The sequence below is a fragment of the Ptychodera flava genome, chromosome 11, assembly GCF_041260155.1.
Source record: "Ptychodera flava strain L36383 chromosome 11, AS_Pfla_20210202, whole genome shotgun sequence".
NCBI lineage: Eukaryota > Metazoa > Hemichordata > Enteropneusta > Ptychoderidae > Ptychodera > Ptychodera flava.
In genome coordinates this window covers 18,877,772-19,021,950 of record NC_091938.1, presented here as the reverse complement: position 1 = coordinate 19,021,950, position 144,179 = coordinate 18,877,772, and the positions used below count along the sequence as shown (strand labels likewise).

Genomic DNA, 144,179 nt, shown 5'->3' with positions numbered 1-144,179 from the left:
ACGAGGGGGGAACCCCCTCTCGTGCTCTCCCCCTTGGGGTATTCTAACAGTTTCACTTAGTAAACAAATTAAAAAACCTCTCAGATTGCACCAGACTGCACCATTGCACACATCAATATCTTAACAATTTCCATGCAAGATAGGGGAAAGCCCCTGTGACACTTTCCCCCTAAGCCTCTCTCATGTTCTCCCCCTGTACTTTCAAATTCTGCCCGGTCAGATATCCTAGTGAAAACCCTGTCATAATATCCATCCAAATTAAACAATATACTATATGATTAGATACTGCGTGATGTTTTATATCTTTATTTTATTGTGACTTTGAATTTCATTTTGATGTGTTCACCTTTTTTGAACCATCATGAGATAACTGATGATAGTCTAGCAGGGCACATCAGGATTTGAAGGGTCTTTACTGTTGCTGTATTTTGTAAATTTTACAATTACATGTATTGGTATTTAACTTTTCTAAGGGGGGAATGGTCAAAATTTCAGAGTTAGAGAGGAAGGTTACTCAAATTCATCATGGTTGGTGAAGGGGGGAGGGTCACTCGAAATTTCGGAGTTTCAGGCCGTCAATAATGACGGCTCCCTTATATACAACGCATTACAAACTTGATGACCAATAAAAAAAAATTGCACTGCTACTCCATTTGGAAAAAAAAATTGATGCAGGTCTGACAGTAGAAAAAAAAAATTGCTGTCACTCTGACAGGAAAAAAAATTTGCTCCCATACCCTCTTCCTCCATACCCCCCCCCCCGAAATCAAATGGTTCTCCCCTAACCTTGTTTGATTGTTTCTTGGGTATAGCACCGAGGCTGCTTATAATGTGCGGTTTACTGTTCGTGATCTTGTAATTTCCTGCTGATATCTCGTGTAAAATTTGTTGTTCGACCGCCTGGCAGTAAGCTGGATCAGTGCATGATGCATAGTTCGATCGTTCCACTTTTTGAAGGGGGGTGCCAGGGTCGATGATGTCGAAACCGTATTTTATGCCGTTTAGAATGAAGTCGCGATCCATGTCGTATTTGAGTTCGTTTTCCCATTTTTCCAGGCAATCAGTCAGAGGGCTAGCTACCTTATGCTAGGCTTGACCACCCAGTTCTTGGCTGAGCAGCGAATTGTGGCGGTGTTATGGGTGGTCTTTGCAGCAGCCTTCCTCTATGCACACGTGCGCGAAACGGCAGGAAGTGCGGTTGCAGCCGGTTGGTTTTTGGAAATCAAAGCAGATTTCGGTTTCTCGTGTGACAAAGTTGCGGCGCGCAGTGTCCTTCGTAGTGTTTTTCTTCGGCGTATTTCCGTTTGCCTGTCATTTATCAAGGTGATACAGTGATAAATGGAGGTCCCGGAACCCCATGTGATCGGAGTCCGTCGCCTGTTTCTTGCGATACTCGTGATCATACGATAAAACTGATGATTTCGTAAAAGATTGTGCGTAATCCCCGATGTTAATTGTGTGATCGAGGTACGCAAATGTGTCTTTCGTGGACATGCCGCGGTTAATCAATGTCTTTAAAATTCGGGCGTTGGCTGATATCCACTGAGGAAGGGAAACTTGGTCAGGTTTCGGTCTACGCTTGGCGGTCCGCATAACTAGCTTCATGTCCCCTTCCGCTGCTAGTTCCGTCTCGTCGGAAGAGTCCAGCGAAGCAGCCTTTGTGGTTATATGGTCCGGAATCAGTAATGGTTTACGCTCATCCTTCACTAGATTTTGGGATGTGATGCGCTGGTCCGATACAATGTCTTTTAGCGCGTCGTTGCTGAAAGCTTCGAGGAGTTTGTTCAGCTCTTCATCTTTGGCAAGGGACTTTGTAGTCGCCCCTGATGTTTCTGTCCCGTGTGTAGGTTGGTCTTGAGGTGCCTGTTGTTTTGCCGGTTTTGCGTCTAAGTTGTTCCATGCCCAGCGGAGCAGTCTGCGTTGGCCTATAGGCAGAATAAGTCCGATGATGTCTTGATTGTTGAGACGCTTCAGGACATCGGTTGATGGGATGCCTTGTGTAGTTAGCACGTCATGTGTATCCTCCGTTAGGCCTGCTGCCTCACACCATTCGCGGAAACTTTGTGCTTTGTCTGACATTGTTGCTATTCGTTGGCGGGAACAATAGCTTTGTGGACAAACGTTAAAAATTCAATTGCAAGCTAGTAGGATAGGGAGGAGGGTGGGGGAACGCTCTGAGGTCGAAGCCAATATAGTCCGTGGGCTGGAGGGGCCCACCGTGCACCCCCCCCATAAACCTACTACATGGGTATTTTTTTGTTCTTTGGGATCTGCTGAACTAGAAAAAAGATGTTAACATTGGTATTTTGGGATGCACTACCTGTCTGCACTGGTTTTTGATTTGTATGTACCGCAAAAAATGGCGAAAAATGGGTAGGGGTAGGGGGTACTATATCCTCCTCTAATTGAGTAAACTAGCATGAAATAGCACAAACCTTACATTTTGGAAAGCTCAGATACTGCTCTTCTGAGGAATACCAACTTTAGCAAAATTAATTTGTGTACATAGAGTAGGACGACTTTAAATTGAATTTTTTTGACAATTTTGAAATTTTTTACCCAAAATACCATGTAACAATTGTGATTTACTTTTATTAAGCAAATTTTCACAACTTTTTGGTGTTTAAATTATTCATTCCGACATATTAACAAGAAAAAAAGTGTTAACATCAGATATCTAACTATACACTACTTCTCTGGCGTCAATTTTAATTGCGTGTATCTGTATGGGGTGTACAAAAGCTGGCGGTAGGGGTACAACATTCTTTCCTTGATGAAGTAAACTGGCTTGAAATGCCATATATCTTATAGTTTTAGAAAGCTTAGATACTGGGCTTTCTAAAATGCATAAGTTTTTAGTAAAAAAATATGACGTCATAGAATTGGATAACTTTAAATCGCTTTTTTCTGGTAATTCAGCAATTTTAACTGGAAGAAAATATGATAACTATTGTTTCCTCCCAATGAAGCAAATCAAACAGATTTATGGATGTTATTTACTATTTGTAATGTGCTGAAGAAGAAAATAAATGTCAAAATTGGGTATTTACAATGAATTATTGTCTCTACTCACTAAAATTGCAAGTTTTGCTACATTGGTATATCGCGAATGGGCATTTTATTGTTATGCAATGAACTAATGCACAGGCTGAAAAAGAAGACTTTAAAACGCACACACATAGTCATATTGCCATTTTCTCCTAAAGTAAATAGATTTTGATGACTGTCTATTTTTATAATTTACTTTTTAAATATTTTTTTATAAAATAATTTTGATAAGACATATTTGGAAAATTGTCTATGCCTCCTTGTCTTACTTATACAGCAAGCATTACTAACAATCTATTAGGCCGTGGGCTAAAGGGGCATCTACGTGCACCTCCCCCCCCCCCCAACCGCACAGGATAACAAACCTGTATTTTTCAGAAGCCTTGGGATCCCTAGAATAAGAAATAGGATTTTAACAGACAAAATATAGGGACTCAATAGCTGTTACGGTCATGTTTTGAAGGGTACCGCAAAATCACGATTTTGTGACCCACATGGATTTTTGTCAAACCTGTCTTCATGTACGTCATCTGCTGAGCTTACTGTTTAATATGACCTGGCTTATGGGGTATCATTAGAAAGGTGATTTATTCTTCTTGAAAATAGTATATAGCAATATGCAATATCTTCTATAGTTTTTATGAAGTAGGGCCATAATTTACCCCATACCCCAAAGTTTATGTCGCAAATTACTGTCAAAACTAATCTAAATTCTACCAATTATTTACCTAGACATAATACAAAGGGCAATGGTGTGTCTTAACTTTGTGTTATTTGCTACAGGTACATGTTAGAAACCTGAAATAAACTTTTGACAGAAAAAAATATTGGGATCCTGTAGCTGTAATAGTCATATTTTGAAGGGTTCCGCAAAATCACAGTATTACTGAATCACATTCGTTTTTGTTAAACCTGTCTTCTTGTAAGTCTTCTGCTGAGCTTATTTTGAACATAAAGAGGCATATGCGGTATCATTTGAAAGTTAATTTACTTTTCTTTAAAATGATATATTGCAATATGCAATATCTTCTACAGTTTTCATGAAATGAGACCAAAACTTACCCTATACCCCAAAGTTTTATGTCGCAAGTTACAGTAAAAAATGTCAAATTCTACCAATTATTTTCCTAGACACTTTACAAAAGGCAATGCTTTGTATAAAATATATTTTATTTGGTACAGGGACATGTCAAAAATATGAGTTAGACGTTTAACAGACAAAATATTGGGATTGAATGACTGTTACTTGCATGTTTTGAAGGGTACCGTGAAGTCAGAGTATTACTGACTCGCATATGTTTTTGTTAAATTTGTCGTCTTGTAAGTCATCTGCTCAGCTTACTTTCTTGCATAACCTAGCTTATGGGCTGCCATTAGAAAGACAATTTATTTGGCTTTAAAATGACATATTGTAATATACAATATCTTCTATAGTTTTCATGAAATAGGACCAAATCTTACCCCATTCCCCAAAATTTTATGTCGTAAATTACTGTCAAAACTAGCATTTAATTTTGAAAAATTCTATAAAAAAGACAAACTTTGTATGAAACCTATTTTATTTGTTACAGGGACATTTTCAACTATGAAAGATACCATTAACAGGATAATTATTGCGATTTAATAGCTGTTAGCATCATATTTTGAAGGATAGCAGGATATATTGCTGAAACCCGTGAAATTTTATTAAACACTTCCATGAAATTTATCTGCCAACCTTTATTTTGTCCATAACCCAGATTGTAGGGTATCATTACAAAGATTTTATCACTCTTATTTTAGCATATCATAAAGTGCATTATCATCTTAAGTTGTAATGAAATAGCCAAAACCTCATCACTCCAGCCCTTAGTTTGATTTGCAAACTACATCTGTTCTAAAACTTTGCAGTTTGCGAATTTGGGATATGGGGTAAGTTTTGGTCCTATTTCATGAAAACTATTGAAGATATTAAATATTACATTATGTCAGTCGCTTTTTGGCAAAAATTGTCTTTCAAATGATAGCCCATAAGATTAGAGTTAGAGATAAGGTTAGAGTAAAAAGTAAGCTCAGCAGATGACTTACAAGATGACACATTTAACAAAAACACATACGAGTGGGCAAGACTGTGACTTTACGGTACCCTTCAAAACATGACAGCAGCAACCATTCAATCCCAGTATTTTGTCTGTTAAAAGTCTATCTCATATTTGTGACATGTCTCTGTAGCAAATAAAACAGATTTCATACAAATCATTGTCTTTTGTAATATGTCTAGGTAAAAGTTTGGTAGAATTTGAAATCAGTAGTGACAGTAATTTGCAATATAAACTTAGGGGTATGGGATAAGTTTTGGTCTTATTTCCTGAACACTAAAGAAGATATTGTATTTTACAATATGTTATATCAAAGGAAAAAAACTTTTTAATGGTACCCCAATAGCCAACTTATGTTAAAAAAATAAGCTCAGCAGATGACTTACAAAAAGACAGGTTAAACAAAAACGTATGTGAGTTGGCAATACCATGATTTTGTGGTACCCTTCAAAATATTACTGTTACAGCTACAGCATCACAATATTTTTTCTGTTAAAAGTTCGTTTCAAGTTTCTAACATGAGCCTGTAGCAAATAAACTAAATTTAATACAAATCATTGCCCTTTGTATTATATCCCGGTAAATAGTAGGGCAGAATTTGAGATTAGTTTGACTGTAATTTGGAACATAAAACTTAGGGGTATGGGGTAAGTTGTGGTCCTATTTCATGAAAAGTATAAAAGATATTGCATATTGCATATATCATTTTAGAGAAGAGTAAATTAACTTTCTAATGATGCCCAACTTGCTACGTTATAATAAAAAATAAGCTCAGTAGGCGACTTACAAGAAGACAGGTTTAACGAAAATGTACGCGAGTTGGCAATACTGTGATTTTGCAGTACCATTCAAAATATGAATATTACAGCTACAGCATCCGGATATTTTTGGGTTAAAAGTTTATTTCGAGTTTCTAACATGTACCTGTATCAAATAAAACAATTTGATACAAAGCATTGCCCTTTGTATAATGTCTAGGTAAATAGTCGGTAGAATTTAAGATTAGTTTTGGCAGTAATTTACGACATAAAACTTTGGGGTATGGGGTAAAATTTGGTCCTATTTCATGAAAACTATAGAAGATATTGCATATTACAATATGTCATTTGAAAGCCAAATAAATTGTCTTTCTAATGACAGCCCATAAGCTGGGTTATACAAAAAAGTAAGCTGAGGAGATGACTTACAAGACGACAAATTTAACAAAAACATATGCGAGTCGGTAATACGCTGACTTCACGGTACCCTTCAAAACATGCAAGTAACAGTCATTCAATCCCAATATTTTGTCTGTTAAACGTCAAACTCATATTTTTGACATGTCCCTGTACCAAATAAACTATATTTTATACAAAGCATTGCCTTTTGTAAAGTGTCTAGGAAAATAATTGGTAGAATTTGACATTAGTTTTGACTGTACTTGCAACATAAAACTTTGGAGTATGGGGTAAGTTTGGTCTCATTTCATGAAAACTATAGAAGATATTGCATATTGCAATATATCATTTTAAAGAAAAGTAAATTAACTTTCAAATGATACCGCATATGTCTCTTTATGTTCAAAATAAGCTCAGCAGAAGACTTACAAGAAGACAGGTTTAACAAAAACGAATGTGATTCAGTAATACTGTGATTTTGCGGAACCCTTCAAAATATGACTATTACAGCTACAGGATCCCAATATTTTTTCTGTCAAAAGTTTATTTCAGGTTTCTAACATGTACCTGTAGCAAATAACACAAAGTTAAGACACACCATTGCCCTTTGTATTATGTCTAGGTAAATAATTGGTAGAATTTAGATTAGTTTTGACAGTAATTTGCGACATAAACTTTGGGGTATGGGGTAAATTATGGCCCTACTTCATAAAAACTATAGAAGATATTGCATATTGCTATATACCATTTTCAAGAAGAATAAATCACCTTTTTAATGATACCCCATAAGCCAGGTCATGTTGAACAGTAAGCTCAGCAGATGACGTACATGAAGACAGGTTTGACAAAAATCCATGTGGGTCACAAAATCGTGATTTTGCGGTACCCTTCAAAACATGACCGTAACAGCTATTGAGTCCCTATATTTTGTCTGTTAAAATCCTATTTCTTATTCTAGGGATCCCAAGGCTTCTGAAAAATACAGGTTTGTTATCCTGTGCGGTTGGGGGGGGGAGGTGCACGTAGATGCCCCTTTAGCCCACGGCCTAATAGATTGTTAGTAATGCTTGCTGTATAAGTAAGACAAGGAGGCATAGACAATTTTCCAAATACGTCTTATCAAAATTATTTTATAAAAAAATATTTAAAAAGTAAATTATAAAAATAGACAGTCATCAAAAATCTATTTACTTTAGGAGAAAATGGCAATATGACTATGTGTCTTCTTGTGCCTGTGCATTAGTTCATTGCATAACAATAAAATGCCCATTCGCGATATACCAATGTAGCAAAACTTGCAATTTTAGTGAGTAGAGACAATAATTCATTGTAAATACCCAATTTTGACATTTATTTTCTTCTTCAGCACATTACAATTAGTAAATAACATCCATAAATCTGTTTGATTTGCTTCATTGGGAGGAAACAATAGTTATCATATTTTCTTCCAGTTAAAATTGCTGAATTACCAGAAAAAATCGATTTAAAGTTATCCAATTCTATGACGTCATATTTTTTTACTAAAAACTTATGCATTTTAGAAAGCCCAGTATCTAAGCTTTCTAAAACTATAAGATATATGGCATTTCAAGCCAGTTTACTTCATCAAGGAAAGAATGTTGTACCCCTACCCCCAGCTTTTGTACACCCCATACAGATACACGCAATTTAAAATTGACGCCAGAGAAGTAGTGTATAGTTAGATATCTGATGTTAACACTTTTTTTCTTGTTTAATATGTCGGAATGAATAATTTAAACACAAAAAGTTGTGAAAATTTTGCTTAATAAAAAGTAAATCACAATTGTTACATGGTATTTTGGGTAAAAAATTTCAAAATTGTCAAAAAAATTCAATTTAAAGTCGTCCTACTCTATGTACACAAATTAATTTTGCTAAAGTTGGTATTCCTCAGAAAGAGCAGTATCTGAGCTTTCCAAAAATGTAAGGTTTGTGCTATTTCATGCTAGTTTACTCAATTTAGGGGAGGATATAGTACCCCCTACCCCTACCCATTTTTCGCCATTTTTTGCGGTACATACAAATCAAAAACCAGTGCAGACAGGTAGTGCATCCCAAAATATCCAATGTTAACATCTTTTTTCTAGTTCAGCAGATCCCAAAGAACAAAAAAATACCCATGTAGTAGGTTATGGGGGGGGTGCACGGTGGGCCCCTCCAGCCCACGGACTAATACTGATTAACTATTAAGTGGCCTCGTCCGGAGACCGTCCCACTCACAGCCTCAAACCCGGCCCATTTAAACTACAATAAAACAAGTATTATTGTTCACGATAAATCAATGCAATAAATACATTTAGTCAATTTAATTATTTTCATATCACTTTCAGCCTAAATGACAAATTTAAGGAAGCTATTAAAACTTAAAACAAAAAGGATTAAAAGCCTTCTTTTCCTTGAAGGCATAGTTAGAAACAAATTTTAATGTGATTTTACCCTTAATGTTTAGAATGTTCTCTCTACGATACTGATAGACTCAGAAACACATTTTAATAAGGTCAAATCTACAATTACAAAATCTAATGCATTTCATTCGAGTAGTAGATTCCCCACATTACTGAACAAAGATAGGCAATAACTCATGTCGTCCAATTTCGAAAAGAAGTCTGTAGATGAGACAGCAACACCCATGTAGTCTGCAAAATCATCTTTCTTTCGTCCTTTTTACACTGCGATTTTCTTGCAGTATTTAGACAGCATATGCTTTTTATAAACTTTTTAATTCTAGTCATTTTAATAGCAGCTGAAATCATTGAGTGTTGGAAAAATATTCATTTTAAAAAGTCGAAACAATTTTTATCTTGTACGACACTCTTTATGCATTTTGTGTATATATATTCAGCTCAACTTGTAAATGAAAACACCTTTGCGACGTGTCCGTTTGATCAACACGTGTACTAGTGAGAACGAAGAATAGCTTTCAGCCAGTTAGGTAGCCCCAATAAAATGACGCCGTTGGCACCAATTAAGATGAACATTATGGCTTGTACTTGTCGATATTACTATTTGTTGTTGAACCCAGTGGTAACCAATCTATTAATCTTAATATAACGAACGCAAGTCTGAAATTACCTGTGCAAGAGTCATGATTCGGGTACATGTCTCCGTCCATGCAGGTAGCAGTGAAGTGAGTCAACGAGGAGTGGGCAAATTCAAATCCAGGTCGGCAGATGAATAATAAACGTGACGAATGGGGGATGTTGATAACTTCCCCTCTTTTAGAACTGGTGTAGCGGAATGAGCATGATTCTATAGGCGAAGTATATGTTTTGATAGCAGTCGAGATGGCACCATCTGCAACTGTTGTTTTTTCGGCATTTTCACTGGTTAGCGATGTCGTGTCTGTCTCAACTGTTGTGGGCAGGTCACACATGCAAACACTTTGGTTTTGGAAGTTAGCTGAAATATAAATTTCTTCATGAAATGTTCCATTTAAGAATGAGGTTGAGGATGAGATACTGGTGCAATATAATTGCTAGTAAATCACCATATCGTACAAGGATATTCATTATGTTGTATTGTACATGTATCATACCAGTAAATTCATTTAATTTAATTTATCATTTACAATAGATATGGTTACCGAAGCAAAAACTATTAACTCCTTATGTAAATACTCTAGAACACGGTAAAATAATGTAAGTTTGCCCTATCTCACAGTACAGCATTTTAACTATAAGAAGTGTCTGTGTTGACATCGGAAATCAGAACAAATAGAAACATCATTAGAATCCTTTTGAGAGATTTCAAGTCAAAGTAGTAAATCTTAACTTCCTAACATTGTTATTTTGGAGTTGTTGAATCCGAAAGTTTGCCATTTAATCTGATCTGGATATAAACTTTAGACATACAAAGATAACTAGCATTATTACTTTATTAGTGTACCTTTTGGAAATATAGTAATTGGCGTCCTTACTTTCAACCATTGTCACGATCTGCGTTCACCATTATTACTTTACAGGGAGAAACTTTTTATTTGCCATACATTAAGACTTACTGATTTGGGAAAAACAATGTCATACAAAAAATTGAAACTATCTGGACGGAAACTGCCAGTTCGCTATAATACCACCATCTATTTTTCAGAATGTGCTCTTCCGAAGACCTTACTAAAACAGCTGAGCAGACACCTTTTTATTTCACAGGGCTATGGCATTCTTTTTGTGAATTCATGTGCATTAAGCATTTAAGCTTTTCTATCTACGGATCCCGACGAATGCTAACGACAATTGCAGGTATTCATGAACAAACTTGGTAAAATATCGGATTCTGAAAAGAGTCAAGGTTGATTTTTCAGATTCAGGGAAAACATTCGTTTCTACGCACTATCTCTGTATTATTTAGTGCGATGATTAAAAACTTTGTTTTAATAAGGCATTCTTATCAAATTCACGTACTTATCCTATACACATTGTTTGCGCCGTGTCCACCTTCGCCGTCTCCTTTACAGGCATCAGATGGTCCGTATTTCATGTAGGTGTATTCAGCATTTGAACTTGATGCACACCAACCTCCATTTTGTACAGCAAACACAGTGTAACATCTGCACATGGCAGCTTCTTTGCATTTTCTGATTGGGTCAACACGGCTCTGATACTGACCATCTAGTCTACCGTCTTGTTGCTCCAAAGTCGGAATCGCTCTATTTCGTCCATAGTCCTTCCAACACCCTAGACTTTCTAAGTAAACTTGCGGTACTGATCAGAAAAATACAAGACCTCCGTTTTTAATTTCCGCAACAATTTAATTTACAATAAGAGATGATCATTCATACCTTAGAACTGGAGAATCAATTGACAAAGAGATAATAAACCAATCATATCAAGCTCAACTTCTCTCGCTTAATCATCTCTTGATTACTATTTCCTGTAATATACACATTATCTCATGAATTGGCCAGTATCACCACTGTGTGACGTACACCAGCACAGATAAGAACTCCTTATTACCCCTGTTGTACGGCATCAACCAGAACTTTTTCCTGCAATAGTACCGTTCATACATGCACGCCGCGACACAGACTGTTTTGTCGTGATCGATGCCGTGCTGTCATGGCATTTTACAAAAAGGTTATTTGACCAAAAATTGCAAAAATTGCCCCCAAAATACAAAATTGTTGATTTCATCCTAGTTTTAATATATCACATTTCGCTCATACCTATAAACCTGTATACCAAATATCAAAGCTGTCAGACAAGTGGTTAGGATGAAACAAATTTTTTGACAAAAAATGAAAAAAATTGTCTTAAAATAGAAATTTGCATATTTCTGCACAATTTGAACAAATCTGAAATAGATCATCCCTAGGGACCTATGTACCAAATATCAAAACTATCTGACCTGTAGTTTTGAAGAAGATTTTTAAAGATTTTTGGACCAAAACTAACAAAAGTTGCCTTAAAAATACAAATATATGAATTTCACCACGATTTGAACAAATCTAACCGAAGTAACCAAAAGTAATTGCATATCAAATTTTAAAGCAATTGGACATGCCGTTTCAGAGAAGAAGATTTTTTTACCAAAGACAGCAAATAATGCCCAAAAAATACAAATATGCAAATTTCACCAACATTTGAACAAACTTAAGTGAGGTCACCCCAAGTGATCTGCATATCAAATTTCAAAGCAATCGGACTTGCGGTTTCAGAGGAGAAGGCAATGGTTGATGGACGACGGACGGACGACGACGACGGAAAGTCAGCCTATTTGATAAGCTCCGCATCTCTGACAGCGGCGCTAATAAGCAGCTTTTCAGCATGTCAATCATTTCCATTCATCAAGTCACAGATGCGACGTTCATATTACGTAGTAGTAGATCACGCAGCATTATACAATGAGCTAATGTACGTTGGCACTCTCAATGTTAAATCTACTGTATCAGAAAGAGTGTGTGAGTCGACAAAGGACAAAGCTGACAACTTCACGTGTCATAATAAAGCCATGTTCACCACTCAATTGATGATCTGGCGACATATTTCAGAGGCGAACTAGGAGTAAACAGTCTAAAAAGTATTATATTATTTTCGTCATTATTAAAACTAAAATCATTATTATGAATATAGATATCAATAAAACCGTGCTAAGCATTTCATCACTGTTGAGCTTCCTTTATGCTGAGCAGCACTCGATAAAATAACTTAACGTGTATTGAATTATGTGTAATATAGGCCGGAGCGTCTTATATATAGTAGAAGTATACTTGTGCATTTGACGCGCCGGCCTATGTCATATAAAATTCATACACGTTTAGTGATTTTATCGGCTGCTGCTAAGCAGAAAGGAAGCTCAACCCGAATGAAATACTAACACGGTTATTGATATCAATATATTACATTAATATAAATTCATGTTTTACGAAAATGTAGACTAAGTACTCCTAGTTCGCCTGTGTATATTTGAGATTTGCCGAATCTCAAGTTGCTCATTATAGCTGACACTTTGAGCTTCTGCTGAAGCCAAACTAGCGTAACTGGTGAAATTGTTGACATAGTGCTTTAATCGGCATCTATGAGTCGGGGATTCTTCTGTATTTGATTTGTGATGAGGGCCTTCATAACGGGACGATTAGTTTGTTTTTCTTTTGTCGTTTGTGTCCTGAATTTCATCTGAGGGCTCTGACGGAGTTGATACACAGTAGCTGATTCTTTCACAAGATGTTGCCGCATACTTTGTGATTTATGGTAGGATAAACTAGACTACTTACAGCAAGCATTCCATCAGGACGCATTTCAATGAATTTCTTGAAAACTTGGAAGGGCACCGTTCGGGATCTGCTTAAGTTTGGTACACTCTGCGCGTACGTTTTCTCGGTGTAACGTTGTTTTCAACTGGCCTTTTTGCTCACGTGTGAACACGTGAGCATATGTCGCAGCGATGTCTGTCTGTCTGTCTGTCTGTGTGTCTGTCTGTGTGTCTGTCTGTCTGTCTGTCTGTCTGTCTGTCTGTTGGTCCATTTTCTCAAAAACGGCTGAACGTATTTCAGTCAAATTGGTAGACATCTTCAGAATTCAAATGGCTAGAACTGAAAAGGTTTTGGTGGGCGTGGCTTGGATATTAATGAAGTTATGAAAGTTTTAATTTTCTGTTACGCCGCGTATGACAAGTGAAAACAATCGACTGTTTGAGGGCGCTGTGAAATGTGCTTGTCCAGGTTGGCTACAGCTGGATAGCTCTGGTTTCAACCACGGTCCCTCCGTGTTTCAACCTCGTATTGAACATTAAAAATATGATGTTTTATTACTCATTCAACTCACTATTCAAGATAAAATATCGTTTAGCAAATTAGCTTTATCCTTGGTAATTGATTGTTTCCCTCGCTGCTCGATCGCCAGAAATGAGTACATACGTTCTCTACCTAGCCTCATGGCATGGAAGTGCTGATGAATAATAACTTTGGGTCAAAGGTATTGAAGTGTCCAATCAGGTTCGTGCACAGAGTCCAAGGCCATGACCTACTTCATGTACTTCTGCACTGTTTTGATTTTGCTTCGCCAAGAAACGTGTTCGTCATTGTCCATAGAAGTATGTTTGCTCTCCTTTGAGGTTGTTTGTGAAACAAATTCCGGGATAGGCCTTGGAATGCATACGATCGGCATCGCGGCAGTGCATGTAGCTAGCCCTACGAGTATGACGAGAGTGTCCGGCTTTGGCTACGCCGCCTCCCACCTCCGGTAGGCGGCGTAGCCAAAGCCGGACACTGTCGCCATACTCGTAGGGCTATGCATGTAGCGTACCATGCTTGTGTAACTGCCGAGCTCAACGTGCATTCACGGTTGATACTCGTGTACAATCATGATGTGTTCAATTCTGATGAAGATTCATAAGTCTTACTTTTGCAGTCTTTTTCCGTACGATAATCCCGACAATACGTGTTACTGTTGGCAATGGGATATACTTCCCAAGATATGTCGGATTATTGAAATACACCTGCAGACTGATTATACAGCCAATGTTTACAATATCGCGCAACGCATGTTGATGTCGCCGAACACCAGCAATACAAATGCAAAAAATGAACAAATTATGTATGCATTCAAAAATCGAAAACCCACAATGGCAGCATATTATCTCCAGATAATATGTGTAATTTTTTATTTACATAGTGGCAGCAATAAGCATAAATAGGCGAGCGATGTAAATGGGGTCGGTAAAGCATTGCAGCCGGTGAAAACGCCGTTGTTATCTATAGGGTATTCTGCATGTAAGGCGCTGAATTACTTGCGTCTGTAACAATGTAAACTTTAAAAAATTAAAGCAAAACTTCAAAAATCTTAAACCATACAATTGAAGTGCACAACATCAAGATTATTTGTGTATTTTTTAAAGTCAATAGCTGAAGGAATAATAATCTCCAAGCGAGCGATTGATTCGGGACCGGTGAATAATCACAGCCGGTAAATATTTTGTATGGGCTTGGGAGTAATAAATTACGTCGCCGAATCACGACAGTAAAATGTAAATTTAAATAAAACCAACGCAACAGCAAAACATCGAAAATAATACCCTTGTAGGACAGTATCTTAAGACTATAGATTTAGATTTTTACAGTCATAGCTGAAGAAATAAGTATCTTGAGGCAAGCGATCGGCACGGTAGCGGCGAAGAATTTACAGCCGATAATACTGGGTGCGGGAGGGAGGGAGTAACGTATACGCGCGTACGTCGCCAAATCACGAGAGTAAAATAGTAAATTTACACGAAACTAACGGAATATCCAAACATCGAAAATAACACCCTTGTAGTACAGTATCTCAAGATTATAGATTTAGATTTTTACATTCAAAGCGGGTGAAATAATTATTTTGAAACAAGCGATCGGCACGATAGCAGCAAAGCTGGTAGATCATCAGCGCCCATTGTTTTCTATGGGGCGCGAGTATGTGCGTTGCCGAACAACAGAAGGCGGTAAAAATGTAAAAATACAATAATTTAAGCCAATATTTAAAAATCGAAAACGATACAATTGTAGAACGACATCTAAAGATTACGGATTTAGATTTTTACATTCGTAGCTGATGAAATAAATATATTGAAGCAAGTGATCGGCACGATAGCGGCCATGAATTTGCAGATAGTAGACGCCATTGTTTTCCTATGAGGCGCGGGCAATGTGTTTTTTGTCGAACTACAGACGGCGGTTCAAGTGTAAAATCACAAGAATTTAAGCATATATTTAAAAATCGAAAACGATACGATTGTAGTACGGCATCTCAAGGTCTCAGGTGTGAATTTTTGTATTTATGAATGAAACACTAAAAAAATTGAAGCAAGCGATCCACAAGGTACCGACGACGGCGCAAAAACCATTGTTTACTATGGGAATTTTTCGTATCATTCATCCACACTTGCAATACCTAAAACTCGCCGGTTCAATTTTTTCATTTTTCGCACGAAATGAAAGAAAAGACACAGTCCTTCGGATGTTCATCGTAACAAAATCGTATCGTTTTCGATTTTAAATTACGCCTACTTTTCTTGTACGAATTGGTTTCAGGGCTTAATTAGCAGTGGTGCTGTACGCGATTCGGACATAACCGCTTGTCTGTGTCAGCATAATTTTGGCAGAATTTTCGTAATTTATTTTATATGTAAGTAAAATACTTACATATACGTTTTCATGTATATGTATACTATATATTTAGAGAATCTTTAGGACAATGCTAGCGTGAAACGGCGGCAATAGCGTTATATATTTCTGACGGGCGTCAACGTCCATGAGACAGCGTGTCGCTGCCGTAGTGGGTCATGAATAATTCATTAGGACGACTACGCGTGAAACAAATTGGCTGCCAAAAAACCCGTAGTGTGTAGGCAAAAGTGTGACGGGGTCGAAGTGACTTGGGTACCTGGGGCCGACCAAACCAGTGTGAATTACTGGGGTCAAAGCGGACAGCGGCCGGGATGACGTGTTCCCCAAGCGAGCTACCTTCAGAAGTCTGTTTCATCGCAAAAAACGTCAACTTTTAAAACCCGTCATTTATTTACTGATGTTATTCTCAGCATCACAAACATATACGCCTCTGCTATGTATCACAGCAAATAGTTATATTTGAGCGCCCCGTAAATGGGATCCTCGTTTTTTTGCGAACCCGGAAGTGTGTCTTGCTCAATGCATTTCCTACCCATAGCGAGGGAAACTGCCCGCGTTCCCATGCTCCCATGCACCCTTTTTCAATGCCAGTGCAACGCCATCTGTGCAAAATTTGTGGTGGTATGCTCCCGTGTGATGGAAAACCTCTCTTATTCTAACAATGACGTAGTTGACTTTGGACTTCGATTTCGTAAATGTGATGTCCATGCAGTGAGTTTGGGTTGGCGCGCTTATAATGCAATCTTCGCCCGCCTGCGGTCCGATATCCCGCATTTATTAGCGATATTTATCTGTTTTGACTTGACCAAAGTTGGCAAAACTTGCTATGTACATTAAAGATACTATGATACAAGATTATTGAAAGTCATTTGACATTTTTTTCAGCCAATTCCCAATATGCATATTTAATGAACCTTCCAAATTAGGGATATATACTGGCATTTACTTGATAAAATTTGGCGAAACATGCTGTGTACATTGATCATTATACCAGGTTATAACAGTATTGAAAGTCATTTTGCATTTTCATGTCAGCTAATTCATAATTTGCATAAATAGCTAACAAGCTTTCACGGTTTGGCATATAGAGCTTGAAGGACTTGACCAAAGGTAATTACACATGCTATATTGTGATACAATGACAGTACTCAAAGAAATTAGTTATTTTTATTTCAGCTAATTACATATTTGAATACTTAATGACCTTTAGAATTGATCTGTGGTGAAATTCATTGTGTTGATCATAACACTTTAAATGTAGCAAAGCATGTAGCAAAGGTTCAAACTTGCACATAAATGCAATATATAATGAAACACGTGAGCATTTTCAGTTCATATCTGGTTTTCTTTGTATTTGTTATTCGATCTTGTTCTGTATATATTTTAAATGTCGCCTGTTACCTCACTTACCAAATTTGATACTTAAGAATCATCACACTCTGTTTTCAAGAGCTGATTGGCAATGCATTCGAACTAGCCCGTCTTCACGTTCAGTTCATCTGATTTCGACGTTAGTTATTCGCTTTTGATTCGACGCGCTTCCCTTACCAACGGCTTTTAGGCTGCCATTTAGCGTCAAATACCAGCTCTGTGAAACGGGGATCAGTTTTTACAATCTGCAGACTTCCGTTTTCAAGCCAAACACGTTCAATAAAATTCAGAAAACTTCAAAGTTATCTGCTAATATCCATTAATACGTATAACTCTTTTCAATGAAAAGAAAATGCTCAATAGTCGGTCAAGTTCATAAGTTGGGATGAAATGGCTTTTCATTTTTTTTTGTAACACACCTCATCCGCAGTCTGTATTCTAATTCGCCAGTTGATAGTCACGTGGGATGCATTCTTTTTGTGCTGATCCACGTAAACGACGTCATCAGGCATCATTTGTTGGAACTGTTGCCTGCCAGGCATCAGTTCCGAAAAATGATGCCCGCTGACGTCAAAAACGATATTGACGCTTGCGCGGACCGGAATGTAAACAAATATGTCGTTTGCGGCCGATCGAAACGATAGTCGAGAATTTTCTCGGTTTATCCTACTTTCTGGAGAAGAATTGAATGCTTTGGTTTCCAACAAGGACTCGAAACGGACGAAAACTATAATCAAAGGTGCATTGAACGTTTTGCAGAAGTATTGCGAAACTGTTAGGAAAAACGTTTTCTTACTGAACCACTCCAACATATTACATCATAGGCCTACATGAGACAAGTTTTGTGTATAGTACGTTCTTATGCATGGCTACGGATGAGATGTGTTACAAAACATATATTGACTGGCCATGAGGGCAACAGCATACGTCTTTTACCCCTCGGGCCTGTAAGTCACCCCCCAAAAAATTACTGTTTCCCTCGGCCTACGGCCTCGGGAAACAGTCTGTTTTTAGGGGTGACTCACAGTCCCTCGGGGTACAGACGTATGCTGTTGCCCTCATGGCCAGTCAATATGTGTATACTATAACACACCTCATCCGCAGTCTGTGTTCTAATTCGCCAATTGATAGTCACGTGGGATGCGTTCTTTTTGTGCTGATCCACGTAAACGACGTCATCGGCCATCATTTGTCGGAACTGTTGCCTGCCAGGCATCAGTTCCGAAATGATGCCCGCTAACGTCAAAAATACATTGGCGCATGCGCGAACTGGAATGTAAATAAAGATGTCGTCTGCGGACGAGCGAAACGATAGTCGAGAATTTTCTCGGTTTATCCGACTTTCTAAAGAAGAACTGAATGCTCTGGTTTCCAACAAGGACTCGAAACGAACGGAAACGATAATCAAAGGTGCATTGAACGTTTTGCAGAAGTATTGCGACCCTGTCGGGAAAAACGTTTTTTGCCGAACCACTTCAACATATTACATCATTCATGCGACAAGTTTTGTGTATAGTACGTTCTTATGCATGGCTACGGATGAGGTGTGTTATAAAACACATATTGACTGGCCATTTAACAGCATACGTCTTTAACCCCTCGGGCCTGTGAGTCACCCCCCAAAACAGACTTTCCCTCGGCCTATGGCCTCGGGACACAGTCTGTTTTTGGGGGTGACTCACAGTCCCTCGGGGTACAGACGTATGCTGTTGCCCTCCTGGCCAGTCAATATGTGTATACTGTTTGACGTCATCCAGTTCGAGTGTTTTTTCGAGGAGCTGTATAACTTTGAGCCGGAAGCGAGAAGTTATGTGCGAAAAACACCAGTATACGATGACGTCAAACACAAGAACATTCTTTAGGATTATATTCTTATGACATGAAGTTTTCTTTGTTTTCGTTTGATTTGGATGGATCAAAATTATTGTCATCAAAATATTGTCGCAATAGGTGTTTTATTTCCCTGATTACTTTCATTTAACGAGTAAACGGCATATTTCCTAGGAGTTATGCAAATGATTTACAGGGTAAAATTCATTCAAAAATCCGATAAAGTCGAAATGTTGATACGCCAATTGGCATCTTCACAAGTCAGATATACAACAGACAAATAGAAAGAAAGACTAGCAACGAGGCCGTTTGATTCATGGTCGTCTTGATAAACTATGGCCTTTTCATATTAAAATGAGCTTCACAGGTGTCTTTGTTTTGACAAGGCGACACGTCGATGGCGTCGTGCTGCCTGTCGCGTAGCAACCATGTTTGTGTGCTCTTAGGGCAGAAATACTGCTTCACGCCGATCAAAACATGATACGCCAGCAGTTGCATAAACTCTCCCTCCTTACGAACTTCCAAAAGACGATATGACTGACCGTAAACCATTGAGTAAAATTTGACAGTATCGATAAAAGACTTTCAAATTAGGTTCAAACACACTCATTATATATTCATTAAAATGTAAGAGTAGTTTATAAAATGGTAAAACTCACCTCCCCGAAGCTCAAAACTTTCCCGTTTTCGCCGGTATGCCCAATTCCGCTCAGCACCACACGACAACAACAACAAGAACATACTTTGGCTTAAAAATTGGCGAACTACCGAAGGATGCATGGTCGGCACTCTTCGGAAAACAGAGTCGAGAGCTACCTGAGGCGAGGCGTACATGGAAGGGTTACGTTACCGCTTTACACCTTGAACAATACCCGTTGCTAGTCTGTCTTTCTATTTTTCTGTGGATATACATATTCAGTCACGTGAACTTTGAACTTGAAATAATTTTCTCGCAATGTCATAACACAAAATCAAGTCGGCCATCGGCAGTCAGAGAGGTTTCACATATATACTTTGATGTTTGCAGTGACATATATCTCACCCGTAGATACATCCTAATTTCACTTGACGGAAACTCTGTTTTGAGTGTTGTCTGAGTCAACTTTCGAAGCACATCGGGATTCCACAGCACTGCACTGCACAACTCAACAGCTGATGTCTTCGCTACAGCCTTACGCCGTTTGATTCCGAGGTTTGATTCCGAGCGAGAATTTACGGAATTTTTGTATGATGAAGGAAATTTATCGTTGTTAGTCGAATGACTTTATGCTTATGCCTCCTATGTCGCTTTCCCGAAGATAATACTGTACTTATTTATTCAGTTGAACTTCCGTTGAGGTGTAGATTTCAGGTTTATTGCCAACCGGGATCGCCAGGTACGACGTCCATATTGAGCCTTACGACGCGACTCGACTGGCGCTGCGACGTTACTAAGCTAAGCCATGAAAATAAAACGATCGGCGGTATTCCCATTCGATTCTCGGGAACAGCTATAGTTTTAGCGACTCGAAATTTCGCTGGATATGCCTTCTATGTTTCCATGTGTGGATTTATCGGGTCACCTTTCTGTGAAAATGTCATGAGAGCAAGGCATCGATCACGACAAATCGGTCTACATGCGACCCGCATGTATGAACGGTACGGTACCATGGCCATGCAAGAAAAAAGTTCCGGTTGATGACGTACAACAGGGGTAATTCGGATTTCTTATCCGTCCTGTTCTACGTCACACAGGTGGGAATTCGGGCCAGTTCATGTGATAAATATATATATATATATATATATATATATATATATGTGTGTGTGTGTGTGTGTGTGTGTGTGTGTGTGTGTGTGTGTGTGTGTGTGTGTGCTTTGAAAGCAAAACTTTTGTTTTAGAACCAGTAGCTTTGTTATAAGAAAAAAGCAAGGTTCTGCAATACTTTAGTGGACATAATATTCACTGTGCCAGACAGTTATTAAATATCAATTATGGAGATTTCTTTGCTTTACTCGTATTTGAGATGAGCACTTACAATTGCCGCTTTTAATTTGCAACGTTTGAGCACATGTCTATAGTTTGAAAATATCATTCTTTTGGAAGGCAATCATGTATTATTCACTATCATTTATGAACCTGAACGGCATACCTTTGATGAGCGAACTCTGTATGAATTATTTAACATGTGTCTGGGTAATTGCGTTGCACTTAACATAATAACCGTTGGTGTCATGGCAACTATACTGATCTGATACAGACGCGGAATCTAAGATCTCTTGATATTGTGTGGTTTAGTCCATCGGTATAAGAAAGAGAGCCACCATAGAATTTAAAGTATTGGCTTAGGCCGCAGCAAAGAAATTTTTTGCATACATTTTACTCAAAATTTTGAAAATGAGCAGTTAAAAACACATAAAGAAAATTTTACGCACACACGTTTTATATTTACTTAATTACTTCCACGAAATGTTTGCGCAGCTTTTTAGTCCCGGCTCAAAAACAAGCCAGATGCATCAAAGTGTTAAGACGATTATGAGGTGTTTCTGTCTTTGTTTTGTATTGAAATTGCAACCGTTATACAAATATGTTGCTCAATTTTCTTAACAGGGGCTTAAGAATCAAAGCGGAAACTTCATTTCAATCTTCATAATTTGAAGCACAATGTGAAATTTTGCGAGCATATACATTATAGTATATTTTACTAAATTTGTAAACAAAGATTTGCATCGGAAAAGCTACTCGGTATAGTCTTTTCCACATTCATTTATTTTATTTGTTCATTTGTTTCCTTCGCGCGCGAGGACGCGAAACAAATAATTTCTTTACTTCGGCCTTTTTGAAAGTGAAACAAGACGACTGGAAATAAATTAGTTACCAGTTAATGAAGAAGGTAAACGTTCTGAAGTCCTTGTTATTGTCCTTTTTATATACCTACAATCATAAACGCTTTCATAAGCTATAAAATCAACCAAAAACAACAACGAAAACCGAAGCAAATAAATTAGTTTCCTCACTTTCCAACTATTATATTGTATCTAATAATAAAACAAGTATTGAAGCCATGTTTTTCATTAACACACACCATTAAGAGTGCAGGAAAAGAAAGCAAAAAAAATATCCATTAAGTGATTAGTGTCAAATTTATATTTATATTCATTATCATGCATCAGAGAAATTCCATTTCTAATTTTACTAATGGTGGTTTACAACGCAGCAAAGACACCGCAACAAAAGCCCCATTGAACAAATTTCTTTGAATGTATTACTAATCTTGTTGTCATCTCTTCAAAGACAATGAAATTACACTTCCTTGTTTCCTTCGCTAAATATATCGAACGTATCGCGCTCCGTTGTTCCGAATGGAAGCTAGACCATTTCGAAGTAGGCCTAATCGCTTTTCCGAACCTGTTCCCGTACTAATTTCAATATTTAGGTTGACGAGAAATCAAATCCAACTAAATTCGTTCATCAATCCTGAAACTTACGGCATGTTCAAATGTATTGATGCCAAAAAAAAGGTCGTGAAAAAGTTCAATGTAATTCATTGATGTGTCTGCGTTCCGTAATATTGAATTTAATTTAAGTCAAATTCAAAACAACAATATAGCTTGTTTGACAATGTGCTCACATTTGATCCGCTGTGGTAGTTCAAAACGAACGACTGCCAGCTATAGCGTTGGGTTGTTCATGGTAAATGTAAGTATCAGTTTCCTTATTCATGATGCACATTCTGGAAGTGCTAACAATGCTGCCACATTTACATGGCAAGCTGCCTCCAAATCATTTAACAAGGATGGCAGTGGCATAGTCAGTTTGGAATTGTCCGACACAAACCGTACATCTACCAAGGAGTCTTAAGCAATAGATATGTGCATGTATTTAAGAACCGTGCAAACAACTTTTAAAAGAATCAAGAGATGTGTAGGCATTATTCGAGCTACAATGACAAAGATTTCCATAAAAACGCATTATTACAATGAAAACAAAATTTCAAAGCGATTTGAGCTATTGTTTTCGGAACATCATTGATAGATATAAGATTGATAATTGTCCTGAATATTCGTATTTCAAATCTGCATCATACAAACAATAACTCACCTTGAGATGCAACCTCTACTGAGACATAAGAGAGTAACAGCCACAGGTACGTTCTTCTTCGTCGCATGGAGTACCGTTCAGTCGCCATGACTAGTAACGTCTACAGAATTGTTAAGGATGACCATTTAATACGTCATCTGGCGAGTGTTGTCACGTGACCAAATGTAGGAGGAGTGATGATTATTTAGAAGCTTTATAATTCCGGCTATTAGAGTTAGTTTGTAATGGTTTTCCTTGCTTAAGGTAGGTGGCCAACCAATCCTGAATTTGGCGACCAACTTGTCTTTCAAGGGGTATCATTTTGTTTGAGATAACTAGACACGGTGGAATGATCTGCAGATTACATCAAGTGTACACGACTTTGAATACTCGTCTCTCGGGAAAAACAAATCTCACGCCTTTGACTTTTGAAGCTTTGTATCGGATGATGTGTACGCTCGCTCCGATCCTACCTTATTCATAAGCTACCTTCATCCTATGTACACGCTGCACATCCAGAGTCCCCGACAACCAAAAAACACGACACAAACAAAAAGTAAAAGCACGATAGAGTATGATGCGCGGTTATAACTCCCAGAACATCAGTGTCTAAAATTTAATTAAGGCACATTTCCTACTCTTCGGAAAAAATAGGCACTTATTTATCACTAGACTCAAATATGGTTTCGTCTCGTTTCCTTTAAAGGAAACCTTGTACCTTTCAACCATTATAGTATTGTGACTGCCCCTTATAGACAACCATCACAAACATCGCCATCAATTGCTAACATATTAAATTATTGCGGTCATTACAAGTATGTACATGAGGTATTCAATCGGCAATACAAGCCAGAAAATTGTCATTTTTTCAGATGTACTCGTGTAATTATGTAACAGTTTGATTCTATTGGGATGATTAGGTGTTTTAATATATATAATTTTAAGCCTTTGTCAAGCACGCAGTTTTCAATGTTTGTGAGTTTGTGTGTTGCTAAGGTTTTTATGAATCTCTCATTGTTGAATAGTTTTAACTTGTAGGTAATGTTGCATTTTGTTGTTTTGGTCATATTATTACTTTTTGGTTCCATGTTTTTATTAGCTTTGTTGTGTTTGTTGTATTTTGGCTGTTATGTATGATGATTTCTTCCCTATCATCTAGGGGGATCTATCATCTAGGTAATCTACTACTCGTCCATAATGAGGATGTTTAGTCTAAATTAAAAACTAAAAATCTTGTACACGTCTTTTTAAAACATTTAACATTACAGACACACACACACGCACACACACACACACGCACACACACAAATTACAACTAATGCCATACACAGATGAGTTCAATATTACACACAGGAAGAGAATATATGATTTAGAAGACTAACAATCTTTAACAGTTATCATATATAGAAAAATCACAATGTAATTAAATTGTTTGACTTTCTGGCATCTTGATAGTAAAAGCTTTTCAACATATACTTACTTTAATCCGTTTGTAAGTCACATATGTTAGTCTTGACCCTAAGGAAACATTAACCCTAGAGAGTTTCCCTAAAGTCTATGGTTTTCCAGATCAAGTTTAATATTCTTTAAAAAATGGAGTATATTTATGGAGTATTTTAACACATTGAGGTTCCATACATACTTTTTAGAATAAACTTTCTTTCTTAAATAGACCGTTATGATAAATACGTCTATACCATATTTTCCATATTTCTGAAAGCAAATGTCCAAGGACTTCACATTTTCGTTTTGATAGGTTCCTAGTGCTGACAATATATCAGAACCTTGTTTATATTAGAAGCTATTGATCAGTAGCTCCCTAATGAAAGACTTTCTTTCTACCTCCATGTTCTACCAACTTAATTAGCACACGGATCAGTTCCAGTGGTCGACGTGCGCTGTCCTGTTGGCACAGTTCCCTGGCTAGGACGGTGTTTTACTGCACAAGTATTGTGATATGATACGAGCCTAGGGGAGACAGGCAGGTGGAGAACTGAGAAGACAATGCTTTGGGTATAGACGGGTAACTCGAGCCCAGGGGATCATGGTGATATGATGCGACCTTGGGATCAGACAGGTAGGAACAGAACCGACGACTTAGCATATGTGGGCTATGACATGGGACGGGCCCTGGGGATCATCGTTATATGACACGGGCCTGGGAAGAGTCAGACAGGTGGAGAATGGAACAAAAATGAAGCATGCGTGACTCAAAACCTGGGGGATAATTGTGATCTGATACGAGCGTAGGGGAACCAGATAGGTGAAGATTGGAGCAGACAATGAATATGCAAGTGTATAGACGGGTGACTTTATTGGCGGCTCCAATGAAACCCTTTAGTGGGACATATTTCAATACATATGATGTCCTATGGTGAAAAATGACAATTTTTGCATACTCTGTCACTCCCTGCATAATTTGAAAATATGGAGGAATATGAAAACTACACCTGAGCGGCAATATTGGACTCAACCAAGAATAGGGGTATGGCATAGCTATTTGTCAATTACATTGTCAAACAAGTATTTTTTTTTGCTAGATTAACAATATATGGCTTTTATATCAAAAGTTCGTGCAAATACATCCGTAAAGTTTTTTCTACAGAAAAATTTATTACTCAAAATTTCTGTAAAACGTTGATGAAAATAGGCTTAACACCCTGAAACCAGGGTCTAATTTTGAGGAGAAATTGCTGTTTGTTAAAAAAACATTACTTTTATGGGAAGTGAACTATTAAGCAATCGCAAAGTGTTTTGATATGAATGTTTGACACTCAAGATGTTTTTGCCAGGAGTGTGTCTTTACGTCATATGGCTTGGTACAAAGGTGACGCACATGCTGCCACTGGGCCCAAGGGCGTACGTCTGTCGGCAGGTGTAGCAATGGAAGTGTCAGGCTAAATTCTGTTTTATTTTAGCATTTTAGTCAGATGCACCAGTACTTTAATTGGTATTAAAATGATGCACATTTGTCAATTTAAGATTCACTATATTGGCTCAAGATCACAAAAAGACTTCCGGGTTTGATACCCACAAAGATAGTTCGGGTGGAAAATAGTGCGGATTTTAAGTTTTGATACCTGAATAGATGGTTGTTTAGTTTGAACTTTAATTTGAACTATTTTGTGAGTGTGTTTTTCTGCTTGAATAATAATGCAGACTGTTCTTAATTATTGTTGTAGCATTCTGTGGTAATATCAGGAGTTATAAGGCCCATAGAAATCATAACAATGTTGAATTTATCAAAAACACCACGGAGGGCGCTATTTTCATCGCTAATACTCGTGTTGTTGACCGAGCCAGAATGGTGGCTCCTCCATTGCACTGCCAGACCACAGAAAAAAACGAGCCAACGACACGAAGTCAGTACATTGTTATGTAAAATGATGTTGCTCAGCTCATAAGTATTAAAATCAGCCAGCTTTCCATGGCATCTCAACTAAACTTTTTAGCGGTGTAACTGCTTTTTTGTAGTTAAAGGTTAGTTATTTGCAAAGGAATGTCTAACATTAACACATGACCAAATATGCGGACGTATCATAAAAATGGTCAGAGCAGCCACTTTGACCAACCAAGTACAATTCCGGGCAAGGTGTCAAAAACATTTGTGGGAAAATGTCGAGAATAGCAGAATTAGTGGAAGTGTCATAATCCCAACCAGGCCAGTTTATTTGTGAGGAAAAGTTCGAGTTCGTGTTTTCATTTCGTCCATTCTCCTGAAGACTACTTTGCTGGTTGACATGAGTTAGTTCAAGTCGGCTGACGCGCGCTGTCCTTGTAGTAAATACACTAGGACAATAAAACAACGCACGTCAGTCAACTTGATCGGGCTACCAGCTCAGCGGAGCATTCGAACTGAATTCGAAAGACGTGGCTTCAAATCCTTCATGGGCCATTTTTTCAAGCCCCCACAAAGTGTACGATGTAGAAACGATCTGATGTAGTTGTGCGATTTTTCTCCACAGAGTATTCGGCCTAAAGGTAACCACAACCAACCCCCACGCAGACACACGCGGGCGCACAAACACTCACAGACACGCAGATAAGATGAGATCACGATCTCCTAAAACCAGTAACTTAGCAACACTAGTGTCCGTTAACGTTGTTTGCGGTTGTTGCTGATGGAAGCAAATGTCATCGTCGAGTATTTTTGCCTGATCTGGGTCACTATTTACAGATGCTATATTTAGATTTCACGCGAACACGGCTCTTAAACAAATATTCGGCATTTGTTAGCGTTTAAGGTAGAACGCGCCTCGGGGACACTTATTCGGACTCTCAAACTCTTTTCTGATCTACCACTTGTGGGAGCTCATTTTAAAACTCTTCGAGAAAGAAAAAGTTTCACCGTCTTTGTTTTTAGAAAATCCAAAATTTAATTTTTTCCCCATAGCGTTAACACAGGGGAATAGTGGCCATTTTGAATTACAAATATCACTAAAAGTTGAGTTATTTGTTTCGCTAGTTTCAAATTTTGCACGGTGACCCCTAATTTTTATTGCTGAATCATTAAGAGAACGGTTGAAAGTTTCATTCAGGAAAGTTTAAGCAAAAGTTTTTCTTTCACTTTCTAGGCACATACGACCTTAAGAAGTACGGTTACTAGGTAACAAGGTTACGAACTTGATTAAGCGCATTTGTCAACTTAGAGGGTAACAAGGAAGGGTCACGAACAAATGCTGGAGAAGTGGCTGATTTCGAAAAAAAAATAACGAAATAATTTTTCGTAACTGCACCCGACAATTACAAGCTTATAACTCAAATATTTTGGCATAAAATCTCAGCAACCTCTATAAATCGTTTGATTAATGTACCCCCGGGTGCAAATTTAGTTCAGTCAATATCTTTATTATAGGTGTGCAATTTAGATACCTGCATAACTTTGTTACCCAGATATAACAAAAGAGGAGGCATACAGTGTACCAATAGCGTGATTTATTTTAAATTACGAATTCGTATACACTGTATGTAAACATGTACAAATCCCTGTATAATTCAATATTTTAAATGGAGGTCGGCATGTCTTTAGAACTAGATTTTGACTCATAATTTGATTGTGTCCTTAGCAGAGCAGTATCGATAGAAATCGAAAGCGACGGGTTGACATCGCCTCGCTAACAAGCAGAAGGCACATTCAAAGTAAAATGAAGAAAATATATGCACATATATTGTTTAAAAAATACACTATTTTGCAAAACAATAGTGTTAGTATAGATTTAAGTTAGTATTTGCAATAAAATCAGAGATTTATAACCACTAGTAACCTTTTTTCTATAAAATTTGTGTTATTGTATGGTCACAGACGCGCACCGTATTAACATTGGGGCCGCTTGTTCATCTCAATAGCAGTCTAACCCATGTATTAATGACAAGGCTCTATGCATTCATCAAATCTCTCAAAGCAATAGGTTGTTTATGGTTGTCACTGAATAGAGTGACCGTCATTGTTGCGTTGTCAGGATTCTATTCTAGATCCAGTCTTATCAGTAGTTTGTCACGACTTGTAAACACGGAACTAAGGCAATACATAGCATTGGCACTATTTTTGCCGATGTGTCAGATAAAACACTCATTTTATCTCTTGACGCAGGAAGAGGACGTATGACCCATTATGGGGACTTTTCAGCTCAGACACTACCTAAATTCTGTATATCTCCTCGTATTCCCCTTGTTCCCTTTTGTAACAGGTGAGTCCTTCACTTTTGTTTTAGCCTCATGAACAATGTTCGTTTTTGCTCCAATACAAGCTCGACATAAACCAACTCTGCTTAGATATAATCCGACTCAACGCAATTTGAACGTCATTCAAATAGAAAGAAACGGTAGTTTAAAATCTGTACTAAACTACGAGAAATGGGAAATAAATGATACACAGCAGAGATAATATGTGGTATGCGGTGGTATATTGCGTACCACCACGTTTACTACATAAACCCTCCTACAACGTTTTGAAGGGTGAAGGCAAACAAATACGGTTTAACCACCGTCAAGGTATTTTTCACAATGCTTCTAAATGAATTTTGAAATTCTAGAGACTATATTGATAGTAATAGAATATGTAACAGTTATAGTAAACACTGGCATATAGCTTGTCAGTGTTCAAGAAACCTTTAGGGTCGCACCGTACTAAATTGTCAGACAATTCGACCGTTTGTGGGATGTCATTTATCGGAGGTGAGAAGCCACCATTTTCCGATAAAGATTGTATTTCAAGGAGAATGAATGCTCTTGAAGAAAATTTAATTCCTGTTTCTGTCTGGGACAAAAAGGTTAATTCTTTGATAGATACAGGGGCTCATATTAGAGTAGCTCATATTCGATTGCTTAATATGATTCTTGGCTTACTGAAATATCCGATTTTTACATCAAGATATATCATAGTTGAGTACAAACAGCGGGCAAAGGAAAATTGAATGTTATTGAGTTTCTGAAGATACATCCGTATGTTAATGTAACGCTATTTAATTTTGGGCTTGATTTTTTAAAGCATTATAGAGCTGTTATTAATTTTACTGCAAATAGTGTTTAGTTAAAATCTGATGCACCATTGAGAACCACAGTCGATGTTATAATTCCCCAAGGGCGTGAAATGATAATTCCTGTTAAGGTGTCGTATAAATAATCTGATGGCGTGTTAGGGTTTGTGATAAACGTGTCTGTTGACGTCTGGTGTTTTAGTGGCAAGTGGTTTGTCTATTCGAATTGTGAATAGATTAGATATCGATATTAGGATCAAGAAAAACAATACTGTTGAAGTACTAGTATTTTCGCCACTACATTTATCCAGTGACATTATTCCCCTGGTCGAACTCATGATTAATAGCGTTGCCAGCAGTCATGATCAATCACAATCGGAGAGAACACGATCGGAGAGAGATCGTTTGCTAAGTCAATTAAAACTTGGTGAATAAGACAACTGATATTCAGCGCAGCAAACTAAAAAATGTTTTACTGCGTAATGCATATGATTTTGTCGATTCTAGTGGTAAACTGGGCCATTTTGATTTGATTAAGCCTAAGATTGAAATGCAAAAGGGTGCAGTTCCGTTTTGCAGAGCCCTTAGAGGGTGACTCGTGATAAATGGCAGGAAAAAGAACGACAAATTGACAAGTTGTTATCGTCGAACCATATACTTCTCCTTTAGCTAGCCTAGTGGTTTTGGCCGAAAAGCCTGTCAAGTCTTGGCGATTTCGTTACTGATTTTCGTCATATGAACGGAATAACTATACCTGATTCCTTCTCCTTGCCAAGAACAGGTGAATCTTTAGAAATTCTTGGTAATAACAATCCCAAGTATTTCTCGACTTTAGAATTGCAATCTGGCTTTTTCAGTTAGAATTGGATGAAGAAAGTAGGCCAAAAACAGCTTTTGTCACACATCAAGGGTTTATTCCAATATCGGACACTGCCTCAGCAGTTGCGAAATAGTCCCAGTTATTTTTAACGTATGTACCATGCACTATATGTCTTACGTATAATCGATTGGCAGTGCAGTATGTTTAGTGTTATATTGACGACATTATTATTTTTAGTAACACCTTCGAGGAGTACCTAGAGCATATTGACACGGTTTTTACGAGAAAACATGAAGCAGGATTGAAATTAAAACCTAGCAATTGACATTTTATGAAACGTCACGTAGCGTGAATTTTTTAGGACATCAGTCAATGGAATTACCGTCGATCAGAAGCTGTTAAGAATTATCCCCGCCCTCACACAGTCACGTGATTGAAGTCATTTTTGGAATGCCAATTATTATCGGAAATATATTAAGAATTTTCAATCATTGCTAGACCCTTACAATGTTGAAAAATTATGTAAAATTTGAGTGGACTGATAAATACGAAGAAGCATTTCAGAAATTAAAAGAGATACTATGCAAAGCACCAATTTTGGTGTACCCAGATATAAACAAAGAGTTAATCATATTTACTAAATGTTCAATATATGCTCTCGGATTTGTTTTAGCTCAACAGAAAGCTTTTTTAAGATAGTGTCGAGGGTGTAAGGCCCTTGCCGTTATACATGCTATTGAATATTGCAGTCCGTATGTAAGGAGCAACAACATTTTTATTGTAACTGATCATTACAATCTAATGTTGCATGTTTCAACAAAAGATACCGAAAGATCAAATTCGTCGTAATGACATTGCAACAGTAAACAACATTATGATTATGATCATTACAACAGTATGATTATGAGACTGTTTACATACCTAGAAAGAAACACATGAACGCCGACGGGTTGTCAAGGCGACAATATCGCCAGTGTGGAGGTTTTCCTTCCGACCTTACTGACCCCGAAAACGTTCCAGGAATAAATTATCGGCCGAGTCCCTGCCCAACATTGGTTGATAAAGCAGTCAATACAGACCTTAAGGTAAAGGGCGACGAATTCGGACGCGCACACGCTTTAGAACGTTTCTGCGCAGATTTAACTCCAGCCTGCCGCAAATGGGTTATTTTGTAGCGCATGTATTTAACATCACCTGTCATTGTTGAAATTGCGCTTTTACCTAATTTTTTTTACCCAGTGTCTTAGAAATACATGTGACCTATAACCTTGTCAAATTTTGACCCCCTAGGAAGCTGGTTTTTATTCAATATGAGCGAAAAATCAACATTTCTCTCCCATGTACATGGCGCATATTATCCATTCACCTGGAGATATTGTAAAAAGTAGCGTGGTGACACCCATTTATTAAAAGTGTAAACTAAATGGTATTATGTCAGGATTTTATTCGCCAAGTTTGGTCAAAATGACACCATTCAAAGCGACAGGAAGAAAGTTCGAAAATTATGTTGTGATATAATTTCGATATCGTCATTTTGTAATCGATACTTATGTTAAAATTTCTTCACAAACATCATGAAAACTATACATTCGATAGATATGGATCTTAAGTCTTGGTATTTATTAAAATTAACTCGTTTGCTAAGCATTTTATAATTGCTTTCTTTAGTTTAAGTGAATTATATCATTTTTATTCATTTCTAACGACGCCATTTTAACGTCCGTTTCCATGGAAACGAGCGTGGTGACCCCCATTTTTTATTTCATTTTTGCACTTGCACAACTTCCAAGAATATTTGTGCAAAGTTTCAAGAAAATGACACCACAACTTAATTTTGACGTAATTCGTAGTACTTCACCTTAATTCAACCTCCTACTATATCTAGTCTCATAGATAAGGCAATGAAAGCTTTACATCAGGTTATGCTAGAGCCCAAGACCAGGAAAACCATACCGACATGGCAGATAATAAATTTGTCGAAGAGGTCGTAGGACAGTTTCATAAAGAACAGAGAAATGATTCGTATTTACTCAACCTTTCAATTATATTGAGAGAGGTGAATTGCCTGAAAAGGAGCAGCCTGCCTAGAAATTAATAAACATGGCCCAAATTATGATACCGTTGACGGGGCTTTACATTATGATGCAAATCACTGGCAAAGCTTCCGGGAAGACTGATTGTATTAGACAGGTAACTATCACAAAATAAATGAGGAATTATATGTTGAAAAGGGCCATTATTGTGTCTTGGTTGGTCATCGTGGTTATTCTAAAACGTTGGGAGTTTTGAGACAAAGGTAATTTTCGGATGTGATATAATTGTTCTGGTACTTATGGTCTTTGTCATTTATATAGTAGGTAGCTTAGCCATAAATACGTCATATCAGGGTCCGGAGAGACATTATGGCAAGTTTGCATTTCAATCGTTTGAAAATAACCAGATTTTATATGGTAGGTGTCTTTACAAACACAAGCATTCAAGAGAAGGGACAATGCCTGGCAGGATGTAACATCTTTGTATAAGAAATAAAGGGTGTTACCTGACCCAATTTTCTCGAGCAGCGCAGCCAGCGATAGAAATGAGACAGGTGTCCAGACTAATAGAAGTATTGTTCCTATTAAAGTGGCACTCCCACTTTGTAACATTTATAAAACACATTTTTTAATGCCAACGGTCGATATTTGCCGTGGCAACTGTGCGCGGATCGCGAGATATCGATAAAAACAAGTCATTTCCCGAGCGTATTTTTCAAATCCGGAAGTGTTACGATCGTTTCTGATTATGACCCGAAATCCCCCGAGGTTTGTTGTTATGCTGGTTGACAATATTATAGGGAGTCCATCATAAGTTCAAACGACGCAATTAATTTACTCCCACTGCGAAGACTTTATATACAGCAATATGCCTTTACCTCGGGTAAGTTTTTTAAAAACTTCTCCTTAGTTTTTGTCGTTTTCATAAGTTCTCAATCAGCTGTATTATATTTTAACCAATACCACATAGATATCATTTTTACGTGTAAAATATTAGCCGCCTCTGATGACTACATTTTGTTGTCTGCCACATAGTTACGTGTGGTTCGATACATAGCGGCCGCCGCGTGGTATGCGTCTATGCATACCACGCGGCGGCCGCTATGTATCAACCGCACGTAACTGTGCTAGTCACGTCACCTATGCGAATTCTGGTGGAATCAGCAAACTTTGTTTTTCGTTTTTTCGCCGAGTCAGTAAGACTCGGCTTTCTCCCATGGGGCATGACCGATCACCGACGCGAGTGGTACTGTGGCGTACAGCAGCGTCAGCGTAAACTCGTACTCCATAGCTTAGTTGACAATGGCCCAAGTGCCGAACGTTCAATGTTCGGAAGTTTAATTTAGGTGGGCCACCGGAATTCAAACTTTTACTTTTTTGAGGACATGTTTTTATCGATATCGCGTGATCCGCGTGCAGTCACCACGTCAAATATCTACCGTTGGCATTGCAAAATATGTTTTAAAAATGTTACCGAGTGGGAGTGCCACTTTAATGAAAATACCACCGAAACCTGAATTTATGCTAACCTTCGAAATGCATATCATTGTTTACGCTGTTAGCATAATTGAGCAAACGAATATGTACAATTGTGTAGTCAAACCCACCAAATATGTGATGCAAACCTGCCACGACATCGATTGAAACTCTATATACAATCAAAATTAACCCTATATATGATACTCAAAATGTATGTAACAGACGGTTAATATGTTTGAAACATTTGTCGCGCCGTTACGATTTCAAGCAGTGTCATGGGGATGCCAACAATGCTAGCTACTTATGATTTAATGCATTTGAATATGAATGATAAAAGTTCTGAAAGTCAAGAATTCTTATTAGGCATTATGCTCCAGTGTGACAACAGGCAATTGCTTGGACTTCCCTCGTAACAATCTCTTGTACTGAAATAATGAACACGTACCAGTTTTCACTAGTGAAAAGTCGCACGTGGCATTTATAATCTCCTACAAAATATAATTTTTTTATGATCGTTTTCCAAAGTATAGATAATAAAACTAGAATATGCAGACACAAGGATACCGGCTACAGATACCAAGAGATTCTTTAAAGAAATAGTGATTTACGTGTTTCTTCTACAAAAATGTGCAAATCGATTCAGAATTTAAACTCATCTCTTTTGGGTTACATTCAGGTTATATGGACAATACTTACTCTTAACTCCTCTCACACAAAACTGTTTATGTACTAGCAAATGTGCCACTACCACGGCCGTCATTCACTAGTGGATGGTTACCAATCCAGTCTCAAGCTGGTGACAACTCGTTCATGTCAATACCTCACTACCTGAAGGAGTTGCCAGTGTTTGTCCAAGTAAGTGCATATATTATTTTTGGCCAACAAAGCTACAGTGTCTGTGGCTAGTAAAATTACGCCAATTTTAAGATCAAGTGGAACAAGGGTGCCTCATTTCAAATTAATTATATTTCGTCATTTAGACCAGACTTTGCGGTTACTGTTACTGTTACAACCATCATTGTTTTAAACATTTTCATGTGTGTACATTGGTTGTATTGAAAATCAATATTTACTCAAAGGCGACAACACAAGAATAAATCGTTAGATTTTCTAGAAGACTCCAGAAATTCTCAGCAAGGAAGCCGTATAACATGGCCCTCTTACGTTAAACATCATTTTTGTAGAAATTAACAGTGCAAGGTAGAATGCGCCTTGGGGATAGATATCCGGACTTTCAAACTTTTACAAGTCTCTTCTGAGTTGCCACTATCATGGACTCATTTTTAAAATTTCAGCGTTTGAGTTTCTTGAATATCGGAAAATTTATTTTTCTGATGGGGTTAATACAGGGATTGCAGTTTTTCCTATTTCAGATATCGATAAAGTTAAGGTTATTTGTTGTTTAGTCATTTTTATTCTTAGCTTGGTGAGAAAAAAAGTTGACAGTTTCATTGAGGAAGGTTTTACCAAAGTTTAGGTCTTTCACTTTCGAGGCGCATACTACCTTAAGACATTGAATTCAAGAATATCAAAAACACTTAATCTTTTTGAATGACAAGTTTCTGAAGGATAAGATTCTCCATAGTTACAGAAGAAGACAAAATGTGCTACGTATGTCTTTTGCTATATAATGAGTTAGGAATACCAAAAGTTATCCTTATTTCTTTGTGAAGTCGCGTTCATTGATTACATATTTGAAATTAAACAAAGAAACTCAATCTCTCAGTGTATCATAGTGCAAAAGTGAATAAAGCTTTCTCCAACCGGGAGTATGTTCATGCTAATACTTGTTTTGCATCGTCTGTTATTTCTGTTGCATGATCTCTTAAACATTCAATTGCGACGATAAAATTTTATACTCTCAGATTGCTGCATTTAACATTTCATTCAAGGTTCTTGCTCGCGCTGTTGACGGACCAAATGCTGGTTTCTTGTTTCATGGAGTGGGCTCAGCCCAAATTGACGATGATCATAGCGTAGACTACGGCGGTATAGTTTACACTTACAATGAACAAACGGTTAGATTGTGGGTGCCGACTATGAGCAACAACCACAACCGAGGCTGTGTCATTAATACAGGTAAAGTAAAAGGCAATAAAACTCTCTCTCTCTCTCTCTCTCTCTCTCTCTCTCTCTCTCTCTCTCTCTGATAATTTCTGTCTTAACGACTTATTCAGAAATCTTAATTTTCTCTCGCGCTTATTTATGTTTTATCGGCCTTTGGTATGACATTACAGCATCGATGTTTGTGTATGTCCGCAACACTGATACGATAGGTAGAACATTGTGTGACACACCGTAAAAGATCAAAGTGAATGGTCAGTATGTGCCGCTGGTGGAGACGACGATAGTCATTGAACGGTGTGCGTTGTTTGCCTGTCACTTGTAACAATGTAGATCGGAAATTGAAAGCGTCCATTGCTATATGAAAAGTGGGCCGCTACACTGTACGGAACAGTACCACTAGGTTAGAATGGCGCTTTGTCACATAACGTTAAACGCGGATGTAAATTCTATGTTATATTAACACGATTGGAACTAATTTTGGATAATTGCATAGTGAACTAATGTCGGTTTAATCTGCAAATGTAAGCTCATCTGCTTTTCCCTTTAAGCAGTGCACTTTTTTTTGATGAGTAATTTGCAATATTTGCAACATTCAGCTCTATGGCACCCAACGCTTTTGATAAATATGAAGATTCAATTAGTTCCAATCGTGTTCATTATTGTATATATGCATCATGTAATTTTCATCTTTACTTGAATCTTCCCAAGTTATTTATTTAACCTTTATTTACGAGTATCGTAATGCAATCAAAGAAGTTGCAATAAGAATATAAGACGTTGTAAACTATACTAAATGACTGCGGTGAAGAATCCGCAGGAAATTAAAAGCCCTTTGAATTTCAAACCAACTCTTCTATTATGTCATCAGAAATATGGCCCACACTGTTTCAAGACCGAGGTGTAAATTTTAACCATTCTGCTCGATGTGAATTTTAGAACTCAAATGTATGTAATAGTAGTTCGATTTGAGATCAATATGACATGTTCGGTCTTCTTAAGTGTGTTTAATATACATGCAGGTGGTTCTTTATGGGGTACACCCCATTACCAAGTTAGTCACAGTGCTGAAGTCAAAGTAGACGCCTGGTTAAATGACAGTTTTCCGGAACCAGACTATTCATCTGAATGGTTTCAATTCAGTGCGAACAACGGTGTGCATTCGTTCAAGGAAATACGCCACAGTCTTGCTGAAAGACCGTCTTTTGTTAGAGTTCAATACAAGGACATTAACCCTACAGATGACTTTCTGGGATACATGTATGATGCTTACGGTGAGTTTCATGCAAGGTTATTCCATATATAATTTATCAAAGCACAAAGTGCTAGGCAGCCTTCTTTTTATATCATCCTCATATCGAATTACGTCGAAATCTTTAGTGCAAATAAATGCACATATACTCATATCAGTCATGTTTTTAAATGTCTTTTTGAAATCGATCACGTACGTTAATGAAATCGCTGTTGCTATACAACGTTTAATGGAGTATTGCTTTATGATAACAGTTATTGTTGAAAGGTCTTACTCAAACGTCGTTATGTAAATACTACTCGTAATTGTTCCATTACAAAAGTAAGATCTTACGTAATTGTGGTTCGGTATTATAGTCATTTCAGACTTGAAACACAATTAGTCAGACACACCTTTCACGAAGATTCTTATTCATCTATGTTTATGTTTTATATTTTTACTTAACGGCTTGTTACAAACATGAAATATGGAGCAGTTCATTGTTCATACCAAAATTATAGAGAGGGTGCGTTTTTTCGACTTTTCACTGCATTCGCAGGCTTCAAAAGACACGTTATTCTGTCGTTGTAAAGCTCTGGTCAAAAATGGAGTTTACACAATACAAACTCTATACTACTGTTCATAGTATAGTACGTATAATACAGTGGGTTTCCTATTACCTCCACAAGTTACCGTGGTAGATGTGCTTGCTGTATGTGCAATATAGAGAATGTAGGTATCATAACGCATTTCAAAGTCACTGCCTCATTAACTTATTACAGTAAACAAGCATGAGGTAAGATTGTCTATCCAGATGGCTGATAAGCTGATAAGTTGATGCACTTGATCGAAATGTGTAGCATTGTACAGCTTTAGCTTAGAGCAAAATCTATCACCCTTAAGCTGTTACTATAAAAACATGAAGAAAAATTGCAATTAACTGATCAGCTATCTGCCAGGCAGACTTGCCCCATTTGCTGTAATCAATATATGGGTCAGTGACTCTGAAATATGTTGACATACTCAAACTAATATAGAAATAACGGAGTCTGTTATTTCCATTATATTATCAACGAACCCAAGAAAACCGTCAAAATTTACGAAAATTTCCCACGCGAAAGACATCGAGCCCAGACCTTGTCAGTTAGCGCGACGCACTGTCATGCAGGCTGTAAAAAATTTTGCAAATCCGGAGATTTTTTGGAAAAAAGTGACTAAACTTGGCCCACAAATGCTTCATTTTAATATTTGATCTATTATGATCTTTGTACAAATCAAAATTTACGTTTTAGCTGTAAAAGCTACGATGTTTACAATATTATTCATATTCACGAGCATTTAAACAAACCAATACATTTGTGGCCAGTTGCTTGGTTCAGCTCGACCAATTAAAATGCGACTGACAGGGCATGGTAATATAATGGTTTATATCGTGTATACAGTGTGTTTGTCTCACACAGGTAATCGTTGAGGTAAGAGTAATTGCACTATAAGTTTACGTCTGCATCTTTTCTAGGTGCTGCCCAGTCAGATGACGACACGGCGTGGAGAAGTCATCATGGAATAGTTTTCTCATTTAACGGCAACTTCGTCCGGTAATGGGCTCCTGATAGAAACAACAACAATGACCCCAGTACTTATTTTAGTTAGTATGGTTTTGCATTTATTGAGATATACTTCCATCGGAAGAAGAAAATGGAAACATTTCGATAAAAGTCTGATCGGGTTCAGCTAGTTTTAACAGGCCTTGTTTGTAAAGTTTTACTTTGTAGATTGGTCAGACAAATAGTTGGAACTCTTACGTTCAAGTTTTTTTGTATTCATGTGAGAGCGAGTAATAGAATGAAAAGGGTAAAGAATATGAAGTAGCATTCACTACTAATTACACGATTGTGATCACAAGGAGAAGGAACTTTCTTGTACGGCAGTGAATGGTTGCCCTTGCCGATATCGCGAACCGTTATTCCAAACTTATATTCCGTGATGAAATGTAGGTGTCTGAAGAACTGATTTCGCTAACTGACAATTATTTCCATATCTTATGTACATGAACCTTGCAGGTGGCGCTGGATGTGTTACGGATGGTTGGGGTAATGGTCTCTTCAACACCGTGTTTGATGACGCCATAGTTAAGGTGTCTGTCTGGGGGAACAGTTTCCCTACACCGGACTTTGAGACGAACGGCGGCCTTCAGATGGGAAACGGAAACGGTTTGGACAAATATAAAGAAATCGCAATACCAAGTGAAATAACACCAGAGCTGGTGTATGTACAGGTACACACATTTCAATATTGCTCAAATATCTATCAAATTACTGTTCATTATGGTAAAATTTTGAATACTGACAGATTTATTATCACGACGTTATGGAAGGGAGTCTGGTTTTTCGATGAACTGAAGTACCTTTCATCAGGTTCATTTAGTTCCTCGTTGCATTAGGTAGATGATAGGTCTGAATTTGACATCGAAAGACCAACGTACCCTGCAGTGTGCCCGAACCGATCTCGAATACAAGTTATTGGATAACGGCGAATAGAAATGTGTCTCTTTTCTGTTAACAATCTCCGTATAAAACATTCTTGAATTTCTTGACTTTAACTGGTCGCAAACCGTTCATTCAGGTTACAGCAATTGACGGGCCTAACAACGAGTTCTCTTTTTACGGAATGGGTGTGCAACAAGCACTGCCTGGCACCAACAACTATGGAGGTCTGATCTATGGTTACAGTGACAGTGAGGTACGGATGTGGTCACCGGATACATCGTACGGTGGTATAATAAATGTTATCGATGGATGGGGAGGAGAGATAAATGTCCAGACTTCTCAAATCGCCAACGTCACTGTCAAGATATGGCAAACCGCTGCCAGTGGTGTGTAATAGCTGTTTCTATAATACTGACCTATAAGTAAATATCTTCAAATGATAGAAATTGAATGTCTTCAAATGACTTGGTAGCATAACATATTACGAGACCAAACAGTGTAGGCAACCTGTAATACACATTAATTTGTTCTATAAAGTTTCTCATAAGGTCAATTATAGCATCATTCGTCTACGTTTTGGTTGCTGTGCCGCTGTATTGACACCTAAAGTAAAAGTCTGGTAGTTTGTTGATAGAATCACTTATCCTTTCATCACTCAATGCTTCACGCAGACCCTTGTCACGAAGACAACTACGAAGAGATTGACAATCGATACAGAAGTTCAGCATTTAGCTCAAGCCACTTCTCCAACATATCGGACTTGATATGTGACAGGGACATTTCTGTGGCGTGGTATCGCTTCACAAGTGACGCTGGGGGTGAAATCCCGACATCTTGTATCAACGTAGGAATGTGTGGAACTCAGTATCCTGTATGGATTAACGGAGACATTCCTGATGGTGTAGGTATTAAAACTGTAGAGGCATGTGTTAACAAGGGTAAGCACACATTTCTGATATCAATAATTGCAAATAATGTAAAGATCTTCTCCCCGACAAGCAAACATCTTTGGTGATTATTTTACATTATCATGCACCTAAATTATAATGTTATGCATAATGCTAGAGAGGCACATAGATTAGTAGAGCGTTGTCCGTGGATTTAGAGTTTTCATATGCATTGTATCATATTGTAGATTACGTTGCGAAGTGATGTGGACAAGGTCCTGCATAGAACATATCCTCTTGTCGTTCCGTGTCTTCAGTTGAGAGATTTCTACATGTATGCGTTCACAACAAGTTTAATGCAAAGTCTGCTTTTCTTAATTATCATGCGATTCCCGTTAAACAGGAGGTGCAACATGCTGCGATGAAACAATATTCATTCGAGTGAAACGATGTACCGACTACTTCGTGTATGAACTAAAACCGTTGTCATCTTGTCCAATGGCATACTGTGCAGGTAAATCTCTTTTTCATTTGATGACCACTTGAAGATGACAAATGAGGACATAGAAGAAAAGAGGTTGACCACAATAATTATCAAACCTTACCTTAATAAAAATGTGGAAGAATAATCAGTCATGGAAAAGTCAGATGTGGCGTGCATATAACCTTTTCACTCGTCCCCTGTACTCTGTCGACAGATCCTTCTTACTGCAACATAGTAAATTCTTTAATTCAATGTGTGATTTCAGGTGATCTTGAACCGTGTCCACCTGGTGAACGTTCTCCGACGGGGGATTTTCAACCGGGATGCTCAGGTAAAAGGCATGAATTTGAGTCAGTATTTACACTTAGTCGAATTCTTCTCTTTGAGACTGGTAAAGTTGTTCAAAGTAAAGGCCTTCACGATTCTTTTTTCCTACAGATTTGTTTCCCGAATTAGAGCATCCACCGTTATTGACGCACAAGATTTATCAAAACATTGCCTTCTTTGAGTGTAGCTTCGTGCCTTTGTGGTCCAACACGACGAGTTTGGTAGAGTGGTACCTTGACGACAAACTTATCAAGTATAAATACCTTAGTTACAAATATCGTACCAATGAATTGCACGAAGATGAATACAAGCTTGGATCAACTGTAAGTAGACCACAGGCACTTATATGCAACAAGCGGGTATGTTTAATGCTCCTGAAAAAAATCAAAACAACAAAATAAACACATAAGGTTAATCTAGTTAAAGTGGTTTGTCAGCAAGAATTGTTAATAATCGCCTTGTACAATAAGATAGACAAGTTTTTTTTTATATTTGATTGCATAACTACTCTCAAAGTTCGAAAAACTTCTTCAAGGATGTAACCCGTTTCTAGCTGTGGCGGAATTAATTAGTGTCGTGACACTTTGATCCCATGTCATAAAGATTTAGTTTTTCGATTAGCACAATTTGCAGTGTGGCACGTTTGGCCTGAAATTTCAAAAATACGTCGAAGACTATAGTTAGGAAAAGTAATCTAAACTTACGATCCTCCATGCAGGTTACTTGTGAAGTGTCCGTCTCGTACACACAACATGAAATATTTGGGTATCCAAAGCAAAGCAATGCTGTCTTCGTTGGAGTTCAGGTAGGTGCAGCAAATTTTGATGCTTGTAGTTACTGTATTTTTCTAGACGCACACACAGTTATGTGTTCTTCAGAGCGGAGATTTGGCTACTATTGAGTTTCAATAACACTACAATATAATCATGACATAACTATAAGTGCAAGTTTCTAACATGTCATTTAAAGATATTAACAAAGTCACTCAACAAAGTAATGACCGTGATATTGGGGCCGTCTATCATAAGAGCTTATGCATAAGAAACGTAATTCCTCAGTTTAAAGGGGTAGGGGTAGAGACCCGATTTGTTTTGCGTACGTCAAAGTCGTAATAAGGATTCTGCTGTGACAAAAACAGAAACGGAAAACTTCAGACTGTGAAACCATAAAAAATGCGATATTTTAATTGCAACCCATGAAATCCTGAGAATTAAAAACCCTGAGTAAAGACCTGTCTCTTGCACAATTATGAAAAGCGTCTTTTTGACGCTATTTGATACATTCCAGGAAAAATCGTGTTAGATCGCCACTTTTTCAATTATCACAGAACTACGGGATTAAGTTTCTTGTGCGTTAGGTTCGATGGTAAACGACTCCACAATAAGGAGCAGATGACAACAACAAAATTTAACTCCACATTTGGTCGGAAAGAATAAGAAATGCATAATCCGTCTCAGTGCAGAAACGTGCTATTTCCATCAATGTAAAGATTTGTGTCGTAAATGTTTAACATATAATTTTTGCTGTGACTTATACTACCCAAAATTAGTGAAAAGTTAGTTTTAAATGAGTTGCTACGACGGACGACAGTATGATGAGTGCAAGGGCATATTCGAAGCATAACGAATTATATCTTCACAAATAAGTTTTTCTTTTCGTCGCATCAAACAATTATTATTATTATTTATTATTATTATTATTATTATTATTATTATTATTAGATTATAAAAAATCCATAGCAAAACGACAATACATTTTAAAATATACGCTCACTCCAAATCCTCCACAGTCCACTGTGTGATAACACTGATAAAGATAAAACACTCACCACAAGCGGGTTACTTGAGAGGTGGAGTCTGCTCAGAAAACTAAATGATTTTTTTCCGAAGGATTTCATCAAAAGTTAAAATCGAAAGACTGACAAACATTGCACTGTTACTCTGAATAAAAGAATGTTTAAAACCAGATAACTTACGAAAAACATGGGAGTAAGCTCGTCTAACTGCATTAAAACCAGATAACTTACGAAAAACATGGGAGTAAGCTCGTCTAACTGCATTAAACGTACATAAAGAAAACGTACTCCACAAGTAAGAACAATAAGGAATATCACAAAGACAGAAAATAAGTGACATTTAACAGAGAGAGACGCGAATTTAAAATCACGAATTATAGCATTGCCACGAATATAAAATTGAGTCTGAGCCTGAATGTCCTCATTATCCCTAAGGTCACAAGTGATTAAGTGACCAAGGTATTTATAAACACTAACATAATTAAGCATTTTACCATTAAGATAAATTGGAACTTGTCTAAGCTTACGAATACTTGGTTGAATTAGCATACAAACTGTCTTTTGCTCATTGAAAAATATTGAATGATTGTCACCATAATGACCACATATATCAACAAGCATCTGTTGGCCATAGGCTCCAGTACTTATAGTAACTAAATCGTCAGCATAAATCAAATGATTCACCTTATAGTCACCAATAAGCATCCATAGGGAAGTGTGGAGAGATTCTTACTGATATCATCCAAATAGACGGTGAAAAAGAAAGGTGACGTAATGCCGCCCTGTTTTACCCCATTCTTTGAATGAAAAGGTTCAGACAGTAACCCATTCCATCTCACAACAAAGTCTTGATACCTATACATGTATGACAAAATCTTAATGAGATAAGGCTTAACACCCCTATGCAATAGTTTAACATACAGAATATCATGACGAACATAGTTAAATGCTTTGGATGCATCCATAAAGGTGATGAAAACCGGAGTATTGCAACGTTTGCAGTAATTCAAAATTTCTTTCAAAACAAAAATTGACATATCAGTACCATGGTCTGGTTTAAACCCAAATTGGTGATCAGTGGTTGTTAAACATTCCATACAGCGATTTAACCAAACCCTTTCGAACAGTTTGGATATTGTTGTTGCAACAGCAACAGGACGATAGTTAGATTTGTCACAAATGTTGCCACCTGGATTTTTGGAATAGGAACTAAAACAGTGGTCATCAATTGTCTAGGAACAGTTCCATGAATCAAAATGACCGAAAAACAAAGGGACAAAAGAACATTGACTCTATATGGAGCATACTTTAAATGCTCAGGTGATATACCGTCAACACCCGATGATGCACCTGTCTTGAAGCTCTTAACTAATTCACAGATTTCTTCGTGGTGCACAATCATGTCATTACAGTATTTAATGGATGCAAATACCTGTGTTTGTACGGTTTTATCTTCGGCAGAGTGTCACGCGAAAACTGTCAATCAGTATATCTTACTGCGTTCAAGCAAATTATTTTTTCTAGGTGCATTCATTTCTAATCTAACAAGTTCAACTCGCGAACTTTTCAATGGTAAAATCCATTTGCCTTTTTGTCTCTTGTACACTCAAGATCTTGCCGAGCGAGGTAACTGTCTCGGAAGACGGACTGCCTTCTAACGTGTCTATTGTAACGACCATACCGATGCGATGCTCCTTTCTGCTCAGAGCAAGACAAAGTAAGAAGTTCTGTATACCATTTACAAGAACAAGGATGTGTCATATCTTTTTCTGCATTTCCATACATTTCCTTTTTCAAGAGAAAAAAATATTTCTCCACGAAGCACTAACTTCGTTCATCATCATCAACAACATCATCATCATCATCATCATCATCAATAACAACAACAACAACTATTATTATTATTATTGTGGTGGTTGTTGATGATGTTGTTGTTATTGTTGTTCTATTTCTTGTTGTTCTTTTTTCTGTTCTTGTTATGTTCTTGTTCTTGACATTTGTAACACCTGGACGTAATATGCATTTTTGAGTCACCACCGACCAATACTGAATGTTATCCAATCATTCTATTCCCGAGCCCTTGAGCGCCTAACTTACGACGTTCATACGATACGTTTAATACATTTTGTGAAAGTGTTTTTACCCTTCACGTTTGGTCTGTTCCTATTGTCTCTATCAGTCCTGAACCACCAACACTAAACTTTCCTATCCTATTGAACCCAAGGTAACACATTATTAACTAATTTTTGCCATTCTTGCTGTATGTAGATTACTACGGTTTATCAAGGCCTGACATAGTGTTTGACAAGTGTCAAGTCGACAAAGGATATGATAATGCTGAATCTCCAGATATAGTTAACATCTATGCAATAAAGGATTGCCAATCAGAAGTCTTCTATACGAACATCGTAGATGTCACACCATCGGAGGATTGTTCATTGTCAATCACTCAAGGTTATAGTGAATATTTCGGGGTGAGTATAATGGCCATCGAGAAGTGAAGACATTGGGTTTGGACATTGTTCTTGCAAATTTAGTATTGTTCAAGTCATTATTACCTAACTTGTATTAACATGCAAATTACGCAGTTGTGTCCAAGGCAACACCTAAAGACAGAACGGTATCTTTGTTTCAACCACACATGACACTTTGAGAACTATACCACTGTATATCAATGTAGCTTGGTTAGCTTAATAGATGTTTCCGTACACTTTAGCGTCATTCATAAATGACTATTTCAGAAATGTACGCAGAAAGGAAATAATACTTCAGTCATAATAAGCTCAAAACTTCTTGTGGAATCAAATTTTAATAACGTAATGTGCGCTTTATAAAATCAAAGGTTACCATGTATTCCTATGCCATGAATCCGAAAAGTCAGACGGGATATCAATTTTCCGTGTGATTATTCTTGTTTACTTGGTATCATCTTCAAAATGTTATAATTATGATGAAACACAACAATCTGACTTTTGTGTAGTCATCCAACTGCAAAGGAAGGATTCGTATATCAATTAACCTTTTCAGCATATATTTAAATGAATTTCTAGGTTTTTTTAGACATATATTGTCATTTCTAGCATTAAAAGCGACAAGATTTCCATTGTGTGGTTGACTCTCTCATTGGCCTAAAATCAGATAGCATCTCTTAAAATTCATGCTTCGAAGCACTTCTTCAGAGTGATGACGTTTTATCACAACATGATTTAAAACAGCATTTTGCATAACAATGTGATTCAGACAAGTTCCTTGTGTCTCTCAATTCTTGCGTATTAATGCAGGTCAACATAGAAGACATTGATTGTGGAAACTGCTGTGGGACAGGAGACCCTCACTACACAACTTTCGATGCAAGGTAAATCCCAATCTGTATGATTCTGTATAAACGAACGTTCCATTGGAAGTGCAAATATGAAAACGTTTACTGTCTGTATTTCATATGCTTCTATTATACTTACAGTGGCTATGACTGGTATGGAGCCGGTGATTTCGTACTTCATCAGAGTTTATCACGGCACTTTGAGGTAATATAGAAATACAGGAATACCTAGGCGGTTATTGTGGGGAGCTTTATCACTTAATCGTCAAGACAATTATGGGTACACACAGGCACATAGATACACACATACATACATACATACATACATACATACATACATACATACATACATACATACATACATACATACATACATACATACATACATACATACATACATACATACATGTTTGTGAAAATTGAAAGTAAAGACAAAGCCACCTATCACATTTCAGTCGACAGGTTAGAAAATGAAATTTTCTTGAAACTATACCCCTTAAAAGTTATTTTCGTTGTAATGAAACCTTTAATTATTCCCTTTGGAATTGACGCCGTTTTTATGTGTCTCGTTTTCTTGTTTTGTTTTTCTTATCTTATTGATTTCATTGCTTTGCTCATAACATCTGACGATTTTATGATTGCGCCTTATATATTTGTTTATTTTCGAAGTTATTTAAAATATAATCTTAAGTGTACCAAAATTGTGCCCAGGTTCATGTCAGAACATGGAAGTGCTGGTCTGTCACGTGTCACTGTGCTGTCGCTATACGTGAAAATAATGACGTCATAAGTGTGGACATATGTCACGGCACATTTGGAAAAGCCGCGCCAAAAATAAGAAACCTTAGCGAACACAGATTTGCAAGCGGCGTTATTATCAGAAAAGACACGACGGGTAAGGAGTTTAGGGTGAGTTATACTCTATTTTACATTCCATATTTCATTTACTTATTTCAAGGAATTGCCATGCTTTTGGTTCTCTATCAGCTTTTGTTCCATCGGCTTCCGAGCATGAATGCGAGAATCTACCGGTTATCAATAGCAGCTGTATCACAACAGATCTTTTTGTTTGAGATAAGCGCTGGTGCCAAACGGTTCTGACGATTGCGATCGGTGTGTATTGCTATAGGGTTTGTCTAATCGAACATTGAAACAAAGCTAATGTTTAATTGGGAGGCTTACTCACTGATGCGAAAACCCGGCACATACTTAGATGTAGTATCAAAATATGGAACGCCTTTTTGCTCAAATGATGAGTGACAGCATTCAACGTTTTAGCTCGAAACAGTAATTTGGCTGTTTTGCTAGATTAAACAACATTTTTCAATTTGGGACAATATTGACGGATGTAGCATACTAGCAGGGTACTCTTACCCATTTCGGACACTTCGTATCACCTCAAAAGGAATATATTGCTATTGCCATTGTCTTGTTGTTCTTTGGACCTAATAAAATATTACTAAAATTACTAAATGCTAGTGATTATCATCAAGACCAGTTATGTGCCTGATTGTACCTCATTCTTGAAAATTGTCAGAGTTTTATTTACTTCTAAAATCAGGCACGCCTCTAGTCAGCTCACGTCTTTAAATATGCAAATTGAAGAAATTAACAAATGCTTTAAATCTTTAAAAACGTTCAAAATACTAAATAAATTGAAACTCTAGTGATTTCCTACTTTGTTGAGATCGACGTTTTCTGCTCATTTCCCAATTGGACCCTTTACCTATACAGATTGAGATGCCTTCTCAAGCTGCCATAAGAGTCGTAACGTATAGTACCCACTTGAATATATACCTGGATGTACCCGGTGATGACTTTCAGCACTCTGACGGTTTGTGCGGAACCTTTGACCATGACAGCTCGAACGATTACAGAAAACGAGATGGCAGCACCTTGTCTCACACAGGACGTCGTCCGGATGCGTTCAGTGAAAGCTGGAGGTGGGTCTCAGCTGGCTAAGGTAAAATAATGAAATAGACTTGATCGCTTATTGCAATTCAATATTCATTAGCATAAATTGATATGAGTTTAGATTGATCGCTACCATGTTGTTGGGAATTTCGGTTAGTTTTCACGTCTTGGGCCTGCCCGAACTTGAATATTGAATGTTGCATGTTATTTACGTTTAAAACTGAAGTAGCTTGCGTCATTACATATCATCAAGGCCATGGTTTGTGCCAAAATGCATTCCTGTACAGAAATAGTATTGGCATCGGTAATTGCATGTGTGCATGCAAAGACTGTACTGCCAATCCTTTTGATGCGACGGAAATATAATTGTACATTTCTATATGCCTCGGACTTTATTTATTTTTGGTAGGTCACATAAATCTATTTAATAAGTTCTGTTAAACGTAACTTCAGAATTCCTGCAGGTGAAAGTTTACTTGATAAGTTACCAGATGTGGTTGTAGAAGACCCAAGACAGCCCGAGGAAAATATGACCTACTGTTCCTGCCTTGGCGAAGAAAATGAGTGCCATGACAGTTTAAAAGACTTTACTGACTATTCGTATTTAACGGACAGCTGGACAGACATCACGGATGAAATTGACGTTGAAACGGCAGGAAGCAGGTAAGCAGCTGTAAGCCCGACGCTTAGCTATTTCTGCGTATATTTAGAAATGCTACTCTTCTAAACTTCATTCGAGGAAGACAAAACCGTATATTGTACAAGTTAAAAAGGCTAAAACTAATGTTTAATTTGTTAGCCAAGACATTACATTTAAAATTTGGCGCAATGACTTAGAAAGGCGGTCTAGTTGTTCACCTACCGACAGCAAATGCACATGCAAACCATTATTTACCTTTGAAATATTTCGCCAAAAAATTGAGTGACAAAAAGTGAAAGAATTTTGACAGAAGAAAGCTACGTGATTATTTAATAATTCGGTGTTTTCTTCATTTCGAATGAGAAAGAATCGAACATGATGTAGTTGTTGGCGTTTTGTTGTCATTACTGCCATAAACTCAGAATGGACTGGACTTCGTACGAGAAATCGCGTACAAGTATGTCACTTTACTCAGGGTAATGATACTTTTGAAGTTATGTCTGTTAAAGACATACCCTATCAGTTTGTGATATAAATAACATACCATGGCTGAAGAACATCATTTGTCCCTCACGAAGAACATCGGGCCTAATCCCCTTTGCAAAAAAAACTGTAGCTTTTCTTTAGAACATTTCCGATTGTTTTTGTACAAACTATTCCTCAGAAATTTTATGTAAGCCCAGTATTCTCCAGTCTAGTTGATAAATATGTCTTCTTTTGTATTGTGTTAATGCTTCTAATAACGTAATAATTATTTTTTACCTCTACATAAGGTTTAAACGAGATCTGCACGTAGTTTCCACGAACAGAGTCACGGAAGATGTACCCTTTCTACCAACCACACTGACGTGGCCTACTCGTAGCGGTATCACAGAGCAACAGGCACGCCAAATGTGTGAGTCAGCAGTTCTCAACTCTACCGCTGCCGAAGCATGCGCAGACGTTCCAGGCGTCGATCTGTTTGTTGGCGTTGAAGGCTGCGTGGAAGACATCGGGGTAGGGTTGTTTTAATACAATTATATGTCACACCACTCATACATAGGACACCGTCGCTTTATAAATTATTTGATTCATCGATTGATTGATTGATTGATTGAACAAAAAACTACATACCATTATAATAGAAGTACATCTGCGTACGTTTGGCATGGACGTGATGACTTCATAGACCCATAATATTTGTATATTTTCAAATAACCATTACTAGGAAGTGCCGTTCACTGTAAGTTTATTTGGTTTGTTGCATGTTATATCTAGCCTGTTTTTGTATCTAATGAGATAACTGTACAAGTAATGTAGAGCTTTCCAATCAAAATTATAGTTGTTTAGAAATGTTTTCTGACATGCCTTACAAGGACACAGCAATCAATTACTCTTACTTTACAGTACTCTTACTTTTGCTTATACAATACACATACAGGTTACAGACGATTTGGCATTTCTAGCGGAAGCTGTGTCATTGATGGAAAATGAATGTGTGGTGTTGACAATGAAAAATATATCCTTGTACACAAAAGGTGAGGTCCCCCTTTGTGCCATATATCTATAGCTAGGAACATTACAGTGACAACACAACAATAAAAGGAAGCTTTTTGCATCAGTGTTTATTTGACAACAAGAGCATGCAAACAAGGTTTTCCTTTGAAACTTCGATTTTTTGAGTCACTGTGATCTCAACGAAAATGTTTGAACTCTTAAAACGACTAAGTCGTTCGAACTGCGCCTGTACGACTTTCTTGTTTACAAACAATGTACTTCATGCGCAGTATTAGTCAGCATCACGTCAACATAGCTGCAACATTTAAATTGTAAGATGAACATTACGACAAACTTGTCTTTTACTTTCACCAATTGCCAGCTCACCATGGATACAGTGTTTCATTGGTCGTATGGGTCACTTGCGAACTTTTAGCGCAGTTCCGACAGCCCCCTCCCTTCGGCACACCTTGACTATTTCCTACTTTACAGATGAAAACGGAACTGTTGTTGGCCCACCGTCCTTTATTTTCGAAGTGTTTTGCCCTTCACAATGCAGTGTTCATGGTCAGTGTATCAATGGGACGTGCCACTGTTGTGATGGTAAGTTTTAAATGAGCTAGTTGGCGACGCCCTCGTAGAGGCACGTTGTTCCCACGGCATTTTGCACGAACATTGGTCAGTTCATCTTCTTTCCCAACCCAAATACGCAGCGCTCTGGACGCTTTCAGCCATCAGTTGGCTGAAATCCATTGTTCTCATTTTATTTCTTCCAATCAGCCAGATAATAGCTAAAGTTTTAGACTATTTTAGTTGCTGCAAATAATAATAATTACAACCTACCAATAACATATGCGTGTAACCTTCCCGACTGTTTACATTACTAGCTTTGTTTTGATTCGAAATTTTCAAACTCTCCAACACGTAAACTTATTTCCCTTGAAGCTTTATGTCGCTCTCTCCTATTTGCTGTACCCAAGACATACCAAATATCATTGTCTAATCATCCATTCATATACTCGAAAACATTACTGTTACAATTCGTCCATAATATAGAGCTGAACGTTTACCTTGTAAATAATTTATTATCTCTAAATCAATACGTAGCAAATACTGTAAAGTGATATTTGTGTCTTAACTTCGAATTCAGAACCGTATGACGGTTACTTCGTGCTTTTCTGCTCTGTATTATGTGGTTGCGGTCTGTCAAATGGCAAACGGTTGATAAACTTCTCCCGATTTTTGCTTTCATTGATTAGAAGTGACTTACAGCTTCATTGAGGAAAGTTTGAGCAAACTTTTAACACATTCTGTTAGAAATGCATATTTTATCAAATGCTGCAGCAGACAAACCGATTTCACTCTTTAATGTTATAAAAAAACTAGGTTACGACGGAGCGGACTGTTCGGTCGATGCCACTTCGCCTCCAACCCTCTGGTATATTAACGAAGTCGAAGAACATGCTCTGTGTGACGTCAGAGAGGACTCTTGTCAACAAATTAGCGTTATTGGAGATAACTTCCTGAATTCGGAATCTTTAGCGTGCCTTTACAACGTCAGACACGTGAATTACATACATATCGTAGATATTCTGGTTATTTCTTCAAATCGAATAAGATTATTACGTTCAGTATTTGGATTAAGCAAACAACAACGTTGGTGCATATTAATTTATTTATCTATATTGTACTTTAATAATATGTGCCATAGAGAAGATGTAACCTAGATTTGTCCTTCTTAGTTTATTAGTTTTGTATTCAGTATGATTTCGAAAGCAATCCCGTTCGCACAATATACGTGTTTTAGTAGGGCATATGTACACTCTTTTATGGAGACCACTTTTCATTTAATGATATCAATAAAAAATTCGACTTCTTTCTATTCTCAGGAACCAAAGTCTACATCACATCCGAGCGGTGAACCATTTAAAATTGACTCTCATTTCTACACGTTCCGTGAAGTCACTTGCTCACTGCCAAATCCCATGGTGACCCCAGGAGACCCAGGCGTCACTGAGGGCAAAACAGTTAGCACCATCGAAATGTACGTCAGCAATGACAATGGCGTTACCATGAGTGAAGGGTTGCTACTGACAACATATGACTCAAAGTGTCGGCATTGTGACGTCACCGATGGTTGTATTTTAAAGGTGTGTCTTACATATCATATCTTTCTGTGCAAATGCAAACGTGTGCAGTGTAATGTTAAGTCTGATGATACTAACCTTTAGTTTGAAAAGGTCCTGGATCTTTTGGTCTCATCAACATGGTTCAGGTAACGACAACGTTGCTCATACTCGATAAATAATCAGTGTAGCAAACATAATGAACGAGAAAAAATCTTGGTACTTTCAATTCATTGGGATCATCCTTATTTCATACCAACAGACTGATGCCTGTGAAATTGAAGGCCGTTGTTTTTCTGACGGAGAATACCATCCATATGACAACAGTAGATACTGTGATCCCACCAACGACCAGTATGAATGGACTACAGGTATTGTTAATTTGTTTCATTTTTTGTTGGTTTTCATTGTTAGCGCTGTAGTCACAACAACACTCTAATCATTGATACATATTGTTTAAATATATATAACATTGGTAAGGGACTCGCCCTGTTTTCAATATTTGAAGAGTTGGTCATCCTACTTTTGATTTATGAATTAAAATATGTAAAATGAAATGAAAATCAAACCACAATAAAACAAACAACTATGGTCTTCCAAGCGTGGAATCGCGTTGAAAGCTCTAGAATGTCATGTTGTACATTCAGACAGAGAAACTCGAGATAAACTGCAACTGTTGACTTCGTTTTAACTTGTTAGTCCGGAAAGGTGTTTGATTTGATGTTATTTCTTATTTCTCACATGGTAACTACAAGATGCAAATTGGGTACTTATTCTGGCAGTTACGTTGACCGTGACATTTGTGGTTGTCCTTGCCATCATTCTGATCGTTTTCAATCGCAGCCGTCTTTGCAGAGGGATGAAGACTAACAACAAGGTAACTGTACAATGCAAAAAAAGACAATACAACGGCTATTTATGATTGAGTATGCGTACAGATACACACATTTATGAGTATGTATGTATGTATGTATGTATGTATGTATGTATGTATGTATGTATGTATGTATGTATGTGTGTGTGTGTTTGTGTCTGTGTATATGTATCTATGCATGTTTCGTTTTATTTATCTATATACCTATCTATCACCCTACAGCGATGTATGTATCTGAGTAGATATTTGTGTACGTTGACATTGATTCTTGAAGGAGGAGGAGGGGACGAAGGAAGATGGTTAAAGAGGTTGCATATGGCTAGCTTAGCAAACTCCCATACAAAGTTATACTTGTGTAACTATTATACTTAATGTCTGTGTTTGCACCTTTGCATACTCTTCTACTTTTAAGTGTTCTCGATAGCCCTGCAACAGTGTCAAACCAAATATCTCACCAGGTGCATCACAAGGAGACAGAAGAAGTAATCGTGATCGAGGAGAAAAAGGAACCAGAATGATCATTATTGAACGAACATCTTCTTTTGATGATATGACAACATGTTTTCATCACTCGAGAAAATCATTTGTACCCGGAAAGAAACAAGCTCTGTTCTCTCATCAATAAGTCTTCCTGTCATTAAATGTGGAATATTAGATTTAGTATGCATTAAACCGTGTATCTCAAAGGGGGTCATCGAAGACTTTTCCAAACAGCTACAATACAAAAGCTAGATCTGAAATTAGTTTAAGATTCAAAAAAGATGTTGATGGACTGATTTGAAATATTTTACACATTTACACTTAGCCAGTAAATGGTCTCTTTTTGTCCACCCAAGGTTTTAAGAGTTGATCAGGGGGACTGATTTTAAGGTCACAATAATCAGATCACCAAAACTCAATGACTTTGAGCAAATATTCATTCAATACATGTATTGCTATTACGCTTTCAATAAATGTGTACTGTCACGAAAAAAGATCAATACACATCATGATGTTTTCTCTTCATTCATCTGCTTTTGTAGTGCATAAACACATTGTTTTTTTTTGAAAACCTACCTTTTCTACTCACTTTTATGTGTAATTTTCTGTTTTAATTTTCTAGTCTGGTTGTACTTTTAAATTATTTTATCCAGCTATGTACAATGCGCTGGGACGTATGTGTAGTGCATTTTAAACAATTTTAATAATAATAATAATAATAATAATAATAATAATAATTGCTTTAATGTATGGCCCTTGTTCCTTATAGGTAGGGAAGCTAGAGGTGTGATATTGCGATCCAAATGTACGTTTGTGTTGTGTTGCCGCGATCGTGTTTGATTATAGTATTCACGAAGATTCCTTTTTTTGTGCTACTATTTCTCTCTCTCTCCTCTCTCTTTCTCTCTCTCCTCTCTCTCTCTCTCTCTCCTCTCTCTCTCTCTCTCTCTCTCTCTCTCTATCTCTCTCTCTCTCTCTCTCTCTCTCTGCGACCGATGAATGATGGCAAGCTTTACCCCATTACTGTGAAACAACGGCAAATACACATGTAAAAATGCATCAAGGTATAATATCAAGTCCTCCAACTCATCGGCACAGCATTTGAAATTATGATGGTAAAAAACGTTGATGCGATCAATATCATATCATGTCATGTCAATAAATCAACCGTCCACTTAGCCATTATTAGTGGTGGACTGTCCAGCGTCTTAGTGAGCACAACAAAATGATAACAATATATGGTTTTCAGTTAAGATGTTTCAGACGCTTTTAAGACGCACTGTAAAATGTCTTTCAACAAAGGCGTAATTCTGTGTGATAGGTATATATGACAAGCCTGTACTCGAGTTTCGTTAAAGCTTTTAATAATTCATAAAATTTCGCTCACATCTGCCATTATGGTCCATGAGATGCGCTATAAGTTGGAATAGTATGAAAAACTAAATCAATTTGCTGTATATATTGAAACCGGGTATGGGATATTGTTTGACGCGCTGCATAAGATCTCTTGCTCTCCCAACGTAAGGAATGTGGTCACAAGCCCTAATACTTTATACCAATAGAAATGCCCGATTCTCAGCGCAAGACATAGTTTTCTTTTCGATGGAAGCATGCAAACGTAAAGAGTGCTCAATATATCCTAAGAATTAAGATGTCAGCAAAATATATTGAACAGTCTACCTTTCGAACTATCTTCAATAGCCATTGATAAAATACTTCTAAGAGCACAACATGTGAAATCCTAAGCCTTATCTCCAAACTTGTATGCGTAACAGACGTTAGCCAGTTTATCAAATTAATGCAAGGATAGTTCTCAGACCTAGGGTTATCACTCGTCAAGGTTTCATGGCATTCTACATGGATCTTTCGCTCTGAAATCATCTCTCCAAATAGATTTTGATATAGTTCCCTGCTCTTAATATATTCATGAAAAAAGATATGTTTGGTCTTGGCCACCTTTTGAACATGCCTTTTAATTAAATTTTGTATAGATGAGTGAATTTTATCAAGGGACCAATGGGGGAATATTGATTACTTGTATTTGAGTTTTAAAAGGGAGAAAATACGAAATATCTCGCACGACAATGCTTATAGGAAGACTGGTTTGGAGTATAATTGTTAATTTTCAATTTACTGATAATACGGAGAAAACTTGATTCAAAACACTCTGACCCCCTTATTCAGCATTTCAAAAAGATTGTGATCCCCAATCACGAAAGTAAATACCAGTGTGATCCCATTGGATCCACCGGTCTCCGATGCTGAGGAATTTCTAAATTATTTTGCGTGTTGAGATTTATTCTGTGGTGTGTACCCTTTCGTATTTTTCGAGGGCCTGTTTTTTTGTCCGTGTGTTTGTATGTGTTTGTATTTTAAGAGTACATAATGCTCACGTTTGTCTAGCGCCATCACGGTTGACTTTTCAACTCTGAATTTTCCCAGCGTCTTTTCTCATAGTCAACACCGAAGCCGCCTCTTGGTAAAAAAATCATATCATGATAGCTAATAAACGTTAAAAAAGTCTTCGAAGAATGACTTGATTTATATTTTCTGCATCTACCATTGTTCATTATAATAAGCATAGTTCAATAGACCATGTTCCGAACCGCGCGTGACATTCCGAGATATCGCGAGAATATGTGGTTCGCAGTGGACGCGTTCTCGCAACACAGGACAAACTGCGTAAAACAGGACAAGTCGCTAATTACGTTAAACACTGCATAAAATATATGAAGTTGCAACCTTTGCTCAGTTCTGCACTTTTTCTAGTTCCATACAAAGTTTGACTTGTATTACTAAGCTGGAAACCTGTTTCTACGGGCATGTATTAAAGTCTCGCGAGATCTCGCAATCAGCGGAAAATCGTCTATTAATGCACATTTTAGGAATATCACCTGTTGTAACAGATCGGCTTCGTCGGTTAGCAAGGCAATGTAAGAAATGGAGGGCTCTGATATGGAGGAAGTTTATTGACAAGTTTACGATGCCAACATTATAATATACTGAAAATAATAGGAGAAACACATATTGATAGCCAATGCTTTGTTAGGATTAGCAGGATATTTGCTACATCCAAATCTGTATTTACCATTTAATTACTAAATGTGTTGAAATTCAACCCACGTATTGTAAACTTTGACCTTTAAATGACAGTTGATGAAGCCGTCATCTTAGTTTGGGCCATTCCTATCGTAAACTCTCGTTATCGATGAGGAATTTCAAAATGTTCCAAAATGTTTCAATGTCGGTCAAAACGTTAAACTACTTACACAAACTCTACCAATGACAGTTGAACCGTCGACATGCTTGTGGTTGTCATAACAGGTTTTCTGCTTACAGGACGCCTTCGCAGAACCTTTTCACTGTACAGTACTTCTAGCAGACGGCAGTCTTTCTATTACAAGCTTATGTTTTGCACCATGCTAGTGGTTTCTACTTTTTACTTTTTAGTCTAGAATAACCAATAAAGATATAACACGTAATAATTAGTTAGCTGAATTGGACTCACATCATCAAGGTTGAATTCTAATTAGATATTAAATGAACTTTATTTCAATTTTGTTATTGGAGTACAAAGGATTAACTGTCTGCTGCACTTGATGTCGGTAGATGCAATAGTTTCATCCTGATTATGTTATGTAGGCAAAATAGTAAAAGAAACAACAGGAGGCAATCTGACTTTCCCTAATGAAAAGCATTATTTTACACATTTTCATTACCTAAATCGTCAACTCAGATACCTCTTTTCTTCGATTGATGTGAAAACATTTATGTCGATAAAAATGTATTTACCAATCTACGCTATTTTATGACATCTTAAATTTGAATTCAGGTATCATAACAATCATTGTATCATTTATCATCAAGTTACACATCGCAATCCGTAAATGAAGAATACAATTTATTCCGGTGAAACCTTTGTCACATTGTGCTAGCTCATTTGAGCTCGAAATGTAAACCGTACCAACAATAAATGAATAACAGAATCGACGGGGATATTGTGATTCGCAACTCCCAAAGATCTCGCTAGCTGCTGTGAACGATATTTTAGGTTCTCTTCGCACAGCTTACTTTATAGAAAGTCATTGCGGTTATAACGTGTGGCTGTGGCTGCCCTGTATCTACAGCACCGCCATTCATGAAGGAAACTTGTCTTGAAGTGCATGTTTTTTCGATTTGCTGGTCCCCATGGTCAATTTTCATAACGTCGCAGCATCACTTTTACTTTCAAACCTGAGAAAGAAATCGTAGGAACTAAATTTTTAAACGTCATTATGATTTCGGACGGCAGTCGCAAGGTGTTCACAACTATGGCAGTCACAAATATATTTAAATTTGTTGACAAAAAAAACGATAAGTCTCTTCCCTTGTTCCTTGGGGTCTGCTTGGGAGAATAAACACTGGCTTCTGATGCGGACGCTGGTCAGAAATGCTAGAAAGGCACCCTAAAGGCGTTTACATTGAATATTTCGAAATTGAATCTTGGCCAAACCTATTGTTACTGGGAAACCAAACCAATTGAGAGGTCACGACGTAGGACTTGGACAATAGAAAAAGGTGAACACGTGTATACCTGCGTGAGAGTTGCTTTTCAGTTCGCTCACTCTGGTCAATATGTGTTGTGTACCGCGTTCGTGATCTCGAAATACAATGTAACCTTAAAGATACGATGACCATAACATTTGAGCCCTGTGATTTCTCTATCTCATTTGATCAAGATCGTAAAGCGGGTAAATAGACTAGGACATGGAAAATGTGACCTCATGGAAGACAAGATTTTCCTTCTTAGGGGAACACACTTACTTGCAAATTTCAATATTTTTTCATTGATTCCACCACACTCGATAAAAAAGAGAAATTCATCGAGCATGTTGACTGCAAAGTGAAGCTAGACGAAGGTAAAGAAGAAAGTTTCTCCAATGAAAACTAATTTCACTCTGTAGTTGACAGATTTGTGTCACCAACAACGACAAAAGTTAAGGAGTAATTCGTGACTTTAGATATCATCATTAAATGAAAGTCTACTTGCTACTGCAGTGCTTAGCAACGTCGATGACATTTTTTTTGTTTGAAATTGCTGGCGGCGAAACAAACAAGTTGCAACTTGAAGATAAACAAACCACTCAGGAGAGAGCGTTGGCAGCCCTATTTCTTTACGGAAGATTGTCTTAACCTTTCACCTGCGTCGCGTGTGTTCTGTGTTGGCAGTGTAAATCTGGGACAAAAGTCTGACAGTTTTCCAGATGATATTGAATTCGTCCGAACTTGGGTCAGGTGTTTGAAAAGTGTTTTGATTTTTCAGCATTTTGACATCATTATTGTAGAGGGACATTTTTTCGGACTCTTTTTTTATAATTTACAGTTTTCTGGTCTCCTCCTTGGGTGAATTCACTTTGAAGATTGTAAAGCTGTGAAAATTGAAAATTTAATTTTCCCAATTGAAATGTACTTACTGAAGGATGTGTATTGAAGTATCACTGCTCGCTGATTTGGACCATGCCTACACGTTTTAACAGGTTCAATAATAAACGGTTGCCGCACTCCTAAAATGGAAAAGTTCAAAAATGCAGTTTTGCCTGCACATACACATCGTGGTCATACAAGAAACAAGTATTATGCCATTGAATTAAATGCACAATATATGATGGACAACATTTGTTTGTTATAATCATTATTTTCTCTGTCACCTGATTAGTTTTTGAAAATTGCAGGAATCTAAAATGACGTTAAAACCTTTGAATTTACACGCCATTTTTGATACTTATGACAGTGTTACACACTTTTTCAGTCTTTAATAGGTCTTATTGAAAGAAAACTCTTTGAAAACTGATGATATTGTGAGATTGGTTTATTACACATTCGAATTCGAATCTATTGTGGCCTTAAGTCTTAGACAAGTCGAAGTTACTGATCAGGAAGTTTGAAACAAGAAAACATTAACAAAATCGCAACAAATCCGTCATCCTGTGATTTAACCAAAATTATAGTATAAATGTACGGCTCTAAGTTAACAAGTGTATCATCCCTAAACATCGATGATTGAAACTTCAAAGTCAATCATATCGACCCAACACAGAAAAATATAGACGAGGTCTATACCCAAAATTTCAGTAGTGATCTATGGTAGCAATAGGCAGTAATTTGGATTTTAGTGTGAAAGCTATCCGCCGAGGTTCCAATGCCAGGGTCATATTTTAAGCTGACATAGAATTGAAAAGTTGAAAAGTCTACATAGCATGCGATTATAGTGCCCATAACGGCGGTGAAACTTCTTTGTTCAACAGTTTTTCAGTCAAAATCCATTCACATTTTGCTATGCCAGCTTGGTCTTTATTTGGCTACAAATCAACGTCTTGATTAAACAATGCAATGTCCATTATTATCAGAGTTTCACCAACAAATGAATGAAGAACGCGTCTTCAATGTCACACATTTTACCCGAATTACTGCAACCTCAACAACTGAATCTGGATCTTAAAGAATACGTTAAAGGGCCAAATTACTGGTATATCATTAACGGTTAAAAGATGGTGCAAAGTGGCAAGCTAGTAGCACGGAAGGGATGGTATAAATGATCAACCGTACAAGTACTTACAATATCTTCTTCCAGCAATCAACAATAGTTCCTAGGGAAAATGAGTATTTATGAGTATCTTCATTACAATTGTTATATATTGAAACAACGAGTATTCATTTACGCATATCTTTCAACTATGTTATGGCAAGTAAAGTATTTGAATTGTTTTTGTTTGATTTATTTTTTTACTTTTCATGAACAAGGTAAGTGTCAGAACGTATTACCGGTCTTAAGCCCTTCGCAATTTGAACAAGAAGAAAAGATTTTTCCTTCTCTTTAAGGCTAAGCAGAAAAATATGATTCTCCTTGAGCATGTTTGTGATTGTACCGGTTCTCTATCTTTGTAATGTGGGATATAAATCGCACTGCTCTAATTTGTATACGTTCTAGTTTGTCTATATTCGTCTGCATAAATGGATCCCATATATAAAAGCACCATATTCCAATTGTAGGTAGAACTAGCGAGAGATTTGCATTTTTCCAACGGAATTTCATACAGTGTTTTAGATTATTGTTGAGGAATCCAAGGATTTAACTTACTTTTTTGGATATACTTGTAATGCGAATATACTACGTCATCTGATACAACGAAGCCGAGGTATGGATGTTTCAGTATATTACCATTTACCTTATACAACTAAGAACTTTTTTGCATTTAAGCGCATATCCCAAGATGTAGCCCATTAGTCCACCTCACTGGTTCTATACAATACGCAAGGATCAACAACTAATCTGACTTGAGATTTTACCAAATATGGGAGATCGTTTAGGTGACATAAAAATAATAACAGGTCCTAATACCGTGCTCTTATAAACACCTGAATCCACTATAACACATAGAGAATATTGACCGCCAACAACTATCCGCATCTGACGATTGCACAGAAATGATGATAACCAGCTGACCGAGGATGCTATAGTGATCCAATTTATGTAGTAATTTATGATGTGGGACCGTGTCGAAGGCTTTCGAAAAATCGTATATGGAAATATATATATCTTTTAGCCTTTATCTTACGACCTTAAAAGGTTATCTATCGCAAGTTGGATTTAACATGGGTACCCGGACTTGTAGTGGACTGTACTGTACATCGAACACATTCCTGTACTAACAGCATTAACTTGCTCCAAGTCTGTGTGCATATCGATATCAAAACAGAATTAATTGGAGGCATAATCTTCAGCAGACTGCTGATGCTAGGTGCACTGTAAAATAGCGGACGCTAGACGCGTCTTTACGCGTTCAAAATGTACATGTCGGTGTTCAAATTTGAACGGCTAGTGTTCATATTGTTAACACTAGTGTTCATATTATTAACAATGATGTTCTTAACCTGAACACGTAGTGTTAACAACCATCTCCTTCAAGTGTTCAAAAACTCAGCATAACAGAAATTTTACAATACTGTGAAACAATTAACAATCTTTTGTGTTTTTACTTTACAATGGCTATATTAACTTTACTACTGCCTCGCTGTCCGGCATACGTACACGGATTTTGGTGTAACGAATTTCACAATAAGTGGAAAATTTTCCGGTATACAATTGCTGAAAATATGTTTTTTCTAAAAACGGAAGTATAAAAAATAATTTTACATGTTTATTACGAGTTGAAATTTTGAAATTTTGAAAAGAAAATCAAAAAACCACTATGAACGTTTTAATTTTAACATCGGCGTGCAAGAGGCGTTCTACTTCTTAACACTTGGTGTTCAAGTTTGGTGCCTTTTCTTATCCCATGATGCATCAAAACGGAAGTTGCGACATTTTTCTTGTAAGCGCACGCTGAAGTCGTGATCGTGCGAGAGCAAGACCAGAAAGGGTAAGTTTTCTCTCCAAAATATTAAAAGGTATTGGATTTTGAAGCATCTGTATTATTATCCTTCGAAATTAATTGTATTGTACTTTGAAAAAGCTTAACTATGTGAAGAAACCTTTATTTCTTTCAGTGGCTGGTGGACCATACACTAGCTGTGAATACGCAGCAGTGTTTTGGGCCATGGGGTATCGATCGCACTCGGGTCAAGGGTCATCACTGGAGCGATGACCCTTGACCCGAGCGCGATCGATATGCCACATTACCGCTGCGTAATCACAGCTAACACATGTCTTTTAGTAACCACAATCGCATGTAAATTTAAAACTTTAGTTAAACATCGAAGAATATTGTTTTAGCATATGAGAGTTGGCTTTGCTTTTACTTTTCATCAGTTGATGACACGAAGAAGCCAATATTTTGTAACATTGACGAAAAGAGGCACTGTATACAAAAGTCACCCCTTTTCCTTAACCTAATAAGGCCAAATTGTCTTTCATTTGAAGTCTCATGTCGCCATATTATCTATTGTTGCATTATTTTCAGGATGTGAAAAGTTGGATGAACGTGAAATCGAAGAGTTATTACAGAAGATATTGCCAGTACAGATAGCTATCTGGAAACAAGCTTGAGAACCTCAGTTCATCTCTGATGTAGATTTGAACTTTCGAGGGTTAGTAACTGAATTGATAAGTTTCTGTATTTTTTTTCTGAATTTATCTGAGCTATGTCCAGAACGCCATGATTAACTAAATGTTACTGTAGAATAAGCTTTCAAATACTTGTAGTCGCCCTTATCAGATGCAATGGTGGAATGAAGAATTAAAGCAGAAAGCCACAGAAAATTCACAGTAAAAAATTTACACTCTAAATTTCGGAATTTTCTGAAATTTCCACTCTGAATTTTCTGTCGCTTTCTGCTTCAAATCTTCATTGCACCCTGGCATCTGATGAAGGAGACTTCACGTCTTTGAAGGCTTATGCCAGTAACATTTAGTTGATCATAGCCTTCTACCAAATCTTAGATTATTTTATATTTAGATCAAGACGTCTTTTGTTCTCGGTTTGTTACTGATTTTAGCTTTGCTGTTAAGGACGTAGACCTTATATCATAGGTGAATGTGTGGCATCATCCTCAAATGTTTACATCCCAAGCGTTTTCTTCAAAACGGCCAGTACGATTCATTTAATATTTGGAGTACAGGTTTCCGGGGATTTTCCTAATCATATATGTACAAGTTATGATGAAATACACAAATTGTATTTTTGAGACATTAAAGACATTTCAGACATTTTTAAGACATAAGGAATTATCAAAATGTGATATATTCAAGTAAGCCAAATTTTTAGCTTTTTCAAACAGATGTTTTGGTACGTTTTTGCAAGTATGAACATATAACGTAATCCACAATAAAGTAAAACCTGTTTTGTCACTACTTTGTTCATATTGTTTGAAAACGATCTACAGTGTTTATGGGGATTTTCTTTTGTTTATGTTTTGATAGGAAGGTGTTAATTAGCGTTGGTGTTTTCCTCTGACAAACTTTACAAAGTGGCCATATGGCCACTTTGTAAAGTTTGTCAGAGGAAAACACCAACGGTGTTTATGTGCCCAATTGACACTAAATAATTGTATTTTACTAAAGGAATTTTTGTGTATTTTTAAATAAAATAATTTTACTGAATATAAGTGGTCTGTTTTGTTATTTCCAGGCTTGAACACCCCATGAACGCGCACAATTAAAGGTGTTCAACAAGTGCATATCATGTGTTCTAACCTTTAACACACTTATCGTTGAACGGCGTCCATGCGTTCAAAAAGTGTTACAGCCCTTTGAACGCGTAAATGCGTTCAATTATTTGAACGCATTTCATGTGCAACGTGTGTTCAGATATGGTACACATGGTGTTCAATATAATGTCTGATGAACACGAAGTGTTCAAATCTGCACACGTGTGTTAAAAAATTGAACATTGGTTGAACACGTAGTGTTAAATTTCTGAACGTCTAGACGCGTTCAAAAAGTGTTACAAAAAGGCGTTTAATTGGTGTTCTATCCTTTAACACTTAACTTTACAGTGTGGTAGGCTGGCGCTCAGTCGTTGGGTGAACGACTTGGCCGACAATTGTCTGTACTTTCTCTGCATGAGTGGGCGGTATACACACAATGAAGTCAAGACACTTCTCCCTTTTTTCGCCATGCACCCACGTGACAGTACGAAAAATCTGACTATGTAATTACATGTAAATCCGTGATGCATATTAAACAAGGAAACAAACCAAAAAATATTCGGGCACTCACGATAATCACCATTTTGGACGACTTAGAAGGATTTCGGAAGGTAACTTACAGCTGACGAAGGCCTTGCCCTTGCATTGTGAGGTGTGTCAAAATTTGGCTGTAACTGCAGTACTTTTAACTGTACACTCTGACGCTAAGAGTGGGACGACAGTAGATCTTTTGATATCCTGGATTCGGCTGGTAAGTGCAACGATTGGCTGTGTCGCCTTAAAGCCGCAACTTTCAATCCAAGGTTCTCGCATTAGTGGAGTTCTCCTCCCAGTCAAACACTTGGCCAGTACGATGTTTGATTTCTATAACATTAATTACACAAAACTGATCTTAACCTTTTGTCACCTTTTTATGGAAATCCGGTCACGACATGCGACATGCGACCTGCTACTTCAAAACTGCGACCTGCGTCCTGCGAGTTTGAAACATGCGACCTGCGACTTCGGCATCTACACCTAGGTGTAACCTGCGACTTCACAACAGCGACCTGCGTCCTCCTGGGTCCCAGGTACGTCACAGTCACAGTCACATCTCGCAGGCAGGCCCACAGTCGATCTGCGATTTACAAACTGCGAGACAAATAATGTCTCGGGCTGGGTGGGTTGCATGGTCAGCGAATCGAAGTACAACAACCACAGAATACTTCTTTAGGCCTAAACTAGGTCATTTCAATCTATGAAATAGCCACCACTTTCGGAAACAACATATATAACAACATGCTTGTTGAAGTAGGCCTGTCAAAACAAATTTTATTCATGAAAATCGGTGATCAGTTGAGCATTGTCCCTTTGAAACCAGACTTTGAAAGTAACCGAACAACACGTAGGCCAACACAGCTGTGTCATCGAAGCTCATCTCTTTCCTAAATGACACCACCTATCACTGATATTACTTGTGACTGCTTTTCATACTCTCAATAAACACCAAATACCTAAAATCAGGGATCAGGTCGTGATCTCGCAGGTCGCAGTTTCAAACCCGCAGGTGGCAGCTAGGCCAGAGCACCCGGAAGTCGCAGGTTGCAGTTTGACAAACACGCACTACGCAGGTCGCAGTTTGACAAACTCGCACGACGCAGGTCGCAGTTTTTAAGTCGCAGGTCGCATGTTGCATGTCGTGACCGGATTTCCATACCTTTTGCTAATCCTGCAAACAGAGTTTATACAAGCGTTTGATTGAATGGTCGGTTAAAATCGCCAACGGTCATTGACTCCCCACCACCAACGCTCGAATTTCCTAAAAAATCGTCTTCTAGTCGCGTTGGAATTTTAATATAACCACAGAGTTTGATTGGCAGCAGCTTCGTGCTGACCGCTTGGCAGTCTGTCTGCGTTTTTTGCGACCGGAAAAAAACTAAAAAGTGGCATTTTCTGGAGCGTGTGCCCGAGTGTTGCCTGTTTGGTGTCCACTCACACAGAGAACGCCGCCATAGCTTCGTGTCCTTTTAAAGGGAGGCGCCGTTCATTGTTTGACGTAGAAAATACAAACTCTATGTCTTTCTTTGTGTGCCTTCTTAGCTGTACGGTGCATGTCTACTCACACTGGGATTTCAAAGCCGATTTTGAGGGATATGGGTAGGCGTGTCTTGTTCTCAGCACAGATTTCTTATTGCTATCAATTATTTGTATACGTTGGAGTGTGATGTGCATTACCGATAAAGATTTATAACAAAGTAAATAAAACACGGCAAATGCGGCCTGACTCTCGGAAAAATTCAGCAATCACTGTGAACGTAAAGCATGCGTGCAACGATGCTTTGGAAATTTTACGAACTTCACTGTTTTACCTCATTTGCTAATTCATGTCGCAAGCACATTCAATCGCACAAAGTCATATCTCCACCCGGCGATGCACCTGCAAAAATAATACTAAGATCGTGAGAGCTGCGGTTCTGATGTTTTTTTATGTGAACATACATACATACATACATACATACATACATACATACATACATACATACACATACATACATACATACATACATACATACATACATACATACATACATACATACATACATGCAGACATACAGACAGACAGACAGACAGACAGACAGACTGACACACACAAAAGACATACATACACACACACATACATACATACATACATACATACATACATACATACATACATACATACATACATACATACATACATACATACATACATACATACTTCATATACTTTGCGTTTTCTAATTATCATACAAAAGTCAATTATAAAACAAATTTCAACTATACTTATCTGTAAGACCGAGCACAAGATACAGAAATGACCTGTTTCGCGGATCTGTATTTTGCAAAATACATCGTCATGATGTCGGATATGATATCACAACTGTTTGTTATGATCGACTCCGTTTAGAAAGCACGAGCTGAGTGAGCATGCTGAAAACTAGACTTTACCTTGTCAGATCTACGGCTTCTTGAAAAGTGATTATTCATGCTGAATTTTTTCGTTTAGAGTCCCTTCAGTTGATGATATTTATATCAAATTTGGCAAAATTGTTCGGCTAAAAAACGGGACCGTGAGCAGCTCTCTCAGTCTCACGTCTCAGAAATGGTCATTTCAAGCACTGTCGTGCAGCATGAATACCGTGCATATACCGCCATATATCGTCCTCGCGGTATTCAGACTTGTGTTGATTTACATCCCAAATCAGCTAATTAAGCTTCGAAAGAAGAAATCTAATCTTCTTTCGCCATTTTTGTGGAAGTTTGGCGACACTGTAAAAGCTCTGTTTTCCTCAACACTTGACGGATATAACATCTATCACATACAAAGAGCTTGTCGTAAAGGAGGTGGTACAACGGTCATTGCGAAGTCGAACCTCAAAGTTATCCTGAATAAGACCCCTGCTTTTCAAACATCCGAAGTGCTTGATGCAAATTAAGTCTGCTATCAGTAAGGGTTCATTTTTTGTCATTTATCGTCCTCCATGTTATAGCTGCAAATCAACAATGTCAGATTTCCTAACAGAATTTTCATAGTATATGGAAGATGCCATCCACGCTAAAGGTTATCTGATCATAGCTGGAGATTCCAATATCCATGTTGACAATTCTGTTGATCAAGATGCTAGGAAATTTATCGGTCTCCTTAATTCTTTCGGACTGAAACAGCATGTCGGTTTTCCAACACACAGCAGAGGCCATACCCTGGGTCTTGTCATTATTGGAGACTCATATTTATATTTCTGGTTATCTAATGAGTGGCATTTACCTTTCGAACAAACCTCTAGCATCAACAGTCATCCGCACACCTAGGCTACTTAACACTGTGAATATTACCACAATTCAAGAAGAACTAACAGTTTTATTTTCAAACATGCCGTCAAATGATGTAAGTGCTAGTTTCCTTGCGTCAAATAACGATACTCTCCTCAGATTTGCCATCGACAAACTTGCTCCGAAGGTTACTAAAATTCATTGTGATAAGCATCCGTGGTATACAGCTCAACTAATGGAGGAAGGAAAGCAACTTCGTCGGCAGGATAGACATTGGAAAACAAATGGACTCGTCATACATAGGGAAATTTTCAAATCGACTCGTTGTGGTTATGTAAAGATGTTGAAAGAGGCGCACGCTGCATACCATCGTAATCAAATTGAAAGTGTCGATCAACGGTCCCTTTTTAATATAATCGATAACATCATCGGAAGTAAGAACGCCACAACAAAATCTTCCTGGACTCTGAACTTTCCAATTTACCAGATGCATTTGCTAACCTTTTTCAGTCCAAAGTTGAAAAAACTACATTCTCATTTACCGGTAGATACCTCATTTGATTGCCATATTTTAAATCATTCATTCTCATATTTGTCATCTATCATAATCAAGTTTGTGTCAAAGCTCATTAATACCTTGCCACCAAACTCTTCTATGATGGATCCAATGCATACTACATTTCTAAAGCAGTGTTGTGACCAGGTGGCACTAGCTATTTGTCAAATTGTAAACAAGTCTTTGTTTCTGGTGAATTTCCCTAGTCCTGTAAATGCGCTATTGTTCGTCCCTTACCCAAAAAAGGAAAATCTGGATACAAATACTATCAGTAATTATTGCTTAGTGTCAAATTTAACCTTTTTGTCAAACTCACCGAGGGCGTATACGTATAGTTGCAAGTCAATTGAACGCATACCTACATTACAACAATTCGTTCGCCAAGTGTCAGTCTGCCTATAGGGCGGGTTACAGCACAGAAACTGCTCTCATTGGAGTGCAGAATGATGTGCTTTAGATAAACGAAAAGATATAATTTTGATTTTACTTGACCTTACTTCTGCCTTCGATACGTTTTTGACCATGACATGCGATTTCGAGGATAAGAAATATTTGCGATCTTCTTAACCAACATACAAGAGAGAAACATGTCCATGCCTCCATTACATTACGTTTAGATTACTGTAACCGTCCTCTTTTTGGTCTCCCAGCCTTTGAAATACACTGCCTGGCTTGTTAGCAGAAAGAAAAAAAGGGACATCATAACACCAGTACTACAAAATTTACATTGGCTTCCAGTCCAGAAACGAATCGATTTTAAAATTCTTTGCTTTACATACAAAATTATTAAAGGCCAAGCCCCAGATTATCTAACAGAAATGCGTGATGCTAATCGCACCCTTAGGTCCCAGTCCAGTGGTGCGATCATTCTGCATCATTCGATTTGCAACACAGCTTTCTGTATATGCTCCCCGTTTGTGGAATGCCTTACCATTTAAGATAAGGCTACCTAATTCTTATAAAAAAATTTAGAAGTCAGATAAAAACGTACCTTTTAGATCATTTTATTCCTAGACTAGTTTGTTTCTTAGGTTTTTTACCAAGTAACTTTTATTTATTATTTTATCGCTCAGTGTTTTGTAGCCTTTATCTTGCAATTTCGTTTATTGTTTTTTCTCTTCTTAATGTAATGGGCTCTACAAGAAATTATTATTATTATTATTATTATTATTATTATTATTACATACATTTTAGGCGTACTCTTTGATGTCATGAACTTCCGGGTTGTGTAGAGCACTGCGGAGCTGACGTCACAACCTCTCGTTTACCTCAACTAAAACTGTTCGCTTGATCGCTTGTTTATTTCTCAGAAATTTCAACTTATATAACATGTTTTTCTCTGGTGATTTTATTTTAGAAAACAAATTTAGAAAAAAATCTTGATTATCCAATGATCCGCTTTTCAAAACGCAAAGCTTTTAGGGTTAATCCCGCTAGACATGCTTAGTGCGAGATGAAAATACTGTGTTCGCAATGGCGACGTTCTAACTTGTCAAACCGCGACAGATGTTTAACCTATCAGTTTGCCTTCACTTTCAAATTTCCACATCAAATAACGAGAAATTGTTTAATCATATCACAACAAAACTCAACATGCATACCAGATTGAATTACCTTTGGTTAGAGATTGAAAGGAATAGTGCAGGAATGATTGATTTACAGCTATGGACATGCAAAGATTAGATCTGAATGGTTGCCAGACGTCGATATTTGATTGTATCAAACAATAATTTCATGTGCATCTTTGAGTCATAGTATATTGTCCTTGTGCTAAGTTTGAATGAAATTGGTTCACATTAAATCTCCATAGTGCCCACAGACTTGACAGGAACTGGCGGCCATATTGGATTGTATCCTAAAATAAATTGACGTGCATACGTTCGCACGCCATTCAATCTATAATTCCCCGCCCGACTACGTCGGCGGCGGGGACTAATAATAACAGAACGCCATGACCTCGGAGGGCTCTTTGTGGCAAACAGAATGTATTTCCCCGAGTGATACGGCTTATCATGCTGTAATTTCTTCCATTTGCTCGGAAAAGTACTGCCGCAGGATACATCATATCACTTCAGTTTGCCACAGAGCGCCTTCCGAGGTCATTGGGTAATTTGGGTTATGTCATATTATTTGAAACCAGATATGAACTGAAAATGCTCACGTTTCTTTATATATTGCAGTTTTGTTTTAATTTAAACTTTTGCAAGATGTTTGCAACTTCATTGAATGTTTTACGATTAACGTAATGAACAATATTCACCACAGATTAATTCTAAAGGTAATTAAGTTTACAGGTATGTAATTAGCAGAAGTAAAAATACTAAATTTCTTTGACTGCTGTCATTGTATCACCACTTTATATAAGAAGCGTTATTGCCTTTGGTCAAGTACAAGCTACATGTACATATGCCAATCTGTGAAAGCTCATTAGATAAGCAAATTAAAAATTGCTGACAGGATAATGCGAAATGACTTTCAATATTTTTAACTCGGTATCATCAATTTACATAGCATGTTTTGCCAACTTTAAATGAGTTAGTCCCGGTATGTATCCCGAATTAGGAAAGTTAATTAATATGGTAATTATGTACTGGCAGAAATAAAAATCCTTGATGACTTTCACGAATGTTGTATCCCTAACTGGGAAGTTCATTAAATATGAAAATTAAGAATTGGCTGAAGTATAATTTTTTTATAACTTTCAAGAATGTAGTATCATAGTGTTTCCAATATATGTAGGAAATTTCATCAACTTTGGCCAAGTCAATACAGATATGTATCCCTAATTAGGAAAGTTCATTAAATATGCAAATTACGAATTGGCTGAAGAAAATGACTAATGACGTTATAATGTTAAAACATAGTTTCTTCAATATACACACCAAGTTTCGTCAATTTTGATCCAGTCAATTCAGATATATACCTAATTAGGAAAGTTCATTGAATATGCAAATTAGCAATTATCTTTCATGTCACCGTTTAATATCTTTCACGATTGATAAACCTTGTTGTGATTAACATTTTTAGCAAAGCTCGTCAAATTGTGTGAAGTTGTTCTTAATGTATATCAACATTTTTCTAAACTTATTAATTATGAAAATAAGCAAAAAGTAAGCAAGGCACACCCACTAAATACTCATCATAGAGATGTCAGTGTCTCTCAGTGTGTGTGTGTGTGTGTGTGTGGTTGTGTGTGTGTGTCAGTCTGTCTGTCTGTTTACACGATAACTCAAAAACGTCAGAACGGATTCAATTCAGATTTGGTAGAAAGGTACCATATGCCTATGGCAAGAACTAATAAGAATTTACTAAGTGTGGCTTGCATATTCATGAAGTTATGAAATATCATTTTCTCATATGATGGTTTCACATGGAGACAGTAATGACAGTGTCGACATGTATAAAGAAATGTTGGCCAAATATTCATGAAACTTTTCCCTGATGACAATCTAAGAACATTATGTGTCTGTCTATTATGTGTTCGATTGCATATTTAATGAACTTTTGTAATTATTGATATAACTCTGAAATTCCTTCACCAAATTTGATGACACCTGCTACAAATGTTGATCTGATAGATATCTAATTGCACTGAGAAGCATTGAACAGTATGAAGTTCATAAACTCCTCATTTGCATAGTAAATGAAGTTTTGTAATTAGTTATAGAACATAAAAATAAATAACAAATAATTTGATGAAATCTGCTGCAGATACTGATTTTGACAGATATATGACTTAATGTGAAGCGTTTCGTAGTGTAAATGTAAAAGACGGATATTAGCTACTAACGAGTATTTTGGTTAGGGCAATACGCCCCCGCATTGGTGATCGACAGAACAACTTAATGAAGGGGAGTAAGGAGGGCAATTAGCAGATATTAACTTTTTCTTTGAAATACTATATAGAGAAAGCAAGTAATAGGCATACACTCGACACAGGTTAGGCTTGTAAAATGGAAAAAACGTTTAATACATGGCATTTATTGATCATATTCTTAACTTCTAGACGAATAATGCTAACAATACCCTGTGTGTTTACTGAAATGCTTATCATGATTAAGTCTGCAAACATTACATAATATCTCTTTTCATATTTCGTCTAGTCACTAGGTGAGACAGATCATGATATAATTCTTTTACAAAACTTCATAACCGTCATAAGGTGTGCAATTATCATCAAGTCATCAGCAGTAATTGTCATAAGTTACTTGGTTACTCATTTTGTAATTCTGTCAAAACTTAAAATCTTTAACACAAGTCCTTTGCATATAAAAAGTCAGTCAGTTAGTTATGCAGAGGTGAATATAAATAGATCAAGTTCATCTGTTGTGAAAGTACTGAAAATTTTCTGATGGATTTAGTGGGCATCCAAAATAAACCAACTTAACAACTGTGACACCACAGCGGCTAGATCCAGAATAAGACGTCAACCCACTATTACAGACAAGTGCGATATATACTGTAGCATTTGTGCATTTTCAGTTTATATCTGGTTTGTCACAGACGCGCGATGTATTAACACTGAAACCGCCTGTTGTTCATCTCAAAAGCAATCTAATCCAATATTTATGACAATGTGCTCTGCATTCACAAAATCTCTTATAGCAGTACCTTGGTTGTAAGGTTGTTTCTGATATAGAATGCCCGTCATTGCTGCGGGTGTCTACTCTAGGTGTAGTCTTATCAATAGTCTCTCACGACTTGCAAACACGGACACGGAAATACAACAATACATAACAATGGCACTATGGTTACAGATGCGTCAAAAAAAACAGTCATTCTTTCTTGATACAGGTAGAGGACTTACGACCAAAGATGGTGACTTTTAGGCTCAGACACTACCTAAATTCCGTACACATTCTCGTAGTCCTCTTGTTTCCTTTTGTAACAGGTAAGTATTTCACTTTTGTTTTAACCTTATTAATATATATATATATATATATATATATATATATATATATATATATATATATATATATATATATATATATATATATATATATATATATATATATATATATATATATAATATATATATATATATATATAGGGGAAGGCTGCATTAACTTGCATGGTACCTGAAACCCGAGTCCTTGCCTGACCAACTCGGGTGACAAACAGAAGACCTTTAATCCCCCAAGGTGTGAATGTTCCATTGCTATGATTATCTCATCCAGCTGGTGCCATTGTAGTGCCATTGTAGGAAAGGCAGGTCTGTGAAATTGATCCTTTAGGGAAGTAGGGTATTCCTAAGTTAATGGAGCTTTCCCGTAATGGAAACGTGTTTTGATATATATATATATATATATATATATATATATATATATATATATATATATAATATATATATTATATATATATAATATATATATATATATATATATATATATATATATATATATACAATAAATATGAGAACACATCAAGTATGTTAGGGACCTATTACTCGAGTTTCACGCATACACACGATCGTCAGATAGGTAGACTTTATTGTATGAAATTTGCTTCATGTGCTTACATATAAGTGTCAGGTTGGGTTAAACCATTGATTGAAATTTGACAAGTAATTTTTTTTACGTGTCGGCACTTAAAGACAAACTTGGAACGCTTGTTTAAAAGGCTGGACCGTTCTGCATTTACTATGAACAGCTTCTCTGTAAGACAAAGATTGCATTTCCCTATACACGCATTCAACACCCGGTGATGCAAGCATCAATTAAAGTAAATCTCTTATGTGTCGGACATATAGTAATTACATGCTATCTTAGGAACGCATATAATTGTTTAATCTATACTCAACTTCAAGGAATAGGAAATAAATGATACACAACAGAGATAATATGCAGTATGCGGTGGTCGTCGCTTGCTTCGTGGAACATCAATTTTTCCAATGAATCAACCATTCGTGTACTTTGATACAGTGAACCCGCCTTTTATGCCATCATTTCTGTTACATCTAGAAGGGTTTAACATTACATAAGGCTGGTCCATCAAACTCTGCTTTCCATTACTCCTGCTGAAAAATATCTTAATGCTTAGTAGGGATTCATCAATGATAACCATGCATGAGATGTCGAAAGCGTACATGTAAAAGTAAATCTATTTTTGCGATAAGACACACGACATTTGTAAGCTTATATCCCGATTTCACAACCACCAGGGTGTGCTACCTCGCATGAAATGTAGTCATGAATTACCTCCATGGAGAAATCATTGGCGAAAGCCATAATCCACAGGCCCTGAAAATGGGCATGACCGAAAAGTCATTCACTCTTGAAAAGAGTTAAGAAAACGTGCACATAAATGTAATACCAAATTATATCCCAATAGTACTGCACAAATGGCAGACATCAAAACGAGAGAGTGAATTAATTCTTACAAAATCAGCAGTCAAAATAGACTAGAAGAATGTCGTCTCGAGGATAATTTCAAGTCTACTACAGATACGATGTAAAATTACTAGTGCAGAAAACAAGCACATGACAGCTTTTCCCCTCACAGATCAAGACGTAGCCGGATGTCGCCCTCGCAGCCTGGAGAGTGTGCTCGAAAACGAAGATCAATGCAAGTTTTGGATTCAAATCGGCTGTGTTTCGCGGAGAAACTGCCCGCCGTATTTCTGAGGAGCCACCAGCCGGTTTTTCTATATCAGTCTGCAGGGCTGTGGTGGGTGGCCGTTTAACGTCCGTAACACACAGCCCTGCCATGCAGAGCTAGGCATAGCATAGTGAACTGTCTGTCACCGCACCGGCATGCGTTGGCTGCACGTAAAAGCAACTCAACTTTCCAAGATCAAACGGTCAGTATCTTGTGAAAACAGCGACGTATAGCAATAAAAATTGTTTTAGTCAGTGGTAAAAACTCTTAACAGATGAAGCGTTAATTGCTTTTAATCAAATGAAAATCCATGTGGCCTGGGTTTTCAAGTTCAACGGCCTTGGTCCGATGTCTCCACTCGTCTGATAGACATTTCCGTATGTTGTCGCCCCCGTATGTATCTGTTGCATTTTAACCGTACATGTAGGCATTTGCAATCTGTGTACTGTAATTCCCTGGACTGCCTTGCTTTTAGTTGTATTCTATTGTACCGCTATCAGCCCTCACTATAGGTACGTGCTTGCATATTGAAATCCCAAGCACTCTTTCATTCTGCACCAATTTTCGTCATCTTTTCTTCCGCTGCTCTGCTGGTCTTTGTAACTTCGCTTTTGCTTGCAAATGCGTTCTAATTGACAGTTAATTTATTCACTACCGATTAATATGTTTGACATATGTGCCGCGCCGCAGTGATTCCAAGTAGTGCCATGGGAATGCCAACGATGTTACTAATGGCTAGTTTTGAAAACGTTTTGATGCTATTGAATGTGAATGATAAAAACTCTTGAAAGTTAAGAATTCTTACGCATCATGCCTCATTGTGACCACAGGCAATGGGATGGACTTCCCTCGTAACAATCTTTTGTACTGAAATAATGAACACGTACCAGTGTTTAACAAGTGAAAAGTCGCACATGGCATTCATAATCTTCAATAAAATCATTCACGTTAGTGATTATTCTACAAAAATGTGCAAATCGATTCAGAATTTGAATTCACGCCTTTTGGATTACATTTAAGGTATATGGACAGACCAATTCCGCTTACTCAAAATTGTTTATATTCTAGCAAATGTCCCACTACCACGACCGTCATTTACCAGTGGATGGTTACCAATCCAGTCTCAAGCTGGTGACAACTCGTTCATGTCAATACCTCACTACCTGAACGAATTGCCAGTGTTTGTCCAAGTAAGTGCATAGACTATTTTGGGCCAACAAAGCTACAGTGTCTGTGGCTAGTAAAATTACGCCAATTTAAAGATCAAGTGGAACAGGGGTGCCTACTTTCAAATATATTTTGTTATTCAGACCAGAGTTTCCAGTTACTCAAACATTCATTGTGGTTAACATTTTCATGTGTGTACATTGGTTGTATTGAAAATCAAAATTTACTCAAAGGCGACAATGCAAGAATATATCGTTGCAATATAGATTTTCTAGAATACTCCAGAAATTCTCAGCAAGGAAGCCGTGATAACATGGTCCTTTGTCGAAATTTGCAGTGTAAGGTAGATTGCAGCTCGGAGATAACTATCCGGGCTATCAAACTTTTACAATTCTCATCTGAGCTACTACTTGTATGGACTCATTTGGCAGCTCTTGGAATAATGAATAATTTCATCGCCATAGTTCTAAAAAAATCGGAAGTTTTATTTTTCTCATTGATATTAATAAGTGGACGGCAACATGTTTGAATTTCAGGTATCGATTAATTTTAGGTTATCTAAATTTGTTCTTTAGTGATTTTTAGTCTGAATTTGGTGAGAAAAAAGTTGAAAGTTTAATTGAGAAAGGTTATACCAAAATTGTTAGTCTTTAACTTTCGAGGCGCAAACTACCTTAAGACATTGATTAAAAGAAAATCGATAACATTCCGATCTTTTTGAAGGACCAGTTTCTGAAGGATAACAATCTTCAAAGTTACAGAAGAAAAAATTTGATACTTTTGTCTCTTACTTGCGATGATACAAAGTGAATAAGGAATACGAAAAGGTCTCGATATTACTTTGTGAAGTGGCGTTCATTGATAACATATTTGAAATTATAAACAAAGAAACTAAATCTCTCGGTATCTCAGAACAACCCTACAGAACCTGAATGTAGCGTAGTGCTAAGGAGATCCAAGCTTTCCTCAAAATAATGTATTATTTTTAATGACTCCTAGATCCACATGACTTTCCTTTAGATCAGTTAATAATTTTTTCTCTCGTTTGTCTTGCTTTGTTTATTTTAGTCTGTTATGTCTGTTGCATGATCTCTTGAACATTCAATTGCGACGATGAGATTTTATACTCCTAGATTGCCGCATTTATTATTTCATTCATTTAAGGTTCTTGCTCGCGCTGTTGACGGACCAAATGCTGGTTTCTTGTTTCATGGAGTGGGTTCGGCCCAAATTGACGATGATGAAAACGTAGACTACGGCGGCGTAGTTTACAGTTATAATGAACAAACCGTTAGATTGTGGGTGCCGACCGTGTACAACAACAACAACAACAACAACCGTGGCTATGTCATTTATACAGGTAAAGTGAAAGGCATTAAACAATATACACATATTGACAGGCCATGTGGGCAACAACATGTGTCTGTACCCCGAGGGACTGTGAGTCACCCCCAAAAACAGACTGTTTCCCGAGGTCGAAGGCCGGGGGAAACAGTCTGGTTTTTTTGGGTGACTTACAGGCCCGAGGGGTTAAAACGTATGCTGTTGTCCCCATGGCCAGTCAATATGTGTTTTATAACACACCTCATCCGCAGTCATGCATAAGAACGTACCATACACAAAACTTGTCGCATGTAATATGTTGGAGTGGTTCAGTAAGAAAAAGTTTTTCATAACAGGATCGCAATACTTCTGCAGAACGTTCAATGCATCTTTGATTATAGTTTTCGTCCGTTTCGAGTCCTTGTTGGAAACCAGAGCATTCAATTCTTCTTCAGAAAGTAGGATAAACCTAGAAATTTCTCGACTATCGTTTCGATCGGCCGCAGACGACATCTTTGTTTACATTCCGGTCCGCGCATGCGTCAATGTCGTTTTTGACGTCAGCGGGCATCATTTTTCGGAACTGATGCCTGGCAGGCAACAGTTCCAACAAATGATGCCTGATGACGTCGTTTACGTGGATCAGCACAAAAAGAACGCATCCCACGTGACTATCAATTGGCGAATTAGAATACAGACTGCGGATGAGGTGTGTTATAATTCACACTATCTTTGTCTGTCTGTCTGTCCAACTTTATAAGTCATGTATATATATATATATATATATATATATATATATATATATATATATATATATAAAGACTCATTCGGAAATGTTATTTTCTCAGCCTTTAATGTGACATCAGAGCATCAACGTGTGTTTGTCTCAACAACGCTGATACGTTATGCAGTGGATTATGTTACGTACAGTAAAGATCAAAGTCAATGTATATCAGCTATTTAGAAATGCAGACGACGATGATCATTGTATAGCGCGCGTTTACCGGTCATTTGTAAAAATGTAAATCAAAAATTAAAGGCGTTGATTGCAATATTAAAACTTGGCCGCTACATTATACGGAACAGTACCACTCGGTTAGAAGAGCGCTTTGTCACATAGCGTTATACTTGAGTGTAAATTTAGGTAAACGATACGAAATTGCGGTTCATGCGATTTGTTCTGATATAAAGGCAAAAGGTCACGTTAGTGTCTGCATAAATACTTAACATTTGAATGTGCGAAAGTACAAACAATTATCAATAAGGAGCCATGAACCGTTTGTCGTGTGTTAGGTTGTACATTCCTATTTGATTTTGATGTAGTATATAGTGTATACATTGTGGCGCGTATTGACGCAGATGCAGTCCAGTCCACGACTGTTAATGATTTTGTTGTCACTGCATGTGGTATCATGAAATCGCATGTGTCACTTGTGACATCGTCATCAAGTAATTTTGTTTTGTGGGCCAATTTAGTAAAGTCATTGACGTCTTTTTCTTACGTCGATGGTTTCATTCTCCCTTAATAACAAGGATCCATGACCAAGATACTACTTCTTTGGCCTTACATCTACCTTCCCTATTTGAAGGAAGCTTATCTAACTTCTTTCATCGTGAAGTATCTATGTAAGACACCTTTTCAAACGGTTGATACACAAATAAATTATTATTACTCGCTGACGACCTTTTACGGGGTTACCAGTCGAACGAGAAATATACCTCCAAGAAACAGCTATTAGCAATTTTTTCTACGTCATACTCATTTATACAGCTGCGTAAATGCTTATTGATTGAATTTCAATTTCCCTTTTTTGTAATATTAACGAACAGTTAGAGAGCTAGTCATAATCATGGTATAAAACAGTTCTCTAAAATGAACAATTGTTTTTATAGTAGTAGTACATTAGTATCTTAATCACTTTATAACAATGTCATTTGCAAGTTTTTATATCCTTTCCTTGTTACATTATTTTATAAATGTGTCATGTACCCTAACTTGAATGTGCCCTAATTATTTATTTCGTTTAATCTGCATGATTAATATTTTGTGCATGTGATATTACACCCCTGGTGGTGAATATTAAAAAAACATGCTCTTTAGACAATGTTTGGTGATTTTTTTTACATAATGTCTGCTACCTCTATATTAGCAGCCTACAAATCTGTATGCGATCCATATTCTGCAATACAAGCATCATAACCTTTACTGACGAGTATTGTAATCAAATTAAAGAAGTTTAGATGAGAATATAAGATGTTGTAAACTATACTTAATGAACTGAGGTGAAGAATTCGCAAAAAAGTAAAAACCCCTTGAATTTACAGCAACTCTTCTTATGGTTCAAACTGGATGATGGCCGCACTGTTTGAAAACAAACGAGTAAATTTCGACATTCCGCTCGTGTGCATGATTTTCAGATATCAAAACTATGTTACATTGATTCGCTTTGACATCAATATGATGACATGTGCTGTACGTCTTCTTATCTGTGTTTAATATACAGGTGGTTCTTTATGGGGTACACCCCATTACCAAGTAAGTCACAGTGCTGAGGTCAAAGTAGACGCCTGGTTAAATGACAGCTTTCCTGAACCAGACTATTCATCTGAATGGTTTCAATTCAGTGCGAACAACGGTGTGCATTCGTTCAAGGAAATACGCCATGGTCTTGATGAAAGGCCGTCTTTTGTTAGAGTTCAATACAAGGACATTAACCCTACAAATGACTTTCTGGAATACACATATGATGCTTACGGTGAGTTTCAGGCAATTTTATACAGCCATGATTAATCCATGCACAAAGTTCTAGGCAGCCTTGTTTTGATATCATCCTAATGCTGCTAATGTCGAATTACGTCGAAATCTTTAATGCAAGCAAATGCACAGATACTCCATTCGTTGTTTTTACATATCTTTTGAAATCAAGCATACACATTAATAAAATCGCCGTTACTATACAACGTTTTATGGAGTACTGTTTAATGATCCATATGACAAATATTGTTAAAATGTCTTAATCTAACGTCGATATATAAATACTACTTGTAATTGTTCCATTGCAAAAATCAGATTTTACGTAATTGTTGATCGGTATTATATGGTTCTGCTGCTATTAAAATATCAATAACAAGCGCAATTAACTGATCAGCTGTCTGTCGAGGCAGACTTGCTTCATTAACTGTAATCAGTAAATGAATCAGTGAAACTGAATTATGTTATGATACTCAAACTTATGGTTGATATTGTGCATACAACGTGTTTGTCTTACACAGGTAGTCGTGGAAGTAAGAGTAAAATTGCACTGTAAGTTTACGTCTGCTTCAAATTTTCTAGGTGCTGCCCAGTCAGATGACGACACGACTTGGAGACATCATTATGGAATAGTTTTCTCATTTAATGACAACTTCGTCCGGTTATGGGCCCCTGATAGAAATGACTACAATGACGCCAGTGCTTATGCTGGTTAGTACGGTTTTGTATGTATATTTTATCATCGGAAGACGGAAATGGAAATAGTTCGATACACGTCGGATCGGGTTTAGTGGGTTCAGAAGGTCTTGTTTGTGAAGTTTTAAGTTGTAGATGGTCGAAAAACAGTGTAAAACGCTTCCGTCCAATGTTTTGTATTCTTCTGAGAACGGGTAATAGAACGAAAATCGTAAAGAATACGAAATAGCATTTTGTAAAATAATATATACAATGACGAGAAGTAGGCTTCTGAAGAACTGATTCCACTGACAACAATTTCAATGTTTTCTATTCATAAACCACGCAGGTGGCGCAGCATGTGTGTATGATGGTTGGGGTAATAATCTATTCAACACCTATTTTGATGACGCCATTGTTAAGGTAACCATCTGGACGGACAATTTCCCTACACCAGACTTTGAGACGAACGGCGGCCTTCAGATAGGATACGGAAACGGTTTGGACAACTATAAAGAAGTTACAATACCAAGTGAAATAACACCGGAGTTGGTGTATGTGCAGGTACACACATTTAAATATTACTCGAATATCTCTAAGCTCACTGTTGGGTATAGTAAAATTTTGAATAGTGACAGATTTATTATCACGACGTTATGGAAGGTAGTCTGGTTCTTCAATGAATTGAAGTACCTTTTATCAGGTCCATTTAGTTCCTCATTGCATTAGGTAGATGATAGGTCTGAATTTGACATCGAAAGACCAACGTACCGTGCAGAGTGCACAAACTGATCTCAAGTACAAGTTATTGGATAACGGCAAATAAAATGTGTCCCTTTCCATTAACAATCTCCTCATAAGACTTTCTCGAATTTCTTGGTTTTAACTGGTCGCATACTGTTCATTTAGGTAACAGCAATAGAGGGGCCGAATAACGAGTTCTCTTTTTACGGAATGGGTGTGCAACAAGCACTGCCTGGTACCAACTATGGCGGTCTGATCTATGGCTACAGTGACAGTGAAGTACGGATGTGGTCACCGGATACATCGTACGGTGGTATAATAAATGTTATCGATGGATGGGGAGGAGAGAGAAATGTCCAGACTTCTCAAATCGCAAACGTCACTGTCAAAATATGGCAAACTGCTGTTAGTGGTGTGTAATAGGAATTTATGTAATGTTGACATATAAGTAAATGTCTTCAAATGATAGAAATCACATGTCTTCAAATGACAGAAATGGCTTGCTAACATAACATATTACGAGACCAGATAGTATAGGAAACATGTAATACATGTTTATTCCAAAAGATTTCCCATAAGGTCCATAGCGCTGTTCACGGTTACAGGTTTGTTACTAAATAAAGCTGTACGCGCGCGACATCGGACGACGCTGCTTGAAATGCAGACAGATTTTATCAATGTTGCATACGTGGCTGTTTTTACAGCTTGTACTTTGAGTCTTCGATATGTTTCTTAGTATTCATTGCTACACTAGCAGTCGTCTACTAAGATGTATTTTCGTCGTTCGTGCATGCGTAATTTTCAAAAACGTAATCTAAAAATGCGGAAAAATATTTATTTTTGCATATTAATGAGAGAATAATGACGTAAACTGTGAACAGCCCTGTTTTAGAATCATTCGTCTACGTCTTGGTTGCTGTGTCGCCGTATTGACACCTAAAGTAAAAGTCTTGTAGTTTGTTGATAGAATCACTTACCCTTCCATCTCTCAATGTTTCACACACTTTAGACCCTTGCCACGAAGACAACTACAAAGAGATTGACAATCGATACAGAAGTTCGGCATTTAGCTCAAGCCACTTCTCCAACATGTCGGACTTGATATGTGACAGGGACATTTCTGTGGCGTGGTATCGCTTCACAAGTGACGCTGGGGGTGAAATCCCGACGTCTTGTGTCAACGTAGGAATGTGTGGAACTCAGTATCCTGTATGGATAAATGGAGAAATTCCTGACGGTGTAGGTATTAACACTGTAGAGGCATGTGTTAACAAGGGTAAGCGCGCATTTCTGATATTAATAATAATTGCAGATAATCTGAAAAACTTACCCCGACAAGAAAATATCTTTGGCGATTATTTTACATTATCATGCACCTCACTTTGTGTTGTGCATAACACTTGAGGGGCACATCGGATTAGCAGACTCTGGTTTTTAATGACAAGGCTCCGATAGGACAGGGCCGAGTAAAAATGCCTACGCCTTCGTTTTCGTCAATGTTTCCTTTGTGACCAAATCAGTGCGAGATATGAGATATTGGCCATGTTAGACTGAATTGAAAAGCAGTAATTTAAATTTCAACCCCCTTATCGATCATATGATGTAGCATTATTGCATGTATAGTTATACCATCGAACGTTTACGGTCCCTGTATGGTCCCGGTCGTGAGGCGGAAAGACCCACCTACGATTCATAAAGGCCATACCTTACAGTACATTAATAGTACATGCATGGACGTCTAACATACTTGCAAGGTACTATGCTAGTCATACGTATACCACCGCTTGCAGTAAAACTATTATGAAAACATGCAAATAATAGTTGCCCGTGGATTCAGAGTTTCAGTGAATTGTCATCATGTTGCAGGTTACGTTGCGAAGCGGTATTGGCAAGACCTAACATTGAATATATTCCGTTGTCGTTCCCTTGCTTTATTATATAATTTTTAGTTAGAGATTTCTACGCATTCTAGACAGGTCAAATGCACTTAATCTTCATGCCATTCTCGTCAAACAGGGGGTACAACATGCTGCGATGAAAAAATATTCATCCGAGTGAAACGATGTACCGACTTCTTCGTGTACGAACTAAAACCATTGTCAACTTGTCCTATGGCATACTGTGCAGGTATTTTTCTAAAAAAAATCTCTCTCTAAAAACAGTATCTTTTTAAAGAAAATACTGACATTTAGTGTCGTTGACGTTCATTTGATGATCATAAGAAGATGACAAATGAAGCATAGGAGATGACGTCGATTAGAATAATCAAACGTTAACAAATATTTGTAAGTGTAATCGGTCATGAAAAAGTCAGATGTGACGTGCAAATAAGCTTGTCAACCATCCTGTACTATGTCGACCGATCCTAATCACTGCAAGAGTAATAACAATGGTAGTAAATTGCTTAATTCAATATACGCTCTCAAAATCTTTCAGGTGATCTTGAACCGTGTCCACCTGGTGAACGTTCTCCGACGGGTGATTTTCAACCGGGATGCTCAGGTAAAAACACATGAATTTTAGCCAGTATTTATAGTCAATTGTTTTTCTTGAAAGCTGGTAAAGTGTGTCAAAGTAAAGGTCCTCACGATTCCTTTGTCTACAGATTTATTTCCCGAATTAGAACACCCACCAATATTGACGCACAAGGTTTATCAAAAGACTGCCTACTTTGAGTGTAACTTCGTGCCCCTATGGTCCAACACGACGAGTTTGGTAGAGTGGTATTTTGATGACGAACTTATCAAGTATAAATACCTTAGTTACAAATATCGTACCGATGTATTGCTGGAACATGAATATATCCTTGGATCAACTGTAAGTGGAACTACAGAGCTTAATATGCAACAAGCTAATATGCTTTCAACTTAATTGTCCTTATAAAACATAAAGTATCTATCAAGTGTTCCTGAAAGCAAAACACACAAACAAACACATAAGACTAATGTAGATAAAAAAATCTGTCCGCAAGAATATTTTTAAGAACCACCTTGTACAATTAATGTCATCGGCTCGAAAGAGAACACGTGACATTGATTGCATAGCTACTCACAAAGTTCGAAAAACTTGTTCAAAGGATGTAACCCGTCTCTAGCGGTGGCTGAGTTAATTAGTGTAGTGACATTTTTAACCCATGTCATTGGAATTTAAATTTTGATTTCGCAAAATTTACTATGCGACACGTTCGGCCTAAAATTGCAATGAGGTAGTAAGGAAAAATAATCTAAATTTACTATACTTCATGCAGGTAACTTGCGAAGTTTCCGTCTCCGACACAAAACATGGAATATTCGGGTATCCAAAGCAAAGCAATGCTGTCTTCGTTGGAATTCAGGTAGGCGAAGAAAATTCCGAAAATTGTCGTTATTCTATTCTTCTTGACAAAAACTTCTCTGTGTTCTCCGCAGCGGATAGTTTGGCTACTATTGACAGAGTTCTAAAACACAAAGTATAGTCATGATAACTAAGTATCTACCATGGCAGTTAAAGATACAGACACGACCATTCCACAAGGTGTAATGACCTCGATATAGGGGCCGTCGATTATAAAAACTGACGCCCTAGAAACGTAATAATTCCGCAGTTTGGGGGCTAGGGGTATGACCCCAATTTGTTCTGCGTACGTCAAAATCGCAGTAAGAATTGTGCTGTGATGAAAGAAAACAAAGGAAAAATTTGAGACCGTGAAACAATAACAAATACGATATTTTAATTGCAACACATGAAATCCGAAAAGTTATGATCCCGAGTAATAACCTGTTTGTTGCACAATTACGAAACGCGTCTTTTGGACACTTTTTGACACACTCGTAACAGGAAAAATCATGATAGATCGATACTTTCTGACCTATCTTCCCATTGTTTGCACGCTTTACCATGAAGAAAATCATTACCTTATCGTGGTCAAACAACTCTTTTTGGTACGTTGAAAAAGTGTAAACGTAAAAACTTTGTCTACTTATCATGTCGAGATTTTGCCCAACTTGTCGTATGCTTGAATTCTCCATACATGATCAACACAGTTTTTCTGAAATCAATGTCCCATTGAGGATTTCGTTTAGAGGGGCGGGGGATTGACATCAAACTAAATCAAGTTACTTTCTGAAGCGGTAAATTTGATGATCGACGACGTCTAAATGAGGAGCAGATGATAACCACAAAAGTTAAACGCCAACTAGGGTGGAAACAAACACAAAACCAGTCCTGGTGTGGGTACATGTGTTACATGCATTTCCGTCCGTGTAAAGATTTGTGTCGTAAATGTTTAACACATAATGGTTGCTGCGACGTATACCACCACAAATCGGTGAAATATAAGTTTTAAATAAGTTGCTAAAATCACGAAAGACAGAGTGATAAGTTCATTATCATATTTTAACAGAAGTATTTGTGCAGATGCTGTTATTTACTTTTGGTGCAACAAGTTATTAATGTCGCTTTGTTGCACTAAACGGATGTACAAACAGCTGCAACGTCGAAAAGTGGTCGAAAAGTTGGTTTTGTAAGGTTACGTCTTGGAGAGTGTGCCATGCGAAAAACTGTCAACATATTTTACCGCGTTCAAACAAGTCGTTTTTTGGCGCATTCATTTCTAATGTAACACATTCAACTTGTTAACTTTTGAATGCTAAAATCCTTTGTCTTTTGTTTCGTGTACACTCTAGATCTTGCCGAGCGAGGTAACTGTGTGGGAAGACGGACTGCCTTCTAACGTGTCAATTGTAACGACAATACCAATGCGATGCTCCTTTCTCCTCAGAGCAAGACAAAGTAAGCACTTCAGTACCATTTCCAAGAATAAAACAAATCAGATTTATTTTGATTTTGCGTTCATTTTCTTCCACGCGAGAAACTGTTTCTCAACGAGGCACTAACTTCCTTCATCAGCATCTGTTATTGTTATTGATTGATTGATTGATTGATTGATTGATTGATTGATTGATTGATTGATCGATCGATCGATCGATCGATCGATCGATCGATCGATCAATCGATCGATACTTGTAACACAAGGACGCTTTTGGCATTTTAGTCACTGTCGGTCGATACTGAATGTCACCACTTTATTATATTCCCTACCAATCGAGAGCGTAACGTTTGACGTTAGCTTTTGTGAACATGTTTTTCTGTCTGTACGTTTGTTCTGTTCCCATGGTCCTCATAAAGCTGTCCGTGAAAAGTCCCGAAGCATCAACCGTTTCACTAAATTTTCCTATCCTATTGACTGCTTGGGAACGCATTATTCACTGCTTAACCATTCTTTCCGTGTAGATTACTACGGTTTGTCAAGGCCTGACATAGTGTTTGACAAGTGTCAAGTAGACAAAGGATATGATAATGCCGAATCTCCAGATATAGTTAACATCTATGCAATAAAGGATTGCCAATCAGAAGTCTTCTATACGAACATCGTAGATGTCATACCATCGGAGGATTGTTCATTGTCAATCACTCAAGGTTATAGTAAATATTTCGGGGTGAGTATAATGGCAATCGAGAAGTGTAGACATTGTGTTTGGACATTATTCTTGCCAGTTCAGTACTGTGGAAGTCATTATTACCCAAACTGGTGTTCACGTACACAGATATGTCCCAGGCAACGAATTCTTTTTTTTACCCACACGTTACAGTTTTGATCAATATATCACTGTATGTCTATACCGTTTGGTCAACATATCAAAGTTATTAATAATGGAACATTTCAGAAGCGTACGCAGAAAGGAAATCACGAGACTTCAGTCGTAATTAGCTCACAAAGTCTTTTGGAGACAGAAATTTTAATAAAGCGGTGTGCGCGTCATAAAACCAAAGGTAACACCGTTTTTCTATGCGAAGCATTCGAAAAGTAAGATTGGGATATCAATTTTCGTCTTAATATTTCTTGTCTACTCGCTATTACCATCAACTTGATGTAATCATGAATAATATTATTATAATCTAACCTTTGCGTAGTCATCAAACATTAACTAACAGGCTTTCTGGGATTTGTAGACACGTATAGTTATCTTCACCAGTAAAAGCGACAAGTTGACATTTTCTCGTAACTCTCTCATTGATCAATCATCAGATAACATCTCTAAAATATATTCTCCGAGAGCGATTCTTCAGAGTGATTTTTTATCATAACATAATTTAAAACACTATTTTGCATAACAATGTAAGTCAGACAAACCCTCTGTGTCTCTCAAATTCTTGCATATTCATGCAGGTTAACACAGAAGACATTGATTGTGGAAACTGCTGTGGGACAGGAGATCCTCACTACAAAACATTCGATGGAAGGTAAATTTTAATCTGTGTGATTTGTTTATAAACGAAAGTTCCGTTGGAAATGCAAAGATGATAATTTCATTGTCTGTATTTCATATGCTTCCATTTTACTTACAGTGGCTATGACTGGTATAGAACCGGTGACTTCGTACTTCATCAGAGCTTATCACGGCACTTTGAGGTATGTAAGAATATAGAACACCTAGGCGGTTATTGTCGAGAGTCCAATCATTTAAACAACATGTGCAAAACACGCACACACACTAGACGGATAGATAGGTAGAAAGATAGATGGTAGATTGATAGATTGATAGATCGATATATAGAGAGATATTATACATACATACATACATACATAAATACATACATACATACAATGTACATACATACATACATGCATACATGCATACATACATACATACATACATATATACATACATACATACATACATACATACATACATACATACATACATACATACATACATACATACATACATACATACATACATACATACGTACGTATGTATGTACATGCATGCATGCAAGCATTTTCGGTGCTGAGCACAGTTCATTGTTTTCTTGTTTGTAAAAACATGTACAATCATGACAGTGAAAGGGAATGTGAAACAAACTAGGATATTTCAGACAACATAGTGAAATATTGATGTGAAACCGCTTGTTTTTCCAATCTGATTGGCTTGATGTGTGCGAAAGCTCAATAGACTCGTCGATCAAAAATGGAGAAACTTCTATTTATGACCGTCACGGTATTTCTTAAAATTAAATCGAAATATCAGTAAATCAACATTTCTCCTCCAAAATATTGATATTTACAACAACACCATTGAACGTTCCAATTATCTTGATCGTTTAACGGTAACATAAGTTGTTACACAGACGATATTCAAAATTTTGCCAGTGTCTTCGTTGTGCGGACAGTGATGATAATTAGAGTCATGTACTTCAGGCCTGTACACTGTGTATGAATTAGTAGTGTTATGCAATCGGTTCGCACCAGATTTCTTTCCACATCGTAAAAGATGTCATCACGGGGCCAAACGTTTCCAAATTTACGCAATTAAGGAAATGCTTACAGCTGTGTGCTACTGACCACATCAAAATACTTCAAATCAAAGGTGGAATCGCTGAACATCAAACTTGCTGTGTAAAATAAAACCACCAAATAGAATGGCTTTATGATTCGTAGCGGATTTTGGGCCCTTGTCTTTGTCTCCACGTCGTGGCCGAACCAGGTGCTGACATCAGGAATGACTGGTAAATACAATGGTTTCCTGGAAGTACATAGCACATTTTACTACGAGGCAGCGAATACTACAGAAAGAGGCTAAGACAAGGACACAAGGCACCTAATGACAGTGCCGTGAGGTGATCACTACATGATAATGAGACCTAAGAAAAAGGGTCCAGGCAATCAGTGAGCTGCAAGCGCACCTTATAGGACAGCAAACACCAATCTCTGTGGTCGAGACATATGCCTCGGACCCTACTTATGAAACAGGACAAATCAAACCTTTTTCGCTGTTGTTAGGCGTCACAGTAAGTGAGGCTACCCACAATCCTCCAGGGTCAGTACACACGGAGATCACTCATTGAGCTGAAGCAAATTTCTTCTGTACACTGAACAGCTCGATCCATATTTCAAACTTCTGACAACATATCTTTCATAGTCATAATTTTCTTATTTTCCTCTGTGAAAAATGAGAAGATCAACCCCATTTCCATGTGGGAGATATCAATTTTGTAATTTTGTCAACGTATATCTTTGACAGCCATACACAATATTTTCAAGGAAACAAAGAGATTAAGGTGAAGTACTACGAATTACGTCAAAATTAAGTTGTGGTGTCATTTTCTTGAAACTTTGCACAAATATTCTTGGAAGTTTTGCAAGTGCAAAAATAAAATAAAAAATGGGGGTCACCACGCTCGTTTCCATGGAAACCGACGTTAAAATGGCGTCGTTAGAAATAAATAAAAATGATATAATTCACTAAAACTAAAGAAAGCAATTATAAAAAGCTTAGCAAATGAGTTAATTTTAATAAAGCCCAAGACTTAAGATCCATATCTATCGAATGTATAGTTTTAATGATGTTTGTAAACAAATTTTTACATAATTATCGATTACAAAATTACGATATCGAAATTATATCACTACATAATTTTCGAACTTTCTTCCTGTCGTTTTGAATGGTGTCATTTTGACCAAACTTGGCGAATAAAATCCTGACATAATACCATTTAGTTTACACTTTTAAAAACAGGGTGTCACCACGCTACTTTTTACAATATCTCTAGGTGAATGGGTAATATGCGCCATGTAAATAGGAGAGAAATGTTAATTTTTCGCTCATATTGAATAAAAACCAGCTTCCTAGGGGTCAAAATATGACAAGGTTATAGGTCACATGTATTTCTAAGAGACTGGGTCAAAAAATTAGGTAAAAGCGCAATTTCAACAATGACAGGTGATGTTAAATACATGCGCTTCAAAGTAACCCATTTGCGACAGGCTGGAGTTAAATATGCGCAGAAACGTTCTAAAGCGTGTGCGCGTCCGAATTCGTCGCCCTTTACCTTAAGTTGCATCTGTGTTGGCAAAAGAAAGGATATTGATTTTGGGTGTTCATGACAAAAGAAATTTGCATGTCTGACAGGTGGTATGATGTGACCATCTCAGTTGCTGATCACAACTTTACCTTGACATGTGTACTATTTTAGCACCCTAAAACATCAACTTTCTTATTAAATTTACTCTTGAATTTTAAACATAATCAATAAGTTTGGGGCATATTTTTAACAAATAATCTTGAAATTATATTCTAAGTTTCGAACTGTTCGGAAATTGATAGAATTAAATGAGCCTTTGGCAAAAATGCCGGAGTGCACAAATCAAGATGAATTATGGGTAGCCTCACTTACTTTGTGCGTCTTTTCATGTTCTTGTTTTTCTTCTCACCGTATTGATTATATTGCATCGCTTGTAATACATGACGATTCATGATAGCGGTTTCGATATTTTTTAACTTAGAAGACTTTATTTAACGCAAGTAAACATTATACCCAGGTGCATGTCAGGACATGGAAGTGTTGGTCTGTCACGTGTCACTGTGCTGTTGCTATACGTGAAAATAATGACGTCATAAGTGTGGATATATGTCACGGCACGTTTGGAAAAGCAGCGCCAAAACTAAGAAAACTTAGCAAACACAGGTTTGCAAGCGGTGTTATGATTAGAAAACACACGACGGGAAAGGAGTTTAGGGTGAGTTATACTCCACTCTTTTTAAATTCAATGTTTCATGTATTTATTTCAAGGAATTACCATGCTTTTCATTCCCAATCAGCTTATTCCATCGACTTCCGAGCATTAATGGGAGAATCTGCCGGTTATCTATTACAGCTGTATCACCAGAGGGCTCTGTTTATGAGATCAGTGTGGGTGCCAAACGGTTGCGATCGTTGTATGTTAATGGCGGTACATCAGTCAGACATTAAAATCGAACTGATATTTAAATGAGAGGCGTACTCACTTATGTGAAAATCAAGAACATACTGAGATGCGGTTTTAAAACATGAAACGTCTTTTTTTTTCTCAAATGATGTCTAACTGCATTCTGGGCTTTAGTTCGCAACAGTAATTTGATGGTTTTCCTGGATTAAACAACATTTTTCTCTTTTGAACAATATTGACTGATGTGGCTCGCTTGCAGGGTACTCTTACCCATTTCGGACACCTTGTATCACCTGTTTGAAGAGAACCCTATTGTTATTGTCATTTTCCGAGCTGTTCCTCGGACCCGGTACATCATTAATTTGCCTCGAACGCTACTGATTACTTGGCCAGTTGATGTTTGATTGCTAGTCATTCTTCAAAGTTTTATCCAAATTTTACTGGCCTCTGAAATCACGTTTGCCTCTTGTCAGCTTACGTCTTTACAAATATGCAAATTACATTAAATAGCAAATACTTTCACACTATTTAATTTTGAAAAAACTCAATAACTTTGAAATATCAATGAGATTTTCTAATCTTGGGAAGATCAAGGTTTTCTTTATCATTTCCCAATCATGCCCTTTACCCACAGATCAAGATGCCTTCTCAAGCTACCATAAGAGTCGTAACGTCTAGTACCCACTTGAATATATACCTGGATGTACCCGGTGATGACTTTCAGCACTCTGATGGTTTATGTGGAACCTTTGACCATGACAGCTCGAACGATTACAGAAAACGAGATGGAAGCACTCTATCTTACACAGGACGTCGTCCGGATGCATTCAGTGAAAGCTGGAGGTATGTCTCAGCTGACTGTGGCAAATTATAACACCCCATTGCATTTCCATATTCATTGGCACAGAAAGTGATATGAGTTTGGACTGAACGACGCATGTATGTTGCTGAAACTTGCGATTAGTTTTCACGTCTTGGTTCTGCCATGCTTTGAGACCGAATTTCGAATGTTACGTTGAAAACTGAGTCAGACGTGTTTGCATCGTTACACATTGTCAAGACCAGGGTTGATGCCAAAAGACATAAAAACAGTACCATTCGTATAAATCAGACGAAAATGTGTGCATCTGTTTCTGCCTCGGACTTTCTATTTTTTTGAATTGTTGAACACGTCCGCCATTTAATAAGTACTGTCAATCTCAACTTTAGAATTCCTACAGGTGAAAGTTTACTTGATGAGTTACCAGATGTGGTTGTAGAAGACCCTAGACAGCCCGAAGGAAATATGACCTACTGTTCCTGCCTTGGCCAAGAATTTGAGTGCCATGATAGTTTAAAAGACTTTACTGACTATTCGTATTTAACGGACAGCTGGACAGACATCACGGATGAAATTGACGTTGAAACGGCAGGAGGCAGGTAAGCCGCTTTGATAATCAATCAAGTCTGACGCTTAGCTATCCTTCTAAACTTCTTTCGAGGAAGACAAAAATTGAGTGAAACAAATACAACAGGTGAAAGAGTATTGACAGCATGGAGATACGTGATTATTTAATAATCAGGCTTTTCTTCATTTCTAATGAAACAATGAATCGAATATGTTTACTTGTTGTTGTTCTTGTTTCATTACTGCAATAATACACCGCTTATCTAAGAATGGACTGGACTTTGTGCAAGAAATCATGTAGAAAGTCACTTCGCTTAGTGGAATAATACTTTTTACATAATGTATATTAAAGACGTATCCTGTTAATTTGTCATATAAATAACAGCCCAAGAAAATCGTTTGTCTCATCTGAAGAACAGCCAACCTAATTCCCTTTGCAAAACACAGTGGAGCTTTTCTTCAGTAGGCCTCTCCGATGGTTTGATACAAAATTATTTTGATTTTTGAAATTGTTATTATAGGCCCGGCATTCTTCAGTCTAATCGGGTGTCTAACTTTTATATTGTGTTCATGCTTCTGATCACGCAATAATTACTTATTTCCTCTCCATAAGGACTAAACGAGATGTGCACACGGCGTCTACGAACACATCCACGGAAGATGTACCCCTTCTACCAGCCACACTGACGTGGCCTACTCCTAGCGGTATCACAGAGCAACAAGCACGCCAAATGTGTGAGTCAGCAGTTCTCAACTCTACCGCTGCCGAAGCATGCACAGACGTTCCGGGCGTCGATCTGTTCGTTGGCGTTGAAGGCTGCGTGGAAGACATTGGGGTAGGATTGTTTTGGTAAAATTATTTGAAGCACCACTCATTACAAATAAGATTCCGGCGCTTTAGAAATTATTTGATTGATCGATTAACTGATCGATTGACAAAGAACTATATATCAAAATAATAGGAGTACATCTGCGTAAGGCTTGCATGGACGTGATTATTTCATCGACCCATAATATAGGTATATTTTCATCCATTACTCGGAAGTGTCATTCACAGTATGAACATTTATTTGGTTTGTTGGATGTTATTTTCTGTTTTCGTATCTAAAGAGACGTTTGAGGGGGCTGCATGCCTGATAACCGTACAACTAATGCAGATTTTGACAATCACAATTATAGTTGTTAAGGTAGAATGCACGTCTGGGACAGATATTCGGACTCTCAAACTGTTACAATTCTTTTCTGATCTACCACTTGTGGGGGTTCATTTTAAAGCTCTTGTTGTTAGAAAAGTTTCCACTGCCTTAGTTATTAATTTTTCCCCATATTCAAATATCGGCAAATCTTGAGTAATTTGTTTCTCTGGTAGCCAAAACTGCAGGGTGACCCTCGATTTTTATTCTTAATTTTGAAAGAACATGGTTGAAACATTCCTTGAGAAATATTTGAGCAAAAGTTGAGGTCTAACTTTCGAGGCGCATACTTCCTTAAGAAATGCTTTCTGACATGCCTTACAGGGACACAATACATTACTCTTACTCTACAGTACTCTTACTTTTGCTCATATGATACACATACAGGTTACGGACGATTTGGCGTTTCTAGCGGAAGCTGTATCATTGATGGAAAATGAATGTGTGGTGTTGACAATGAAAAACATCTCCTTGTACACAAAAGGTGAGGGTTGCCTCTGTTCCGCAATCTACAGCTAGGAATATTACTATCAAAACATAGCTGTAAAAGGAAACCTATTGCGTCATTGTTTATTTGACAACAAGAGCTGAGAAGGGTCTACCTTGAAAGTGTCACTGTAAACTCGAAGAAAATTCTTAACACTTAATGCACCTGGGCAACTTTCTTGTTTGAAAGAATATATTTCATGCACGATAATGACGACACAGCTGCAACATGTAAATTGTACTATGTACATCATGACAAACATGTTCATAGCCATACGTCTGGCTTAGGGCAAACTAAAGGGGTTGCCGATATTCCTTTTGAAAACAAAACACAACGGTAGTTCATTTGCATTAAAAAAATAGGAAGAACGTATGTTATTTGATTTGCTCGATCCCTGGCAAAGAGAACCATTATCATTCACAATATAATGAACACCTGCTATTTAAAACCTTCCCTTACTTCACCTTTTCGCAGTCAATCACTGACAAAATAGGGCTGAATATTTAACATCTCAGCGTAAACTTAGAATACTTGACCATTTTCTACTTTATAGATGAAAATGGAACTGTTATCGGCCCACCGACCTTTATTTTCGAAGTGATTTGCCCTTTACAATGCAGTGGTAATGGTGAGTGTATCAATGGGACGTGCCTCTGTTACGAAGGTAAGTTTTTATGATCTAGTCGGCGACGCCGTCGTAGAGAGACACGTTGTTTCAAAGACATTTTTACATGAACATTTGTCATTTATCTTCTTTGAAGCATTCACATTTAAAAAATAAAACCATGTGTATGGTCAAATGACAGATCAAATGGCAAAGTTGAAAGTTACTAAAACGATAATTTTGAATCGGGCGCGTTATCTCCCCGGGCATGACTCTCTGTTTGGGCAAATTAGCGTAATTTGTATCCTCTTATTTGATATTTGCTTGAACGAGTATTTTTTGTTTTTTGGCAGGTCTCTTTTCGCCTTTTCGTCGGTTTCTGAACAATCGCTCGATTATTGTATCGTTACTTCTTGTTTCATTTAACACTTTAGAAGTTGCTTACCTAGTGTCACTATGCAATCATTTGGCAACTGTACATGTAAAGGTAATTTGTTTTTCTGATTCCAAATTTAGTACCAATGTTTTTGGAAATATTTTTCGGCTTCCTCGAGGAAAGTTTTAACAAACTATTAACACTTTTTGTTCGAAGTGCACATTACATTAAAGGCTGCATTCAAACCGATTTCGCGTGTTATTTTTTTTTAAAACTAGGTTACGAGGGAGCAGACTGTTCAGTCGACGCCATGTCGCCTCCAACCCTCTGGTATATCAACGAAGTTGAAGAACATGCCTTGTGTGACGTCAGAGAGGACTCTTGTCAACAAATCAGCGTTATTGGAGATAACTTCCTGAATTCGGAATATTTAGTGTGCTTTTACAACGTCAAACATGTAAACATAATACATATAATGGATATTGTTATTATTTCTTTATATCTTATGTATTGAAGATTTTTATATTATCAGTATTTGGATTAAGCACCCGACATTATAATATTACATTTTTCCTTTGATGTACTTTAATAATATCTGTCATAGAGAAGATATAACCATGTAAGGACTAGAGATTTGGTCTTCGATTTTACTGCTATTGTACTCAATACTATGATTTCGAAAGCAATCCAATTCACACAATATATGTGTTTTAGTAGGATATATGTGCACTGTTGTATTGTGACCATTTGTTTTCATTGAATGATAAGCATTCGTCTTCTATCTATATTTATCCAACACAGACTACATCACATCCGATCGACCAACCATTCAAAGTTGATTCTCATTTCAACACATTCCGTGAAGTTACTTGCTCATTGCCAAATCCCATGGTGAACCTAGGAGACCCAGGCGTCACTGAGGGCGGCACAGTGAGCACCATCGAAATGTACGTCAGCAACGACAATGGCGTTACCATGAGTAGAGGGTTGCTACTGACAACATATGACTCAAAGTGTCGGCATTGTGACGTCACCGATGGTTGTATCGTTAAGGTGTGTCATAGCATCATATCATATCTATCTGTGATAATGCATATGTGTTTCTCGTTAAGAGCAGTATAATATCCACTGTGACGATACTAACATTCAGTTTGAAAAGGTTCTTGAGCTCTTTTGATGTTATCTTCATGGTTCAGATAACTACTACGTTGCTCATACTTGATATTGTCAATGTATCAAACGTAATCAAAGAGAAAAAACTACGTATTTTTCAGTTCATTCGGATTATCTTTATATCATACCTTCAGACTGATGCCTGTGAAATTGAAGGCCGCTGTTTTTCTGACGGAGAATACCATCCATATGACAACAGTAGATACTGTGATCCCACCAACGACCAGTATGAATGGACTACAGGTATTGTTGTTTCATTTTTTGTTGGTTTTCAGGAGTCAGCATAACACCATAATCATCGATACATATTGTTGAAATATGAAAGCGTTAGTAGGGGGACTCGCCCTGCTTTCAATATTTTGAAGAGTTAGTCATCATATTGTTGATTGCTGAAATAAATATGTAAAATTAAATGAAGATCAAACGAATATAACACAAACACCTACGATCTTCTAAGCATGGAATGGAGTTGAAAGCTCGTGAATATCATGATGTACGATCAGACAGATAAAACTTGAGATAAACTCAACTAATAACTTTGTTTTAACTTGTTAGTACAGAAAAATATTAATAATTTGATGTTATTTCTTTTTCTCACATGGTAACTTCAAGATGCAAATTGGGTACTTATTCTGGCAGTTACGCTGACCGTGACATTTGTGGTTATCCTTGCCATCATTCTGATCGTTTTCACCCGAAGCCGTCGCTGCAAATGCATGAAGACTAACGACAAGGTAAATTTACAATGCAAAAAGTGATTGAAATATCACTGTATCTATTTTATAAAGTAAACTGACGACAATAACGGCTATTTATGAACGAATATGCGTACATATATACATACATTTATGAATATATATGAATGCATGCATGCATGCATGTATGTATGTATGTATGTATGTATGTATGTATGTATGTATGTATGTATGTATGTATGTATGTATGTATGTATGTATGTACGCATGTTTCATTGTATTTATCTATCCATCTACTATCACCGTATGAATCTAAGTGGGATTTGTGTATGCTGACATTTAACAGTGTTGATAGAGGAGCGGGGACGAAGGAGGATGGTTAAGGAGGTTGTATATGGCTAGGTTTGCAAACTTCTTTGAAAAGAGATAATTGTGTAGCCACTATACTTATATCTGTGTTTGGAATCCCACATACTCTGCTTATGCTAAGTGTTCTCGATAGCCCTGTAACATTGTCAAAACTTATATCTCATCAGATGCATCACAAGGAGACAGAAGAAATCGTCATCGATGATATGAGGGAACAAGAATGATCATTAATTAACGGATATCTTCTTTTGATGATGATGATGATGATGATGATGATGATAAAATGATTCAATTAGCCAAGAAAACCATTTGTACCTGTAAAGAAATAAGATATGTTCGCTCGTCAATAAGTCCCAATGTTGTACTCAGATTCAGTATGCATTTAGCCGTGTATCTCAAAGGGTCATCGAAGGCCTTTCCTAACAGGTACAATACCCACGACTAGATTTGAAATTAGTTGAAGATTCTGAAAAGATGTTGATTAACTGATTTGAAATATTTTACATATATTTAAGCTCAGCCAGTAATGGTTGCTTTTGGTATCCACCCAATGTTTTGAGAGTTGATCAGGGGGCTGGTTTGAGGGTCAAAATAAACACATCACCAAACGTGAAACTCAATGACTTTAAGCAACTATTTACTCAATAAGTGTATTGCTATGACGCTTTTAATAAAATGTCTAGTGTCCCGACAAAAACATCGATACACATCATGATGTTTTCTCTTCATTCATCTGCTTTTGTTGCGCACAAATATATTGCTTTAATGTATGGCCCTTGTTCCCCAGGTAGGGAAGCTAGAGGTGTGATATTGCGATCCAATTGTTGCACGTTTGGGTTGTTTTGCCTTTTGTTTGATTTTAGTTTTCACGAAGATTCCCTCTTTGTGCTATTCCTTCTTTGTGTTCTTGATAGACGCAAGGATGTTATATTAATTTTACTCGATTTATCTGCTGCCTTCGACACGATTTATCACGATATTTTATTACCCAAGCTGTGTCATAGATTTGGTATCATGGGACAGTGTTGAATTTGTTTAAATCCTATCTGTGGGGGCGAACGCAGTCAGTGTGTGTTGGGTCAGTCGTGTCTGAGGCACAATCTCTCGATTGTGGTGTATCTCAAGGTTTCGTTCTCGGACTAATTTTATTCAATCTGTACACAGCACCCTTAGAGGATATCATTTTCAAGCATAGGTTACATTACATGATGTATGCCGATGACACGCAATCGTATATCACTTGCGAAGCAGATCAAGTCCCGACAACTTCAATTGAGCTATGTGTTAATGAAATCAGGGGATGGATGCGAGACAATATGCTCGCTCTAAATGATGGTAAAACCGAGGTCATTCATTTTTCTTCTAAATTTACAGGTGTAGGCCCGGTTCCTCGTTGTGATATTAGAATAGGTGATGTCATTGTTCACCCATCTGACACTGTTCGCAATCTTGGTGTCACGATGGATTCTAGTGGCAGTATGTCAGCACATGTTGTCAATGTGTGTAAATCGGCCTCTCATGCTCTTTGGAAGATTGGTAAAATCCGTAATATACTTGATCAGCCTTCAACTGAGAAACTCATACATCCTTTAATAACATCTCGCTTGGATTATTGCAACAGTTTACTTTTCGGCCCCCTTCATTTGAAATACGCAAACTGCAAACAATTCAAAATTCGGCAGCTCGACTTGTTACCAAGAAAAGAAAATGTGATCACATTACTCCCATTCTTCGTGACCTTCATTGGCTCCCTGTTGAACAACGTATCCAATTTAAAATTCTTTGTATTACTTTCAAAGTTCTTTGTAGTCATGTACCGTCTTACCTTGATGAGCTTTTGATTAGACGTACTACGAGTAATACATCGTGTTAATTTTCAAATGGGAAAATTAAGTTACATCAACCCATTGGTCGCGCAGCTTACTATGGTGATAGGGCGTTTACAATATGTACACCTCGCTTGTGGAATTCTTTGCCATCGCACCTTCGTGCATCTCAGCCACTGGATAATTTTGAAGTCGAGCTAAAATCTTACCTTTTCAAGTAATTTTTTACATGAGTTTTATACCCTTTTAATTCATTTTATACCTGAGTTTTATTTGTGATCTATTTTCACCATTTTCTGAGTTTTACAAGCTGTCACTTTTATTGAACATTTTAAAATTACTGCTATCATTTGTCACTCTTTTGTTTGTGTTTAATGTAAAGCGGATTGAGATATTTAAAAATGTAATGCGCTATATAAGAAATAAAGATTATGATTATGATTTAAATTTGTCGGCTCGTGTTTTATGGTTTTCTAATATTTAAACGGATTTTAACAAAGTTTTATCAATGAACTCTCTCTCTATCAATGAACTCGCTATCAACTCTCTCTCTCTCTCTCTCTCTCTCTCTCTCTCTTCTGAACGATGAATTATGTCAAACTTTAACCTATGTTAGTGAAATCATATATAAATGCGGCAAGGTATAGTGTCGAGTCCTCCAGTTACGTTAAAGGTTTAATATATATATCATAGAATTTCGCTCACATCTGCCAGCATGGTCTTTGAGACACACTGTAATTTAGAACGGTATTTAAACCTAAATGAATTTGCTGTATCGATTGAGACCGAGTTTCGGAATTTATTTAAGGTGCTGCACGAGATCTCTTGCTTTCCCGACGTCGGGAATGTGGTCACTAGCCCTAATACGTAAAATACCCCTAGAAATGTCAGATTCGCAACGAAATACATTGCTATTCTAATCGATGTAAGCACGCAAAGGAAAAGAGCGCTTAATCTACGCTAGGAATACGATTGGAAAAATATATTGAACAGCTTACCTTTTGAACTATGTTCAATACCTATTGATAAAATACGTCTGAGAGCACCAACATATGAAATTCTCATAGCTTTTACTCCAAACTTGTATGCATCAGCATTTCAAAAGCATGGTGACCCCATCACGAAACTCAAAAACTAATTTTTGGTAGTTAACTTTGATCAGTTTTTCTCAATTTGGTAAACGTAGCCAGAAATTCACAATTTGCATAATCTAACATGATCGTCATTTTGTGTGTTCTTCAGCAGGTGCCATTGACCTGGCCAGAGTTGGATTGACTCAAATAGACCCAGACTGATAAATCCAAGAAGTACACTGATGCGTTTAATGTGAATCAACTTAAGAACTTTCCTTGGGAATAAGGCTCTACAAACTGCTAATAACAGGTAGTATCGAACATCATCTGCAAGCAGAACTGCCAAATACATCTAAGCCTTACTGTTTCTTTGCGAGCATCCCTAATAAATATGCTGCTGTATGATAATTGGTGGACTTCAAAATTTACGATCATATTGACGGCAACTTCAAAACTTGTTGAGGCTTTTTGAGGGCATTGAGGGTATTGAGGGTATTTCAATCGTGATTCCTCCATCCCCCCTGCCCCGTTAATTGTGAACGCAGCCTTAGGGGATGCGTTTTCAGACACTGGTGTTTCCTATTGTATTCAATCTCAAACTGTAAATGCACTTGGCAAATCATGCATCATTAATAGATGCGGTGGATTGTCCGAGTTTGAAGCAAATGTTGCCAATCCACCACGTCAAAACGAGTATCGCAAAATGATGGAATGAACCCTATCCTATGAAATTTGCATTATTACTTTTAAAGACGCGCGCATTAACACCGGGATCTCCTGTTGTTCATCTCACTAGCCGTCTAACTCCATGTTAATTATAACAACGGCACGCTGCATCTACCAAATCTCCTCCAGAAGTAACTTGGTAACACTTACAACCATTGTTTATGGTTGTCGCTGATTATATCATTGCTTTGCGTTGCTTTGCGTTGACACGCGTCTTCTAGGTCCAGTCTTATCAGTAGTCTATCACGGAACTACAGCAATGCGCAGCATTGGTACCTTGTTTACCACTGTGTTATTAGATTAAACAGTGTCATTCTAGCTTGACGCAGGGGGTAGACTGCATGACCTATGATGGTGACGTTTCCGCTCAGACACTACGTAAATTCTGTATTTCTTCTCGTATTCCTCTTTTTGCCATTTGTAATAGGTGAGTCATTTACTTTTATTTAGGCCATATATTAATATTACTCGTGTATACTTGTCCCTATCGGCCGATTTCCAACTCGGCTTGAAATAACTCAGCCAAACCCGACTCACCTCAGTTTCAAAGCTTTCCAATAGAAGAAGACGCCGGTTTATAAGCTCTTCGCATAATTAACCAATACTAATATGTACGAATGTGTAATCGAACCCGACAAATATATGATGCAAAACCCATCCACAATATTAATTAAAACTCTATATAAAAATCAAAATTAACCATAATAATTGTATATGACACTAACCAAATATGTAACGGACACTTATCAGATAGTTCGTGAAATTCATCAGCAAATATGAAATTATATTAGAACATCAATATCGCACTTATGCTCACTAATATTCCTTTCATGTGTGAGTGGATTATTACGTTCCAAGCGAAACTTGGACTTGAACGTTGACTCATTACATACGCTTTATCATACCAATGCTTTGTGTACTGACAGTTACGCGAATAATAGTCACATTTACGCAATGAGATTGCTTTCTGATCATGAGTGGGAATGAAGTGGGGTTTGGTTGAAACCCTGTCACCCGCTACCTGTGAATAGACAGGTGCCGCCAACGAAGCTGTTCGTACAAAAAGGTGTTCGTGCGAAGTTTTTCAGCGGGCGGGCAAATTTCGAAACTAATCAGCGGGCGGGGAGAAAATATCGATATTTACAGTGGGCGGGGAAGAAATTTCATTACTTTCAGCGGGCGGGGAGAAAATTTTTGATAGTGGGCACCGGAAAATACGTAGAGGGAGGGGAAAGCGCGTGCTTAATAGAACTTGAGGAGAAATTAAGCGCCTAACTTAGAGGGGAGCAATGTTCCATGGTATACTGCTAACTGCTCGCATGGTTTTGTGTTGATCTGGGTTGCCTAGTGGGCATCTAGTTGGCAATGGGAATTTCAGTGGTGGGGAGAGGGCAGTGGGGAGCTTGAATTGTTGTGGCAGTGGGAGCGGGCAGACTGTAGATACCGGAGGGCAGTGGGCATCAAATTCAGTGGGAGGGCACATTCTCAGTGTATACCAGTGGGAGGGCAGTTACGAACAGCTCTCACTTTCCCCTCCAAATTTTAGGTCAGGGTCAAAAATAAGAAAAATCGGTATATCAGCCTTCAAAACATGTTTTGTGATGATTTTGCGAAATTCATGAAATTTACCAGTTGGCGGCACCTGAAGTTAGACGAGTTTAAAACGCTGTGATGGGAGCAATCTGTACAGGGTCTAGGAATAGCGCATACAGGGTCAACGTCGTCGGTATTCTCTGAGATAGTCTCTTAATTGGTCTCCGTCGAGAGGTCTCCGTCGATCCGCCGGCAGTCTAAAAAGTTATTCACTTTACGAAACCAACATAACTCTAAAATCATCTTGGTCACATCAGGGACATTCCGTCGGTCTTTCATCGCTCTGTAAGATAAAGTAAGATCGCACAATGAGTATAACATTTTCAATTGTTCTCATTCAAGTTTGACAAATAATAAATTAATGACGTATCGTTGCCTCCTTGAAAGTTGCCTTCACGCGTCTTGGCAACGCTTCGAGATACACGTAATCGCAAGATAACACGTATCATCGTGTTATCAAGCATGGTCGTTGGACACAGAGCTTTGTGTTGAGTTACTGTAGGTCATGTCGTTGTCAGTCTTGACTCCGAAATCCATACAGAATAATCGAACGATATTACTGAGGCTACACTAGTTCAACCATATTTTTACGAAAAAATGTATATAAATTTTATCTCATGCTTTGTCACTTTGACGAAAAAAGATGCATATTTGTGCGCTTTTTATATATTTGCTGAACTCAATGTATGATACCTGTTGTTGAATATTCTTATTTTGAACGATTGGTAAACGACAGAGCTTACATAATGTGTAGTGTTTACTACATATTTGTGTAACCCGATTAGCAACGCGTATGAAACGTATCGGTCACCACAGCGATTGTTTTATTAATTAAGACGGCAACTTTTTATTATCTGGAATGTGTCAGGTGCGGCCCTTGCGGCTGTCATGTCCTGCTAAATCTCTTCCATCATTTGTCCTTGATATAGATATCAAATTTGTCTTGCCTTCTTTATTACCAAACGAAGCCCCGATTTACTATGCAAGACTAGGTTCTTAGGGTCTATCAGGAATCACAAAGCTTACAATCAGCTGATATAAAGTCAACTAATAAAAACTATCCAATGCCTCGATTGCAAAGCCTTGTGACTGAAGTTCTATTGACTGAAGTTATTAACGTACATGAAACACAAGACGCTTTTCTCTAGCGCCATCACGGTCGAATTTTACATTCTGATTTTGTCTCTCTTTTTACAGTCAAACTAGATGGTTGTTCATGTTTTGAATTATGTTTATTGTCATAGTTTTTCTTTAGTGTGTAGCATCAGGGTATTTTTTTTAAAGTTATATTTAAAAAAAGATGTATAATGTGGATTGTTTTGAAGACACTTTTCTTATTTTTAGAGTGGTCTTTGCACATGATTAATACGTATTGGTGTATAACATATATCTTTATTCCATCAGAGCTTTATTTAATTGGGAAAGACTGATATTTTTCTATTTTTATATAGTTTTTTTTTCTGTTGACTTACATCAATCAATTACAATAGTACTCATATATTTTTTTTCAAATAAAGGCGGCTATTTGGACGAATATTATGAAAAAAATTCGACTATGAAACTTTGAACAAAACACTATTTTTAGGTTCATATATATTTCTACGCATTTTTATCTAAATTTTATTTTAGAGAATTATTGACACATTAACAATAAATTGATTTCAGACATTTGGCGCGCTGCAGTGGTTCCAAGCAGTGTCAGGGAATGCACACGATTTTAACTCGTTTTGAAAATTACCTAGTGGATGTCGTTTTGAAAATAAATGATGAAAGCTTTTGAAAGTTAAGAATTCGTCCGCAATATTATGCCCAATGGTGACCGCAGGTAGTGAGTTGGACTACCGTCGAAATTATCTCTTGTAGCCTGAAATAATGAAAACGTACTAGTTTCCACCAGTGAAAGGTCACACAAGACATGGCATTTATAATTTGAAATCTTGATTTAAAGGAAAATAATAAAACTAGAACATACAGGCGCAGGGTTGCCGACCCCAGATCCATAAAGGATCTTTAAACAAATGGTTATTTACGTAAGCCGATGATTAATTCAACAAAAATGTGCAAATAGAGTCAGAAGTAAAAATTCACAACTTTACGGTTTTATATTAGATTATGGACAAACCTTACTCTATAACTCCACTCACACAAAACTGTTTATGTACTAGCAAATGCACCACTACCACGGCCGTCATTTACCAGTGGATGGTTACCAATCCAGTCCCAAGCTGGTGACAACTCGTTCATGTCAATACCTCACTATCTGAACGAATTGCCCGTGTTTGTCCAAGTAAGTGCATCTATGTTTGAGCAAACAAAGATACAGCGACTGGAGATCATCGTCTGTAAAATTACGCCAACTTTAAGATCAAGGGGTTCCTTTTTTCAAATTAATTACATTTCTTTATGTAGACCAGAGTTTCAAGTTACTGAAACCGTCATCATGTGTTAAATATTTTCAAGTATGTGCAATGTGCGCATGATTATGATGTTTCGCATCTGAACTTATACATATTGGTTGTATTGAAAATCAAAATGTACTCAACGCACAACGCAGGCATGTATCGTTGCAATATAGATTTTCCGGAAACCTTCAGAAATTTTCAGTCGGGAAGGCCGTGACAACGTTGCCCTTTTACGTTAAAAGATTATTTTTGTCGAAATTTAGAGTTAAAATTGAATGTACCTCGGTGACAGATATTCTGACTCTCAAACTTTTACAATCCTCTTCTGGTTTACCACTTATAGGAGCTCATTTCAAAGCTCTTGGAGTCTTAGTTTTTTTCGAAAACTGAAAATTATATTTTTCTCAATGGGGTTAATGCAGTTATGGCGGCCTTTTTGAATTTCAGCTCTCGGTAAATTTTAGGTTATTTGTTTCTGTAGTCCAAAACTTTTCACGGTGGTCCCCGATTTGTATTCTTTATTTTGCGAGGGAAAGGTTGAAAATTTCATGAGGAAAGTTTGAGCAAAAGTTTAAGTCTTTCATTTTCGAAGCGCATACTACCTTAAGATGTTGAATTGAAGACAATGATGACACTCCAATCTTTTTGAAGCACCGGTTTCTGAAGGATAACAATCTTCAAAGTTATTGAAGAAGGAAGATATGCCATTTGTGTTTCTTGTGATATATAGAGAGTGAGCCAGAAATACCAAAAGTTCTCGCAAATTCCTTGTGAACTCTCGTTTATCGATGACATATTTATAAACGAAGAAACTCAAACTCTTGGTGTATCAGAACACCCAACAGAATATAAATGTAGCGTAGTGTAGTCCTCAAATGATCCATGCTTTCCCAAAAATAATGGGGTATGTTCAACACATACATATCTAATTATCTTTCTTTTAGTTGACTTTTTACTTGTTTTGTCTTCTCGTGAACTTTTAACTGTGCCGATATAATTTTTGGGTCACGGGTACGTTGTGATTGTATACTTTTAGAGTGCCGCATTTAACGGCCCATTTATTTTAGGTTCTTGCTCGCGCTGTTGACGGACCAAATGCTGGTTTCTTGTTTCATGGAGTGGGTTCAGCCCAGATTGACGATGATCGTAACGTAGACTACGGCGGTGTAGTTTACAGTTACAATGAGCAAACGGTTAGATTGTGGGTACCGACCTTCAGAAACAACTACAACCGTGGCAGTGTCATTTATACAGGTAAAGTAAAAACCATCTCTCTCTCTCTCTCTCTCTCTCTCTCTCTCTCTCTCTCTCTCTCTCTCTCTATATATATATATATATATATATATATATATATATATATATATACAAATATACATATATATATATATATATATATATATATATATATATACATATATATATATATATATAATATATATATATATATATAATTTCCACGCTACACAACACTGGGGAACCTGTCATATTTCAATACACGTTTCTAGTTATATATATATATATATATATATATATATATATATATATATATATATATATATATATATATATATATATATATATATATATATATATATATATATATATATATATATATATATATATGTTCGACAGTGGTTTTTCAGGTTGTCCCCAGCGTTGTCGGTGGCGTGGTTATGATAAATTCGTTTGTAGGATATTACACACGTACCAATCTTCTGGTTCAAATAGTTTATTGTATCAGCACAACGTTTCATCCTAAAAGTAGGACTTCCTCAGGTGCTATTTGAATGGCTCAGATGTTGAATGGCCATTCAACATCTGAGCCATTCAAATAGCACCTGAGGAAGTCCTACTTTTAGGACGAAACGTTGTGCTGTTATAATAAACTATTTGAACCAGAAGATTGGTACGTGTGTAAAATCCTACAAACGAATTATATATATATATACATATATAATATATTATATATATACTTCAGGGTTGACTGGCGTGTCAGTCAACCCTGAAGTACAAATCGCTCTGCGGAATGACCGCATCGTGCACTTTGTCAACCAGCGAGTACAACCAAGGTATGAATGTTAACCATTCTGCTCTTTGTGCAAGATTTTAAGAGGTCAAAACTTCATAGTAATGCGCTTTGACAACAATATGACATGTTCGGTCTCCTTATCTGTGTTTCATATACAGGTGGTTCTTTATGGGGTACACCCCATTACCAAGTTAGTCACAGTGCTGAAGTCAAAGTAGACGCCTGGTTAAATGACAGTTTTCCTGAACCAGACTATTCATCCGAATGGTTTCAATTCAGTGCGAATAACGGTGTGAATTCGTTCAAAGAAATACGTCATGGTCTTGCTGAAAGGCCGTCTTTTGTTAGAGTTCAATACAAGGACTTGAACCCTACAAATGACTTTTTGGGATACACGTATGATGCCTACGGTGAGTTTCACGCCAGGTTATTCTATGTTTTAATATCCTTCTAATATTGAACTGCATTGAAATCTTTAGTGCAAGCAAACGCACAGCTACTCACATCACTCATTGTCTGTACATGTTTTTTTGAAATCAAACACGCAAAATAATAAAATCGTTGTTATTGTATCACGTTTTATGGAGTATTGCTGTATGATCCATATAACAAATATTGTCAAAAGGTCTTACTCGATATATGAACTGCTCATAACTGTTCCATCACAAAAATAAGATATTACGTAATTTCGGAAATAGTAAGTCGGACACACATTTTACGAAGATTCTTATTCATCTATGTTTTATATTTTTACTTGACCACTTTGTAAAAAATATATAAACTAGTTCATTGTTCATACCATAAATTGTAGATAGGCTGCTTTTTCGATTATTTCGCAGCATTCACAGGCTTACAAAGACACTTTACTCTGTCTCCGTACAACTCTGGTCAAAAATGGATTTTGCACAGAACAAACTCTATACTTATGTTCATATATATTACATGTTCTTCAGTGGGTTTCATATCACCTACCCAACTCACCGTGCGAGATGTGCTCGTTGTTGTTATGCAACATAGAGGATAGGTTTGCAGGTATCACAACACATTTCAAAGTCTTTGCCTCATCGACTGATTACAGTAGACCAGCTCTAGCCAACTCTGCAATGTGTTGCGACACTCAAGCTAATCGCATGCGTTCATGTAGAACATGCAGCGTATTTGTCTCATACAGTAAGAGGTGGCGGTTATAGTAATGCCACTACTGCAATGCAAGTTTACCGTTTTTTTCCAGGTGCTGCTCAGTCAGACGACGACACGCCATCGCGAAGTTATCATGGAATAGTTTTCTCATTTAACGGCAATTTCGTCCGGATATGGGCTCCTGATAGAAACAACTTCAATAATCCAAGTGCTTACGTCGGTTAGCATGGTATTGTATACTGGAAAATGTCTCCATCTGAAACAGAAATGGCGAAATTTCGATAACAGACTTATCGGTCTCATCTGGTTTCTACAGACATTTTTTGTAAAGTTTGGAGCTTTACATTGGTCGGATGTGCCGCGTTTAATGTAAAGCTGACACATCAAAGGGTTTATATTTTTGTGTAATAATAGGATTTCAGAAGGATATGATTATGGCGATAAGACGGAGAAGGAAGTATGATATACAGTAGTGATTAGTTTCTCTAACTGATATCGCAAACTGATGAATAAAAAATATTTTCAATGCCTTATATTCATAAACCATACAGGTTTCGCAGGAGGTATGCGTGATGGTTGGGGCAATAGTCTGTTCAACACCTATTTTGATGACGCCATTGTTAAGGTAACCGTCTGGACTGACAGTTTCCCTACGCCGGATTTTGAGACAAACGGCAGCCTACAGATGGGATACGGAAACGGTTTGGACAACTATAGAGAAATCACAATACCAGGAGAAATAACACCGGAGTTGGTGTATGTGCAGGTACACACACATTAAAATATTGCTCGAAAATCTCTCAACTTACTGTTGGTTATGATAACAGTTTGAATACTGACAAATTCAGTATCATGACATTTTGAGGGGAAGGCTGGTTTTTCGATGAATTGAATAACTTTTCATGAAGTGCATTTGTTTCCTTGTTCCGTTTTCTGTAAACAATCTCATTAGAAAACTTTCTCGAATTTCAAGACTTTCACTGATCTCAAACTGTTCAATCAGGTTACAGCTATAGACGGGCCCAATAACGAGTTCTCCTTTTACGGAATGGGTGTGCAACAAGCAATGCCTGGCACCGACGTGAACTATGGCGGTCTGATCTATGCTTACAATGATACTGAAATACGGATGTGGTCACCGGATACATCTTACGGTGGTATAATAAATGTTATCGATGGATGGGGAGGAGAGATAAATGTCCAGACTTCTCAAATCGCCAACGTCACTGTCAAGATATGGCAAACCGCTGCCAGCGGTAATAGCACTTTATCTATAATAAGTTAAAGTCTTCAAATGACTGAAATTAACTGTCTTTAATGTCAGAAATGCCTTGGAAAGATTGCGAGACCAATCAGTAAAGGCATCATGTAATAAATTGTTGTCCAAAAATACTCCCTTCAGGTAGAACGCGCTCTGGGGACAGAAATTCTGGCTTTCAAATTTTATCAAAGCTCTTCTCATCCACCACTTTTGGGGGTTAAAGGTATACTATCACCTGTTCCAATTTTGCCACAGTTACCATATGGAAAAAGAAAATCTGACCAATCACAGATTTTAAGAGGGTGGCCGCTTTTTAAAAACAGCGCCCTCACATGGGCATTTTGAATGCCAAGGAACGCCCCTTTGACCATATATGGGCATATTTAGATTACAGGTGACTGTATACCTTTAATTTTAAAGCTCCTGGTGAAATAAAAGTTTAGTTTTTCAAAAGTCGAACATTTCATTTTTCCCTACAGAGCAGGAATGGCGGTCATTTTGAATTTCAAATATCGCGAAATCTTGGGCAATTTATCTCTTGATGTTTTATCTTTCTTTGGTAAGAGAATTGTCGAAAGTTTCATCGAGTAAAGTTTGAGCAATAGTTTACATATTTCACTTTTGAGGCGCATAATACCTTAAGGTAGAATGCACCTCGGGGACAGATATCCGGATTCTCAAACTTTTACAATTCTTTATGAGCTACCCTTTGTAAAGCTCTTGGTGTAAGAAAAGTGTTCCTGTCTTAGTTTTTCGAAAATCGAAAATTTAATATTTTTCCAAGAGAGTTAAACAAGGATGGCGGTCATTTTTAATTTCAAATATCCAGTACTTAGATTTGCACAGGGACCCTTAATTTTTATTCTTGATTTTAAAAGAGTATAGTTGAAAGGTTCCTTGAAGAAAGTTTGAGCAAAAGTTAAAATTTTCACTTTCGAGGCGCATGCTACCTTAAGGTCAATTTTAACACTATTCTTTTACATCTTGGTTGTTGCTGGATATACATCTAGGGGCCCACAGTAAAATTCTAGTAGTTTCTGATTGACTCGCTTATATCCTATCATCACTCACTTTCAAACACTTTAGACCCTTGCCACGAAGACAACTACGAAGAGATTGACAATCGATACAGAAGTTCAGCATTTAGCTCAAGCCACTTCTCCAACATTTCGGACTTGATATGTGACAGGGACATTTCTCTGGCGTGGTATCGCTTCACAAGTGACGCTGGGGGTGAAATACCGACGTCTTGTGTTAACGTAGGAATGTGTGGTACTCAGTATCCTGTATGGATAAACGGAGACATTCCTGACGGTGTAGGTATCAACACTGTAGAGGCATGTGTTAACAAGGGTAAGCACACATTTCTATGATATCAATCATTGCGAGTAATTCAAAAATCTTATCCCCGACAATCACGAATCTTGGGCGATTATTTTAAAGTATCATGCACCGCAATAGCATAGCAATAGAGAGCGGAGCTTAGAATGACTTGTTTTGTGATAGGACAAGGCCGAATGAAGAGGCCTTCGTCTTCGTTCTACATGATGGGTATTAAAGGGGGAGTTCACCAAGGATGATTTTTACATAATGTGCTGGCTTTGTGGTCACTTACCCCGATAAAGCTATTTTCGCCATTTATAACTCGCGCGATTTTTTACAAAAAGTGATAAAAATATTACAGGAAGTTGCCCATGTAATTTGAATCATGGGAAAAAAGCTCCGGGCTTGGAACTTGCATCATGTGATATGAAAGGGACCATCTTCGGACGGGTATGGCCCCGCATTGTCCACTCACAGCAACACAGTAGTAAACAGCAACAAAAATCTGACAGCGGCCATACCCATGGGAAGATGCTAGTACATATGTAAAAATCATCCTTGATGAACTTCCCCTTTAAGGTAGAACGCGCCTCGAGGACAGGTATTCGGACTCTCAAACTTTTACAATTTTTTTCTGATATACCACTTGCTGGGGTTCATTTTAAATCTCTTAGTGTAAGAACACTTTTCACCGGCTTAGTTAGTTTTAGTTCTAAATTCGAAAAAATTATTGTTCTCGATAGAGTTAACACAGGGATGGCGGCCATTTTGAATTGTAAATATAGGTAAAGCTCGGGTTATTTGTTTCTCTAGTACCAAAATTTGCACGGTGACCCTTATTTTCATTATTGATTTGGAAAGAGAATGGTTGAAAGATTCCTTATGGAAAGTTTGAGCAAAAGTTTTTGAAAGATTCCTTACGGAAAGTTTGAGCAAAAGTTTAAGTCTTTCACTTTCGAGGTGTGTACTACCTTAAAGCGTACACAGGTATGGTATCGAATGTTTACGGAACCTGTATGGTTTTATTGAATATTCATAAAAGCCATACCGGACAGTATATTGATGGTATCATACATAGACGTCTAATTGGCTTGCAAGGTACCATGCTGGTCACACGTATACCATCTCTTGCAATCAAACTATTATGAAAACAAGCGAATAAAGGTTTAATGAACTTAATATTCAAGCAATTCTCGTTAAACAGGAGGTGCAACATGCTGCGATGAAACAATATTCATTCGAGTGAAACGATGTACCGACTACTTCGTGTATGAACTAAAACCGTTGTCATCTTGTCCAATGGCATACTGTGCAGGTAAATCTCTAAAAACAATCTCTCTCTTAAAACAGTCTCTTTTAAGAAAATACCGACACTCATTGTCGTAAACCTGCATTTGATGACCATTTGAAGATGATAAATAAAGCATAATCGATTTGAATTAATAATTACCAATCTTTAAAACATGCTTGTGAGTATAATCAATTATGAACAAGTCAGAGGTGACGTGCAACTGAGCTTGTCAACCATCCTTTACTCTGTCGACCGATCCTCATTTCTGCAATGGTAGTAAATTGGTTGATTCAATATCCGCTCTCCAAATCTTCCAGGCGATCTTGAACCATGTCCACCTGGTGAACGTTCTCCGACAGGGGATTTTCAACCGGGATGCTCAGGTAAAAACACATGAATTTTGAGCCAGTTTTTACACTTAGTCGATTTTTTCTTTGAGACCGGGACAAGTTTTTCAAAGTAAAGGCCTTCACGATTCCTTTTTCTACAGATGTGTTTCCCGAATTAGAACATCCGCCATTGTTGACGCACAAGATTGATCAAAACATTGCCTACTTCGAGTGTAGCTTCGTACCCCTATGGTCAAACACGACGAGTTTGGTAGAGTGGTACCTTGATGACGAACTTATCAAGTATAAATACCTTAGTTACAAATATCATACCGATGAATTGCCGGAACATGAATACAAGCTTGGCTCAACTGTAAGTAGAACCACGGAGCTTTATTAGCAACAATCGGGTATGTTTTTTTAACTTTATTGTCCTGCTAAAAACGCACATTATGTATTTAGTGTTCCTGAAATGAAAACAACATAAGGCCAATCTACTCAAACAGATCTGTCCGCAAGAATAATCTTAATAACCACAAGCTAAAATTAATTTCATAGGCTCAAATGAGAACGTGTATACTAGGCATGTATTTTATGTTTCTGATTGTATTTCTACTCACAAAGTTCGAAAAAGTTTTTCAATTGATTTTTCCGGTTATAACTTCCTCATGTATACTATTTCTACTGGTGGCTAAATTAATTATACTGGGTGACATTTAATTGATCCCTTGTCATATTGATTTCCCTTTTTGATTCGCACAAATTAATACTCTGTGATATTATTGGCCTTGATTTGCAAAAGTACGAAGGAGACAATTCGATTATAGGAAAAATAATCAAAACTTACCCAATCCTTCATGCAGGTAACTTGTGAAGTGTCCGTCTCGTACACACGATATGAAGTATTTGGGTATCCAAAGCAAAGCAATGCTATCTTCGTTGGAGTTCAGGTAGGCAGTAGAAATTATATTCTTCTTGACAAGCACTACTCCGGATCTCCTCAGCGGATATTTTAGCTACTCTAGATAGTTTCAATATACTTAAGTGTCTTAGTCGAAATGTAATTAAATCACCAGCACGGCATGTCAAGATATGAACACGATCACTCGAAAGTGTAATGACATCGATACCGAGGCTAGGCTGTCGGTCACAAAAGTGGACGTACAAGAAACGTAATTCCATCGTGTAGCGTATCGGGTAAGACCCCAATTTGTTTTGCGTAAGTCAAAATAGCACGAGGGATTCTGCTGTAACAAAAAGGGAAAACTTCAGACCGTGAAATAATAACAAATACGATATTTTAATAGCAACACATAAAATCCTAACATTTATAATCCCGAGTAATGACCTGTCTGTTGTACCATTATGAAACGCGTCTTTTTGACACTTTTTAACACCAGGAAAGAATCACGATACCTTGACACATTCCGAACTATTTTCCTTAGGTTTGCACGTGTGTGTCCTGTCATGAAGAAAATCAGTACCTAATCGTGGTCAAATCACTCTTCGTACGCGAAAAAGTGTAAACGTATAGAGTTTATTTATATTGATGTGTGATTTTGTACAACGCGTCCGTATAAGACAGGTTGTGGTATTCTCCATATATTATAAATACAGTGTTCCTGAATTTCCCATTAAGGAATTTCGTTTTGAGGGGGGACTGACACCAAATGAAGGGATTAACTTTCTTGTGCGTCAGATTTGATGATCGACGACCCCTAAATGAGGAGAAGATGACAACCACGAAAGTTAAACGCCAGACTTTGGTGGAAATAATAACGAACGGAAAACCCGTCTCAGTGAGAAAACATGTTATTTCCACTAAATTAAAGATTTTTGTCATTAATTTTTAGCACATTATGTTTCCTCCAACAAAGCTTTGTTGCAATACACGGATGTACAAACAGACGAAACTTTGACTCGAGAGGTCGAAAAGTTAGTTTTCTAAGGTTATGTCTTGGGCAGTGTGTCATGCGAAAAACTGTCAATCAATATGTTTTACTGCGTTCAAACAAATAATATTTTTCCTGGGCGTATTCACTTCTACTCTAACGCTTTCAACGCGAACTTTTGAATGCTCACATCCATTTGCCTTTTTTTTTCTTGTACACTCTAGATCTTGCCGAGTGAGGTAACTGTGTGGGAAGACGGACTGCCTTCTAACGTGTCAATTGTAACGACCATCCCAATGCGATGCTCCTTTCTCCTCAGAGCAAGACAAAGTAAGCACTTCTGTACCATTTTCAAGAATAAAACAAATCAGACTTATTTTGATTTTCCGTACATTTTCTTCCACGCGAGAAAGTGTTTCTCCACGAGGCACTGACTTCCTTCATCAGCAGGTGCTATTGTTATTGATTGATCGATTGATCGATTAATATTTGTAACACAAGGAGTCTGGGCATTGTAGTCACTATCGGCCAATACTGAATTTCACCCCTTTATTATATCCCCTACCACTTGAGAGCGTAACGTTCGGCGTTAGCCTTTGCGAACGTTTTTTTTCTGACTTCATCTAAATTGCAAGGTCCTGAAAACGTTTTTCTAGAAAAGACCTAAACCATCAACCGTTACACTAAATTTTCGTATCCTACTGACTCCTTGGGAACACATTATTGACTGTTTAACCGTTTTTTTCCATGTAGATTACTACGGTTTGTTAAGGCCTGACATAGTGTTTGACAAGTGTCAAGTAGACAAAGGATATGATAATGCTGAATCTCCAGATATAGTTAACATCTATGCAATAAAGGATTGCCAATCAGAAGTCTTCTATACGAACATCGTAGATGTCATACCATCGGAGGATTGTTCATTATCAATCACTCAAGGTTATAGTGAATATTTCGGGGTGAGTATCATGGCCATCGAGAAGTGTACATATTATGTTTCGACATTTTCTTGCCGGCTCAGTACTGTGGAAGTCATTATTACCCTAACTGGTAGTCACATGCGCAGGTATGTCCCAGGCGACGCTTAAAGACAATATATTCTTTGTTTTACACACACGTGACACTATTGATCACTATAGCACTGTATATCACCGTATGTTATATCGTTTGGACAGCATCACAGGTGTCTTCATCTATTTCAAAGTCATTGATAAAGGAATATTTCGGAAATGTATGCCGAAATGAAATTACAAGACGTAAGTCATAATCAGCTCCAAACTTCTTTTTGAGACAGAAATTCTGATAAAGAAATGTCCGCTTCATAAAATCAAAGGTGACCATTTATTTCTATGCATTGTATAAGAATAGTAAGAGGGGAATTTCACATTAATTTCTCTCGTGATTCTTCTTGTCTACTTGCTATCCCCATCAACTTGATGTGATCATGAAGAAAATGATGACAATCCAACCTTTGCGTAGTCATCAAACTGAAAAGGAAGTTTTCGTATTGCTCTCGATAACCTGTTAAGCAAAGGCTTTCTAGGTTTTGTACTGTTATCTCTATCCAGTAAAATCGACAAGATTTACATATTATGGTAGAAAGAAGTTGACTTTTTCTCGATAACTCTCTCAATGGTAGCATAAGATAGCATCTCTTAAAGTTCATGGTTCGAAGCAATTCTTCAGAGTGATGACTTTTATTACGAACACAGCAGTTTGCATAACAGAGTAAGTTAGACAAACTCGCTGTGTCTCTCAAATCTTACACATTATGCAGGTTAACACAGAAGACGTTGATTGTGGAAGCTGCTGTGGAACTGGAGATCCTCACTACACAACTTTCGATTCAAGGTAAATCTTAATTTATGTGATTTTTTTGTAAACAAAAGTCTCTAGTGATGATAATTTTATTATCTATATTTTATATGGTTCCATTTTACTTACAGTGGCTATGATTGGTATGGAGCCGGTGACTTCGTACTTCATCAGAGCTTATCACGGCACTTTCAGGTAATGTACTAATATGGAACACCTAGGCGGTTATTGTCGAGAGTTCAATCATTTAAACGACAAGTGCAACACTTTTCTATAATGTATACATACATACATACATACATGCATACATACATACATACATACATACATACATACATACATACATACATACATACATACATACATACATACATACATACATACATACATACATACATACATACATACATACATACATACATACATACATACATACATACATACATACATACATACATACATACATACATACATACATACATACATGCATGCATGCATGCATGCATGCATACATGCATGCACTTCCGTTGCTGTTTGCTTGTATTCAAGTCCAGACTAGAATTCATTTGTAAACAATAAACAATAATCACTACACAATTACAAGCTATGTTGACTAAAAGAATACTCGAAATTTCAGCATGACAAACGGATTAGGGTCAAACACGGTAGTCGATATACAGAAGCAGAATAGTGAAAAACTTGCCACAAGTTACAGCTTATGTCCCTTGAACGTTAGTAAACTTTATACCCAGGTTCATGTCAGGACATGGAAGTGTTGGTCTGTCACGTGTCACTGTGCTGTCGCTATACGTGAAAATAAGGACGTCATAAGTGTGGACATATGTCACGGCACGTTTGAAAAAGCCGCGCCAAAAATAAGAAAACTTAGCGAACACAGGTTTGCAAGAGGTGTCATTGTCAGAAAAAGTACGTCGGGAAAGGAGTTTAGGGTGAGTTATATTCAGTATTTCATGTATTTCTTTCAAGGAATTGCCATCATGCTTTTCGTACCCTTATTACATCGACTTCGAGTACTAATGCGAGAATCTACCTGCTATCTATTACGGCTGTATTGCAACAGAGCTCTGTTTATGAGATTAGCGCGGATGCAAAACTGTTGCGATCGGTGTATTTTGCTGGCGGTACATCAATCAGACTGTATTAAAATCGAATTAATATTTAGATGGAAGGCAAACTCACTGATGTGAAAATCAGGAACACACTGAGATGCGGTTTTAACATATGAAACGTCTTTATTCTCCAATGATAAGTAAATGCATTTGGGGCTTTATCTCACAGCAATTTGGTGGTTTTCCTGGATTAAACGCTGGATTTTCACTTTTGAACAATATTGACTGATGTAGCTTGCTAGCAGGGTACTCTTACCCATTTCAGACACCTTGTATCATCTGTTTGAAGAGAACCCTATTGTTATTGTCATTTTCAGAATTGTTCCTCGGACCCGGTAAATTATTAAATTGTCCCGCACGTTACTGATTACTTGGCCAATTGATGTTTGATTGCTCCTCATTCTTCAACATAGAGAACCTTCAAAATTTTATCATTAGCCTCTAAAATCACGTATACCCTTTGTCAGCTAACGTCGTTACAAATATGCAAATTAAAGAAAGAAAATAGCAACTACTTTCAAACTATTAAATTTTGAAAAATCTTAATAACAATGCAATATCAATGATTTTCTCCTCTTTTTGGAAGATCAGGGTTTCTTTTCTCATTTCCCAACCTTACCCTTGTCCTACTACAGATTGAGATGCCTTCTCAAGCTGCCATAAGAGTCGTAACGTCTAGTACCCACTTGAATATATACCTGGATGTACCCGGTGATGACTTTCAGCACTCTGATGGTTTATGCGGAACCTTTGACCATGACAGCTCGAACGATTACAGAAAGAGAGATGGAAGCACTTTGTCTCACACAGGACGTCGTCCGGATGCATTCGGTGAAAGCTGGAGGTGGGTCTCAGCTGACTGTGGCAAAATGATGAAATAGTATTGATTACCTCATTGCAATTCCATATTCATTAGCATAGAAATTGATATTAGTTTAGACTGATCGATGCATGTATCTTGCTAACACGTGCGATAGTTTTCTTGTTTTTGGTCTGCTATGCTTAAAGTCCGAATTTTGAATGTCACTGACGTCGAAAACTGACGTGTTTGCGTTGTTACACATCGTCAAGACCAGGGTTTATGGCAAATGACATTCCTGTAAAAGCAGTACTGAAATTGCCAATGTGTATGCAAAGTCTGTGTTACCATTCGTTTTATCCGACAAAAATATAAGTGTACATCAGTTTCCACCTCGGACTTCCTCTATTTTTGAATTGTTGAATAGATACAACATTACTGTCAAACGCAACTTTAGAATTCCTGCAGGCGAAAGTTTGCTCCATAAGTTATCAGATGCGGTTGAAGAAGACCCAAGACAGCTCAAAGAAAATATGACCTACTGTTCCTGCCTTGGCGAAGAAAATGAGTGCCATGACAGTTTAAAAGACTTTACTGACTATTCGTATCTAACGGACAGCTGGACAGACATCACAGATGAAATTGACGTTGAAACGACAGAAAGCAGGTAAGCGACTTCGATAATTAATTAATCAAGTCTGACGCTAAGCTATTTCCGCGTGTATTTAGAAATGCTACCCTTCTAAACTTCTTTCGAAGAAGACAAAATATTGAGTGAAACAAAACAGGTGAAAGAGTATTGACAGCAGGGAGTTACGTGATTATTTAATAATTAGGCCTTTTCTTCATTTCTAATGAAACAATAAATCAAATAATATGTAGTTGTTGGTATTCTTGTTGTCATTCCTGCCAAAATACGCCGCGAAACCCAAAATGGACTGGACTTCGTGAAGAAATCACGTAGAATATCACTTCGCCAAGAGGAATGACACATTTGAAATGATGTCTATTTAAGACTTAAGTACCCTATCAATTTGTGATGAAAATAACACTTAAAGAACCTTTTTTGTCTCATTTGAAGAACATCCAGCCTATATACTTACCTTTGCAAAAAATAGGTAGCTTTTCTTCAGTAGGTCTCACCGATGGTTAATACAAAATACTGCTTAGGTTTGTGTTAACTTTTGAAATTGTTACTGTAGGCCAAGTATTCTACGGTCTATTGTCTATTTTTATATTATGACCATGCTTCTGATCACGCAATTAGTACTTATTTCCTCTCCATAAGGACTAAGCGAGATCTGCACGCTGCGTCCACGAACACATTCACGGAAGATGTACCATTCCTACCAGCCACACTGACGTGGCCTACTCCTAGCGGTATCACAGAGCAACAAGCACGCCAAATGTGTGAGTCAGCAGTTCTCAACTCTACCGCTGCAGAAGCATGCGCAGACGTTCAAGGCGTCGATCTGTTTGTTGGCGTTGAAGGCTGCGTGGAAGACATTGGGGTAGGGCGGTTTTGGTACAATACATTTGAAACAAAGCATTATAAATCATACTAGCAATAAATTCGCATAAGTTTAGCATACACTTGATGATTCCATAGTTTCATCATATTGGTATGTTTTCATCCATTACATATTAGTAACCATTCGCAGTATGAAAATTTATTTGTTTTGTTGGATATTATAATTATAGTTGTTCGGAAATGTCTTCAAATTCTGACATGCCTTACAAGGACACAAGAATCAATTACTCTTAATCTATAGTGCTTTTAGCTTTGCTCACATGCTGCGCATACAGGTTACGGACGATCTAGCGTTTCTAGCGGAAGCTGTATCATTGATGGAAAATGAATGTGTGGTGTTGACAATGAAAAACATCTCCTTGTACACTAAAGGTGAGGTTTGCCTTTCTGTGCCGCTTATCTATAGCTAGAAACAATGATAAAATGAAGCCTATTGCGTCAGTGTTTATTGGACCAGAAGAGCTACGAAGGGTCTCCCCTAAAATTTCAATTTTGTAGTGTCACTGTGAACTCATGGAAAATATCTGAACACTTATAGAACGACGGGTCGTCGGAACTGCGCATGTGCGACTTCTTGTTCACAAACAGTGTAGTTCATGCACGATGTTTAGCTGCATCAGGTCAACATACGTATACCTTGCAAACTTACCTAGGATACAGTAATTACATTGGCCGAATAGGTCCCAACGCGGCGCCTTTAGCGCAGTGCCGACAACGCTATTCCTTTTACACCTTCATGCGTACAACTTGGCAATACATAGTCAAAAGTCTGGTTTATGGCAAAAGAGAAAGGGTTGCCATCCAGCTGTGAAAACAAAACATAGCGATAATGCATTTGCAATAGCATCGGAAACACGCATTTCATCGGATGTACTCGATCCATGACAGTGAGAGTTTTCTTCTTTTCAAGTTGATGAACAGTTATCATTCACAATTAAAAACCTTCACTTTTTTCGCGGTCAATCACTGACAAAGTAGGGCTGAATAGTTCACATCTCATCGTAAACTTACAATACTTGACCATTTTCTACTTTACAGATGAAAACGGAACTGTTATCGGACCACCGTCCTTTATTTTCGAAGTGATTTGCCCTTCACAGTGCAGTGGTAATGGTGAGTGTATCAATGGGACGTGCCACTGTTATGATGGTAAGTTTTATGAGCTACACGGTGACGGCCTCGTACAGATGCATAGTTTAAACAAACATTGGTCAATTCAAATAGATAAGATTACGATACCGGAAAAGCGGCAGATAAAATCACTTCGTGTGGCGGATTCAAAAACAGACGTTTATAGGGTACATCCCTTCGTCAGTCACTGAAAGACACACTAAATGTCAAGAGCTAAAAGTAAAAATGCGTGATGAATACATTAAAAATGAACAGCCAATAGACGACTGCAAAGAAAACAAACAACCAATAAGAACACTGAAACTGAAACATATTGACACATAAAAACGAGGCAAGGATGGAGAGCCAATCAAGGGACAGTCAAAGGAAACGCATCAAACAGACCCCATTCATGGCCCAAAAGGTAAAGTTCCCGTTTCCGATCCATTAACCTCTGTGACACTGTCAGCTAACATAGTTTCTTGTATAAAATGTAAACGTTGCCACAGGTTTGTGAGACCAAACGGCGTCTCGGTGTCCGATTCGTCGTACACATATACGTACTAACATCGACAAAAAAAATATGTATCCAGTCGCTAAACACCACCTCACCGTGGTGCTGTTGATACGAACCTGAGAGCTTTGGTTTTGATACAAGGTGGAGATACAATTTGTCACATCAAGGAGAACCCATTTATTTTCAAGCTGGGCACTTTGATACCAGCTGGTATCAATGCCCAGGTTGCTGCGTTTCCTTCGACTGTCCCTTGATTGGCTCGCCATCCTTGCCTCGTTTTAATTTGTCCCTATGTTTCAGTCTCAGTGTTCTTATTGGTTGATTGTTTTCCTTGCAGTCGTCTATTGGTTGTTCATTTTAATATATTCATCATGCTTTCTTGACTTTTAGATCTTGAGACTTAATGTGCCTTTTAGTCACTGACGAAAGGATGTACTCGAAATGTCCGGTTTTTAATCATCCACACCTAGTGTTGTTATCTGCCACTTTTCCGATAATTGTAATTTTATCAATTTTATACTCGCACCAATGAGGTTTTATAACTTTTCTACCTTTATGACTGGTCAGTTCATCTGCTTTGAAGATTTCAAATCTGAAAAAAATACAACCGTTTGTGTGGTTGTATGGTAGACCACTTGGCAAAGTTGAAAGTAACTAAAAAAGACGGACGAGGAATTTTCTTAATTTTGAGTCGGTCGCGACCTCTCCAAAAGCATGACTCTCTCTTTGGGTAGGGGAAATGTGCAGCGTTTTGGACGCTTTTAGCCTATCGTTTGGATGAAATCCATTTTTCCAAAAGGCCAATCAGCTAGAAAACAGCTAAAGCTTTAGACGCTTTAAGTTGCTTCAAATAATAACAACCTACCAATCATATAGCCCTCTAGACTGTTTACATTGCCAGCTCTGTTTTGATTCGAATTTTCAGACTCTCCAACGCGACCGTAAACTTATTTCCCTTGAAGCTTTATGTCGTTCTCTCCTATTTGCTGTACCCGATATATGCCAAATATCATTGTATGATCATCCATTTATATTCTCAGAAACGTTTCGATTCGTCCATAAAATAGAGCTGAACGTTTACTTTGTCTAAATTTGCATAAGCTTAATTAACTTATTACCACAAAGTCAATAAGTGGCAAACAGGGTCAAGTGATATTTTTGTTTGACTTTGAATTCAGAACTGTGTGACGGCTAATTGGTAGCTTTCTGTCCTGTATTCTGTGATTGCCGTCCGAGTGTCAAATGGCAAACGCCACCAGGATTATCATAATGTCCAATGGGCAATATGGTTCCGTCGGTTGATTAACTACGCCTCAGGAAGGTAGTCTCGCTTCTACCTCCATACTTGGCTATATGTGCGCTTAGAATTGCTATTATATAAGGGAAGGAGACTAAAGGGGCTGAAGACGGGACCCAATGCCAAGACCTGAATGCTACGAATGCCCGTGGTACGGAACTTATTGTTCTTGACAGGCTTAGGCCCCTTTATTTCATTTTCCATTCCGTCTGTTTCTGAACGATCGCTCGATTATTGTGTCACACCCTCTTTTTTGTTTAACGATATAGTAGTCTTTTACTTAGACTTGGTTCAAGTCGGTGAATTAAAAAAAAATAAAATCATTTATAATAGTTTCTCTTGTGTCTCTCCTATTTCGTACAAACCTATCCGGAATTTGGCAGCTCACGCCAGGTTTTCCCAGCTATTGAATGCGTCGAGTTTGAGTCTGCGCAGTAGTGAGTTAAACTCCGCTGCATAGCGTTCACTCCACTCATCACATGCATCACCCTATACTCATCGCGTCCACTCACGCGCGCGTTTCACATGAAAGCAGAATACAAATCATTGCGTTCACTCCACTCAAACATTCACAAATCACAGACTTGAACCAAGTCTATCTTTTACTAAGTGTCACTGTACAATCATTGGGCAACTGTAGGTAGTGTGTTTTTCTGATTCCAAACTTAGTGCCATTACTCCAAATTTTTGCTCTTGTTAATTAGAAGTGATTTACAGCTTCATTGAGGAAAGTTTGAGCAAACTTTTAACAAACTTTTCTGTCAAAACCGATTTCACGTTTTTATGTTATAAAAAAACTAGGTTACGACGGATCAGACTGTTCGATCGATACAACTGCACCTCCAACGCTCTGGTATATTAACGACGTTGAAGAACATGCCTTGTGTGACGTCAGAGAGGACTCTTGTCAACAAATCAGCGTTATTGGAGATAACTTCCTTAATTCGGAATATTTAGTGTGCCTTTACAACGTCATACACGTGAATAACATACATATCGTAGATATTGCTGTTATTTCTGTATATTATCTCATAAATTTGTTACATTATAAGTATTTGGATTAAGCAAACAACAATATTGGTGCATTTTTTTTTCATGGATTATTTTTTACTTTGATAATATGTGTCTTAGAGACGAGGTAACCATGTAAGACCTGCAGACTTATCTCTCAAGTTTATTACTATTGTATTCAATATGTCAGATTTCGAAAGCTGTCCCGTTGGCACAGTACAATATACGAGTTTAAGTAGGGTAGATGTGCACTCTTTTATGATGACCATTTTTCATTATATGATGTAACAAAGAAAGCGTTCGAATTCGTCTTTTACTGTTTTCAGGCACCACAGACTACATCACATCCGATCGGTGAACCACTCAAAGTTGACTCTCATTTCAACACATTCCGTGAAGTCACTTGCTCATTGCCAAATCCCATGGTGACCCCAGGAGACCCAGGCGTCACTGAGGGCAGCACAGTGAGCACCATCGAAATGTACGTTAGCAATGACAATGGCGTTACCATGAGTGGAGGATTGCTGCTGACAACATATGACTCAAAGTGTCGGCACTGTGACGTCACTGACGGTTGTATCATAAAGGTGGGTCTTACATATCATATCAATCCGTGCCAATGCAAATGCGTGTATTATTAAGAACAGTGCAAATGTTCACTATGATGATACTAACTAAATTTTTTGGAAAAGTCCTGAAGCTTTTTTATTTCATCCACATGGTTCAGATAACGGCTGTGTTGCTCATACTATATATATGTAATCAATCATGTAATGAAATAGAAAGAAAAAAGAAAAACTCGGTGCTTTTAATTCATTAGGATCATCTATATTTAATACCAACAGACTGATGCCTGTGAAATTGAAGGCAGCTGTTTTTCTGACGGAGAATACCATCCATACGACAACAGTAGATACTGTGATCCAACCAACGACCAGTATGAATGGACTACAGGTATAGTTAATTTCCTTCATTTTCATTGGCTTTCACTGTTAGCCCAGAAATCACGATAACACCTTAATTATTGATACATAATGTTGAAATATACAATACATAAGATATTTTCAATATTTGAAGAGTGGGTCATCTTAACTTTGATAAGTGAATTAAATACATTACAGTAAAAGAAGACCAACGGAAAATGAAACAAACAACTGTGATCTTCTCAGCGAGGAATCAAGTTGAAAGCTCTCGTGGATGTCATGATGCACATTCAGACAGGAAGAGCTCCAGATAAACTACAGCTGTTGACTTTGTTTTAACTTGTTAGTCCAGACAAATATTTAATTTCATTATATTTCTTTTTTCTCACATGGTATCTACAAGATGCAAATTGGGTACTTATACTGGCAGTTACGTTGACCGTGGCACTTGTGGTTGTCCTTGCCATCATTTTGATCTTTTTCAACCGCAGCCGTCTTTGCAGACGGATGAAGACTAACAACAAGGTTGGTGTGTATCAAAAAAGTTATTGAAAACATCAGTGTCTATTCAATGCTAGTTACGTTCAAATATGCGTACGTACGTACGTATGTACGTATGTATGTATGTATGTATGTATGTATGTATGTATGTATGTATGTATGTATGTATGTATGTATGTATGTATGTATGTATGCATGCATGCATGCATGCATGCATGTATGTATGTATGTATGTATGTATGTATGTATGTATGTATGTATGTATGTATGTATGTATGTATGTATGCATGCATGTATGTGCCTGTATCTGTGTATGTTTTGTTGTATTTATCTAACTATCTATATCTATCACCATATCGATTAATGTATCTAAGTGGGCATCTCTGTACGTTGTCATTGAGTATTGGAGGAGAGAGGACGAAGAAGGATGGTTAAGAAGGTTGCATACGGCAAGCCTAGCAAACTCCTATGAAAAGAGATACTTTGTACCTACTTCTATCTGTATTTGCACCCTTGCATACTCTACTAATGCTAAGTGTTCTCGATAGCCCTGTAATATTGTCAAAACTTATATCTCATTAGGTCCATCATAAGGAGAAAGAAGAAGAAATCGTGATCGAAGAGCAGAAGGAACCAAAATGATCATTGATTGACGGACATCTTCTTTTGATGATGATGATGATGACAAAATGCTTTCATTAGTCAAGAAAGTCATTTGTACCCGTAAAGAAATAAGCTCTATTTTCTCGCCAATAAGTCCCAATGTCATGATCGTTGGAATATTCGATTTAGTATGCATTTAGCTGTGTGTCTCAAATATCCAATTGTCTCAAATTTTCAAAATAGCTAAAATACCTGAAGCTTCATTTGAAATTAGCTGAAGATTGAAAAAAGATGTTGGTGGACAGATTTTAAATATTTTTGTACATTTACGCCCAGGCAGTCAATGATTTCTTTTGTTCCTACTCAAATCTTTGAGAGTTGAGGGGGCTAGTTTTAGGGTCAGAATAAACACATAACAGAACTCCACTGACTTTAAGCAATTATTCGACAATTTTCATATTCATTAATGTGATAATAATAATAATGTTTTATTTAGTACTTTGACCTCCAGCCTATGGTACAGTAATAAATAAAGAATACGTATACATCGTCACAAGAACACAGAGAATAAATAAATCTTCAATACAAAATCTTGATACACGAACAAGATAACACTATTAATCTATTCATTAGTTACAAATTTTTCTCTTCGTTTGTTTGCGAAATAAACATACTTTGCAAAATAAATAACCCGTCCATTTTGCAGTTGCATAAGTTGAAGGAATTTCTAATAGGTATGATTTGTATGAAAATAAACAGGAAGGTATTTCTGGAGCAGATCGTTATAAAAAGGGAAGACAAAACAAAAATGATATTCGTCTTCGATGACATTTAACTTACAATGTAAACATATTCGCTCGTTTCTTGCAACATTATATTTACGATCAGTCTCAATTCTTAACTGATGTGAAGAAGTTCTGAGTCTACAAAGTGCAATTCTTAACTTATTATCCTGTAAGGTTGACAAATACGATTCACAAATAAAATTAATCTTGAATTCACAATACTCATTCATTAAGTTTATTGCTATAACGCACTTAAAGAGTAAATGTTTATTGTCACGACAAAATTATCAATACACATCATGATGTTGTTTTCTCATCATTCGCCTGGTTTTTTTTTACAAAACATTGCATTAATGTATGGCCCTTGTTTCTCAAGCTAGATATTTGATAATACGATCCAAGTGTAGCGTGTTTGCGTTTTAGGTTGTGTTGCGTCGTAGTTGATTTTAATTTTCACGAAGGTTCCTTCTTTGTGCTACTATTTCTCTTTCTAGAAATTTGTCGGCTCGTGTTTTATCACTTTTTAATATTTTGCACGGTTTTTATCAAAGTTTCATCTCTCTCTCTCTCTCTCTCTCTCTCTCTCTCTCTCTCTCTCTCTCTCTCTCTCTCTCTCTCTCTCTCTCTCTCTCTCTCTCTCTCTCTCTCTCTCTCTCTCTCTCTGCGCTAACGGTGAATGACAAGATTTACGCTATTTCAGTGAAATAATGTAAATATGTAAAATTAATTTAATATTACGGCAAAGCATGATGTCCAGTCCTCCAGCTCATCGGCACAGCACTTCGCATCAGCGCTTTCCTGTGGTTTTTTCGTTGTTTTTTTTTGTAACGATTCAAAAAGATTCATAAGTCCGACATCAAATCATAGTGCAGAATCGGAAAACACCAAGCATTTCAAATTATGATGGTAATAAAACGATGCAGAAATCAACATTATATTATGCCATCTCAAGTAAATGAATTATTCATGTAACTATTGTAAGTTGTGGCCTGTCCAGCGTCTGGGTGAGCACAACTAAACAACTAAATTAGATAACCGTGGTTTGCAATTAAGATGTTTCAGGCGCTTATAAGATATACCGTTAGATGTCGTTCAAAGGTATATCTGACAAGCTTGTACTGGAGTTTCGTTAAAGGTTTAATGTAAATTCATCGAATTTCGCTCAAATTTGCTAGAATGGTCCGGAAGACGGACTGTAATTTAGAATCGCATTGAAAACAAAATCTATTTGTTTTATCGATTGGGATCGAGTGTGGCCCGAATTTATTTGACACGCTGCACGAAACCAATTGCTTTCCTGGCGTCGGGTAAGTGGTCACACACCCATAAAAATGTCCGATTCTCAATGCAAGATATTGTTAATCCGATTTGGTGTACACCTGAAAATCGTAAAGAGCGCTAAAGCTACCCTAAGAACTAGTCCGAAAAAATATATTGAACAGTCTAACTTTTGAACTATGTCCATATCCACTGATAAAATACTTCTAAGAGCACTAACATACACCCTATCCCTTTCACTCCAAACTTTTACGTGTATGCATGAGATACGAAAAGTTTATGCAATGATAGCTCTCAGACCTAACGGCTATCACTCGTTTTGGTTTCATGGATTCGAATTCTGTGGATCTTTTACGAAAAGATAACGATTATCATCATTTATTGTTGCGTAATCATCTTTCCATATAGACTATGATATAATTCCCTGCTTCTAATAGGTTTATGAAATCTGATATACACTGGAATGCACTGAAGATATACAATGATATTTACTAGTGCCGCGACTCATCCGGTTGTGTTTGTGCATCGCATCATAATGTCTATTTTGGGAACATCTTTACTTGCAGCATGCTACCTCCATTGTTGGAAAACAAATGCACAGTGTCTGATGCAGACAATCGTAGTTGGCAGAAAAGGAACAATGCTTCTGCTTTAAAAGTTCTCAGGCAACTGTACTGTTATATTTCAGTAATTGTTTTGAACATCGGATATTCACCTTAGAGGGGTACTAGCGATCGTTGGAACAGCCTATTCAACCAATCAATGACAATTTTGTCAACTTGGGAGCTTCAAAATCAGTGCGTACATATTGACATTCAAACCAAGTCCTTATGGACTATGGCTCATTTGCATAAACAGAAATGGCCAAGAATCTGTATGGGGAAATGTCGTTATCAACTGTGTCAAATCATTAATGACGCATACAACATTATTTTTACAAGTTATATCCATCTATTAAAATCAGACCAAAATTTTTAAGATAGTATACGCCAAATTACATAATACTTTAGATCACAACATTTTGAATTAGTAATAATTCATCAAAACCCTGGCCAAGCACTTACATATATATAGAGAAGAAAGTTTGTCACTTTGCTAATAATTATTGTTTCACTACTATTTCTCCCAAATGTTTACAATGTTACGATTAAATACATATCCACTCACAATCGTTTTTGTATAGAAAGATAAAGCCATTAAAGAAAATACTTTGTTTGCCGTCCTTGGATTTTTGAAAAAAACCTACCAGCCAACCAAGGAAAAAAGACAAACACAGACAAAAACACAAGTGTATTAACATAAGCTCAAGTTTTCTTTGGTTTCCTTCGGAAAAATAATATTTTTATTTGTAATAGTGTTAACATTGTGTTTGTTTTCTTAATTTTCTCTGAAAACCTACCAGCATGCGGACGGCAAACAAAGAATGTTATTTAAAGCGCCTAAGATTTATATTTCTCGGGAAATAAGTACAGTAATTTGTAATCGTGTGATATACTTGGGACTAAGGCTCTTTAAAAGCCAAAGGTTTGAGTAATGTTTGTGGCCTCAACCTATACAATAGCTATATCTCGTCTGTATCATCGAAATTCGCCCTTCTGAATCATTAACCCTTTGAGCGCCAAAGTCATTTTTTGTCGCCTTTATAAAATGAAACCCAGTAAACTTTATTTCAGCCAAAATTTTGATAAAAAACTGTAGCCGATTAAATTTTATGCCTATTTGTTCCAAAATTATCAAACAACTACAGAGACATTCATAAAAAAATTGTAAAATGTTGTACTCAAATTTTGGCGGGAAATAATTGCAGCACCCAAAGGGTTAATCACCGAATTTTGTCACTGCTGTGTTCTGCAGTTAATTTCCACGGGTGGATGCAGGGACTACATTAATGTTTCGTCTCGAAAAATAACAAGACATTGTCTGATATCCTTCCGAGAGGAAACAGATTCGTGTCTCGTATATTTGATAAGGATAAAAGAAAATATATTGCCATGCAAATTTGGAAAGCTGATGTAACGGGGAATTAAAAATATGCACATTGAAAAAACTTACAACGTAGGTGGTCCTCGGCTAATATTTAACATCTCAAAATGTAGAGATAGAGGGCAAATATCAACCTTCTTTGACAAAGCTTCAAGATAACAGAAATACTTAAAAGATTCAAATGAATAGCCTTTTTCCCATTTTTTCACAGAACTATTAATTTTGAATGAATGCAGAAAATTACTTTTCGCCGGGGGAATGACCCCAAAAATGCATGATCTGAATGCAAACCACGTGACAGTAACATCAGGCAATGCTAAAATGAATCTTTACAATGTCTGACGCTTTTTTTGTCTGATTGAATTTCCATTTAGTGTTTTTGAAGAGTGTGTACTATACGTTATATAAGGCATTCTGTTGGTAGAGCAAAAAGGGTACCAGCTGGTCGCTGTGAAATAATAGTAAAAGGACATTTCAGCTGAAACTGTTCTACGTATTAGATTTACACAAAGGAAGTACTTTCCGATAATCTGTTTCACGCTTAAGCCCGTCAAAGGTTAACTCTTAAACGTTGAATGGATAAGGAACTTGACGAAATTGAGTAGGGGGGTGCTGATAACTCTTACGGCTATAAGAAGACCACAGGAAGTTGAGTTGAAGAACTCACAGGTCAAGAATGAAAATTACTAAGTCTGCACCTCATTGCTTTCATCGTTCTTCTGGTAAACACATTAATGCAATATTACGAAAACTCTTCTGATATTAGAAAAAATGCTTCAATCGAGCTGTAGTAAGAATGTGATAACCAGATGTGTTTAATGATTTGTGTGTGTGTTTTGTTCAGCAGAACTTATCACCAAAAAAATGTGTGTTTATTCATAAAATGCATGACGCACAAAAGTCACCTTTATCCAGATGTTTATTTCCTATTTTGTCTTCGCAATAAGTCGAAGTCACATTGTTTATTAGCAACATCTAAATTGTGCGTATTTTATGCAGACTTCAATCATCTTTTCAAAATAAACCTCGCCTTTGAGCAATTCCATTTAATCGTGATATTGTCATCTATTGTTCTAATAGTTCTAGCCGTTTTAGCCACCCTCCGTTGAATACAATGTCCCTTCCCTCAAAACACTTGCGCAAAATATAATGATCAGATCTTCCTTGCGCAGAAACACGAGCCCTCCCGTCGTAGACTCTTCACAAGCCCTAACAGTAACAACACCATTTCTAGTTTGTGAAGCATGTCTCCCCATAACATGAGTTCACCTTTGCGGTGTTTCTTTGCTTTAGTGGCAATCGCCTTTCTTTATCGACTTTTGTCAAAATACAGCGCTATTCAGGAGCTATCTATCCCCGATGAAGATGAAAGTTTCTATCACTATACTTTATCGGAAACTGGAGAGATTCTGATCCGCGCTGGGGACGAGGAGATACACCTGCTGGATGATAAAAATACCAGTAATCGGTCATATACTAGTAGTTCGCTACATCCATCCACGCGCAATCACGAAGTCAAATACACATCTGCTCCCCATGCAGACAAACTAACCATTTCGGTTGAACCGAAACAGCAAATAACGGAGAATGAGGGCAAGGCCGGGAAACGAGCGTTGGCCTCCGGGGAGCAGCCCATTTCCTCGATAGTGTCCCTCGCAAGAAACATCGCAATGCAGTATGGCTTCGTCACCTTACAATTCTTCAACCGTGGCTACATAAACATCACCAAGAGCTGGGTATGTAACGTCAAATGCATGGGAGTGCTGCCTCGGGTTCTCTTCATAGCGACTGATCACGATGCACTGGATGGTCTAGCCACATGGAACCGCGAGCTGCAAGTGTCGCTCCTACCTTACGACATTGGTTTCAAATTGTCCTTTGGATATGTGAATTATAACCGATTCATTCTCTTGAGGACATGGGTCATACTCGTTTTGTTACAGAGTAATATTCCTGTCGCCCTCATCGAATCTGACGCAGTGTGGTTTGATGATGCTCTCTCGGTAATAGGTAGATCCCAAGGTTTTGATATTGTGTCGGTGTCCAACAACGTGAATGGTAAAGGTATCTCGGGTGGTTTCCTATACCTCAACGCAAGTACATCGACTAAGACGGTATGGTATCTCATGTTTACGGAGTTCAAAATGCGCATGGATGAGCAAGGACATGAACAAAAAGAGATGTTGAATTCTGAATCCGAAATAAATACCCTTAGACGGGTACTCCAGAAAAATCCCGTGAGGATTAAGACATTACCCCTCGAGAACTTTGTATCGGGTCTTTGGTACACCAATGCCACCCTGCGTGAGATTACAAAACCTATAGTCATCCAAGTAAACTATATTGTAGGAGTTGACACCAAGATTAGTCAAGCAAAGAACTGGGGACATTGGTATCTGACAGAAGGCGGACATTGCAAAGATGATTCAGAATTACTCAAATGCGCCTGACGACGTTAGAACCACCTGAATATCAGTAGTATATTTGCCATGATCATACTTACTTGAAATTGTTAAACCGAGCGATATGCACGCTCATATTGTCGTGTGTACAATACATGCCATGTACATGTATGAAGCTGTGCTCTTAATCGTAATACACATTTGTCAACAGTTTCGAAGAGGCTGTATGCCTGACATGCTACTCAAGCAATCAAAATAATTTTGCATACTCCAGTTATGGTGGATTTCTTGTGCACGTGTAATAATAACTGAGAGCTATACACATTTGCCGAGTACATAACATTTGATAACGTTAATTAGGCAGACTACAACTACCAAAAACAGCAAGCAAACCTAGACCATTCCGTACGCGTTTCTATATGAAATTCGTAATGCTTGGCTCAGAACTTTGTGACTTCAGTGTGCTAGGGTAATTCTGCTCAGCTAGGGTTCAGGTAGTGTTAAGGTAGAACGCCCCCTGGGGGATAGATATTCGGACTCTCAAATTTCTACATAATCCTCTTTGATCTACCACTTGCGGGACTCATTTTGAAGCTCTTAGAGAAAGAAAACTTTTACCGGCTTAGTCTTTCGAAAATCCAAAGTTTAATTTTCCCCATAGAGTTAACACAAGAATGGCGGCCATTTTGAATATCAAATATCGCAAAATGTTGGGTAATTTGTTTCGCTAGTTCCAAACTTTGTACGGTGATCCCTCGATTTTTGTTGTTAATTTGGTAAGAGAATGGTTGCAAGTTCCAGTCAGGATAGTTTGAGCAAACGTTTAAGCTTTCACTTTCGAGGCGTATACTACCTTATCAACATTCGAATTATCGTTCACACTACCTGAACCCTTGTAAAGGAGAATGGCCCTAGCACACTGGAAAGCATTGGGAAAACAGAAGAAAGCATAGCATGTTAAACAGGTATGTCAGAATGTCACTAATGACAGACGCCCCAATTCTCAAAAGTCTATGGTTCACATAGTCGGCACCTGCATGTAGACTTAGCTATACAAAATCTCGTTGCTCAAACGGAGGCTCATTGTGTGAGTCTCTTGCATAATGACACATTGGTCAGCCGAACACTCCTTTCTGCAGTATTACAGCATATCAACATCTTCCATGTTATTTTCCTTGTGCTGCATTATCGGAGCCACGCTTCTTAGAACTGAATTTAATATTCTTCTATGTTAACAATCTTCACATGCCTTTCCGTTGACCGACTATGAAACAATTTTACAATGTAGAGTTCTCCGAGCAAGAATTCACAGTGGTACAAACTTTAACCGCTATTATTTCAGAATCCCCACGTTCATGTAAGAATGCCCGGGCAGTGATGGTTCCGTCTTTGTCACAATACGGGGAACATGTCTGTCCTCTAAGGAGGAGACATTAATGACGCCTGATATTTCCCGAGACATCAAATCAAAACTTTCAAATCGTGCATTTTATATGCTCTCGTGCCGGAAAACCCAATGTTTAATGATGTAAAAAAAAATAACATATAACATAAATATCTATTAAGTGACCGTTAAATTTATGGTATATGGTCGTCGATTAATATTGAAAAATTATTTTTGCTAGGTCACTGTGCTCAGTTTTTCATCATGACAATTGGGCAAAATGTAGCCAGGAATTAACAATTTACATACTTACGTTCTCATGATCGTCATTTTGTGGACTCTTCAGCAGGTGCCATTTTGATCTGGCCAGAGTTGGATTAACTCAAGTCGGCTTAGATTGATAAGTGCAAAAAACAAAAACTGATGCGTTTAAAAATGAACCAAGAACTTGTCTTATAGGAATAAGGAGTCTATACACTGCTAATAACATGTAGTGTCGATCATCTGCGAGTAGAACTGCCAAATACATGTTTATATTTTCTTTGAGAGCATCCCCAATAAGAATGCGGCCATATGATAATTGGAGGGGGGCCTTGAAAAATTTTGATCATGTAGACGGGAGACTTGAAAATTTTTAGGGTACTGAGGGGATCTGAAAAAGAAATTCAATCGCGAATCCTCCAGGCCCACCCCCCCCCCCCCCCCGTTATTTGTGAACGCAGCCGTACAAAGGAGACGCGTTTTGGAAACATACTTTTCTTAGAAATGTTATGAAACTTACCTTTGTGCAACTGGTCTTATATTTTCATCGGATTAAAATTATGAAACGGTCTATTTGAGTGCTTTTACTGAGGTTGCACAACGATTCAGGGTAATTGAATTTACCATTTATCATTATTAATGTGGCAGAATGCATTCTTTGGGTAAAGGAGAAAGTCGCGCCAGCTGTCATAATCTCTTTCAATTCCCTACGTCAGGTAGAAAAATAGCATGTATGTTTAATCTACGTTCTTTCATAAACAGAGTTAAAAACCCGACGAATAATCGCTGTCAGTAAGTTCGCTCCGGTTGTCACTCATGAAAACGGACGATCGGCCTGAAATCAGGGCCAATCACCCTCTGATCACCCAGGTGCCACGGACCAGTTCGACGCACCGCACCATGATACTTGTCCAAAACTCAGGAATCCCCTAAAAGATGCATGTGATTTATTTCCATCTGTACCCTGTGATTACATAAGTTTCGTAGCTTCGTCCTTTCTCCCATGTCTCTTGGTGGAAAAAACGCCCAAAATTCGTTGTGCCATTCCTTGAACAAAGTTGTTGCATTAGGGACTGGCCAGTTTCTTCGGCTTGGAGGGGCCGTGGATAATTTTGTGCGGACATCAGAAAGTGGCTGACCCGTCATCCTCTTTCAACTTTCGTGTGTGGGGATTTGGGTTGGGGATGGAGTGTGTGTATATAAAGTAAACTGTAGATTATCCGAACGTAACTGTTATATATATATATATATATATATATATATATATATATATATATATATATATATATATATATATATATACACAAAATGTATACAATGTGCCCTCCCGGTTATCACCATAATGGCTTTATGGCAACCTCTGAACTTGGGCACAGAGGGTACGGTTACACATTGTTGAGGATTAAAAATATGCACTCACCAGAGTGCTCCAACGGCAATACATACCATGAGCGAAGCATAGTGCCAACAGTGAACGCCCCTTATATTACGCAAGAGGCTGCCCAACAATATATATATATATCTCGAATTATACAAATGTCCTCGTGACTGCTCGAATTAGCTCCAGTACCGAAAATAGAAAAAGATGTACAGTTGTTGGTTGTAATGACCGTTTAAAAGAGATTTATGAAATTGCCCGTGACGCATTTAAATTATTGCGTGAGTCTGGTTACCCAAGAATGGTCCATTGTATGACTTTAAACGTTGTACTCATGCTCGCTTACGGGCGTGAAGAGCAAATGAAAGCTGATGATGCTATGGCCAAAAATCGTTTAGGTGTAAACCACAAAAAATTGGTACCCCGTTAATAATAAAAAGTCTTCCTCCTGGCCAAACAATGTGCTGGGTGGCTGTACTGGCGAAGCAAATGTTGCTCATGTGTGGTGTAACCATTACCGTGATTTCACAACTCTGTGAAAACTACAGATGACCAGGAGATTGTTTTAGATACTGTTGAAAAGTGTACTATCCATAATGATGTTATTGTTTACACTAGGGACGTTAGCGATGCCACTGGGAAACTATAGGCCGGTAAATCTGCTGGCTCTGACTATCTTTCAACTGAAAATTTTATGTATGCTAGCAATAAAGATTCCCATTTTACTCAGTATGTGTTTTACAGCGATATTTTTGCACGCTGTTTGCCGCAGTCGACTTTCCGATACTGTTTTAGTTCCCATCATAAAGGACAAAAACAACAATATCAATGACAAAAGTAACTACCGTCCGATTGCACTCTCGATACTTGCTTCTAAGTTCAAAGAATTAATTTTATTTAGGATTTTATTCAAAAAGTTAATTGATCGCAAAGTTCCAGTTTATTTATCAGACGGCCAGCACTCGTTTTGGTTTCATGGATTCGAATTCTTTGGATCTTTTACGAAAAGATAACGATTATCATCATTTATTGTTGCGTAATCATCTTTCCATATAGACTATGATATAATTTCCTGCTTCTAATAGTTTTATGAAATCTGATATACACTGGAATGCACTGAAGATATACACTGATATTTATTAGTGCCGCGACTCATTCGGTTGTGTTTGTGCATCGCATCATAATGTCTATTTTGGGAACATCTTTACTTGCAGCATGCTACCTCCATTGTTGGAAAACAAATGCACAGTGTCTGATGCAGACAATCGTAGTTGGCAGAAAAGGAACAATGCTTCTGCATTAAAAGTTCTAAGGCAACTATACTGTATGTATTTCAGTAATTGTTTTGAACATTGGATATTCACCTTAGAGGGGTACTACTGATAGTTGGAACAGCCTATTTAACCAATCAATGACAATTGTGTCAACTGGGGAGGTTCAAAATCAGTGCGTACTTATTGACATTCAAACCAAGTCATTACGGATTATGGCCCATTTGCATAAACAGAAACGGCCAGGAATCTGTATGGGGAAATGTCGTTATGGTGCCACTATCAACTGTGTCAAATCATTAATGACGCATACAACATTATTTCTACAAGTTATATCCATCTATTAAAATCAGACCAAAATTTTTAAGATAGTATACGCCAAATTACATAATACTTTAGATCACAACGTTTTGAATTAGTAATAATTCATCAAACCCCGGCCAAGCACTTACATATAGATAGACAAGAAAGTTTGTCGCTTGGTTAATAATTATTGTTTCGCTGCTCTTTCTCCCAAAAGTTTACAATGTTACGATTAAATACATATCAACTCACAATCGTTTTTGTATAGAAAGATAAAGCCATTAAAGAGAATACTTTGTTTGCCGTCCTTGGATTTTTGAAAAAACCTACCAGCCAACCAAGGAAAAAAGACAAACACAGACAAAAACACAAGTGTATTAACATAAGCTCAAGTTTTCTTTGGTTTCCTTCGGAAAAATAATATTTTTATTTGTAATAGTGTTAACATTGTGTTTGTTTTCTTAATTTTCTCTGAAAACCAACCAGCACGCGGACGGCAAACAAAGAATGTTATTTAAAGCGCCTAAGATGTATATTTCTCGGGAAATAAGTACAGTAATTTGTAATCGTGTGATATACTTGGGACTAAGACTCTTTAAAAGCCTAAGGTTTGAGTAATGTTTGTGACGTCAACCTATACAATAGCTTTATCTCGTCCCTATCATCGAAATTCGCCCTTCTGAATCATTAACCCTTTGAGCGTCAAAATCATTTTTTGTTGCCTTTATAAAATGAAACCCAGTAAATTCTATTTCAGCCAAAATTTTGATAAAAACGGTAGCCGATTAAATTTTATGCCTATTTGTTCCAAAATTATCAAACAACTACAGAGACATTCATAAAAATTTGTAAAATGTTGTACTCAAATTTTGGCGGGAAATAATTGCAGCACCAAAAGGGTTAATCACCGAATTTTGTCACTGCTGTGTTCTGCAGTTAATTTCCACGGGTGGATGCAGGGACTACATTAATGTTTCGTCTCGAAAAATAACAAGACATTGTCTGATATCCTTCCGAGAGAAAACAGATTCGTGTCTCGTATATTTGATAATGATAAAAGAAAATATATTGCCATGCAAATTTGGAAAGCTGATGTAACGGGGAATTAAAAATATGCACATTGAAAAAACTGACAACGTAGGTGGTCCTCGGCTAATATTTTAACATCTCGAAATGTAGAGATAGAGGGCAAATATCAATCTTCTTTGACAAAGCTTCAAGATAACAGAAATACTTAAAAGATTCAAATGAATAGCCTTTTTCCATTTTTTTACAGAACTATTAATTTTGAATGAATGCAGAAAATTACAGTTCGCCAGGGGAATGACCCAAAAATGCATGATCTAAATGCAAACCACGTGACAGTAACATCAGGGAATTCTAAATGTAGCTTTACAATGTCTGACGCTTTTTCTGTCTGATTGAATTTCCATTTAGTGTATTTAAAGAGTGTGTACTCTACGTGCTATTTATGAAGTCACTCTGTTGGTAAAGCAAAACGGGTACCAGCTGGTCGCTGTGAAATAATAGTAAAAGGCCATTTCTGCTGAAACTGTTCTGCGTATTGGTTTACACAATGGGAGTACTTTCCGATAATGTGCTGCACGCTTAATCCCGTCAAGGATTGACTCTTGAACGTCGAATGGATAAGAACCTTGAGTAGAGGGGGTGCTGATAACTCTTACGAGAAGACCACTGGAAGTTGAGTTGAAAAACTCACAAGTCAAGAATGAAAATTACTAAGTCTGCACCTCATTGCTTTCATTGTTCTTCTGGTAAATGCATTAATGCGATATTACGAAAACTCTTCTGATATAAGAAAAAAATGCTTCAATCGAGCTGTAGTAAGAATGTGATAAGCAGATGTGTTTAATGATTTGTATATTTTGTTCAGCAGAACTTATCACAAAAAATGTGTGTTTATTCATAAAATGCATGACGCACAAAAAACACTTTTATCCAGATGTTTATTCATATTTTTCTTTGCAATAGGTCGAGGTAGCATTGTTTATTGGTAACATCTTAATTGTGCGTATTTTATGCAGACTTCAGTCATGTTTTCAAAATAAGCCTAGCCTCTGAGCAATTCAATTTAATCGTGATATTGTCATCTATTGTTCTAATAGTTCTAGCCGTTTTAGCCACCCTCCATTGAATACAATGACCCTTCCCTCAAAACACTTGCGCAAAATATAGTGATCAGATCCTCCTTGCGCAGAAACACGAGCCCTCCCGTCGTAGACTCTTCACAAGCCCTAACAGTAACAACACCATTTCTAGTTTGTGAAGCATGTCTCCCCATAACATGAGTTCACGTTTGCGGTGTTTCTTTGCTTTGGTGGCAATCGCCTTTCTTTATCGACTTTTGTCAAAATACAACGCTATTCAGGAGCAATCTATCCCCGATGAAGATGAAAGTTTCTATCACTATACTTTATCGGAAACTGGAGAGATTCTGATCCGCGCTGGGGACGAGGAGATACACCTGCTGGATGATAAAAATACCAGTAATCTATCATACAGTTCGTTACATCCATCCATGGGCAATCACGAAGTCAAAACAACACCTGCTCCCTATGCAGACAAACACACCATTCCGGTTGAACCGAAACCGCAAATAACGAAGAATGAGGGCAAGGCCGGGAAACGAGCATTGGCCTCCGGAGAGCAGCCCATTTCCTCGATAGTGTCCCTCGCAAGAAAGATCGCAATGCAGTATGGCTTCGTCACCTTACAGTTCTTCAACCGTGGCTACATAAACATCACCAAGAGCTGGGTATGTAACGTAAAATGCATGGGAGTGTTGCCTCGGGTTCTCTTCATAGCGACTGATCACGATGCACTGGATGGTCTAGCCACATGGAACCGCGAGCTGCAAGTGTTGCTCCTACCTTACGACATTGGTTTCAAATTGTCCTTTGGATATGTGAATTATAACCGATTCATTCTCTTGAGGACATGGGTCATACTCGTTTTGTTACAGAGTAATATTCCAGTCGCCCTCATCGAATCTGACGCAGTGTGGTTTGATGATGCTCTCTCGGTAATAGGTAGATCCCAAGATTTTGATATTGTGTCGGTGTCCAACAACGTGAATGGTAAAGGTATCTCCGGTGGTTTCCTATACCTTAACGCAAGTACATCGACTAAGACGGTATGGTATCTCATGTTTACGGAGTTCAAAATGCGCATGGATGAGCAAGGACATGAACAAAAAGAGATGTTGAATTCTGAATCCGAAATAAATACCTTTAGACGGGTACTCCAGAAAAATCCCGTGAGGATTAAGACATTACCCCTCGAGAACTTTGTATCGGGTCTTTGGTACACCAATGCCACCCTGCGTGAGATTACAAAACCTATAGTCATCCAAGTAAACTATATTGTAGGAGTTGACACCAAGATTAATCAAGCAAAAACCTGGGGACATTGGTATCTGACAGAAGGCGGACATTGCAAAGATGATTCAGAATTACTCAAATGCGCCTGACGACGTTAGAACCACCTGAATATCAGTAGTATATTTGCCATGATCATACTTACTTGAAATTGTTAAACCGAGCGATATGCACGCTCATATTGTCGTGTGTACAATACATGCCATGTACATGTATGAAGCTGTGCTCTTAATCGTAATACACATTTGTCAACTTATAACAGTGATTCATATACTGTATCACTTCATACAATATTAGACAATTTTGGGACCAATCCTGACGGGTGTAGCATGCTAGCAGGGTACGCTTACCCATTCCGGACACCTGGTACCACCACTAACTATCAGTGGTTCAGGATGGTCCTACTTAAATTTGTAAATCTCAAATGTCCCATGGACCTGGTTATGTATTACCTTGAATGAAAATGATTATTGGACCAGTTTAATGTCATATTTCGAAGAGGCTGTATGCCTGACATGCTACTCAAGCAATCAAAATAATTTTGCATACTCCAGTTTTGGTGGATTTCTTGTACATGTGTAATAATAACAGAGAGCTATACACATTTGCCGAGTACATAACATTTGATAACGTTGATTAAGCAGACTACAACTATCAAAAACTGCAAGCAAACCTAGACCATTCCGTACGCGTTTCTATATGAAATTCGTAATCCTTGGCTCAGAACTTTGTGACTTCAGTGTGCTAGGGTAATTCTGCTCAGCTAGGGTTCAGGTAGTGTTAAGGTAGAACGCGCCCTGGGGGATAGATATTCGGACCCTCAAATTTCTACAATCCTTTTTGATCTACCACTTGTGGGGCTCATTTTGAAGCTCTTAGAGAAAGAAAACTTTTACCGGCTTAGTCTTTCAAAATCCAAAGTTTAATTTTCCCCCATAGAGTTAACACAAGAATGGCGGCCATTTTGAATATCAAATATCACAAAATGATGGGTAATTTGTTTCGCTAGTTCCAAACTTTGTACGGTGATCCCCCGATTTTTGTTGTTGATTTGGTAAGAGAATGGTTGCAAGTTCCAGTCAGGATAGTTTAAGCAAACGTTTAAGCTTTCACTTTCGAGGCTTATACTACCAATATCGACATTCGAATTATCGTTCACACTACCTGAACCCTTGTAAAGCAGAATGGCCCTAGCACACTGGAAAGCATTGGGAAAACAGAAGAGAGCATAGCATGTTAAACAGGTATGTCAGAATGTCACTAATGACAGACGCCCCAATTCTCAAAAGTCTATGGTTTACATAGTCGGCACCTGCATGTAGACTTAGCTATACAAAATCTCGTTTTACACGTGGAAACTCAAACGGAGGCACATTGTGTGAGTCTCTTGCATAATGACACAGTGGTCAGCCAAACACTCCTTTCTGCAGTATTACAGCATTTCAACATCTTCCATGTTATTTTCCTTGTGCTGCATTGTCGGAGTTACGCTTCTTAGAACTGAATTTAATATTCTTCTATGTTAACAATCTTCACATGCCTTTCCGTTGACCGACTATGAAACAATTTTACAATGTAGAGTTCTCCGAGCAAGTATTCACTGTGGTACAAACTTTAACCGCTATTATTTCAGAATCCCAGCGTTCATGTAAGAATGCCCGGGCAGAGATGGTTCCGTCTTTGTCACAACATGGGGAACATGTCTGTCCTCTAAGGAGGAGACACATTAATGACGCCTGATATTTCCCGAGACATCAAATCAAAACTTTCATATCGTGCATTTATATGCTCTCGTGCTGGAAAACCCAATGTTTAATGATGTAAAAAAATAACATATAATATAAATATCTATTTAGTGACCGTTAAATTTATGGTATATGGTCGTCGATTAATATTGAAAAATTATTTTTGCTAGGTCACTGTGCTCAGTTTTTCATCATGACAATTGGGCAAAGTGTAGCCAGGAATTAACAATTTACATACTTACGCTCTCATGATCGTCATTTTGTGGGCTCTTCAGCAGGTGCCATTTTGACCTGGCCAGAGTTGGATTAACTCAACTCGGCTTTGACTGATAAGTGCAAAAAAAAAAAAACACTGATGCGTTTAAAAATCAACCAAGAACTTGCCTTATAGGAATAAGGCTCTATACACTGCTAATAACATGTAGTGTCGAACATCTGCGAGTAGAACTGCCCAATACATGTTTATTTTTTATTTGCGTGCATCCCCAATAAGAATGCGGCTATATGATAATTGGAGGGGGCCTTTAAAAATTTTGATCATGTAGACGGGACACTTCAAAATTTTTTAGGGTACTGAGGGGATCTGAGAAAAAAAATTCAATCGCGAATCCTCCAGCCCCCCCCCCTCGTTATTTGTGAACGCAGCCTTACGAAGGAGAAGCGTTTTGGAAACATACTATACTTTCCTTAGAAATGTTATGAAACTAACCTTTGTGCTACTGGTCTTATATTTTCATCGGATTAAAATTATGAAACGGTCTATTTGATTGCTTTTACTGAGGTTGCACAACGATTCAGGGTAATTGAATTTACCATTTATCATTATTCATGTGGCAGAATGCATTCTTTGGGTACAGGAGAAAGTCGCGCCAGCTGTCATAATCTCTCTCAATTCCCTACGTCAGGTGGAAAAATAGCATGTATGTTTAATCTACGTTCTTTCATAAACAGAGTTAAAAACCCGACGAATAATCGCTGTCAGTAAGTTCGCTCCGGTTGTCACTCATGAAAACGGACAATCGGCCTGAAATCGGGGCCAATCACCCTCTGATCACCCAGGTGCCACGGACCAGTTCGACGCACCGCACCATGACACTTGTCCAAAACTCAGGAATCCCCTAAAAGATGCATGTGATTTATTTCCATCTGTACCCTGTGATTACATAAGTTTCGTAGCTTCGTCCTTTCTCCCATGTCTCTTGGTGGAAAAAAAAACGCTCAAAATTCGTTGTGCCATTCCTTGAACAAAGTTGTTGCATTAGGGACAGGTCAGTTTCTTCGGCTTGGAGGGGCGGTGGATAATTTTGTGCGGACATCAGAAAGTGGCTGACCCGTCATCCTCTTTCAACTTTCGTGTGTGGGGGGTGGGGGTTGGGGTTGGAGTGTGTGTGTGTATATACAGTAAACTGTAGATTATCCGAACGTAACTGTTATATATATATATATATATTATATATATATATATATATATATATATATATATATATATATATATATATATATATATATATATATATATATATATATATATGTATATATATATATATATATATATGGAACCTATATATATATATATATATATATATATATATATATATATATATATATATCGAAGTATACAGATGTCCTCGTGACTGCTCAGCAAAAATTCACCCGATTGTACAAGCTAGTAATTGCTACTGTAGCATTATTACTGGTAATTGGAATTCAGATCACAATTCCTTATTTGGTTCGTCGTTACAAAATTTCTGTAATGACTATAATTACTGTATTTCTGACAAGCTCTTTTCGCCTGATAACTCCTTTACATATGTTAGTGATATGCATGGCTCCACGTCATAGTTAGATCATTGTATATCTACCTATAGCAGTCACCAATGTATTAAAGTCTATGGAAATTTTGTACGACATGATCTTATTACTGATATCATCTTCCTCTTAGTACTACGTGCAACATTGCTATCTTTCCATCGTGTGACTCTAGTAGCTCAAACATTCCCTTATGCAAATCATGGTTGAATTCAAGTTAAACTGGTCTAGGGTC

General features: G+C 37.5%; 5 protein-coding genes across 5 annotated transcripts; all 5 read left to right on the top strand.

The window, feature by feature from the left end:
• The first annotated feature begins 28,745 nt into the window (after positions 1–28,745).
• LOC139144390 (von Willebrand factor D and EGF domain-containing protein-like) lies at positions 28,746–52,335 on the top strand. The gene is made up of 24 exons (XM_070715092.1): positions 28,746–28,841; positions 34,696–34,817; positions 35,855–36,041; positions 37,049–37,300; positions 38,774–38,902; positions 39,318–39,532; positions 39,880–40,129; positions 40,415–40,681; positions 41,034–41,144; positions 41,380–41,445; positions 41,553–41,764; positions 42,160–42,246; positions 44,848–44,953; positions 45,505–45,710; positions 46,518–46,591; positions 46,697–46,760; positions 47,267–47,464; positions 48,290–48,498; positions 48,923–49,132; positions 49,883–50,105; positions 50,530–50,626; positions 51,078–51,188; positions 51,972–52,150; positions 52,297–52,335. Exons 6-24 carry the CDS (start codon positions 39,452–39,454, stop codon positions 52,333–52,335), a joined length of 2,790 nt encoding a protein of 929 aa, XP_070571193.1. The 5' UTR covers positions 28,746–28,841; positions 34,696–34,817; positions 35,855–36,041; positions 37,049–37,300; positions 38,774–38,902; positions 39,318–39,451.
• On the top strand, positions 52,297–54,589 carry LOC139143714 (uncharacterized). Its single transcript, XM_070714249.1, has 4 exons — positions 52,297–52,735; positions 52,974–53,082; positions 53,467–53,588; positions 54,044–54,589. Exons 1-4 carry the CDS (start codon positions 52,349–52,351, stop codon positions 54,101–54,103), a joined length of 678 nt encoding a protein of 225 aa, XP_070570350.1. The 5' UTR covers positions 52,297–52,348; the 3' UTR covers positions 54,104–54,589.
• A 10,152-nt stretch (positions 54,590–64,741) lies between these two features.
• Positions 64,742–100,058, top strand: LOC139143712 (von Willebrand factor D and EGF domain-containing protein-like). Its single transcript, XM_070714248.1, has 28 exons — positions 64,742–64,941; positions 73,330–73,426; positions 76,201–76,322; positions 77,464–77,659; positions 80,127–80,378; positions 80,957–81,085; positions 81,399–81,613; positions 81,959–82,205; positions 82,803–83,069; positions 83,810–83,920; positions 84,230–84,295; positions 84,399–84,610; positions 85,041–85,127; positions 86,458–86,563; positions 87,065–87,270; positions 88,002–88,075; positions 88,181–88,244; positions 91,155–91,352; positions 92,176–92,384; positions 92,751–92,960; positions 93,542–93,764; positions 94,509–94,605; positions 95,162–95,272; positions 95,867–96,045; positions 96,390–96,641; positions 96,896–97,004; positions 97,374–97,495; positions 97,993–100,058. The coding sequence occupies exons 2-28, from the start codon at positions 73,351–73,353 to the stop codon at positions 98,047–98,049; spliced, it is 4,197 nt and encodes a 1,398-aa protein (XP_070570349.1). The 5' UTR covers positions 64,742–64,941; positions 73,330–73,350; the 3' UTR covers positions 98,050–100,058.
• A 1,710-nt stretch (positions 100,059–101,768) lies between these two features.
• On the top strand, positions 101,769–126,909 carry LOC139143711 (von Willebrand factor D and EGF domain-containing protein-like). Its single transcript, XM_070714247.1, has 27 exons — positions 101,769–101,877; positions 105,209–105,330; positions 106,513–106,699; positions 107,633–107,884; positions 108,706–108,834; positions 109,166–109,380; positions 109,618–109,870; positions 110,962–111,228; positions 112,403–112,513; positions 112,807–112,872; positions 112,980–113,191; positions 113,682–113,768; positions 114,935–115,040; positions 115,464–115,669; positions 116,488–116,561; positions 116,657–116,720; positions 117,278–117,475; positions 118,291–118,499; positions 118,912–119,121; positions 119,743–119,965; positions 120,261–120,357; positions 121,024–121,134; positions 123,711–123,889; positions 124,247–124,507; positions 124,766–124,874; positions 125,247–125,368; positions 125,927–126,909. The coding sequence occupies exons 1-27, from the start codon at positions 101,799–101,801 to the stop codon at positions 125,984–125,986; spliced, it is 4,209 nt and encodes a 1,402-aa protein (XP_070570348.1). The 5' UTR covers positions 101,769–101,798; the 3' UTR covers positions 125,987–126,909.
• Positions 126,910–139,282: 12,373 nt separating this feature from the next.
• On the top strand, positions 139,283–140,482 carry LOC139144389 (uncharacterized). Its single transcript, XM_070715091.1, has one exon. The coding sequence runs from the start codon at positions 139,283–139,285 to the stop codon at positions 140,480–140,482; it is 1,200 nt and encodes a 399-aa protein (XP_070571192.1).
• Positions 140,483–144,179: the final 3,697 nt, after the last annotated feature.

What these genes read in the sequence shown, in the direction of transcription:
- LOC139144390 (XM_070715092.1), top strand. Translation starts at nt 39,452, where the DNA reads ATGGGAAACGGAAACGGTTTGGACAAATATAAAGAAATCGCAATACCA. An exon ending in ATGGCAAACCGCTGCCAGTG is followed by an intron (nt 40,130 to 40,414) that starts GTGTGTAATAGC and finishes TGCTTCACGCAG; the next exon opens with ACCCTTGTCACGAAGACAAC. An exon ending in TTTTCAACCGGGATGCTCAG is followed by an intron (nt 41,446 to 41,552) that starts GTAAAAGGCATG and finishes TTTTTCCTACAG; the next exon opens with ATTTGTTTCCCGAATTAGAG.
- LOC139143714 (XM_070714249.1), top strand. Translation starts at nt 52,349, where the DNA reads ATGATTTCGAAAGCAATCCCGTTCGCACAATATACGTGTTTTAGTAGG. An exon ending in CCGATGGTTGTATTTTAAAG is followed by an intron (nt 52,736 to 52,973) that starts GTGTGTCTTACA and finishes TCATACCAACAG; the next exon opens with ACTGATGCCTGTGAAATTGA. An exon ending in CCAGTATGAATGGACTACAG is followed by an intron (nt 53,083 to 53,466) that starts GTATTGTTAATT and finishes GGTAACTACAAG; the next exon opens with ATGCAAATTGGGTACTTATT.
- LOC139143712 (XM_070714248.1), top strand. Translation starts at nt 73,351, where the DNA reads ATGGTGACTTTTAGGCTCAGACACTACCTAAATTCCGTACACATTCTC. An exon ending in ATGGCAAACTGCTGTTAGTG is followed by an intron (nt 82,206 to 82,802) that starts GTGTGTAATAGG and finishes CACACACTTTAG; the next exon opens with ACCCTTGCCACGAAGACAAC. An exon ending in TCTCCTCAGAGCAAGACAAA is followed by an intron (nt 86,564 to 87,064) that starts GTAAGCACTTCA and finishes CTTTCCGTGTAG; the next exon opens with ATTACTACGGTTTGTCAAGG.
- LOC139143711 (XM_070714247.1), top strand. Translation starts at nt 101,799, where the DNA reads ATGATGGTGACGTTTCCGCTCAGACACTACGTAAATTCTGTATTTCTT. An exon ending in TTTTCAACCGGGATGCTCAG is followed by an intron (nt 112,873 to 112,979) that starts GTAAAAACACAT and finishes CTTTTTCTACAG; the next exon opens with ATGTGTTTCCCGAATTAGAA. An exon ending in AATACAAGCTTGGCTCAACT is followed by an intron (nt 113,192 to 113,681) that starts GTAAGTAGAACC and finishes TCCTTCATGCAG; the next exon opens with GTAACTTGTGAAGTGTCCGT.
- LOC139144389 (XM_070715091.1), top strand. Translation starts at nt 139,283, where the DNA reads ATGTCTCCCCATAACATGAGTTCACGTTTGCGGTGTTTCTTTGCTTTG.